The 135467-nt window shown below is 46.8% G+C and overlaps 2 protein-coding genes across 3 annotated transcripts; one reads left to right on the forward strand and one right to left on the reverse strand.

The window, feature by feature from the left end:
- Positions 1-36964: 36964 nt before the first annotated feature.
- On the reverse strand, positions 36965-117374 carry LOC135921642 (uncharacterized). Of its 2 annotated transcripts, XM_065455921.2 has the most exons (14): positions 117320-117374; positions 111177-111257; positions 109522-109536; positions 108752-108781; positions 106808-106855; positions 103273-103302; positions 95175-95345; positions 79171-79381; positions 77205-77358; positions 63961-64079; positions 59868-60015; positions 53130-53324; positions 42552-42674; positions 36965-37325 (listed from the first exon to the last, which is right to left on the reverse strand). In XM_065455921.2, the coding sequence occupies exons 1-14, from the start codon at positions 117321-117323 to the stop codon at positions 37110-37112; spliced, it is 1545 nt and encodes a 514-aa protein (XP_065311993.1). In that variant the 5' UTR covers positions 117324-117374; the 3' UTR covers positions 36965-37109. The 2 variants fall into 2 exon arrangements, with proteins under 2 accessions (XP_065311993.1, XP_070378921.1); XM_070522820.1 differs by lacking the exons at positions 103273-103302; positions 106808-106855; positions 108752-108781; positions 109522-109536; positions 117320-117374 and adding an exon at positions 101283-101383 and having other exon boundaries at positions 111177-111298.
- On the forward strand, positions 84156-85355 carry LOC135921661 (uncharacterized). Its single transcript, XM_065455954.1, has one exon. It carries the CDS (start codon positions 84156-84158, stop codon positions 85353-85355), a length of 1200 nt encoding a protein of 399 aa, XP_065312026.1.
- Positions 117375-135467: the final 18093 nt, after the last annotated feature.

Raw genomic sequence — 135467 nt, forward strand, 5'->3', positions numbered from 1 at the left:
TGTGACCAAGCTAAGCTAAGATAAACAAGACTATCAGGTCTTTGCTCACATACATGAGTGCCGTCTAGGACCAGCACACAGACAGACATAAGTACCATAGAATGCATAGAAAGAAAGCACTTAGGTTTACTGGTAATTCATACAACACACATATCTCAGTAACAGATACCAGACACTAGAAGCTTGCTAGAAATTACATACCTTCGAGATGTTGAGCACTAACTGCACTAAAATAAGACTTCACTCTTACATTCAACCTAATAAATTGTGACAAACACAATAAATGTAATAGCCTTAACACATTACAACAACTTTAGTGTCATAGGCAAGAACCGCAGAATGTTTATAGTTCATTCTTCAACCAATAAGCTAATGGCACACCCTTTCACAAAATCTTGTCAACTCTAGCACTCCCAAATCCTTTTTATTTGCAGTCCAGATGCACTGGTAATTTCTTGCACTTGTTTTGTGTACTGAGCCCTCTTTTGCACCTATCATTTTGACAGGAAATGTAACAGCATCAAGACTATTGCGTTGCTACTATGCACAACATGTGTATTTGCAAATGTTTATCTTATTAATTGTGGTTTTCTTCATAGTCTCTTGAAGGGAAAATATGCATTCTGGTCATACTATGTAATCGCTCTGCTGGAGCTTCTAAAGGCAGCCCACACCATTGTCATTTAAGTAAACAAACAAACAAATAAATAGTAGAATGTGGGCAGTGTAAAGATTGCACAGTTCAGCTAAAGAAGAGTTGTTCTTGATTGGTGCCACTGAAATGGCTAACAATATATAACAAAACAATAATATAACAATACAATACTAATTTTGATATAACAAAACAATCATGTTTTGAAGATGTCTTGGCGAGTTCAGGTTCATTGGAGATCGGCTGGATCTGGGTATCTAACCACCTTTGTCTCATAACTTAGAGGATTTTAGGGCTTCTAATGTATGCAGGACAAAGAGAAAGCTATCTAAATGAAGCTTGGGAAAAATATACTCCAGGTTAGTGAATAACTTATGTACAAGGCAGTAATAATGCATAATTAGCGAAAGAAGGCTCAGATTAAACACACATGCGCTCGCTCAGACAGCATATACCTAAAACTAGAACAAGAAGGGTTGTTTTACGCAGTGAAGCATGTGGAACATATCTGGAAGTGGTGATCTAAAAAAGAAGTAAAGGTTAATTAAATGGGCTCTATGTAAGAGTAAGATGGTACTAAAGGAGGGTGTGATGGCGCAGGTGAAGTTAAGGCAACTCAGCAGTCGTTGACATCAAAGAAAGAAAGCCTAGGTATTCTAGGGGAGCCTTCCACCCTCCCGAATAACAAAAAAAGGGACAACAAACTACATGGTACACTAATTCTTCAATGTCAACTGCTGTTGACTTGCCTGTTATTAAATGGACTACCACTTGTTCTAGTCTTTCTCAAGCAAATTGGGTAGGTTTGCAACATAGCAGGAACTGCCCAGAGACATTAAAACAGAAATGCTACCTACTCTGTCAAGAGACATTAACAATTTTTCTCTCCTTGGCATGCAGGAGCTGATGTGTGCGATGTCACGATACCTTTCACAGGCCAACTGTGTGCACATTAACATGCAAGAGCTATCACAAAGTTCATACACATTGTGCAAAAGTATAGAATTGGCCCATTGTACATATGAAGGTACAGTTCCTGGTTTTTCTCGCACGGTGGTATGCACTGGTGTGAAGCAGGTGGCCTCAAAATAAAAGGCGCTGGAAGCTGGTAACCTTATCTGGTATATAGCCAAGCTCCGCAAGAAATGCATTCTTTTGCTCACTGTCCACAATGCCACACACAGCCCCTCTTCCCAAAGTCTTTGTTTTATTACTTTTGCAAGCTACTGGAGGTGATAACTGATCACAAATTTCTTTCACTTTAGGCTGCAAATTAAGAGTATTCTTGAGCATTGCAAGCTGTAGATGCATCACAAACCGTTCCATAACTTGCACTGGCACACCATTTGCACTGCTTATTTTAACAGTACTCCATTTCCTGACTCAAAAACAAATGTGGAGTGAGCCCACAAAGGACCAAGTTCCACCACACTCTTTGGCAGGTGCAAAAGTTGATGCACATTGAAAGTCATTGATGTCTCACCATAGAGCATCTGCATTTTGAGGACAAAACTAGAAAGCTATCCTGTTGCATCACTAATTTTCATCACTGTTTCCTTGTGTGATTTGCTTTGTCCCCTAAGTAGTAAAATGCCACAGCCATAAGTGCTATCATAGATGACATTCAAAAGATGTTACATAATAAAGTATGCACTGAAGTGCCTTTGCAATTTTGGCTAATTTAACTCAAGCTTTGTTATATCTACATGTATATGGGAATAGATAGGTGCTTAAACGGCCATAAACTAGCTTGTAATTGAAAGTACTTACCACGGATATGGACACCTTTGTGAAGGCAGAAGCTGCACCCAAAGTAGCCGTTGTATTCCTTCATATTGAGCACTGCTGCACGTGCTGGGGCATCAACACAATAACACGTGATGTGCACCTTCGAGGACAGCGCTAGTTCCTCACACTTCCACTTGACAGAGTTCAGCTATTTAAGGCTCTTAACAAAAGTTCCAAGGAATGAACTCATTCTTGGGTGGCCCTTCCCAAAATACAGTCCACATAATAGTACATTACTCCACCGCAAGGATAATGGCAGTTCATTCACCACACACTGAATTGGCCATATTGAAGCTTTGTTGCATTTGAAAACTTTCGCGCCATCTGTGTTGAATGTGAGGGATATGTCACACCATGAAGAGTTTTTCATCTGTTCTTTGTAAAGCCGTCCATCACAGATGTCTTTCATAGAGCGATCATCCGCTTGAAGTTCCCTTTTCTTCAAGGATTCCATCAAGTCCTTTGATACAGACTTATCAATAAGCAAGACTTCAATTTCCTTCTTGAGGTCCAATGTAACAAAATAATTTTGTCCCGAGATGGCGGTGTTGCAGTGCAGGCATAAAAAATCCTTTTGACGAGGATTAGGCATCACAGCTTCGCATGCCTCACAAAAGTAGTGTCGCTTGACAAGGCCGCCCATCCACTGCCTCCACGCTTTTCTAAGCATGTAGCTCGAAGTAGGAAGGACGGGCATGCCAAGAAAAAGGTTTATGACACTCACAAGCTTCTCCATATCCGCCCAGTTGAGGCCTACTGACGCAGTATACGCCATTAGCCTCAGCATGGCAACTCTGACACTTATGTCTGAGTTCGGAAGGCGTTCGCTTGGGAACAGGCTACAAAATTCATCTGCATCACCTTCGCACTCCTCTGCACCACTGCAGTCTTCAGAGCAGCTGGATTCACTGTCACACTGTTTGTTGCCATCTCCCTCGTCACTTTCCGCATGATCAAGGTTTTGGTCACTGGCGTCGAAATCATCGTCGTCATCAATCTCACACACGCCGGCATTTGCACTTCCAGCGCCGAAGCTTCTAAGCTGCGTAGGCGTCTGTGAAGATGACTGGGTGTCCCAGACCCTCTCCTGGTACCGCAACGATGTCCGTGGCAAGGCGTAGGTCTCCCCTGGCTCTAAATAACGTTTCCTGCGCTTTTTACGCTGCGACGTCCCTCCGGCGCTAGTGCTTCGCGTCTGGTCCATGATGCAGAACGCTAAGGTGTCTGTCGGCTCTCCAACTTTAAAACGTATATTCACGGCATCGTACACGGCACGGTAAAACTGAACAAGTAACAAAATGGCACGGCAAGACTGAACGAATAAAAACTGAACTGTGAGTATTACGACTAAAGGCCAGACCAGCACGTCCTACACCAAGGCGTGGGGAAAGCTTCCTGAACGGATGTAACGCGGTTCTTCATTCTATGGCATGGACGAAGGATAAAACCATGGCCATGCCAAAAACGTGGTGCACATGTGCTGCACGCATCATATTTTGCAACCTACAGCCCTACAGGACGACTTTGCGCTAAAGAGTATAAAAATCAAAAGCTGGCGCTGCATGTTATCATCTTATTTGTCACTAAATGCATTTTAATACATAGTTCGTATTTTAATAACAATTATATGTAACTATCACTGTAATTTAAGATAGGTGGCGGCAAGACGAAATATATATATATAAAAGCTATAACAATAAAATTGTGTTTCGAATATTTTACATATCCCAACCCATCGTCATTGCCATCGATCACCATGTGCACCTATGTGCGTGTGGCGGAGTCTCGCCGACGAAGCAGTTCTATTGTCGCCTGCGCACTTGTTGGTCTGTGGTCGTCGAGGCTTATAGTATTAGTGTTAGTGCCAGTAGCACGTGTGTCTCGACATCTCGACACGATGTATGCCTTTGTGCGCTTTAAAGAGGATGGAATGAAGGTAGCCGTGTCCGTCGATCGCATTAAGAATTTCTCCCCAAAAAATCTCAGGGATTCAACTCCACAAGATGGTATGGGGTGCGCTGGGAGGACGAAGAAAACGGCGGTTATTGCCGGGCCCAAATTATGAAGTTGTTTGGTAAGTACGCTTTTCTATGTAATGTTTCATGACGCGATTGTTACGGGTATCGACAAGTGCGCATTTCATGCGATTTTTCAGCAACCAAAGAGGAGGCCGACGCGTGCACGGAAAGTGTGGACAAGCGCTTTTCGTGCCCGAAAATGCCACTGTAGAGTGACTCGGAAGAAGGCTCTTGCACCAGTCATGATTCCTACCGAGAGGTGAGGTCCATAAATGTCTGTATATACAAACACCATTAAGTTATTTTGTGGTGTAAAAATGATTTTTAGCGGCGCTGATTCGCTGGTGCACCTGCATGGTCGGGCAGCTTGCACCTGGTACTTGTAGGCGTGTGTGGTAACAATGCGGCCATTGGGCAGCCCTAATTCAGTGCACTATCTGTTTCCTCCTGACACTACTACTGGTCCCCGGGAAATGGGCAAAGGGCAGCTTACAGCAACCCTGCTAGCTACACGGTCAGATGTTCTTGCATGCACTTCCTTGTTCATGTTTTTTTTTCCTTTTGCTCGTGCACAGGAGAAGAAGAACAAACGAACTTCAAAGTTGCGGCAAAAGAATGTTGAGGCGACATTCAGGAAAAAGCAGTTGGAGGCTCTCTTCCCTGAGGAAAAAGACCACAAGGCAGAGGAGCTTGAGCAGGAAGTGGCAATGCTGAGAGCAGAAAATATCAAACTCTCTGCAAGAATAGAGATGCTGGAAAAAGCTCTGTGTAGCAAGATCTACAATGCAGGTTTCAGATCCAATTTTATCGTATCGAGCGTTTTCCAGAGAACTCCCATTCTGCATGAGCGTTTTTCATCTATGATCACGCAGTCCTTCACAGTGCTTATCTAGTCATACCTTATTTGTAATATCTGCTGCTTGCTTTTATCCTAATGTCTAATCTCACTTTCTCTTTTCCATCTTCCTCTGCATTGTCCTAAGCTTTCTCAATTATCTATCAAGTTCCTTCACTAACATGCAAGTTCTTTCCCTATAGGTTTGCAATATTGAACATTGAAAGTTCCTTATTCTCATCTACAATACCTGCTGGGGGAAAGGAAATATTTGCAAATTCAAAAGGATGAAAAAGAATACTGGTCCTAAATTTGATTTGTTTTGCTGCTTTTCTATTCCGCGTTTGGGGAGAATGCAAAACCATTACACGTGGAAGCTGCACCGATTCAGCATCTATGCTAAAAAACTGAAAACGCTCCGACTACATAGCAGAGTAACGCGTTGAGAAATTCTACCCTTCTAGGTTTCATTGCCAGACAAAGTTAAGGTTGTCCCCTAGTGCAGCTATTCAACACTTTAATTTCTGATTCAGTCTAGTACTGACTTGCTGCTTCTGTCTTCCTGTGACATCTTTGTCCTGTCTGTATGCTTATAGTGCACAGGCTCACCTACTCTTGGGGTAAAAATGCAAGTACGTGACTGTGCACAATCTAGTGGCAATACAGCCAGTTGGTCATATACACGCAAACCTGCACTGGTGCAGCGACACCTGAACGTGTGGCTTTGCATCATCTGATACACACCGTATGGGCCTGCGTTGCCCTTAAGTCTGCCATGCATTTTCATGCCACATGTATCAACGGGTGGTGCATTCACCACCATGAAGCAAATGAACTGCACTCTTTCCAGTAAATTGTATCTTGAGGGCAAAGAATTCGGTACCATTATGGTTACTGCTAAGGTAATGAGAAAGGCAATATTCTTTTTCACTGATGGAAAAATAAGAAAGTTCAGTTCATTAGGTTCAAAACTGTGAAACTGCTGCCTGTTACATGCGGGAGACAAGTAGAGCATTGGTGCCAACGCAGCAACAAAACTGAAAGTGAAATTTGCCTATATATAACACAGGCCTGGCAAGCCACTCAAAATGCAGATGATGCGAAAGCTATGCCTTTAAGTACGACTGCATATATTTGCAGGTTTGGTTTCATGTGCGACTGCACCAACACTCCACATAGCATGACCACATGCTTGCCTTTTCACCATGAAAGTAGACGAGCCTGTGCGTGCCTGATATTCTGTGTCATTGTCTTTAGATGATGTTTGCAGTGGGAAAATGTCATTTATATTTGTGTATTGTACATTTGGTATTTCTTGGTGACCTTAATTCTAGAGAAACGCTGTTGTGAAAAGAGCGCACACGGTGACAACGTTTTCACAAGCTCGGAAAGGAGCATGAAAAAGGCACTGCAGCCCTCCGGGAGCGCAGGCGAATCAAAACCAGCACAACAGCCCTTCAGGAGTCCTGAAGGACCAGTGAAGGGCAGCTCGGAAGAAACGCCATCAAGCAACTTAAACGAAAATGCCGAACCAAATTCTGGAAAGTAAACAGCTTCTGTTTACAAAAGTGCTGAAGGACAAGTAAGTATTTCTGTTTGCACACGCACTTCTTTGATAGGTTAATGTCGCAGCTTTGTGCTTGTTAGCAAACATGGGATAACACGTAGATCCTGTGTCATGCTGTGACAACTTTGTATCTAATTTCCTAATTACCAGTCTTTCTGAGTACGTTTTGCTGCATAACAATGATAAATAAAATATTTAACATGCAACTTGTTCCAGGTACATTTGGGGAAGAATGTATACGTTACAGAAGCTCTCTATAACCGCCTCATGGCTGCGAAGACGGACAGCCGATTTGTTCGGGAAGCTGCTGCGGCAATTTTTTCAACGGCAGGCTTGGCTGGCCACAGTGTGACCGGTGCAGTGTCAAACCGGACGAAAACTGGCGCAAAGCCAGCGTTGGACAAAACTAAGTACTCAGTCCTAAGTGGTATGTATATGTATTTAGTTAAGTTTTCCATGTGCTAACTCACCTGAAACAGATGGTTAAATCTATAGCGTAATACCCATTATAGCATGTTCTCGATTGTCTTGTCTGCCTAGCCTACACAATTTGTTTGCTTCACGGTCTAGTGATCAGGACATAAAAACCAGAGTTGTATATTTGTTTTTTATGCTAATTTAATTCACATTACTTTCCCAGACTAAGATTCCACCATTATTTGTGTTTTCCTTTTTGACAGCTCATATTGTGCTTAATAGCTTGAAAACCAATACACGAGATGGCTCTCAGAATGTCACTGTTGGCCTATATTTTACTGTGGCTTGATCAAGAACACTTTGTTGCAATTATTGTTGCCTTGCTATGAGCATTTCTTGTTTTGTGTGTGTGTCGTGAAATTTATTTACTTATGTGTGTTTTGTTCCCAGATTTCTTCAGCAACATTTTGCTACAACGTTATCCGATTGGGGAAATGGGAAAAGAAAAAAACTTATGAATAAAATCCTTGCTGTCAAGATTGCTCACATAATGAAAGTCAGTGCAGCAGGACAGCGACGGAGAAAGTGCCAGCAATCTTGGAGAACTCAAAGAAGCAGGCAAAGAACATGTATGTGGAGCGGAATAAAGACCTTTTGTGTATTATAGGTGTCTTAGTGTTGCTCACAATGTACATTCGTGCCGCTGCGGTGAGCTACGTGGAGGATCTAGCTGCGCAGTGTGCCTTTATGTAGACTAGAATGTCCTCATACACTTATTAGTACCAGTGCTAATAGCCCTATTAGTCTAGCCCTATTGGTTTTGTCCAGTTAGCCTAATACAGGCTATTAGTATAGTCCTATTAGTGTCAACCTATTAGCCTAGTACAGGCTATTAGTTTCAACCTATTAGCCTAATACAGGCTATTAGTCTAGTCCTATTAGTGTCAACCTATTGGCCCAATACAGTCTATTAGTGTCAACCTATTAGCCTAATACAGGCTATTAGCCTAGTCCTATTAGTGTCAACCTATTAGCCTAATACAAGCTATTAGTCTAATACCAATACACTCTATTAGTGTCAATAACCTCATAGGCTATTAGTTTTTGTATTAGAATTTTTGCTAGGGAGTTTAGCCTTCTTTCAGTATGAACCAACTGGCATGACAAATCCTGTTGCTGTAGGTGGAAACCGCTGTCTCATGGTATCACTAATTCGGACAAGGGAGAACGCCAGCGAGCGTCAAAGACGCGCAAACTGCCCGTCCGCACGAGCTCAAGGCTGCCGCGAGGCGTCTGCAGTGGAGCTCGGTAGAACGGCGCTGCCATCTGGCGGCTGTCACAGAAGTGGCGACAGCGGCTGTAAGCGCGCGGGCGGAGAGTTTTACAACTGGTGCAATAAGCAGGCCCTATGGATGCATGGATCGATGGATGCTATGAGCGTCTCCTCTGAAACAAGGTTTGGTTGGGTTTCGCCACCAAACTCTTCTACTACCTAATGTCCTACTTATGCTAAAAAAGAAAGGAAAAAGAACGCGAAGAATTCCTACAATCAATCTTTCATGGACCGCTAATGGGAACTTTGCTTTTGTACGCCTCGTTGTTTCTCTTTTCCCTACTTCGGCCAACCTTCCAGTCACCCCTCACTACTGCCGTGCCCTAGCAGAGGCACGGCAGTGCCATCTACACGCTGGACGAAAAAAAAAACAGTTTGCCGTTCGAGACTAGTTACGCCATATAATAGTAAGCTGTTGGACTAGTCGGTTTGACATTATATATTGCAATGGGTGTCGTGTTGTCAGGGGTTTGGAGGATGACCGGGACACGTTGGGTTTCGAGTATTAGAACGAACGATGTGTTCATTCTTACTACATGCTTTTATTCTACGCGCGCGCATCCTTCTAGCCGTCCCAGCCTTCCTAGAGGTGGCGATCCCAACAGGTACCTGGCGCCCTCTCTGGAGAACGTCATGAGTTCACCCGACGTGACAATGGGGTGCGTTGAAATGTTGCGGAAAAACGAGACCAAGACAGGAACGACGCTGTTCGTCTATTGCGCCAGCTCACACCACATCGCATTTACAATACAAACAGAGCACACAGCAGTACAAATGAAGCGTGATAATATTCGCCACGACATCGCGTCACAATTCTAACACCAACGCACTCATTGACTCATCTATAATACATAGCCGTCATTCTATCACGGCAGGCATTGCACAGGTGAGGCTTGAAAAAAAAGTGTTTTACACACCAAAAGCACGGTCTGATTATGAAGCGTGCTGTAGTGGGGGAGTACGGATTTATTTGACCCACCTGGGGTTGTTTACCGTGCACCTAAACCGAAGTGCACGGATGTTTTCGCCCCCATCGACATGCGGCCGCCGTGGTGTGATCCCACGACCCCGACGAGGCTTCAGAGTTTTGCACAAATTCAGAGCGATGGGTTCACTCATACTTTGAACTAAGTACGACGTTCATGTGTCCTTGGTACCAACACATATCTGGTATTTCACTCTCAAGATGAAATCAACACTAGATTGAAATATTTCACAAAACCACACGAATCTTCACTAACGCAGCACGCGTGCCACTTCTCTGGCAGTGGACCGTGACATAGCTAAAACATATTTGGTGCAAATAATAAAGTTACTCATCAAATCGTATAAGGTTAATGCTGCATTTGTTGTCATTACCTTTTATTATTATTATTATTATTATTATTATTATTATTCGAGCATAGAAGCAGCCTGGGACTTGACATTTCCGTAATCTAATGTACATTGTCTACACTTTCTGAAATATTTCCATTGGTGTCGTACTAGACGCGCAATTTTCATCAACTGGCGATTTGCCCCGCGAGATCCCTTCGCGTTTCAATCACACGACCATAATTGATGTAGCTGCTCGTTGGTTTGGAACCGCATTTCAGTCTCGCCTTCGCGATCATGTGCATGGTGGTGTGAGCAAGCGCCGCGGGGGCCGCGTTTTGTGTGAAGTAGGATGGCGGCAGCAGCTGTGCCGGCAGAGGCGCATGAGAAGACTTTCAATTTTCTTTTCCCATTTATTTCACGGCCCGATCCTGGCACTGCCCGTTTATCTCCCGTTTCAAATGCATGTGGCCGCAAGCATCAGGATCATTATCATCACCTTGCTTCCGCCGCTAAGAGCGACACCAGGAAGACGCCTTCGGTTGCAAAGTGCTGTGTTTCTAGTGTACTCTTCCCGAAATATTGTTTGCAAGACACCAGGAAGACACCTTCGTTTGGAAAGTGCTGTCTCTCTAGTGTACTGTTCTCGAAATATTGTTTGCAAAATATGTCTGACATTGAATTGCAAATGACGGGGCCGGAGAGCCAGCAAGGCATGTCCACGAATATTTGAGTTACGACGCTAGAGCTTGTCCAACAACTAATTGCAGTTACTGCTGCTCCATTGGCGTGTGCTGCGGTGGCCGAGCTACTGCAGAGTTATAGATGACGACTGAACAGTCGACGGACTGGCCACCCCTTTCTAGACGTTAATGAGAGCAGTTTCAAGCATAGGTGCTACAACGGCGGTTTGCACTACAACTGGGACAGTGTGAGAGAAGCCAGTCAGGTGATCAGCAATACAGCGATGCATTTTTTAGGCTGAAGAAAGTCACCAAAGCGCTAATGAAACTGAATGAAAAATGAATGAATGAAAGAATGAACAAGCCACGCGGGCCGTGGATCCAGCTCCCCCAACAGCTGAATGTTGGAACTCCCTTGCGGAAAACCGGTCGAAAAGACAGAAGCAGTACATGGAGAGAAGATTGGCACAGTGGCGACAGAGCGAGCTCGCTCTGCTGTTTCGCTATTTTTTTAAATATCTTTATTCAATCGACATATAATGTTAATTGAGGATAAGAGACCCAAAACTTATCACTCTGAGAAGGCAGAGGGACCTATGTACTGGTAGCGAAACCTTCAGCTCCAGGGTGCTGCATACGCAGCATAGCCACAAGACAAGGAAGCTCGCACCAGCCTTCAGCCAACATGTGTTGCCGTCATACGCTGGTGCACGCGGAAAGCCCGTAACCCCCCCTGCAGGCATCTAATTGTGATGATCTCAAAGTCCTCACGACCGAGCCCAATATCTGTCAGGGTGTTTACCGATTGCCTCGACCATGTTCCTCGGTAAGACAACGTAACTGAAGACACTACTGCGCGAGAGGTGGGATCCACGAGGGCTAGGAGTTCTGGGAATTGGTATTTTTTCTTCTTATTTTCGTGGGCTTCATTGAGAGGGATTCGAGTCCCCACTACCTGGGCATCAAGGATCACCGTCTGGCCGTCCCTTTTGATGACCAGATCCGGAATCCTTGTGCCCATAGTCGTTCGGTAGTGGGGTTCAAGTTGGACTCGCCAACCTTTCTCTTGGAGCCGCTTGGCCAGGTACTTTACTATACCATCATGTCTTTGGATGCGGGGATGGTGAGTTCGGTGGCATCGTTGCAAGATGTGCCCCAATGATTCGGCTGTTGCACAACCGGTTCTGCATAAGATGGGAGCATTTCTCCCTCTTTTAAGTCTTGTTAGATTTGGGACTGCCGCAATGTGTAACTTGACTAAGTCGATGTACTCTTTTCCCCTGAGGAAGGTCGTGCCTTCCCCTAGCCAGGCTGTTGCTCCTTTGGCGTTTGCACAGTCTTTTAGCGGCATCCCGTCAAAGGTTCTCTGCAATTGGCTCTTCCAGAATTTCCGGGAATCTTCTGAGTTCCGTATATTGGTGTCCGGATACGTGCAGAGCTGTCGAGCCTGCCTTGTGGCATCTAGCATAGTATCTGTTGTGGCAGCCACCACACATGGGTGGTACGGGGAGTGGAGAAGTTTCTCATATCGTCTTACTCTCATCCCGGGAATTGTCGTTCTTAAGTTCATAATCCCAGGTCCACCCTCGGAGATTGGGGCGTAAAAGAAGCCCAGAGGCACATCGACTGGTAACGCCTGCCACTGTCTAATCGAGGATCGAATTGTCCTGTCAAGGCCTAGCAATAGCTTTGCTGTCACTGGCCCAAGTACCAAGCGGTGGAGTAGCCGCGAAACAACGTACTGGCGCAGGGCAACCAGCCTTTGTTGGGGCTTTAGAGGCGCCTTTGACAACCGATGCAGGCACACTTTCAGGTCCTGCCGGACGTTGTCATAAGTTGTTCCAGTCGCCATGAATCTGATACCTAAGTACTTCCATTGAGTAGTACAACCAATTGATTCGATTTGATTTCCGCCTATGGTGTAGGTACAGTCAGTGATAATTTTCGCTTTCTTTTCTTTTCCGCTTGGCATGATAGTCAGAGTACGGGACTTGGCGGCGTTAGCTTCGAGTCCTCTCTGCTTTAGGTACTCGTCCAGACAGTCAATTTGGCGCTGTAGGCCAGTCGTAGTACTCGCAGTCAAAACGATGTCATCAGCGAAAGCCATAGATGTAACCGACAGTCCTCCACTTTGGAAACAGAGTTCAGGCTCTTGTGACTCTAGGAACTCGTCCAAAACAAGATTGAATAACAGCGGGGACAATGGGTCTCCCTGATGAACTCCTCGAGTGGGGTGGATTAGCAGCGTTGCCCCGTCTTGACATAGGACAGTTGTAGCTAGGCAGTAAAAGTCGTATATATACTTGCAAAAGTCGTCTGCCACGCCCTTCCGCTTAAGACCGTTTATTATAGCGGTATCAGCTACCCTGTCAAAGGCTTTGGCCACATCGATTGAGGCCATTGCAAGGGGCCGTAGCTTGTGTCTGGCTCCATCGATTATTGTTTTCAGAAGGACATTTTCGGCGCATCCATCGGCCGGTATGAACGCCCACTGCCGAATATCAAGCTCGACTTCGTTCATGAGCCGAGTTGCGTAAATCTTGTGTAGAACTCGGGTTAGCACATGGGACACCGTAATGGGCCGATGAAGTGTTGCGGTGGAGGCTCCAGGAACTTTTGGTATGAAGATGGTTCGTGCATTGCACAGAACCAGCGGCAGTCGTTTCTGAAGCATAATAACATTCAGGAGGACTCGGAGTACAACCATTGGCACTGTTCTCAGTCTTTTGGCCGAAAACCCATGCGGGCCTGCCGTAGAACTTGAAGGAGGCAGGGCGATCTTAATATCTTCAGCTGTTATAGTCCGTCTTGGTTCGATGTGCTTGTTGCAACGCGGTACTGTTGAGTCTGCCAGAGTTGTTCGGTCTACAGGGGCTTCCATGATATCCCTCCAGTCTTCAAGAAAAGATGCAGGATTCTCTATATTTGATCTACCAGTCTCATCCAAGATGCTTCTTATACATTGCGCCCGGTCTTTTTTGTAGAGTGGCTGTAAGGCCAATGAGGATAGTACCAGCCATGACCCATGGTGATCCATTGTGCAAAATCGCAGTCTACAGCAGCCCGTACCAGCAAAGGAGGTTGAAGAGGCAAACGCAGATTCACTTCGAAAAGTTAATATTGCTTGACGGTTGTACCAAAAGCAAGCTAAGCCTGCTCAAAGAAGATGAAACAAAGGGAGGAATATATCTTTTCTTTTGTATGCTAGAAGCTGGCCTTGCAAATAATGTCGCCAAAAAGAAGCGTGCTGAGGCGGTCAGCTCGAGTTTGCACAACAAATACAGGCAACAGTGATAACCTGCAGGGATGCATGTAAAAATCTGCTTCAATTTTGCTAAACTTGGTAATGATAAGTATGCTAGATCCAGATACAAGAAAATTTCAAATCAGAAAAATTCTGTTTTTAGTGACCAACAGACAGTTGTCAGGAATGCTTGTGATGATGATGCTGTTTCTCCAAGCTGCTTTACGGAATTGATTCCAGCCAGCATATGAAAGGATATGACCACTTGAGTGGCTGAAGGAAGCTAGGACACCAGACTGAGCAACTTCACCATTTAAGCGCATGACACTTATTTCAGACTGTTGTTCATTTATTCGGTTGCAGAGCTGTTGCAAAGGCTTGTTCCCCGATCTTACAAGGAACTTCAGGTCCTTCACGTAATACCCAAATGCGAAAAAAACTGAACGAGTCAAGGTACTGTTACGTTTCGCCTATGACGCGCGGTGTAGCCGGCGCGGATTCAACGTACGCCGGGTCTTCGTTCAAAGCGGCGGACATTTTGGCCCGTTCGGAGCGGCCGCGACGCATCCCCGCCGAGCGCGTCCCGGCATGTTTCAGTGCCACGTGTCTTCGTGTGTGCGTGTGTGTGTGTGTGCCCACGCTTGTCAAAGCGCGGCAGCCGGGGAGAGGAGCTCCCCCAGTGTGAAGCGAGGAGGTCTGACCGGCGCCGGCCCGGCTGATGCGTCACCTCCTTGTCTCTACATGTCTCTCAGTCCGTCCGTCGCCGCTGTCACGTGGTGTCGTCCCGTGACCTTCCTTCTTGCCCGCGACGCCAAGAGTATAAGAGCAGCTGCCCCCGGACGCCAGGAGAGAGGCTCCGATTTCTTCTGTTGAGTAACGTGCTCTCCCGTCTCTCTACTTCGGTCGACCTGACCGCCCGCTCTTTGCGATGCTAGAATAAACAAGTTGTTCTGTTAGCAGTCGCCTCATGCTTTGCTGGGACCTTCGGATGCTTCCAGTGTGCCCCAGGCCGCCAGGCCAACGCTACCCTTGGGGCTTGCGACCCATTTGCAACAACGGGCGCCAACGGTCCGGTTGCAACAACGGGTGTCAGCACTGAGGTTTCAACAGCTGGTGGCAGCGCTGAGATTCCAACAGCCGGTGCCATCGGTGCGGATCCAATAGCTGGTTGCCAGCGGTGAGATCGCGACAACGGAGGCCAGCAGCGAAGATATGCGGTTGACTGTATGCTGAGCAGCACAACGACCATCCGGGAGCAGTGCAACGAGCCCTGTGTGATGACTGGTTGCCTGCAGCGGAACGACTGCGCTGAATTCTTGGCTGCGAGGTTTGGTGAGTGCGGGACTTTCTTCTTCTGAGTTTTGCCAGGCTTTTGTTAGTGTCAGAAACAGAGCTGGTAATTGTGGTTGTCGTTGCTGCCGGGTTAGTTTGCGGCAAGGCAATAGTAGGCAGTAGAGAAAGCAGCATTCAGAGCAGCCATGGATTTGAAGTCGTTGCGCAAACCGAAATTGTTGGAGCTTGCAAGAGAGTTGGGTCTGGATGTCTCAGACAAACTCAGAAAACCAGAACTGCTAAGGGCTATTCTTGAGTTAGGAGCTGAGGATGACGAGCTGTCGGAATGCCTTGAGACCATTGAGGAGAGGGAGACGGCAAAAAGACAGGAGCGCGAACTTAGAGAGCAACAAGAGAAAGATGAGCGTGAACGTAAACAACAGATAGAACGAGAGCAACAAGAGAAAGATGAGCTTGAACGAAAAGAACGAAATGATAAAGAAAAGGAAGAGCGCGACCGTCAACACGCTTTGGAAATGAAGCGTCTCGAAGTAGAGATGGAACGCGCTCGTAATGGAAGTCAGGCACACGGTGCAGGAGAACGGGTATTGTTCAAAATGACTGACCTAATGCGGCCGTTTAAGCTTGGAGAGGACATTGGTTTGTTCCTGGTTAACTTTGAGCGAACGTGCGAGAAGCAGGGGTTCTCTCGGGAAACGTGGCCACAGCGCTTGCTCACCTTGTTACCCGGCGAGGCGGCCGACGTAGTCGCTCGCTTGGAGAGAGAGGAGGCAGAGGATTTCGACCAAGTGAAATCGAGTCTGCTAAAAAGTACAGGCTGTCAGCGGAGGCGTTCCGTCGGAAGTTTCGAGAAAATGAGAAAGGCAAAAGTGAGTCATATACAGAGTTTGCCTACAGGCTAATGTCAAACATGCAGGAGTGGCTCAAAGAAGAGAAAGCGTTTGGTGACCACGAGAAAGTTCTGCAGTGTTTCGGGCTGGAACAGTTTTATAGTCGGTTACCTGAGAACGTGCGGTACTGGGTCTTGGATAGGCCAGACGTTAGTACGGTGGCTAGAGCCGCTGAGCTAGCCGAAGAGTTTGTGACGCGTCGGGCTCGCGGAGCTAAGGACGGTCAAAAGGGTGAATTTGGCTCCAAGTTTGAGAGGCCGAAGTTGACGCCCATGAGAGCAAAGGGGGACACACGTAGTGCGGATGCGTGTGAAAGCATTCCGACCGAACGGAAGGAGACGGCGGCAGCCGAAGCCGAACGCAGAAAGCGGTTCGAGGCGAGGCAAGCGCGCGTTTGTTATACGTGTCAGAAGCCGGGTCATTTTTCGGCGCAGTGTCCAGAAACAAAAACAAAAGTCGTGTTTTTGTCGTTATGCAGCACTGACGAGAACATGAAGCTTCTCGAGCCTTACATGCGAGACCTCCTCGTGAACGGGAAAGAGTGCCGAGTGCTTCGCGATTCCGCAGCTACGATGGATGTAGTTCACCCCTCTTACGTAGAACCCGATATGTTCACGGGCGAGTGCGCATGGATCAAGCAAGCCGTGGAAGCTCACAGCGTGTGTCTGCCCGTAGCAAAAGTGCTTATTGAAGGACCTTTCGGAGCACTTGAGACGGAGGCGGCAGTGTCATCTATGCTGCCCCCCCAGTACCCGTACCTATTTTCGAACAGGTCCGATCACCTCCTGCGCGAGAAGGGGCTTTTGTTTGGTGAGGCTAGCGTTCAGGCCTTAACCAGATCGAAGGTTCGGGAGCTCGCTGCAAAGGCGGTAGTTGCGGGGCCAACGTTGTCGAACGATGAGAAAGGGTCAGAGGCGCAGCAAGCTGATATTCAGAGCACGCCCGAACTGAATAAAATTGAGCCTGTAGCGTTAAAGGCACCAGATACTGGAGAGGAAATGCCCGACACGGGAAAGTTAGAAGAGCTATCTGAAGATTTGCTCATCGCGCCTACGTCAGACGGACTTAATAGGTTGCTAAAAGTCAGCCGGTCGGCTTTGATAGCCGAGTAAGAGAAGGATGGCAGCCTAGAAAACATACGCTGCATTGTCAAGGAAGGTATCGCCAAGAAAAAGGCTCGCTTTGTGGAAAGAGGTGGGGTCCTGTACCGGAAGTATATAGACCGCAGGGGAGTGGAGTTCGATCAGCTGATCGTGCCTCAGTGCTATCGTCAGGATCTGTTACGCTTGTCGCATGGGGGTTCGTGGTCCGGACACCTAGGAGTTAAGAAAACTAAGGACCGTCTCTTGCAAGAGTACTATTGGCCAGGGTGTTTTCGGGACGCAGACCACTTTGTGAAGACATGCGACACCTGTCAGCGGGTGGGCAAACCAGGGGACAAATCGAGGGCGCCGTTGAAGTTGGTACGTATCATTACGGAGCCTTTTAGACGGCTCGTTATTGATACAGTGGGACCTCTGCCGGTAACAGCCATGGGGTACAGACACATTTTGACTGTGATCTGCCCAGCGACAAAGTTCCCTGAAGCAGTGCCGCTTAAAGAACTCAGCTCAGTTGAGATAGTCAATGCACTACTGTCCATATTTGCGCGAGTTGGTTTTCCTGCGGAAATCCAATCAGATCAGGGCACAGTGTTTACTAGCGCTTTGACGACAGCCTTTCTCGAAAGGTGCGGGGTAAAGCTGTTACACAGCTCAGTGTACCACCCACAGTCGAATTCCCTTGAGAAGCTCCTCTCCGTCATGAAGCGCGTGTTGAGAGCATTGTGATTTGAACAACAAACTGACTGGGAGCTGTTTCTGCCTGGGGTGATGTTTGCATTGAGGAGCGCGCCGCATGCGGCTACGGGGTTTTCGCCAGCTGAGCTAGTGTACGGTCGCTCGCTGCGATCTCCGCTTCGCATGCTTCGAAATGGATCACTGCCCTCTCCAATGGCTGCAGAACATCTCTTTCACAAATGGCCGCCTCCTGCGCTGGAGCCTCGCTTTGCAACAACATTCCTTTGAGGTGCGTTACAAAAAGGGGAGTCTCAACGGTAACGCCGATGGCTTAAGTCGAAGCCCCTAACGTGGGAATCAGCCTCCAAATTGTTTGTTATTGATGTTTTTCTTCCTGAGGCAGGATTTTAACATATTGCTTTTGTGTAGTGTTTCATGTGATGATGTGCTTTCTAGTGCAATTTTCCAATTTGTGGACGCGTTCTGAGTGCTGCTATACTACTGTAAAGAACTAGGCAGTAGTATAAAAGGGGAAAGAGCCTGGCATGGCTTAGTGAGGGTTGTGCCGTGCTTGCTGACTGAGCGGCTGAGTTTCGGCGTAGTTCTAACGCTTGCTGGGAACGAGAAAAAAAAATGACAACTCTCCCGAAGTCACTTTGCAGTGTCCTGTGTGAACCTGAACGTGAGAACGAGGCCTTCTCGGTGCGCTGCGCTCAAGAAACGCCGAGGGACGACCGACTTCGGTTATGAGCATCATCGAGCGACATCCCTCCGGACAGCGGATGCAGTCCCCTGACCATCGGGATCTCCTTCCCCCGGCGGGGCGGTCTGTTACGTTTCGCCTATGACGCGCGGTGTAGCCGGCGCGGATTCAACGTACGCCGGGGCTTCGTTCAAAGCGGCGGACATTTTGGCCCGTTCGGAGCGGCCGCGACGCATCCCCGCCGAGCGCGTCCCGGCATGTTTCAGTGCCACGTGTCTTCGTGTGTGCGTGTGTGTGTGTGTGCCCACGCTTGTCAAAGCGCGGCAGCCGGGGAGAGGAGCTCCCCCAGTGTGAAGCGAGGAGGTCTGACCGGCGCCGGCCCGGCTGATGCGTCACCTCCTTGTCTCTACATGTCTCTCAGTCCGTCCGTCGCCGCTGTCACGTGGTGTCGTCCCGTGACCTTCCTTCTTGCCCGCGACGCCAAGAGTATAAGAGCAGCTGCCCCCGGACGCCAGGAGAGAGGCTCCGATTTCTTCTGTTGAGTAACGTGCTCTCCCGTCTCTCTACTTCGGTCGACCTGACCGCCCGCTCTTTGCGATGCTAGAATAAGCAAGTTGTTCTGTTAGCAGTCGCCTCATGCTTTGCTGGGACCTTCGGATGCTTCCAGTGTGCCCCAGGCCGCCAGGCCAACGCTACCCTTGGGGCTTGCGACCCATTTGCAACAACGGGCGCCAACGGTCCGGTTGCAACAACGGGTGTCAGCACTGAGGTTCCAACAGCTGGTGGCAGCGCTGAGATTCCAACAGCCGGTGCCATCGGTGCGGATCCAATAGTACCCAAAGCAGCGGGAATCATTACACAAGTGAACAAGGCTATGGGCAATATAAACTAGAGACTCCTTTTCATAGATGGACTTGCACTGCAAAACAAATTTGCAGAGCAACTGATCAGCAATGTCAAGAAAGTTGTTCATTGACGGAGAGAAAAGAATAGCTATTGCAACATCTATTGCAACATCTAAGAACAGCTATTGAACACCCTGCAGCAGCAGAAAGTGTTCGTACACGTGGTTTAGCGAAACCTACCTCAAGGCTACAGGACCTGTGTTCAGTAGAAAATGCCGCAACTCAAAAGTTTCGAGGGGTCTCAGCTTTTGTGCAAAAATCTCTTGGTGCCTTTCGAACATGTGCAAATATTCGGATGCTTGCACAACTAAGCGATATCTAATCCGCACAGAAAAGGGCCCTTTCAACCAGTATGAAATTACCTTCCTGACGACTCCCAAGCAAACTAAATGCATATAGTTGAGGGGAAAGGATGTTATCATAGGAATGCCAATAATGGCAAATAGTGACACACCTTTCTGGTGGTCATTCTGAGCTTCACCTGCAAAAGATTCATCTGAGCGCAACGGCGTGCCAATGCTTTGAAGTGTCATACGTCGAAGGTAAGCTCCCTCCTTGCAACATTTGTCACATCCGAAAGAGCCAGAATATAACTTTGTAGCTTTAGCATAGGCTTTTGCTGGAGCATCACAATGTACTACTCTCAGCGCAATAGTGTAATGCTTGGCTTTGTAAAAACGATCTGAAATTAGTGGCTTCAACTCCTCAAGGAACTTTTTCAAGTAGTCAGAGATTGTCTGGCTTTAAGTGCCACAGTAAATTCCTGCAGCAAATACTGGGTCCAACTGCTTTATGTATGGAAGATCGAGCTGAATAAGGATGGGCCGAATCTGCTTATGACTACTTTTTATAGAGGCAGGCCGTCAATGTTTACTGAAAGAAAGAAGTCCTGACTGCCCTCTTTTATCGCAGACCATGCATTGATTGTCTGCTCAATGCAACTGCAAAGGCCTAAGTGAGCATATTCCCCGCTGCCTATATTTATAATTGGTACACCTACAGGGGTGGACAGAAAACCCTTGTGGCGTTTAGGGAGATATGCGACATGTGGCTTCAAAATCTGGAACAGTGAGCCAACTGCTGTTCTGCTAATGTGATGCTTGACAGCCCAAGTTTTCAACTAAGAGGTAATGCCCTCTGGACGGACTTGCGCTGTAGACGGCAAGGGAGAAAAGATTAGCTTCTTTGGTTCGGCGGAATACGACTTCGAATTTTCATCTTAAATTAGATACCAGTTAAATATTCACCTGAACCTTCATATATGCTGCTTCCTACCACAGCACTAATGCATTCTGTTCACATGAATCGTTTTGAAGAATGTACTGCTGTTGAGATGGTGTTGCTGCACTGTTGCCATCTGCACAAGTGTCACTTTTCGAGAACACTTGACACTTGCTTTTTCATGAGCCGGAACCCTCGACGAGGCTTTACCCTGACACCTTTATCCATAGTGCTCCTGATATTTACATACCCTGTGATTTGTGCTCTTGTGGCCAGCAACTGAGTTGTAAAAAAGAATGCTCCATTAGAAGACGTTCAGCAATAACGCAAGCTCATTCCATTGCGACGCTCTAAAATGATAAGTTATACTGCTTAATCTTCCACAGCAACACAACCTGTAGGGAAGCACCATTGGATGGTCTGCATTAAGTTGGCACCCCTTACTTTCGATCACATGCGTATGATTCTAGTACTTAAATATGTTTTTTCACTTTGCATCCCTCTAAATTAAGTTAGGAACCTACCAAGCGACGCTGTATTACACACATCAGGCACTCAGCCACCGCAGTGAGTACACAAAACATATTAAATAAATTAGTGTGTAGTCTAGATGGAGACAATAAAATGTGCACTAAAATAAAGCAACAGATTGTGCCGACCAGATAAGTGCTTGTATAGCAACATTTAACCACGTGCATGATACACGGAAATAGCATGGCGACTTGTCACGCCAACTAAAGCATACAATACCAGGAAAAGATCTGGGGCTAAACTGCTTCGTTATCAGAATTGACAGCTGGGCGAGTCGGCAATAATTCATACTGTGGGTTCACTTCTTCATGAGTGAGGCAGCAATGTACTGCTATCCTACGCAGCTATGCTGCTCCAAATTCTTAGAGGTACACAAGATTTCCCGTATTGTATGCTTGTCTTCATTACTGTCACTACTATGTGGTGAAACATTATAACAACAAGATTGCTGTAGCTGGCATATGAGAATTACGGCACTATGTGCACAAATAAATGTACCAAATGGATCTCCCTGGCATTTCAGAGCAAAAGTAACACATATTTTGTTACTTATTTATTTAGAATACCTCACAGGCCTCGCGGGAGGCATTGTGTAAAGGGCGTAGTAAAAGTGAACAGGAAAACTTTATTATGGTCCTGCAGGACGCGCGTAGCGGGCGTCTCCCACGTAAGGGCCCACAGAGAGCAACTGGCGGCCGCTACGCAAGCTTGCTGGACGGCCCATTGCTGGTCGGCCAGTAGTGAGCTTCTGAGGGACTTCTCCCACTTGTCCGAGGTAGAGTCGGGAAGAGCGTTTGTTGGCAAAAATATATTACATACGATATGTAATTAAGTACAAAATCGGCAGAGTTCCTTCGTTTTAGTATAATAAGGAATTTCTTGTCTAGCATCAATACCTGCACTTCTCTGGCAAACAATGCAGTACAGAACAAAAGCCAAAATGATGCAGTAGTAGTAAAGAGAGTAGTAAAGTACAACAAAGTTATATAATACCAACATATAATACAATGATAACAATATCGATACTATCACTTCATCGGAAGAACAAGCAAACAGTTATGGATACCACGGTGGGCCATGCAGGGTGTCTACTTGTCTAGGTTTGCAAAACAACTGGTGGAAGATATTGTAGCTAGGCTTAGGAGGTAATCTTATCCGGAAGATAGTTTCATAGGCGATGGTATGTGGAGGCGCAGAGTTGTTAAAGGCATTTGTTGTGCCGTAAATGCGGTCATAGCTAGATTGAGTGTAGTCTGTGTGACGTGAGGTACGATTGTTTCAGGCCTGCTGCTGCTAATCGAGAAGAATATATGATTTTATGAAATAGTGATAGCAACGCAATGTGACGGCCAATGTCGAAGGGTTGCAGCAAAAATTCGCGTTCCAGTCATCTTCGACTGGACTATTTACTGTAGTTATTTGAAATAAAACGACATGTTTATTTTCGTGAGTCGTTACAACTCACCAGAGTTGTAATGACAATTGCTTTATAAGACACGCATTTTAACTCAGTCGGCATGATTAAACACTATTCCGCACGCTGGTATACTCATTGCTGAACTCCGCACTTGCCCCCATTTCAGGGCACTAAATTTCTGTAAACACATTTTTTATGAGTAAAAAATTCCAGCAGAAAGTTGTGTACATAACTCAGCAATCCTTTTAGGTGCAGGAAAACCAGCATGTATTGCACTTCACCTAAACCCATCCAAGGCCTTGTCCTTGCACGAAGTTAAAAAGTTCAACTACTTTTGACTGGCAGCATCACTTGTTAACTGTCATTGACCACTTAGCTTTTACAAGACGTTGCAGGTACGCCTTAGTAGGGTTAGAACTGATGAGACTTATACAGTGCTGACTAAAGGCCACATCCTCTGCTATGGAGGACTCCCAGACAGGAAGCATTACGGGGTAGAATTCCTAATACATAAGGACATAGCGGGCAACGTTGATGAATTCTACAGCATTAATAAGAGGGCAGCAGCGATTGTGATAAAACTTAATAAGAGGTATAGAGTAAAGGTCGCAAAAAGCTACGCTCCAACCTCTAGTCATGATGATGAAGTAAAAGATCAGTTTTGTGAAGATATGGAATTAGCCATGAGAAAAGTGTAAAATAAGTATTCTGTAGTAAAGGGCGACTTCAATGCATAAATGGGGGAAAGGCAGGCTGGTGAACAAGGAATTGGAAACTACGGCGTCGATTCTACAAACACCACAGGAGAGATATTGGTAGAATTCGCGGAAAGGAAGAAGCTGCGGATAATGAACACCTTCTTCAGAAAGCGTAGCAACAAAAAGTGGACGTGGAAAAGCCCTAATGGTGAAACAAGGAATCAAATTGTAAAGGTAAAGGTAAAGGTAAAGGTAAAGTGCAATGATCATAGGTTAGTGAGGTCCAGGATTCACCTCAATTTTAAAAGAGAAAGAGCAAAATTGTTTCAAATTCAAATTCAAAAGAGTAAATTGAGTAAAACCTAGACGGAGTAATGGTAAAGGCAGACCAATTCAGGCTGGTACTTACAAACAAATACGAAGCCTTAGTACAGCGAGATGAAGATAACACAGAGGGAATGAATGAAACCATATCTAGGCTGGCTTCATAAGCAGCAATTGAACTACGAGGTAACGCACCAAGGTAGCCAGTAGGGAAGACCTCCCAAGCAACGAAGGACCTGATAAAGAAAAGACAATTAATGAAACTGTCCAACCAAAGAGATCAGATACAATTAGCGGAATTGTCAAAACTGACCAACAAGGCGAAAATAAAGGATATTCGCAATTCTAACGTAAGAAAGACTGAGCAAGCAGTAAAAGAGGGACAGACAGACAGACAAAGAACTTTAATAGCAAGGTCCTGAGACGCTTTGCCCTATGGCAGAGCTGCGGGCCGCTCCCACGTGGGGACTGGTAGGCCGAGCCTAACCGCCGCATCGTGGGCTCTCTGGACAGCCCAAGTTTAAAGTGCATATTCTGAGCTCCGGATGGCAGAGCTCCATTCTTGTTCTGTGATGCGATTGGGTCCCTGTAACGAGGGGCATCGCCAGAGCATGTGTGCGAGATTGCTAACAGCCCCACAGTCGGGGCAAGTAGAGCTGAAAGCCTCTGGAGTGATCGTGTGGAAAAGGGCCAGGTTCGGATAGCACTGCGTCTGAAGCATGCGTAAAGTGGACGCCAGAGGTCAGTAAAAGAGGGAAAAAGCATGAAATCAGTAAGAAAACTTGGCATAGGACAAGTCAAGATGTATGCGCTGAAAGTTAAGCAGGGTAATGTCATCAGCAGTTTCGAAGATATAGTAAAAGCAGCGGAAAAATTCTATACTGACCTGCACAATTCCCAGAGCAGCCAGGATACCTCCATTGGAAGTAGTAATGAGCAGGTTACAAAGCTCCTGTAACTAGCGATGAAGTTAGAAAGGCCTTGCAAGACATGAAATGGGGAAAATTGGCTGGAGAAGATGGACTACAAGTCGATTTATTCAAATAAGCAGGAGACATCATGCTTCTCTCACGACTTCAAGGGTCCCAAAGAATTGGAAGAATGCCAACATTTTACTAATCTGCAAAAAGGGAGACGTTATAGAATTGAAAAATTATAGGCCCATTAGCAAACTTCCAGTATTGCATAAAATATTCAGCAAGATAATTTCCAATAGAATAAGGGCAACACTTGACTTCAGTAATCTAAAGAAACATGCGGGCTTCAGGAATGGATAGAGAGCAATGTGTCACATCCATGTAATCAATCAGGTAATCTAGAAATCTGCAGAGTACAATCAGCCTCTCTATATGTCTTCGATTGACTACGAAAAGGCATTTGATTCAGTAGAGATACCAGCAATCATAGTGGCATTGCGTAATCAAGGAGTACAGGAGGCTTACGTAGATATATTGAAAAATATCCACAAAGACTTCACAGCTACCTGAATTCTCCACAAGACGAAAGATACCTACAAAGAAAGGGGTAAGACAAGGAGACACAATCTATCCAATGCTATTCACTGCATGCTTGGAAGATGTATTTAGGCTAATAAATTGAGACGGCTTAGAAGTAAGGATCGGCGGTGAATATCTCAGGTACCTTCCCTTTGGAGACGACGTTGTCCTGTTCAGTAGCAGTGGGGACAAGTTACAACGAATGATTGAGGACCTTAAGAGAGAGATAAGAGTTGACGATTAATATGCAGAAAACAAAGATAATGATGAATAGCCTGGCAAGGGAAGAGTCCAGGATCGCCAGTCAGCCTCTATAGTCTGCGAAGCAATATGTTTACCTAGGTCAATTTCTCACAGGGGACCCTGATTATAAGAAGGGCGTTTACAGAGGAATAAAACTGGGCTGCAGCGCATACGGCAGACACTATCACATCCTGACTGGAGGCTAACCATTATCACTAGAAAGAAACGTGTGCAACCAGTGCATTCTACCAGTGCAGACATATGGAGCAGAAACATGGAGACTGAGAAAGATGCTCGAAAAGAAGGACCGCGTAAAGAGCGATGGAACGAAGAATGATAGGCGTAACGTTAGGAGACTGGAAGAGAGCTGTCTGGATCAGAGAGCAAACGGGGATAGGAAACATTCAGATGGGCGTCTTGCGCTGGAGTTTGAGGTATAGTAGCGGCGCCTGGTGGCGGCGCTACTGGGTCGTACCAGCTTGGGTTGTATTGAGCCCTGGCTGTGGCGAAGGACGTTTCTAGGCCGAGTTTTGCGTCGATTCGCACTTATTTCTGCCCTGTTGCGAGTGCGAAAAGGCTCGTCACTTCTCGCAGACCATGTCAACCACGCTGCGAGCTCGCCGCAGCCTATAGTTTAACGAAAACGGGCTCTCTGTGTGCCGTGGGACGCAATGCTGGGAGCAGACGGAATCGGTAGCGCCGATCCGGAGACCTAGCCCAGCCTCGAGAAGGCGTCACCGTCATTACTTCTGCGTCGTGGGATGCCATGAACAAGAAGGCCTGAATCCCAACATCATATTCTGCCGTTTTCCTTCAAGGCCTCACGAAGTGGAGCGTCGGGCGCGCTGCATAGCTGCAGTTCGTCGCGCTGAGTAAGCGAAACTTCGCGCCATGCTGACTGCTTCGCCTGTCTTGAAGCTTGCTTGATTATCTGCGTTCTAATGTTCGGTATTTTGCACCTACAGTCCCGACAGCAGACCGACATAGCAGCAGGCATGGCTGGTAATTCACGATTCGAGACCCGGCCACAGCGAAAATTAACAATTCGACCGATGCGAAGTGGTGAAGTGACCAGGTGTGTGCAAATGAGCACAAATGGTCGGGCTCATTCGATGACAATTCACTACTCCACTACGAGCAGCACAGGTTAAGAGAGTTAAATGCGCTCATCCTTGATCTCAAGCCAGCACGTTGAGGCAACGCAGCAAGGCAGTATTGATTGCAGCACATCGATGTTCGAGCGCTGTCATTAAAACCTACATCAAGCGAGCGGCGTACGAGCTCGCGCTGCAGCGCGATTCGCACGTACGTACTACGTGCGAGCTCATATGCATTGCATCAGTTATTACCAGTTACTAAAAGGAACAGATGGCCGCTACTACAACGCAGGCATAACTACTTCTTTAGCGGCATGCAGTCAACAAAGAATGCAGGAGGCCCACCGTTTCGCGGCATGTCGAAAGACCACTGCCGTCGCGGCGCGTACGATCGTGCGCTCGAGCAGTTCGTACATCGCGGCACGTACCGTCGTGTGCTCGAGCAGTTCTGTACACATGATGCCTGCTTATCGCTGCTGTGGATTCATTTATAACAAGCATTTCCTCGCGTTTGAGCGCCTGAATCTAGCAGCTGGCGTGCAAACCTTACCTGAAGTTCCACTTCGTACGCGACTCGCTTCACTTGCGATTGACACGGTGCTAAAACTTCGCCGCCTAATTCTTGAACGGCGTACACGTATTCGGCACTGCATAATTTCTTGCCTTTACGCAGCGTGCCACCCCTGAAAAAATCTTCGGCGCCCGATATTCGCTGCAGGCCGTGAAACAACACAACTGAAAGCGGCGGGTCCATATTGTAAACGTGCTTTCCGAAGCAGACGACCGAGCTTGGTACGACCCATTTTTGCACAGAGGGCGCTTTTTAGCACCTTTTTCGCAGCGCCCCCTGGGCAATGCAAGAGCCCCATTGACATAAAGAGAAATAAATTGAGCTGGACAGGTCATGCGTAGGTTAGATAATCGGTGGACCATTAGGGTTACAGAATGGGTGCCAAGAGAAGGCAAACGCAGTCGAGGACGGCAGAAGACTAGGTGGGGTGATGAAATGAAGAAATTCGTAGGCGGAAGTTGGAATCGGTTAGCACAGGACAGGGGTAATTCCAGATCGCAGGGAGAGGCCTTCGTCCTCCAGTGGACTTCATATAGGCTGATGATAATGATGATCTAGGCTGACGATGATAATCCAGACACACTGCTGACATTGCTTCTGTAATGTGGAGTGCTCGAGAAAAAAGATGCTCATTTTGGTCGTGGCAGGTAGTGGAGCAAAAATTAGCGAGCGATTTTTGACTTTTTAATATTGCTTTAATATTTTGCACAGATCTAAATGAATGTGCATTAGCGAAAATTGGTGCATTATGCAGTGTTTCTGGTACCCAACATATTTTTTGTTTATTGTAACGAAGAAGTCCTCTGCTTACTCTGTGAGTGAGCTGCTCTAGCACTATGCGATGCTCATAGAAATTTAACAGCCGAGGCAGAATTCCCGTACACAACAGTACTTCGTCAAAGGGAGTCCTCTCCACATGTGTTAAGGCTGCTACACTTACGGCATTTGTCCATATTACGAGATTCGTCTATTTACGAAAACTTCTATTTACATTAATTTAGGCAGAAATGCACGCGTTTCAAAGACAGGCAAGAGGAACGTCACTCGGTAGCGTACAGCGTTTTACTTACCTTGAGGGGGCACAATCCATTCACAGGGGACAACCGCGCATGTTGCGTCTCCATGTGGTGCCAGGTTGCTCCCTGTGAGTGGCAGACCTACAACGTGCCGACAGCTTCCAGTGAGGCTGCAAGAATCATGATAACAATGTATATTATTAGTTCTGATCTGCAAGGCATTCAATGTAGAGCAACAGCTGGGCGACGTGCATCAGACAGCCTGGACACGGTTTGCAATAGTGATATTGGGCACAACTTCACCCATTATGATTGACTGTGGTTCACTATGCATGTCGTCGCGGTAGTGTCGCGCGTAAGGACCATGAGACCTTGCCAAACTTGACTGCAGTAAGAACAAACTACGCGTCCTATGTAAAATACTGCAGTGCACACAGCGATTGAAGGCTGGCTTTAAAGAAGGTACCCGATTTTTCGTAAGTGCCCCTGACGACGCAAACGAGATGAACAAGAATGGCATGCCGCTCTACTTCGGCACCGGCTGACCGAAAGTTGATGAATCGTATGCGAGGTGCAGGCCGGCAAACACTACGTAGCTGACACGGCTGTATCCTCGAGGTACGCGCATCGAACACGCCAAAGTATTAAGTGCACAGCAATTGATGCGCGACATCGGAGAACATGGCTTGCCAGCGCTTTATTGCGCTACCGGTGGGTGCCGGGATCACCAAGCCGACGCATCGGGGTACACGATGAAAGCAAGACCCTTTGTGATGCCTTGTGACTGCAATCGGCACCCTAGCGATCACCCAGCGTTCACCGGCGCCGCCAAAAGCGCCTGCAGTCACATTCTTCGAGTTTCCCGTTCCAGTCTCTGCATTGTTTAGTGCGTCCATGTACTGGAAACAGTAAATCTCTAAAGTTTGCCGTAAGGACGACACAAAACGGAGAAACCAGAGATCCAGTACTTATGAACATACTGTACTCCATGAGAAACAAAACTTACACTCACCCGGCTGGGCAGAGGCAGTGGCCTGCCAGTGTGTCGCCTGTTCCCTTCTCCACAACCACATGCATGCACGATGTGGTCGTGCATGCAGTCGCCTTTTATTGACGGTAGACATATACTACGAAGGAGTCGGTACGGCGATTTGGAACACAAGTCATCGAACGTGATGATACGCACATAACGCTCTTCGGTGAATTTCTTTCCTTTCGCAGTTTGTCTTGTGAACCTCGATCCACATACCTCTATGAAAGCACTCAGCTGCTTTTCGTTGGGCATCTTGATCTAGTTTGGTCGTTTTGTCCACACGTTCGCAACGGCAAAGAAGCCGCCCGGTATGTACGTACTTCCAGGTTAAATTCTCCAACACAATCGAACGAACTACCGATTGTAGAGCCCAGACTCGAGTAAATTCGAGGGTCGCAACACCAGGCTACACCGTACTACGCAGCAACAGCGGTCAGCCGATGCAGTACATTTCGTTTCTCGCAGTGTCCGCGTGAGGGCGCCACACACATTCAAAGGGCGGATTGATGACCCGCGCCACAACAGCGATGCTTTTGAAACACGGCTCAAGCAAATTATTACCGCAAAAACTATGAGTAGATCTGGGAGAGACAAACTTTAGTAATATCAACACAAAGCACTCTGCTGGAAGACTATCCACTTTCCTTTGCGTGCCGCACTGAGGCGGTTTCACATATCGTGGCACTCTAGGGCAGCTTGCACAAAACTGTAGTTGTGCCTATCGTAAGCGGCGCGCTCTACTCGCAGGATAAGCTGCATTGACTCTCCCGCGACCTCGATAAACAATGCCCAGCGATGCTGTTTCTTGGAGACGCCTGGTGGTGTTCTAGCCTGGTTGGTCTCAAGGCCAGGAGACCCTTGAAAACATCCTTCAACTTCGAAAACATTTCTTCGATTGGATTGGAGAATGGGCTGCACAGCGGCAGCCGTTTCACTGAGTGTTCATTGGTGGCGAGGACAACCTCATCAGCACTGCCTCAGCGCCAGGTTCCTGATTATGAACCTTCTTGGACACATCGTCGAGAAATTCGTTGAATGCAGAATGCCATTTGCAGACATAAAAGCCAAAACATTTATAGTTGCCGCCTTTGTGCTGGTTACAAGATGAGTAGCTGGGGCACCACTTCACTGTTGTACCGTATGACTGTGGTCCACTCATTTTGAAGCCATTGAGCAAACTTGCGGGGCTCTTGAATGACATCAGGAGGGTTACGGTCAACCGGCCTCTTAATTACATAGATGTATAGCCATGGCCACCGAGAAGTCGATCAATGGTCCACTTGCTGATTTCAGTACCAGAAAACTTCTCTGTTAAGGACTTTGCATAAGCCTAATGGATGGGTTCCTTTCTACAATATCACGCACGGCGTGAAATTCTGGGCTAAATTTCTTTGACGAGCCACCGCATTTCTTGGCCGTTTTTCTACTTGTTGCGGCAGTAGAGTGCACAGTCTTCTTTTATTCCCAGAGTTTGGGCCAGGTGCATCGTCGCCATATTGTCGGTGCGCATCTATGATGTGGAAACGACCCCAGGTAGAAAAGCGAGCGTAGTTGGTCTTCTCTTCATCAGGCAGCTTTAATTGTCGTCCAGATGCTCGTACGTTGTCTTCCTCCTTAGTACCAATCTTCAAAATATATAATTTGCATAATAAAATTTCACGTACGCCACTCACAACGGTCACACTTTGACCGACGCTTGTTGTCTGACTGTCGTCTGCACGGAAGCGTCGCGCCCCTGACAGATGCAACAGCATGTCGTCTGTTTTAGTTGGAATGGTCGTCTTTCCGCTTCAATGCTAGTTCAAGAATTTTTGTACAAAAAGCTGACATAATTCCAAGATCGAAGATTTTAGCGTCTTCTTTTTACCTGCTACGTAGAAGTGTCTGATTTACGATGTCCAGACGATCGCGATGACAGCCAGCAGACGAGTGCAGCTTCATTGATCGTCTGCTCGTGCCCTGCAAGAAATCGCTTGCGCTATTGACTGATTGAAAACTTTATTATTCCACCAAGCTGGGGCGGCCCCATCTTACCCTACACGCAGGTAGGAGGCAAGGACGAATCAGTCCCTCAGTCCCCGTGCGTTGAGGATGGTGAATCTTCACGGCGTTAATGGCCAGGCGGATTGCTCGACGCCAGTCGTCTTTGGCCTCGCTCTCGAGCAAGGCCTCCCAGGCTTCTCTACTCTCAATCTTGCCCTTGACCCCTGGGGAGCCAGCACACTCCCATATTACATAGTGTAACGTACCTTTCTCCTAACAAACTTTGCAGAGCGCGTCGTTATAGTCCCTCCTCTGAGTTAAGTATATCCAATATGGTGATCTACAATTGTTTCCCTTGAGGCGCCGCCAAATGCGAATGTCCTCCGGAGAGAGCAAGACCGATACGGAGGCAGAAAATTCTTCTTTCAGCTATGCAATCATCTATGATGTCCCAGTACGTGATAATGTTATCTTTGATCCCTGGAACTGGCTGCTCTAGAGTTGCCTGGTGGCAGAGAGCTCGGGCGAGCTCGTGAGCGGCTTCGTTACCTGGGACTTCTTCAAGGGCCGGAAATCAAATAAAAGTTATGTACTTTCTAGAAGGGACCTTGAGTAGAACTTGGAGGGCCTCTTCCTAAATTCTCCCTTTGCTGAAATTTCGGACAGCTAATTTCCTGTGGCATATTTCGGACAGCTAATTTCCTGTGGCATAATATGACTCCCGCTTTTATACCCGCACAAGCAAGCGCTACCGCAACCTCCTCGGCTGCACAGGCGTCCCTCGTGCACGTGGAGCACGCTATTTTAACGCACCCGTCGCCATCAACTATCTTCGATAACGCAGCCCCGTCTCTGCCGCAAGTGGCGTCCACGCACGCTACTTTATTCGCCTCTGTGTTTTTAAGTTTATTTGCTAGAGCCTTAGCCCTGTGAGCTTGCCTCTCTTTGTTGTAGATAGGAGGCATATATTAAGGTCGGGGGCAATTTGGAAGCGTCTACGCACATCCAACGGAACGTTCTTGCCATTCGGGGCACCCCTTTCGCATTGTATTCCTACCCTACCCATCCTTTTTCTCCCTGTCTTGGGCTGGCCTAATCTTTCAAACTGAGACACTCGTACTGACTCAGCGAGCTCAACTAGCGTGTTGCGAATCCCCATTTCGAGGAGGGGGTCGGCGAGGTCGAGTCTGGGAGCCCTGGGGCTCTCTTGACGCTCTTCCTAATGATCGCATCTATTTTCTATTTTTATTCTTGTTTAAACACAGGATACGGTGTGGCATACGCTGTTCGGCTGGTAATGAAGGCTTGCATGAGTCCAGGGAGGCTCTCCTCTTTGAGGTCCCTGCCTTTTAGTGCAACTCTCCTAAAGATCCCCGTGACCTGCGCCGCGTATCCTTCTAACTTCTTGATTGTCCTGAGATAGTATTAATTGCTGTGGATATACATGCCCAGAATTTCGATTTGCTCCACCTTGGGAACCTCAGTTTCGCCTACAAAAACACTGATGTGTCCGTTGCTCCCAGCGTGTGCTCTTTGATGGTTTGACTCAATGATCTATAGTTCCAATTTCTGTGGCGAGAACGCTGGCCGCATACTCTTGCATCATATTCGCCGCTATCTGTAGTTCGATGGCTGCGTCCCTCCCACTGGTAATCCAGATGTTATCATCCGCATACGGGCTCAATTTTATCAATTGAATCTGACCGAGTTCTGCCGGGAGACCCGTAATCGCTATGTTAAATATAGCTCCGAACTTTGCGATGTCCCCTTGCTCCTAAGCGCGATGGGAGGGAAGCTTAAATACAGAAATTTTATATTCGCCTCCCTCTATGATAGAAAGTCCATGTAAGCATATGCCCTATGTCCCACACCTACCTCTTCGATGCCTGCCAAGATAGCCTTGTGGCTAACGTTGCCAAATGCCTTGGTGAAATCCGAGACCTAGGATGGTGCTGGTGTCAGTTGAGTCGTATCGGACTAGGATGTCATGCTTATGTGTGAGCATGACGTCTTGTGTACTGTGCTCTGGCCTGAATCCGGCCGTTTTATGCGGCCAGAGATCGTTCTCCTCCGTGTACCTGGTCAGTCTCGTTTGAACAACATGCTCTATCAATTTCCCTGCACACGAGGTGAGGGAGATTGATCACATGTTATTCAAGCCAGTTAGCCTGACTTTGGAATAAAGACTACGTCCGCCTGTTTCCAAGTCCTTGGGAGTTCTCCCTTCTCCCACACCCGGTTTATCTATTTGGTTAGAGCGATGATAGACTCATTGTCTAGATTCCTGAGAGCTGTATTCGTTATGCAGTCCGGACCGGAGGCCGATCGCTTTCTGAGGCTATTAAGCTCTGCTCTAACGCGATATTGCACTATATTGCACAATATTGCGCTATATTGCACCTTCGGCGTAATTTGCGCGATGCTCCGGTTCTTATGTTCCGTGATCCAACTTCACGCGTTAACACACATTATGAGGGTGATGAATAAAAATTACCTCGAACTTTTGCTCTACGAAATCAAAGCACTCTGATGCTTGAAATCTCAGCGTATCGAAGATCCTCCTGGCTTGTTGTGAACACCCAGTATAAAGGGACGTTATTATTTTCAGCTAGGCAGTAGCCTGTTAAGGACTGGAAGCGAAGCTGTAATACTCAAAATTAAAAGAAACTGTTGTGGCCATTCGAAGGTGTTCTTAAATTCAAACCACGGAAATGGCAGGCTCATGGCGGTTGCGAAAGTAAGTGTTCTCGCCCCTCAAACTTCGCCAGTCTTGTCAGCCATTGATGAAGCTCAGCAATGCCGGGACATTGCGACACTAGCGCGCATCTAGCCGACGCACACAGCCAACATAATTACACAGGAATATAGGGAAGAGGGTGTCCACGACACTTGACAAAACTGATGTCCACACGCAATGACCTAGAGAGATGACGATATGCAAGGCCATATTTACACATTAATTAAACTCTCACCGAAATGAATTATTTACACAAAAACACATTAAAACGAAATAAATACAAACGTTCTTGGCACTAATTATCTACCCTGTTCATACTACGTTTTTCTTTTAAATGAAAGAAAACGAAACACAAATGTAGCGCCCATGGGTATGCTTGCTGTTCTTTCCGATTCAAGTCGCGCATTTACGTGTCCATCCCAGACCTGTTGGGCATTTCGTCTTTCGTTGTCGCCCTTTTTACTTCACAATATAGGTCCTTTCAAAAAATTAATTGCAATACCAAATGCTGAAATCAGTCACCGTTCTCTGAACGTGTGAGACTTGAGAAAACGTACTGTACACGTCACAGCTACAGTCCGCATTGCAAAGCACCATCAACGCTGTGTTCGCTTCGTGGCGCATTACCGCACTTTACATATGTGCGACGTACGGGAAATGTGACGTGATTTGTCGCCTCTAGTGACGAAAGCATATGAGATCCAACATACAATAATTCAATTACCCTGCTAACGACTGCTCATGTGACACCTTTACACTGAAAGATAGCCAATACCCGATAACAAAGAACTGTGCAAAATCACTATTTATTGCTAATGACTCGCCGATATCCTTTACATTCTTGAGCTAATCGCTGGTATATTGGTGCTCTATTGTACTCGACGGCAGCGCGTACAAGTACACGCTATCATGGATAGGTTATTGATATCTACAACTGCCTCAAATTTCTCAGTTTCTAAAAGTCATTATTGAGTCACCTCTCAAGCGACCTTTCATTTCATGTCCATGAAGCTGTGATTTCTGAATAGTCGAGGAAATGAAAGTTTCCATGATCACTAGTGATCACCACCGTTTCGACCACATCTGATATCGCAACCAGAGGAAAGTATATGAGGAAACACTTTCATAGCCGTGACAAAATGACAATGATGGCTAGCGCTCTCATACCAAACAAAACGATTCGTGATCATGCTAAGGGACTCATTCTTAGCATCTCCTAGCTCTTAATCTTGAATCGCCATTTGTATTACTTTTAATTTGATACCAATGACACTGTGGTCTTTCCTAACAACACTGAACTGAGATTATCACTAGGGATCGCTAAACGCTCATCATAATCAGGTAACAATATTAGCCGAAAGAATGCTTATTCAAGAATATTTTGAGAGAAATCAATGCCTATGTGCACAATTCATGGCTACCGCTGTCATGCCAAACAAAGCGATCCATGTTAACTAGTGACAGATTCCTAGCATCTGAAACTTAAATTGCTATTCGACTCACTTTTAATTTGATACCCATGATAATATGCTGAATTAAAGTACGGAAACATTGAATTGAGCTTAAACTAGCGACGTCGAATCACCCGGCATCATCAGTTACCAATGGCGGCAGAAAAAATGCTCATTCGTAGTCTGAATTACGTTTAACTTTATATCAATATCCCTTTCCTCCATGAAAGTAGAACGACATCGCAGTCAGCGCATCGCTAGTGTCCACTAAGAACTCCGCGTTACCAGTGGTAACACAAGAGCTTACAGGCTTGATTCATACCATTGAAGGCATTGCCGAATGAAAGCTGCTGCTGTGAAAGTAAAATAGGTCAATAATCGTCCCTAATGACTTGAGCATGCGAGTTCATAGTACGCATACTTGAGTCTCTCGCTTTACGGCATTTCGTTTGATACGCGTGACATTAAGTCGTGAAAAATAGCGAGAACACTGAACTGCGCAGTGAATTTTCACAGACTACAACCGATGGTGCTAGGGGTAATATGCGAGTAATTGTCATTTCATTAAATTTTAGTGGTATTCATGATGAGGTGTTTGGTTAGCGGCTAGTGATATCGCAGTAAAATAGTGAATCGTATTTGCTAGTGACCGAAGCCTACCAGTGCTAAGTGATTATCATTGAATCACTCTGTGTTCAACTTGATAGCCATGACCAAATCGCACGTGTGTCGCCAAATCTCTTAACGACCTAATGCTGACATTTCCTCTTAATTGCGAGAATTGTTATCTGCTGTGTCGCTCTCATGACAAAGAAGAAAACCTACAAATGTTGTCGTTAGTGATGTGGCAGGAAAGCTACTGGTCTCTGCTCTCGCCCGTTTATTTTCAAGGCATTAGCCCCAATATTTTCACAAAATTTCAGTTGCTTTGAAATTCACAAGTTGTTGAATTGCTTTATGTTTGGATTAACTCCAGTGGCGTTTGGATTATTTCGGCTGGCGTGCTGGACTATATTTAATGGTACTTAGATTAATTTCGGTGGCGTCGGATTACAATTGCTGGCAGTTGGATTAATTTGAATGGCGCTTGGAAAAGCACGCTTGTCGATTGTGAAGTCAAAGAACTGATTTATGTGAAGTAATACAGTTGGATGAACCCTGCATCTGTTGCAGGTGGTCTTGTTCTATTTTTGTTCTTGAGGTGGCAAACTATTGTCTGAATGAACAAGTGCATGTTACGATAAAAACAGTAAAATTGACGGTTTCTCACTACCACACAAACTATGATATACAAATGCTTAACAGTATCCTTCCGCGTGAATTGAATAAACTTTATGAAAGAGGCACTGGGCCATCAGAAATAAAACTAAGCGAGTTGACCAGTGCTATTTGGGCGTAGGTTCAAGCGATCATTTTGTTCATGCTCATCTAGGGATGCTTACGCTTCATGTCATTCAGGAAAACGTACCGCGTGATTCCTTACATAAGTTGTTTAGATCTCGTACTTTAGTTTGTATGAGATATCTCGTCATTTTTGTTTATTGTTAATGCGTCTATGGTGTTCCCGCGTTTTCCCGTTTATGTCAGTGTTCTAACGGGGGCGAGGGGCCAACCAGTTTTCTCTTTTCACACTGCAAATTGAAAAAAGAAAATAAAGCAAAAATGGAGACACTTATATTCTGCTTAAAAGCAAGAAAGAGTGGATAAGAATATTTGCTCTCAGCGCTGCAGTTATTCTCATTTCTTTATATTCGCTGTCACCATTTTGAAGAGTGCACATAGTGCCATGGATAGCAAGAACAATTATTTTCGGTAACTTGCACAAGTTACGAGCGACAGACGAAGTCGTTGTGGCGAAAGGGGGCGTTTTCTCAAGAGACGGGTACGCCTAGGCACTTTTGCAGGTAGGAGGCGTCTTTGAATTCTTTGTCAATAAACTCGTTCAGCCGCTGCAGCGCCTTCAGACGCCTGAAGGCACCGACGCCGATCTGCATAGTCGGACAGTCCGCGGCATTGGAGTCGTATTCGACGTCATAGGCGGCGATGCCGAAGGGGACGTCCGGGTAAGCGGCCTTCGCCTCACATATCTGTTGGTTGCAGAAACAAAACAAACGGGAAATAACACTCTGAGATGGAACATGGGTAGAAATTTTGACAGACAGACAGACAGACAGACAGACAGACAGACAGACAGACAGACAGACAGACAGACAGACAGACAGACAGAGGGACGGACGGAAAAATTGGCAGACAGAGAGATGCTGCCCTATTGTATTAGAGTGGTTACACATGCCACCTAAGATAATGGCAAATCTGTGTTATCTAAATTACTTTCATTCCGTTACAAACCTATCAGCTTTCTGGAGGAACACTCCAGCATCCACTTAGTTATTATGCCTGGACGTGAACCAACAACTCCTGCAGCGGCTGCGAGTTGAAAACGCCCTAACGGCCGACCTACACGGACGCGTGTCCGCGCGCGGAAGCTCGAGCCCACGGGCCTTGCGTTTCCCGCGCCTCTAGAGTAATGGCGGTGTCAACGTACAAGACGCGCGGGAGCGCGCCCACGTGGCCTACTATTTTCGCCTTTGCGGACACTGTTGTGTATTTTCGCGAGCCGGCCAGAGCGCAGATAGCTGTCTGAAGAAGATATCCGGGCGAGTCCCGCGCTTCCACGCGTAGGATGTGTCCTGCAGCATACGTGAGTCGCATGGGCGCGAGCTTTTGCGCGCCGGCAAGCGTACTATCAGCCAAAAGAGTAAACGGACCACTGCTTAGGTGGCCGGAGCGACTGCGGGGCCACACGGGGTCGCTGCTGTTGCACTCCGCGTACTGACGGCGAGAGTGCCCCGAGTGACGCCAGACTTCGCCCTCACCATAGAGTTTCTCACTACATTACCTAGAGGGAAATCTGGCGCTGCTGCGCTGTGGTATGCATGGGAATGCCGGTATATTGTGGATTCGGATTGGCATCGTTCTCGTAGAGACAAAACACCTTGAAGACGCGCTTGGCAAATACCGTTCCGTCTGTGACAATGATTCATTTTCTACTAGAACAGCACGTGAGAAGCTCTTTTAGCTTTATTATTACGCGAAAACATGTTTTGTTTAACTCTGATAACTTGTTATTGCGTGTACGATTATATGTTACATAAAAAGTACCAGCGGGCCGCTGAAGTTGGAGAACAGACGACAAGGTTCGCGCTCGCTTTGAAAGTTTGTAGTATGTTCTTGCTTTTCTTCGCTTGGTCATGCACTGTAGGTGAGTAAAGATGTAATATGCGTCAATGGAAACATTTTATGAAGATTTTACTTTAAAAACGCGTTATTTATGTAGCCATATCCACGTTTTAGACGAAGCCTCTTACAACACCAGCCAACGCGAGCCTCGCAGACACATATACCGTCATTCCCATGACGGCACGGTGCCCCCTTAAGAAACTCCCATAGACGGTGGCGCCAGATTTCCCTCTAGGTGTTATAATGAGAAACTCTATGGCCCTCACCCTCATGCGGGGCCTCATCGCGCTTGATAAATTTCAAGCGCGCCGTTTGGTTGCTCTGGTGCTGACGGTCGCGATGCATCCCCACTAGTCCAGCACATGGCGCTGTCCTGCAGTAGCGGGCGGCCGCAGGGCATCAAACCACTGCCCTGAGACGGCACGAAGACCAGTCCTGATTGTTGTATTGCTTATATTCACATTGTCTTTCATATTAGTGCATGTCGCCGGCGTGCACTACTGCTCGGTTTTAGGCAACATCGCGCAATGCACCTTTCACATCAAAACTTTATGAGAACTTTATAGCCATGAAGTTTCAGAATTGACATCCATGGGCTCCGTAGATTCCGCGGCCTCCGCGATATGCCGCGACGATCCCGCTCGCCATCAAAACGCCCTTTGTGCTCGGAGGGGGCTCCTTGCATTTCTGGCTATCTTTGTATGAGTTTATTGAGCCGATATAATTTCTCCAACTAGCTCTCTTGGCCTCCCAACGAATACGTCTCCCATTGTTTTTGCACGTTTGAAATTTATAAGGTTTTCTTCTGTTGGATATTTGGAAAACGTACGCCATGCTTTGTTTTGTTCTTTTCGTGCTTGCTTGCACTCTTCATTCCACCAGGGCTTAGGATTTACTATTTTTCCAGAGGTTTGTGGTATCGATTGTTTCGCGGCATGGATGATGTGTTCAGTTACATAAGCGGTCATTTCCTCAATACCAAGCTGCTTTACTGATTGAAGGGACATACATGCGAGCTCTTCGAATTCTGCCGTTTGCAGCATTTAGCTTTCATTTTTTTTTATATACAGGTGGGTCATACATATGTATCGCCTCTAAGAGAACTGGAAAATGGTCGCTTCCAAAGGACTCTGTGAAAGCTCTAGATTCAAACAATGGCAGAAGTGTTGCAGAACCAACCGCCAGATCTATTGAGGAGTAGGTGTTATGTGTAGTGCTATAATAAGTCGGGAGCTTTTTGTTAAACATGGATGCTGCAGAGGATAGAAGGAATTTTTCAATTACCCGGCCTCTTGCATCACAGCGTGAGTCGCCCCAGAGTCCACTATGAGCATAAAATCACCAACCACAATATACAGCTCAGGAAGCTGGTCTATTAGTTTTTCAAACTCAGTAATGTCGAGCCACCTGTCTGGTGGAATGTACAAATAGCATACAGTAATAAGCCTATTAAGCAAAGTACGGCTACTGCTTCATAAGGCGTGTCAAGTTGGAGATTTTGGCATGCAACAGTCTTTGGTATTATGTCCATCATCACTGTCTTTCCGGAAAATTCCAAACTGATTTAGAAAGTTCGAGTCACTTGATTTTAAGTGCTTTTCATGAATACAGAACACTCTAGCTTATACGTAGATAACAATTCTTTGACGTCATTTAGGTAATGCAAAAGCACTCTGGCATTCCATTGCAATATCTGAACGCCCATTATGACAAAGGTGTTTTTGGGAGTGTTCTGTGTAGAGTGATAATGTTATTTTGGTTATGGTGGAATTACTCGAGGTTTTTTTTCTTTTTTACGTCCCTCAAGCAAGCTGCGCTTGTATTTTGGTGCCGCTGGCACCGATGTACTTGTGTCAACCTCCATCTCCTTCTCAGAGGCGGTGGAGGCGGGGTCACGGGGTCACGAGGCTCTGGGAGACGTGTCTCAGGCCTCGGTTTTTGCACACTAACGCAGCCCTGCAAGAGCAAGGTCTGCGTGTCGTTGGATTTGGCAACACTGCGTGCTGCTGCCTCTGGGGGGGGGGGGGCACAAGAAGTCCCCCGTGGTTCATTGCGTGTGACCAGGGCGGGCTCTTTAGGCCGTTGTGAGAGTGCCCCTTGCCTCATCACAGCGGCAAAACGTTCGTTGCAAAGAAATGAAAGTCGCCTTCGCGCTTCAGAGAATATGATCTTTTCATTGATCTTAAGGGCAATAATTTCTTTCTCTTTTTTACAGATTGGGCATGAGCGTGAGAATGCAGATGATCCCCGTCACAGTTCGTGCAGTGTGATTCAGCATTACAATTATCAGATGGATGATCGTTAGAACTGCATTTGGCGCACGTTAACTTTCCTCTGCATATCTGAGCGCTGTGCCCGAACCACTGGCATTTGAAACAACGAATAGGATTGGGGATATAAGTCTCACACGGATTTTCACATAGCCTGCTTCGACTGAGTCTGGCAGTGTGGTGGAGCCGAATGTTAGGATTACATGTTTTGTGGGAATTTCAGTGTCATTCCGACCGATCATGATTCTTTGAACTTTGGTCACATTTTGTTCTGAAAAACCTTGAAGCAATTCTTAATCACTAAGGTCAAGCATGTCTTCATCAGAGATTACCCCAGGAACACTGTTCATCGAACGGTGCGCCGTGACAGTTACTGCTATGTCACCAATGAATTTGAGGTCGGAAAGCTTTTTAAGTTGCTCTTTGTCTTTCACTTCCAGAAGGATGTCGCCACTAGCTATCCTTGTAGCTTTGAATCCTGTGCCTAATGTGTCTCTTTGACACTTCGAAACTTTGAAGGGAGATAGTTTTCTGGCTGTTATATTGCCGTCACTGTGGATCACATGGTACGTCGCAAAGTTGTCGTAGCTCTAAGAAGAAAAATCGAGTGGTTGCTTCGTTGCGCCCCCCTTTTTAGAGGACGATCAGTGAGGGAAACGGAAGGAGTAGCCATGAAAAGCATTTGCCTTCAGCAGCAGCGCCAGCTGCCCACCACCGAGCCCAACATGGGGACGCCACAAGGCTTGTATCTCAAGACTTGCGCACGCCAGCTGTACGCCACTACTATAACCGTACATTGTGTCACCAAGGCTGGTTAGCCCCACCAGGTTAACCCTCGCCGCCTGGAAATTAGAATGGAAAAAAAGATAAGGAAAGGAGTGGAGAGAACGAAAGGTGCAGATGAAAGATTATGGATGGAGAGGGGGACAGGAAAAGGTGACTGACGATTTTTCCCGGGTGGGTGAGTCCGGGGGTGCCGTCTGTGTGAAGCAGAGGACAAAGAGGCGTGTTGCCTCCGCCGGGGGGCCTTAAAGGTCGAAGCACCCAGCATCGCCTCAACCCCCAGGATCCCCCTTTCCCCAAACATGGCTAAGCCGCGCACGGCTACACGCATGAGGGTCCAACCCTTCTGTGCTCGGGTACGTGGTGTCGCAACACAGATGCAGACGCCCCGGCGGGGAAGTATAATATAATGAAAGTATATGAAATATATATATATATATATATGTATATATTCGGAACACTTCCGTGAGGCCAGCAGCGATAATTCGCCTCGAGTGTCCATGCAATTTCTATCGCACAGCAATATATATTCTGGAGTGGCAGCCCCCGCAACTGTATACCAGCTTAAACCAAGCCAGTGCTTACCCCAACTTCATGTCTGAAAAAGTGCTGTGCCAGCTGGAGTCTGTTCAGAGTCAAGTTGGTAGACTAAATGAAAAATAAGACTTAATTCAAGCTAAAATATTACCTTGGGCTGAGTATTGATAATATGATATCCCATTAAATTTGCCGATGCATACATTCAGCTTTCCTTCTAAAACAAGTGACACAAAGACATTGGCCATCTTAAACACGCAGGAAGCATCAAAAAAGCGTTTCCTACTTTCTCCTGCGGCTTGACGTCTTTTAGTGCTTTGAATAAGATGGTCACGGCCTAGCTTCAATTTCAAGGCCACATCTTCGCTGCGGGTCTTTTTTTTAATCGTCCTTGGGTCTGACGACATTTATTTTTGTGAGAAGACGAAAGCCCACGTGGTTTCGTTTTCCAACAGCTGACTAGGCGAAGTGACCCGAACTCACCTTTTTTCTCATTGATATTTCGGAGTCGAACACCATCGTGAGGCCCTCGACAGCGTCGTAGCTATACTCGCCGACCACGTCGTCTCGAAAACGGTACTTCCATCCGTGGGAAGAGGGGCAGCGCTGCGTCAGAGGGAAGGGGTTGGGGAAAGTTCAGACCTTCGATGCAACCGTAGGGAGCAGCTATGCCTCTTGACTGCTGGCGTTTGCTTCTCTTACAGAAAAAAATTCTGGCAGAGCCGAGGCCACTATGACAGTCGACAGTGATGCGATAGCGTTGTATCAATATAGCCACACAACGTATAATCGGTACGAAGTACGTATGAGGCGTGTACAGGAGCGGGTCTCCTCTTTTGCGATTTCCTAAGAACGCTCGGCGCCATCTAGCGCCGCCGCGGCGAAGCCTGCGCGTGGCCTCCGAAACGCATGGCGTGCAGGTGCGTGCGAACGCTGAGAAACGCACCCTCCGCAACAACTGGGCTCTTCGCGCTTCATTCTGACACGCAGTGCCATCCAGCGGTACTGCCACGTAAGAAAGTGCGTGGCGTGCGAGACGAGAAGCGTGCGAGCCCCCTCAATAAAACTAAAGGCAGGGATGTTCCTCCTCGCCCGGCCTCTCGTTTTCCTGGTCGCTCGCCCTCGCAGTTGGGTCGCTCGCTCCGGAGAGCGCATATTCGCCCTAAGGATGGTCGATTAATCTTTTTTATTATTCTGTTAATAATTATTAATTCTTTATTTTAGCCTTTAATGGATTAATGGCTTTCGATGCAGGGTGTTTCATCCAAAAACTTATTAATCGAAAATTTTGTCGGGCAGCTTTCGAAAGGTTGAACCAGTTATCTACATTTGTAGGGCGTTATTTTAATGTTTGAGGGGTGGAATCAACTTTGAAGCAAGAGTGCATGAACGTTTGATAAAGGTTAATATTTAAGTGCATAAAGAGTTATAGTCGGCACTAGTGGCTTTTCCAAAGATAAACAATACATGTTATGAAATGGCCCTTAGTGCAGAAATAGATAAGAGACTTGCATGGCACTAGTGAACCCCTGGACAGTACAGTTAAGCAAGAAATAAGAAACATGGCAAAAATGAAAGGTGAACTCCAATGAAATATGCAAGAAATCGGTATATGCACAGTGGAAAAGAAAATAACTGCTTTAGGATTTTAAACCACGTGTTCTATTCTAAAAGCGAAGGAATGTATTGGCTGGGCTGGTCGGGTGAAGCAGACACCTTGTTTGAATAGCCACACAACCAGCACGCGAGAATAGGTGCTCAGACGCCATTCGTCGGAATAGCGTCCGAGCACTATGTATATCACCTACAAATTCATCAATTCAATGTGTTTGCGCTGCTCGTAAGCGCGTACGTGTACAACTGCGGAATCAACATAGACATGAGGTGCTCGGAATCAACATAGACATGAACTCCATCGCCATGTGAAATAGATGCTCCAAGCCGGCGGACATGCTGTGCCACGTCTATAGTGGACTGGGAGTGGCACTACCATCAACTACTGAGTTTCCTATAGCATGTCTTGAATCGCAAAGGAATTTCAGGCCTCCGGTTTGGGGCGGCGTGTGCGGTGTGCGGGTCGAGAGGGGAAGCGATTAGCTCCGCACCACTCGGGGCTCGGAAAAACAGTCGATCGTCGCTCTACCAGAGCAGCAGTCACTGCTCGTGGGCCGCCATTCCAGTACGATTTCAGAATGTTTGCGCCACTCCTGTCAAACTGTGTAAAGCGATTAATCGAACCGGGTCTAATCGGTTAAGTCGGTTGAACGAAAGGTGGACATAGATGAACTATAATCGTTTTGCGGGATACATTTAACCCTTTGAGGGTTGATTGTTTTCGCCATATGCGACCACCCAGGGTCGATTTTTTTATTGCACATTTAAATTCTTCAGAGGGACCTATTTCGAAAAAAATTTACCGTAATTTTTCTAGGGTGACCGTAAAGTGAGAAAAAATGATTTTCATTGGCATATATGTACTGTTGATTCGTGAAAAACAATAAAAAATAGCAAATAAAGTTATAACAATTAAAAAAATTGGCGCATTGTTATATACAATGTCCACACGAGAAAAATACACAAGAAGAATGTGCACACGAAATTTTTTTGCAAGTCTCAAATGTTCCTCTTGCACAAATATTTCTTCAGCGTGTGGTAGTCCTTGAAGCAAGGCTCCACACAGCGGTTTGTTGCACTCAGCGCACATGTACCTTGTGTCCTTGCGATATTTTTGCTGTTGAGTGGTTTTGGCGCATACGTGGCACCTCCTCTGGGTACTGCTTCCCTGAGCAGCCGTGGGAGGAAACTTCTGAATAAAGTGACAAAAAAGGAAACGCATGCACGGCGGCATCCTTCGTATGCGGACCCCTGTGAGTAACAAACGAGCGAGTAACAGGCGGTCACCCTTTGAATGATAAGAAGGAGATAGCACTCAGTTTTGCGTGCGAAAGAAGCCGAAACCGCATGCGGAACAAAACCGAAACTAACCGCCGCGCGCCCGCGAGGGCGCCCATGCGCGAGCGGTAGCAGACGCTCCGGAGCAAAAAAAGAACTATACAACGAAAACCGAAATAGAGAAACGCGAGAAAAAAATTCCATGTATTCCCACATAGTGGTAGCACACGCCAGGCAAGAAAAAGTTAGGAAATTAGCGCGCGTTTTAAACGTACAGACGGCGCCGTAAATATACGGCTTCGACCATTTGCGGACCTGTTCGCGGCGCCGTATATTTACGGCATCGACCCTCAAAGGGTTAATAGATTAATCATTCATCGGCATTAGCAACCCTAAGTTCGACCATACAGTTACGCGAGGCGAGACATTGAAAAATTGTCGTTGGGTGTTTGCGCATAGATTTTTACCGTACTTAAATCCTGTGCGCCACGTGAACGAAAAAAAGCTCTGTTCGTACGTTCTTGTACCTAAAGTACCCTTAAATGGATACTAAAAAACTTTTGACGCCTAGGTTTCTAGCCCAGATGAAAGCTTGGGGGCTGAAATTGGCTGAGACAGCCTTGTCTTCAGGCAGAAAGTAGTGCAAAAGAATGAATTTCATGCATTTTTCGCAAAGTACCGCGTCTAGCGGCGGCGCGGTGAACTAAAGGAAGTGACCTTTCTGCGACGTCGTCTGTGCCGGATACCGGCGCGCCAGCCATCGCACGCTTCTTTACACCCTCATGGACAGCACCGGACGGCAAACGAACCACGCCTCAATAACAGAGTTGCTCTCGGCCGCACACTTGTTTACGCTAGCGGAGCTTGTGCCGAAGTCTTTAATATCGCAGTTTATGTTGTGTGCTTCTTTGCAATGTGATCAGTGAAGCACCTAGACAACGCAGGAGGATGCCTTTACGTTGCTGCGCGCAAGGGCGCGGGGAAAAGTATTGTCGGGCGAGACAAGCCATGTGATACCTTTCCAGCAGAGCCGAAGCTTCGAAGAATATAGATTCCCGGTACACACTGATCTCGGCCATCATACGCACCGTCAAAGCGTGACCTTCTATCCTCTGAATACTTCGAGGACTGTGACTATCAGACGAGCTCTGCTTTGCTGCAGAGCTGTGGCATGTTAGCGAAAAAACAGCGCCTAAATACTGGCGCTGTCCTCACCATTTCCTCTAGAAAGCGGACACAAGAAAGGAACGGAGCAGGCGGAGGTGCATTCGAGAAGACAACAGGAGTTATGCTTCTTAGTTCCTTATTGCACAGCGGAAAAACGAAGACCAGATTAGCGGGCGATGAGAAACGACATCGTGCCATCTTCGTAATGCCGCTCTCTCGAGTGGTGCTGGCTGCGGCATGTAGTAGCAGAGTAGCGTCCGCAGTGGAAGCACGCCAACGCTGACGCAAGTAGAAGGTGGACTGGAGCGGACGCCGAATGGAAGCCACAAGCGTTCTTTGCATACGCTCGCTGTAGCGCAAGGGTCGACTGCCTGTATTTACGCGACAGCACTAAGGAGCTCGTGTCGCAGAAAATCCGGCGTCGTCGGCGTTGCCCATGAGCGAAAAATCCCGGAAGGCAATTCATAAATAAAAATGGCTGTGGCTTAGCTAAGGTTAAGCCCAGGATGCGAAGCATGCTAGCCTTTATTTTAACGCGACAGCGTTAAGGAGCTCGTGTCGCAGAAAAGCCGGTGTCGTCGGCGTCTGCGGCGTTGGCCCTGAGCGATAAATCTCAGCAGGCACTTCATGAATAAAAAACAACTTGCAAGATGGGCTGGGTGGGAATCGCACCAGGGTCTCCGGAGTGTGAGACGGAGACGTTACCACTGAGCCACGAGTTCGATGCTTCAAAGCGGTACAAAAGCGCCTCTAGTGAACGCGGTGTTGCCTTAGATACGAGCTGTTTCTAAAGCTCAGGCGTGCGTCGCTTGCTCAGGCGCACATTTCGTTGTCGCGCCGAACGCTGCGTTGCTCGACGCTCACCGCGTCCGATGCGGGGCGCGTAGTCGCTGCGCCGTAGCCCATTGTCTTACACCCCTTGGCGGGTCGACGGGAACGCTGTCGCGTTCCACTCTTGAAGGCGAAGCTTAAGCGTCCGCTTTGCAGCTGTTATGACGTCATATGGTAGCTACGCGGCCGCGCGCGGCGCAGCAAGGAAGAGCGTGGTTGTGCGGCTAGTATGCTTCGCATAAAACAGCTTGCAAGATGGGCTGGGTGGGAATCGAACCAGGGTCTCGGGAGTGTGAGACGGAGACGCTACCACTCAACCATGAGTTCTTTTTTTTCTTTATTACCGACATGGCAACATACAAAACAAGATATTTTAACAATACAAAACAGTCACGACAAAATCTCTGCCATTGGTTGGCGGTCACAGGACTAAAAACGCTTGAAATTCGCTAGCTCAGTCATCACACTGAGCCATGTTGGTTTTTCTTTTTGCAAATTATACATTTCCTTAATATGACAAATGCTTTCAATGAAGTATTCTCTAACAGGCCGTGCGTTTATTTCGGCATGTCTCACGGCTATTCTAGTTTTCCATAAACTATGCAAGGACACCAGCATGAACATGTCATAGGGTACTTTGTCTTCATTTAGAGTAGGCAGGAAACAAATCCCATATGGTGTAATCGGCAAGTCCTTCTGTAGCGTTCTCTGTAAGATATCCCAATGGAACACAGCATACCAGCAGTCAAGAAAAATGTGTTCTACTGTTTCGGGTTTCCGGCATAGTGAACAGTTGGCGCTCAAAGGCACGGAAAGTCCTTTTTCATCTAGCCACGGTTTCACAGGTAAAGTATTGGTGTTGAGCTGGAAAAAGAAGGACTTTACCGACGGGCGTACTGGCATTCGTTTTACTCTTTTTAGTACGTCCTTTTCAGGTCCAATGCAGAACATAGAGCGATTTAATGGCACCGGTAACATTGTGTCTACCAGGTCCTTATATAAGCGCTTTCGTGGTACCCTACTTAAGTATTCCATGGAAAACCGAACCTTTAACAGCAGAAAAGCCAATACTACCTCTTATAAGAAACCATGCGCTCTGCCTTGACTGCACCGATGTGACGATACAATAAACTCAGGTACAGCTTCGCTCAGCCTTGTTTGAAACATAGTTAATAAAAATGGGTCATTTTGGTCCCGTGAGTAAGCAAACCTCGACACAATCTGCCTAATGAACAAATGTGCCAGACCTAATCGCCCATTTTTAACCGAACGAAAGAGATTAGTGCGACTGGTGCGCTCCTTGCTAGAACCCCATCCAAATACCGCGAGTACTCAGTGTAAACGTTGTATGTTAGCCCTTGTCATGCACAACGCTTGGAGCACGTAAAAAATTTTGGCTACGGCAAACAGGTTGCACACTGTCGCACGAGCAAACATAGAGAAATTGCGGCCTCCCCATTTAGGTTTACATTCACGAACCCTTTCAGTTTCGGCATTCCAGTAATCAACGGCGTCACGGTAATGCTCAAGCGGCACCCCTAGGTACTTTGCCGGCGTGACTGTCCAGCGGATATTTGCAAACTTACTCGGATGGTCTTCCCACACCACCCAAAGTTGATAGCACTGCCTGTCATTCTGCAGTATGATAGAGCCTCTGCGACCGCGATTTCGATGCTTTCTTTATCCCGACAAAACAACGCGATGTCATCCGCGTATGCCATCACTTTCACTTCCGCGGACTGCACTCTGAAACCCGATATTCTATTGTCATTCTTGATTTTCCTACATAGAGGCTCTAGGTAAATTGCGAATAAAAGTGGTTACATACCACACCCCTGGCGCACAGATGACCGGACGCTAAAGCTTTTGGTAACCTCCTTGTTTATAATGAGGCTGGCGGTACAGTCTTGATAGCACATCTTTACCCCATCTAAGATCAAATCCCCTACCTTTATGTATTCGAGAATACTGAAAAGAATTTTATGGGCCACATGGTCGAAAGCCTTCTGCATATCTAACTGTAACATGGCACAGTGTTCACCTAGGTCGTTACAGTATTCTAAAATGCTTCTGGCAATATGAATGTTTGTGTAGATGGACCTTCCTTTAATGCCGCATGTTTGATGCTACCCTACTATGCTGGTCACCACTCCCTGTAATCGCTTTCCGAGCACTCTTGTAAATATCTTATAGTCTACATTCATTAGTGATATCGGCCGGTAACCGTCGACAGCTAACAATGCCATGAGTTCCATGGTTCAAAGCGCGACAAAAGTGCCTCTAGTGAATGCGGTGTTGCCTTAGAAACGCACCGTAGAAAGTTATACTGCGGTGTATATCGGTAATTATGAGCATGTAAATTGCAGGAGTCACGATTAAACGACTAGCGAAGTACGTTTCCGCTATATTTTCTCTCCGCTTGGCGCACACGCACAGCCATCTTGCGGCAAACACAGAAGACCCCCCTCCTCACAATGTACAGCGCTGCCGCGACAGGTGGCGCGCCACTCGCCCGCTTCTCCCCTTCGTCTCGTTTGAGCGCATTGGGGTCGTGCGGGGACCGGTGCGAGGATGCGCCAATACCCTTGCGATTAATAAGTTTTCTCGTTCTCTCCCCTTCAAACTTACAGCGGGCGTAACTCGAACCCTCGTTTTACGCGACGCGGCTCCTCTTTCCGCTCACAGCGCCACTCCTAGGTGCAGCGTCCGATGCGGGACGTCTCTGAGGTGATCGCTGCGCCGTAGCGCGTCTGGCGGGAAAGCGTCCCCTGCGATGTGTGCCGTGCTGCTGGCGAGGAGTCACGCGTCTGCGTGGTGCTCCCAAGCGAGATAGAGGACGATCGCAACGAGGCGTCGGCCCCATGATCGCGTCCGCCTTCATGGCGCGTCGCGGCCCGGCTGTCCGTGCCGATCACGACGTTTGGCTCCCGTAGATCGTTTCGCCCTCCGAGACACCCGAGTTCTTTGGTTCGTTCCGCGTTCTCAGGCGCATGTTTCGTCTTTGTGTGACTGAAGAGCGTGCCGAGCGAATGAGTGGGTGGTGCGAACGGGTTGCGATAACGCTATCGCGTTCCACTCTTGAAGGCCAAGCTTAAGCGTCCTCCAATTTTCGGCGTCTCCATATTATCGGCACAACGTGCAAATCGCCGCCCTCTTTCTGTACTGTGTTCAGAAAGTACGCCTTGTTTTCCAACTTCAACCGCGCTCCAAACTGCGCCTCGACTCATTATTCGAATTGTACACACTTGGAATATGCTCCGTCGTCATAGACCGACTACAGAGCAAGTTCAGGTCGCCCTCCTGTCTAACTGCGCCACTCGTGCAGTCGCTTTCACTCGCACCTTCCACGGTTGCACGCTCACGAAACAATGAGAGGCGGACGTCGGGCAAGTGCCGGCTGCCCGCCTGTGTTGCTGCTGCAAGCCGGCACACATGACGTCACGACCGTCGGCGCGCTGCCCCGCGCGTACCGGTGCGCAGCCGCCGCGTGCTCACAATCGTCCAAAAATACAGCCATCTGTTATAGGGCCCCTCACCAGGTCTGGCCATCTTTAGCTGACAAGCGGAGAGCATACAATGCGCGATAACGATCGTGTCTGCAAAGTATTACATCGCTACGCGCCGCGGAAAGATATGAAATTTCAAACCCAACTTCGTTTGCCCTTCGTCTTGCCGCGCTTCAAGCCGGAGGGTGACGTACGCATGCTATTGCGCCTACGTACACGTGCTTGTTCTGTGACGTCGCTCGTGGTGACACGTGACTTCGAGAACTAGTCAAGGCAACATGTTTTTTTTTTTAATATGTTGCTTGAATGCACGAATTAAAGCTTAGTGACATAATAAAACAGAAACCGAATGTCTCAGTGTTTTTGTTTTACTTTGCACCGCAAGAAGTGAGACCTACTTCCGTTTCGTCTGCTTGTTCCCACGCTGTACAGTCAGTCACGCACCCATACACATAAACTATGTCGTTCTCTACTGTGTTCCAGCGCGCGACCAAGCTCTGTGATCCGCTTGTGTCTGCCTCAGTATTCGTCTAGCACTGACTTATACCGGTAGTCGGGTCCTCGTGCACAGCGCGCAAAATCGTGCGCAGCGCGTAATGACACAATCACAACAGCTCGCGCGAGACACCGCCAGCGGAAGTGCGCCGCGCCACATACACAAAAAAAAAAGCTAGGAAAAAATGCAGGCGGGGCCCATGACGTAAGCGTCACGCGATCCTCGAGCTTCGGTATGGGAGAACGCAGGGAAGGAATTTCGCTTGCGGAGGCTAGGCGAGGGCAAATGGCGAGAGCGTCTTTGTTGGCGGTGAAGCTGACCTTTTGAAATCATGGGTTCGCGGCGCTGAAATGTTCGTATCTCGGCTATTAATAAGCCGATTGGAAAGGTTTTTTGCGGGAGAACGCTCCGTAGGGGACACGTAACAACATCTAGCGTATTACCGATATTTACTGTGTGATCTGGTGAGGGTCCCTTTAAAGAACAAGTGAAATAAACATTGCTTCTCTAAACAGTAAAGTCTTGCGAGTTGAATTTCGTTGCTTCCCTCCCCTAATTTGTTTTTTCATATACTTGTTCAGCATCCCTTTAAAAGCAATTCCTTACATGAAATAAAACTAAAGCCGAGTTGTCCAGTGACGTGGGTAGCCACGAAACTTCGTCAAATCCTTGCGAATGCCTCGCCGCAGCCACTCGACGGCCAACTGTCATGGTAACGAGTGCGCTGAGACGCGGAAAAGAAGAAGAAACAATAGAGAGAAAGGCGCGAAAAATACTACTTGACGATGCTGAACCATTTTTTTTTTGAAGCGAGGGTAAATGCCTCAGGGCATACAGGGGTATGGGATGGGGGTGAATAAGAATGATTAAAAGAATGAACAAAAAGGTTTGCTGATCTAATGAAGTCCAAGAGGGATCGATAATGTAGTCCCTGCGTCCACGCAGTGTAATCGCTCGGATTATGCGGCGAAAGTGATTAGGAGACGCAGACCATCTCGTTGGCTCGATTCAGCTCAGCATCGGAGAAATTAAACGGATTGTTTTCGACCTTGTAGAGCGGCAGATTTCCAGTGGCAGAATCCAGTTTACAGTCACGCCAATCAGCATCAAAGACGTTCATTGAAGAGCGGCACAGAACAAGTGGCACAAACCCAGCGTTCCAAGTCGGCGTTAAAGAGTTTCTTCGAGCAGCTGTGCCTACCCAGTCCCGCGTCTGCAGTAAGCAGTTGGAAAACGATGCTAGTCGTTTGGGTCCCTATTCGCATCCGCACTACATTTTGCGCCCATCTTTATTCCGAGTGTAATGTGCCAACTAGTTATTAAAGCCCATTGTAAAATATAAAGACGCGAAATAAATGGACACACACAAGAGAAGAGAACGGGACAGGGCACCTGTCCCGTTCTTATTCTTTATTTCTTATTCATTTCTGCGCTAAGCGCCATTTGATAACATGTATTATTTATATTTTGAAATACAAGTAGTGCCCACTATAACTCTTTCAGCACTTAAATATTGACGTTTATCAAACGTTCACGCACTTTTGCTTCAAAGTTGATTCCACCCCTCACACATTAAGATAGCGCCCTAGAATAGTATATAACTAGTCCAACAAGAAGTGTTTTTAAGTTACTAAAGTAAAGTACACTAGTCGGCGCTCTGTCCTGTCTATTCCTCTTCATCCGTTATTTCTTTTGTTTATTTCTTGGGCTTTGTTTTGTCTCGACCACTGGAAATGCACCAGCCGTCTTTGCGGATACCTTCTTCTGGCGATGAAAGATAAGCTACGGAGGCAAAGTGTGCACAGATTAGGAGGCTCCTGAAATTAGTCTCAAAGTTGCCTTTGCGTGGGAACATAAAGCAATATGCACCTACTTTACTAGAGCGCTTATGTTAAAACAAGACCCAAAATACAGCACTCAGTGTTAACGCTTACTTCCGCTTTTATCATCCGTGTTGCGGCAAATGCGAAACCTCGTTATCTCCACCAGGAAACAGAAAGCGCTGACAATCGCCGTCTATACTCTGCAGGACTGCTTCGCAGTAACGAACACATAAAAAGACCACCCCTGTGGCTTTTGGTTCAGTATACTTCCTGAATACGGTTTACTAAATCGCGGGTTCTTGCGTCTCTGCCCCTATGGCATAGTAAGAAGGCTAGGCGAGCTCACCATCTGTGGTTGGGCGTTGTACATGACGCGGGGGCCACTGAAGTCTTTGCATGGGCGGAACAGGTTGTCCGCATTCTTCCCGCCGCTGGCGTTGGTCGCCGCATAGATGCGGCCGCGCATGGAGAAAGATATGGCCATCCACGTGAAGTCCCACTTGTGGCTCTGCATCCACTTCAGGTTGCTCATGGCTTCCTTCTAGCTCGACAGAGAAAGGGTTCAGGGAGACGGCGCATAACGTCAGAAGGACGCTAGAAGTTTAGAGAGGTCAAGTATTCTTTAAGGCTCTATTGTCAATACTGTAGAGGAAAAGTAAAAGTTAGGCCTAGCGGAGAAATCACCCGCCGCGTTGGTGGCTGTGGTGACAGAGAAGTGGTTCTTGAAAGGAAAAGGAAAGGTTGACGCTACATTCTGCAGCCCTTGCGGGAGCACGCCTCCGTGTCGGTGGCTGTGGTGTTCCGCTGCTGCGCGCGATATTCCGGGTTCGAATCCCCGCCGTGGCGGCCGCATTTTGACGGGGGCGAGGGGTTTGACGGCGCAGCGCGACAAATGCTTTTGTATACTTCGATTGATGTGCCCGTCAAAGAACTGCAGGGAGCCAAAATTAATGTCGTCTGCCTTCTGCTACTGCATGTCTTGTACACCTTTAGAGCGGTAGAAAACCCCTAAGCAGCCAATCATAACGGTGACAACGAAAGCTATGCTTGCGATTTTTGAATTTCGCGGCAAAACCTCAACGTCAGCGCACCGTGTGACGTCACGAATTTCAAAGTGTTTTCTATTCTTTTGGCCACTTTGGATGATCAAGTTGGTCTGTTTAAATGTTGACTGATCGGACAGAAGGACGTTTCCGCGATCCCTGCTAATCCACCTCGACTTTGTTTTCTCCCTTCCGCTTTAACCTGGCGTGGAGTGGCAGTCCTGAGACACGCTTTTCTGGCGACACGCTTTTTTCTTGGCTTTTGTTCTCGTTGAACGTTCTCTCTCTCTGTCTCAAGAATTGTTGGGGTGGGTTACGCTATTTTTTTAAAGATGCAATGCGCTCCTTTTTTACCTATAATTAACCACATTACATCCGACCAGACGTTGTCCGCATCCATAACGTTACGGCAAGGTGGCGCGGGACTATCAGGATGGCGCTGACACCCGTCCTTCGGGCTTCCGTCTTTTTTTTTTCCTACCTTACCAAGCCTTATTTCCGAAGGCAACAGTGACAACTATGCCGTGGCTTAGCTTACCACTACAGCACAATTTGCGTCTCCCTTTAAGCTTTAAATTAGGGTGACATAGGCTTAGGTCGCTTGATATGACTGACAAATTTCCAAACACAGGTTGGAAATAGCTGATGATAACTGCAGGTCACTTGGAAAGATCTCCGTTCTGCAGTTGGTACAAGTTGGGCTAATGAAAAAGGTGAAGAAGCTAGATTAGTACAATGCGCGTACGGAGCACCATCGGGCCATTCTTCCAGTGATCAGAGGCACTGTAAGCCAGAACAGACGCAAAAGTGGTTTCCTGATGACGTATGACCTGTTTAAAGCTGTCGCCGCATAAATCTCCGTGCTACCAATGCCACCTTTAATTCTTAATAAATTTATGCTTTCTTCGTTGGTTAGCGCTTCCACATGGCTTAGTCTTCCATTTTATTCCACTGACTTCTATTAAGAGCGTGAAGTTTATGGCACATTTGGTCCTCATGTGTAATTATTCCTTGCAGTTATAAAAATTTTTTTTTTTCACTTGCTATGGTTGCCTTGAATGCTTGTATGCTCCATGCGACCTACCCGCTCCAGTCACAGGTTATGATTGGCTGTAGATATAGTGCCAAAGCTATATAATTTTATTCCGAGGCAAGGCGGACTCTATTCAAAGTAGGTCAATGATTTTCCTCTTATTTTCTACTACGTTTTTATAATTTCAGAGCCCTTAACTATCATTGTCTAGCACCCTCAATTGGGTGTTGCGGCTTTTCAGAAAAGACTAGCTCCGACCGCAAGCTCAAGTAAACTATTAGCCGCAAGTGTTGCAAGGCAGAAACGACTACTTTTTTTTTTCACCATCGCTGATGGAACGCTCCACGCCGAACGACTCATCAAACATGGTAGCGTATCCACCAGAGTGGCAGTGTGTTGCAGTACTCTGTAGGTTAAGATAAAATAAAGCCAACTCAGGGGGTTCAATTTTTCGAAAGCCCAATACGAGTGTTTCTTTTTTCCTGGCCATAACTGATGTTTTGAAAACTCGCCCACGTAGGTGACTTAACCGTGACTCAACAGCTTAATTCAGGTGAATTTCAGGCCTAACGTGAGCATAGAACTCCTTGTTGTTCAGTAAATAAGATTAGCTATGTAGCAGGAATATTGGGTCCTGCTCTAAAGCTGCTCGACAGGAAGCTTTAGCTCGAGGTCAACTCCGATATTCCAACTCAAATAGAAGCAAAGCAAAAATGCTTTCATGGTCGGGGAAACCGATGAACGGAGTATAATGAAATTTCCTGAATTTGATACAGAAAGCAAAGGTCAAGGAACTCCAACAAGCAAAATCTTGATTATGGATTTAGACACAGATTCCGAGCTAAAGCTTCCTTTAAAGGGGCCCTGAACGAGTTCTTACCGAAGTGGAGAAAATGACTCGAAGTGGAAATAGGTTATTTCAGAAATACTTTGTCACAAAAAGTACTTCAATGCGTTCAGCAGAAGCGGAGTTATTGGCAATCAAACACGGCCTCCGCTGTGCTGCCGTTCCTTCTTCGATGTCTTTCACTGGTTGCTTACTGGCTACGGTGTGGGGTGCTAGGCACGAGGTCGCGGGATCGAATACGGGCCTCAGCCGCCGCGTTTTCGTGGAGGCGAAATGCGAAAACGACCGTGTACTTGGATTTAGGTGCACGTTAAAGAACTGCAGGTGGTCCAAATTTCTGGATTTCCCCACTATGGCGTGCCTCATAATCAGATCGCGGTTTTGGCGTATAAAACCGTATAAATAAATTTTCTTTGCCTTGCGCTGCGAAAGCTACGGCGAAGCGGGGCGTGCCCACAACGATCCGCCTTCTAAATGTCACCTTGGGGCGCAGCTACAATTTCATTTTGGATGTTGCTGTAGACGCCACGACTAACGCCGTTGGTGCCTATGCGCTAAACTTAAGCCAAACACGGTTGCCCTCGGCGAACCGCAGTGCGCTTAGCCAGTGGACTCGTGGCGGCACCCCGCGGCGGCCGCGGTATCTACGCCGTGTAGCCGACCGCAGCCTGGTATCAGCTAGCGGCCAGTAGCAGCGGTCTAAGGGAATGACGAAAAAAAGTGTCCAATGACGAAATAAAGCGCCCAGAAGAGAGTGAGGGCAGGGCCTTCTGTCTGTTGAAGAGAGAGCGTTAGAGAGAAAGGTGATTTCGCGATCCGCTTGCGAGCTCCACGCAGCCCGTACGACAGCAAAACTTGGCCGAGAAGATGTTCACAGCAGCGTAAGCTGCTCGCGGAGCCCGAGGGGTGGTTAAGGTTTCCTTCTAAAGAATACAGGGTGATAGTTTTAAAGTATCCCCGAATTTTTCAAAAGCGCCTGTTGCAGATAACGTAACTCTCCTCGAGCTCGATTATTCAGAAAGGTGGACATTAATTGCACGAAAAATCAAAACGCGCATTCAAATAATTAAAAAAAATATTCACGAATTGCTCAGCTCAATAAGAATATAGAGGAACACGCACGAGATTTGCAGAAACAAAAATGAGATGAGGTGCGTAAATGTGTAGACGGAAGGATAAAACGTGGAGGCAATTGGAGTCTGCTCAGGCATCTGGTCAACGAAAAAGGCACTAAATCGAACAGACGTACAGCAGTGGCGAAACTTGTACACCAGGAAAGTCAGGCTGCAAGCGCAGAGAGCATAATGGAGCGATTGGCTACTAAATATTTGCCCCTCAGGAAAGAGGATCAAGATGTGAGTTATCCCGATTACTTAAGAGTAGAATGCAAATATATGGATCGGGAATTCACCGAAAGTGAGGTACGCACGGCACTGTATGATCTGAATAGTAGGTCAGCAGCTGGCCCGGATGGCATCTCTAACAGATTGCTCAAGAATTTGGACGACGAATCAATAAAATATCTGACCACATACATTAATGAACTATGGAAAGATGGGGTATATCCAGAAGAATGGAGGACAGCCAGTACTATCTTAATACCAAAGCCGGGCAAGCAACTGAACTTGGATAATCTGAGGCCAATTTCGTTAACATCATGTCTAGGGAAGACAATGGAGCATGTCATATTGAACAGGTTAACGAAATATGTGGAGGACAATGACATACTACCGTACCATCTGATTGGTTTCAAATCAGGCTTGTCCACACAAGATGCCATGTTGTTAATCAAGCATCAACTGCTATTAGCTAAACCAAAACAGACTGGAGCTCTCTTGGGGTTGGATGTCGAAAAAGCTTTTGACAGAATTAAGCATAAAGCAATACTTGAAGTGATTTCAAGCATCAATTGCTATTAGCTAAACCAAAACACGCTCGAGCTCTCTTGGGGTTGGATGTCGAAAAAGCTTTTGACAGAATTAAGCATAGAGCAATACTTGCTGGGATTGGGGAGAAAACATTATGAAGTGGTCAAAACCTTTCTTTGCAATCGTTCAGCTCACCTTAGATTCGGGGATATTAAATCAAAGAAGATGGATCTAGGTGACAGAGGGACGCCACATGGGTCGGTCTTGTCACCTATGCTTTTCAACCTGGCGATATCAAAAGTGGAAAAGGGATTAAAAGGGATAGAGGGCATTCACTTTACCATTTATGCAGACGATGTGACTAAATGGACCACTGAAGGAAGTATGGGACATGCGGAAAGCAAACTTCAGCAGAGCATTTATGAGGTAGAGTCTATTCTAGAGGACATGGGACTCACGTGCTCTGCTAATAAGTCTGAACTCCTTGTACTCAAGAACAGAAGAAGGGGTAGAAAACCGAGGGGATATGTTCCCGAGGAAGAACCCAGGTTAGTACTAAGCACGAAGGCAGGCGAATCTATTAAGCAAGTAGAATCCATCAGAGTCTTAGGGTTATTCCTGGAGGCAAACGGGGCAAACGGAAGAACAATACGACACATCACAGGCAAGACTGTGGAGGTAATAAGACTGCTAAGGAGAATCACTAACAGACACAGAGAGATGGGAGAGGAGAGCGCCATGAGACTGGTCCACGCTCTCGCCTTGTGTCACTTCTCCTATGTAGCTGGGATGCTCAGTTGGACATAGACAGAGCTAAACAAGTTAAACAGAATAATTAAAAGGCTAGTCAAAACAACAGCCGGGTTACCGATTAACACGCCGGATAATAAATTAATGAAACTGGGGCTCCAGAACACAATAGCCGAGATAATTGAAGCTCAGCAAATTGCCCACAGAGAGAGGCTCTCTGGAACAAGGTCAGGTAGAGCAATACTAGAAGAGGTAGGGTGGTGCCCAACCGAATCCAAAATTTCAGGTGAAGGCACAGTAGAACTAAAAGATAGCATAAGAGAGATAATCAAGACGACTCCTTTCCCCAGAAATATTCACCCGGTGCACAACCTGGAAAGACGAAAGGCAAGGGCCAAAGCTCTCCTGCAAGAGATAGAACACGACAGAGAACATGCGGCTTTTGTAGCTGCTGCATGGGTCAGAGGAAAGAAAGCCTTTACGGCAGTAGTAGTAGATGCCGATGGTCTCACTCGGGATGCTATTACAATCATGACTAAAGACATGACAGTCGTGGTACAAGTAGCGATAGCATTGGCTTTAAGGAATAATAAGTGGACGAAGATTTACAGTGACTCTAACATGGCTATTAGACACTTTACCACTGGCTTTGTAACCAAAAGGGCTGCCCAGCTGATCGGTGAGTTGGACGGCCAAGGGATCGAAATCCGCTGGTTTCCTGCACACATGGGGTCTGTCGATCCATCTCGTAAGAATTTAAACGAGATGGCTAACGCAGCTGCACGAGGACTTACTATCCGTGCACTACGCGACCAGGACCTTAATAATGTACAGGAGGAGAACAGGGACCAATTACTTACATATAATGGAATCACGACGCTTTATTACATGAAGTGAAGGAAATTCCCACTGCTACACGCTAAGCTCAATAGAGCTCAAGCGGTGACTGAGATTGTTGCAGACAAGAACTTATCCAAGTCCAAACTTTATTAATAAGCCATATCCTGAAAGAGAGGTACCAATCAATTGCGAGAAGTGTAATGGCATCATTACTTTGGATCAGATGCTTTGGCAGTGTCCTGTTACTTTCACAGACTGTGACAAAGAGAGAGACTGGTGGCGGCGAGTCCTACACAGTGGAGTTCTTTTCGAGCAAGTACAGGCCGTCCAGAAGGTGCCTTTCAGGCTGTAAGTCACAAGACGCAGCAAATCGTGATTAGGATTGCGTATGAAGAAATCGTACGTCGCAGGTTCCTGCTACGCTCACTCGGTCAACGCAAAGCCATTCACGATACGGCAGATGAAGTCTGTTATGGGAAATTTGCAAACACGGAATATGGCCGGTCATCGCAAAAGAAAGGGTAGTTGGCGATTTCGATGGCATAGGCCTTCATGCTTCGTATATATATAGAAGGCATTGTAAATGGTAATACCCTCAGTTCTCAGGTAACCCTTTTTACCAAGGTAACAGTTGCAGTGGGTTGTCACGCAGCTAACCTGCCAAATGGACGCGTATAGAGTAAAGAAAGCTAGCCACACTTACGATGGAGATGCCGTATTTGAATTCCCAGCGCGGTGGATCAGCGGGGAAGTTTAGCATGGTCATAGGCAGAATGCGGCAGTCTGTGCGTTTCCTGTCGGCGTAGGGCACATGGGTGAGGGCCACATAGAACGATGGCTCGGTGATGCCACTGCAGTTTCATAACGAGTCGTTAGAGAGTTTTAGCGCGTCCGGTATTCCCGTATACGTAATGGCATTTGCGCAATAACGGGCTACCGGACGCTGGTAACGACATCTTTTGTGGCTTCGTTTAACCACGATGACACAGACAGATTTCCGTGTTTATTTCTTTTAGTGTATTTATCGAAAACAACACCTAAAAAAGCAATGCAATCACAATTGCGCAACTGACAAAACTTTGAATACAGTTGGGTACAATGATAAGAGTTCTGTGCATGTGTGGATGAGCTCTGCGCCACCAACCAGGTCGCTCACGCTCACGCTTACGGTAACCAGGCAATCCGTAAACGGTAAAACTTTTGGGGACAAAGTGAATCTGTTCCAGTAGAGGCACTTGCGCTTGTCGCACGGGCAAATGTCTTCGGTTTAAAATAGTGCCCTTTGCGGTGGTTCAGAGGATACGATATGATGCTGCTGAACAAAAACAGTGGCTGACTTAGGACCCGGCAGCAGGAAGCGTATTACTGTGGAGGCGGAGAGCTCGAACAGCTCGAAAGAAAGAGACGCACTTGGACACGGGTGTTCGGACTGAGGGCGCGAGCGTTCTGGTGGCGTTCTGATCACTCTTGTTTCTATAAAAAGGCAAACTCGACGAAAACACAGACTAAGGCGGTCCACCTCTAAGGACTGTCCCCGTGGGAGCACGTTGCCTTCCGTGCCTTCTGGGGCCAGGGATGACCGTCCACGCTTTCCTTGCCATGCATATATTCACCAGGACATCATCGAATACTCCGCCGCGAAGTTCACGCTCCCCCAGCCATGCACCCGACTGCAGTGCGTACCGCGGCCGTAACCGCCCCTGGCTCAACAGATGCCGTTCACGCTCCCTTGACGTTGGGTCTGTTTGGCGTGACTACTGCAGCCGATGTCGCATTATCCGTGGACGCCTCCTGTGGCTGCTCGAGAGACTCGCCTGATAGTCTCACGGTCCGCATGCGAACCATCTCGGTGCTCTCGCTGGACTACGTCGCCTCCGACAACCTCCCGGTTCTCGCCTATAGCCTTATCATGGGCCAGCTGTTCGGCAAGTGCCAGAGCTCTGCGGGCTTCATGATGACGCCGTCCTTTAGGCGGAAACAACCAACGTGCTCGGCGCTCGTCATGCTTGGCCGGACCACACAAGGCTTGTCGGCTGCAGTAAACCACCTTCGCGGTGCCGCAAAATGATGGCACAAGTACGATGGCATCAGGGACCGGTCTTTGCCTGATTGGAGTGAAGCTTTGGAAGCTCCTTGCGGCCGGCTCTGCTGCGCCGGCAGCGATTCTGACCAGCACTGCTCCGCGGACTGGTCTCGCGAGATACACCGCGTCGACGCGGCAGTTGTGCCCGGCAGCGCCTGGGTAGAGAGGTGCGTAGGCAGCCCCACCGCAGGCCACCAGTGGCTGCGCCGTCACCTTCGCCTTAGAAGTTGGAATGCGCACGGCGACCACGACTCCTATTTTTACATGGCCGTCTACGCCAGCTCAGCTTCTGCTCGGGAGCTGCACCATCTCGCCGCTGGAGCTGCACCCGGCAAGGTTTTGGCAGGCTGGCTCGCGGCCCGCGTTGCTGTTCACCGCGGTTGCGAGCTCATTATTCTGCCACGGGTCTCGGACTCTGTTTTGGCATCCTGCACCACAGCGTCACTGCCACAGCCCCAGATCACGCCCCATCCGCTGCAATCGGCGACGCAGCTTCCAAGCTCCACACAACAACCACATCACGACCCCACAGCAGTCAATGGTCGTATGAATGCGGAGACATTCATTGCCAACGAGAGACCGCAAGAGACTATCGACGTGCAAGGCGCACAGGCGACCATCGCAAGAGACGCACAAATGACCAGATGTTGTCGGATGTACCGGCGCGAAATCAGAGACCTATTGCTAACACGGCGGCAGCTTCTGCACAAACCGACAGCTTTGGTTTTGAGCGTTTCACGCGGAACAGTCAGGATTGCGTAAATGCCACGTTAACGGAGCTTAACCCTGATATGCGGCGTACCACGTGGGCACACAGCAGCGCCGTGTTCGCACCTTGTTGGTTCCTGCCGGGAAGCAAACGTCTAGCGACAGCAGAGCGCCGAGTGCCAACGGCAAGTGGTCATTCCAGTCTTGAAGTAGCCACACAGGCCACGACGGGAATATGGCGTGAACGATTCTGCGCGTTCACATGCGATGTGTGCATTGACCAAAGTCTTGCGAGGGCCAGTGCAGGGATTATCCTGTGCTCAGAATCGTCGTCGATGCGGGCGACCATTGCCTTCGTAACGGGCGTTGACGGTATTCCCGGATCCGGCCAGTATCACAATGTCGTTGCATGTAGTGGACTAATCAAATTTCCAGAAGCAGGAAACAACCGCATGGCCGTGCGAACTGCCTGCAGTACTCGCGGGCACAACTGACGCACCTGCGGCGCTACGCTGGCCTTGCAGCCGCGCGAACCGCGGTCCGGCTCCCGGCACGCGACCTCCCGGCTTGGGCAGCCGACATCTGTGCTGTGGCACGGAGACCCACCCTCGAGCCCGGGCTACAATCGCGCCTCGCAAGCCCGAGCAGTGCCGCTGATAAGGCAGCATCGAGTCGGCATCAAGTGTCTGTCAGCTGAGGGCTACAGCACCGCCAGCCCGACGCTCAAGCCGGCCAGTTCAACGCTTCCTTGGTCGCCAACCTTGGCGAGAACTCTCAACTTACGGCGTCCTTAAACGAATCTGTAACTTTGGCACGTTAAACTCTGAACTTTAAATTTCATTTTCGTGTAAATATCGGCGCTAAATTAGGCGAGTAGATAGAATTGAAGCGGAACTCCAAATTAAATGTTAGAAAAAAGACAAAGCAACAAAAATTGTCATTGCAAATTTCGCACCTGAACAGGTCAGGGTGGACGGGTCGTCATTTTCCTATTCCGAGTCTTTCTTGCACATGAGTATCTTAACAGAGCACCTGCTCTCGTTCATTCTCGAACACATGGTTCCGGTACACTTTCCTATTTGAATGTCTTTGACTGAGACGTCATGGACAGCTGACACACGCATCTGCTCGCGGTGTCGCCGCCTGTCCTTCTCCTCTTTGCGATTTCTTTGAGGCGAGCAGTCCTCGCACTTGCAAGCGTCACTTATTTGATATTCTGACACTGGAACAAACAACTCTACCGAAAATGTGCTTCATTAGCCCTTAACTATACCACCTGAGAGGTGATGGCATGTGTCACTTTCTTAACTAAAACGCTATATCAGGGAGTTCTGCCGCACTTTGGTACTGTTTAGTCGAAGTTTTTTTTTTAACAATGCATGTCCAGTGATATTCGATACAAGTTTTAGTCAAATCGGTGGTTCCTAGAATAAACTAATGTCAGTGGGGTTTCGCAACGCAACACTTGTCAATTTCATCCAAAACCGTAATGACAGCGAGTTGAGCGCTGAAACAGACAAGCGACGATTAACACGGACCTACACAAGCGCTGTTGCTGCCTCAATTATTCGTCCCTTGCCTGGTTTCAGCGCTGTGGCCGCTCTGCCTATGATAGCTAACATCTTTTTGGAACATGTTTAATCAGATGCAGCAAATAGTAGTTGAATTTTATGGCAGAATCTATCTTGTACACGGAGAGTAAGAAAGATCAAAGAAAGAACAACACACACTGAAATTGAGAAAAATAGGCAAACAAAAACGCGTTAGAATGTAATACTACGGCAACAGCAAAATTCATCAACCCTGTACGCATTTGACAACAGGAACTGTTATAAGCTGTTTTTAAATATTTGAACTAAATTATTACGAAACATTAACAAAATCTAGTTAAAAAGACATGAGGTTAACTATTAGACTGAAAGTTAGAAAAGCTGTTATCCGTTCACTGAAACTTCAGTCTCGACATGTCGCAGATGGTTTAGAAATGTAACGGCAAACGACTTGCTTGGATCTGTCGATGTTCTGATAAAGGAACGGTTCATCGAAGAGTGCGCCGACGACAGTGTAGAACGCTGGAGCGGGCACGTTCGACGGTACTTGGGAGTTTACGTGCTCGCGGATATCCTGCAGAAAAGAAAACTTAAAAATTCGGAAAATAAAGGCGCTTACGTAGCAGCATTTATAATTTCAAATCCCAGTAGAAAGAGAAGCGAGAATAAATTATATAAAGTTAGTAAATTCGGGTTTAATGGCGCAAAAGCGACTAAGGCCATGCTGCGCCAGCCACAAGATATTAGGAATTCAAATGTTGGAGCAGCGGAAGCTGTGTTACCTTAGAGTCTGTGTAAAAAACCGGTTTCTTCTAGAAAGTTGAACAAGCCAGTGAAGGGCACTAGCGGTTTATCTCCGAGTATTGAGGCGGGGTGTAAAGGTATATGTAAGTTATATAGATTCTGTAAAAGCTTTTTTCTCTGTGTTTCGATATTTGGACATGTCATAATAATGTGCATTACTGTGAGGGGTTCATGGCACTCCTCGCAAGTTGGCGGGTTTTCGTTTTGTAGTAGAAAATTGTGTGTCAGGTGTGTATGCCCGATTCAGAGTCTACAAAGGATCACCTCATAGAAGCGTTGCTGGTTACTGCACGACTTCCATTCGCTAAGCAGGGGTTTTATTGTGTGTAACTTGTTATTTGTGCAAGAGTCCCATTCTAGTTGCCACTTTGATGTCAGGGCCTTACGAATCGCTCGGATACTATCTTTGTATGGAAGTGTTGTTTGCGTTATACCTTTGTGTGCTGCCATGAACGCGCATCTATCTGCTGCTTCATTGCCTGGTATCCGAACACGGATTGGGACCCAGCAGAATCGTAAGGTTCTTCCGTATTCGTTATAGGCCAACATGTTTAGGATATCACCAAGTAAGGGTTCAGAGAGAGAGCGAATCAACTTTTGTACTGAGCCCTTAGTGACGGTTTGTGCGCGCTGGCACCAGATGGGGTGGAACCTTCTTCTCAGGTCCCATATGCGTCCAGCGGGTCCTGGCCCCTAGCCGCCAGCGCGAGCTGGGTCCGTAGGTCGGGGCTGGACAACAAGGTCTCCCATCGCTCAGGGGGGTTGGGGCTGGGGAGGGTGCGGGGTAGGGATGGTGGGGGTTCTTGAGCTTAGTGCACTCTGCAAGGATGTGTGCTAGAGTGCCTTTTGACCGTCTGCAAAAAGGGCATGAAGTGTCATGCTCTGATGGAAACATCTTATGCAAGAGCACGGGATGCGCTAGCGACCCCGCTTGCGTGCGTCGCACGATTGTTTGCTGCATTCGGCTGAGTTGCGGATGCGGACGGGGAAGCCTACATCTGCCGTTTCTGTACATCTGCGTGATTTCTTTGTAGCTTGTCACGGGGTGCGGTAGCTCTGGCTCGTCCTCGGCCCGGAATGGCAGTTCTCGGGCATAGTGGCCGGCGAGTGCGTTGCCTTCCACTTGCGAGTGAGCCGGGACCCACACGAGCTCAACGGCCTCGGAGTTAAGGTTTAGAGCTCTGAGTGCGCTAAACGAATCAGTACAAAATCAGTAGAATCAGTATAAACGAATCAGTCCCTAAATCAAGTAACACTCATTCCCCCGATAACTATCGTCCTATATCACTGACAAGTATACCATGCAAAATATTGGCGCATATTATACATTCTCATCTGATTGATTTCCTTGAGTCTAATTTCTTCTTTTCGACTGAACAACGCGGTTTCAGGAAAACATTTTCATGTGAAACGCAACTCCTATGTTTTACTAATGACCTGTTTACCCATACTGATATGGGCTTCGATGTAGACTGCGTGTTTTTGGACTTTGGAAAAGTTTTCGACACTGTTTCACACGATCTCCTCATTCTTAAACTTAGCATGCTTAACATTGACCCTAATGTACTAAACTGGATTAAAAGCTTTCTGTCTAATCGAACTCAGTACGTTTCAGCTAATGAATGTTCATCCTCTCGCACTTCCGTAACATCGGGTGTACCACAGGGATCGGTACTGGGTCCCCTGCTTTTCCTCATTTACATAAACGACCTTCCTAAATGCATTTCCCATTCATCTCTCAGGCTTTTCGCAGATGACTGCGTCATTTATCGCAAAATAACTAACCACACTCATTCTGATTTGCTTCAAGATGATCTTAGAAGCATATCCAACTGGTGCGATAAATGGCTCATGCGACTAAACGTTAATAAATGTAAAACAATGCATGTATCAAGCCGCACTAACACTGACAACACGCGTGTTTACTTACTTCACGATACTTCTCTTGAATCCGTGAACTCGTACAAATACCTAGGTGTCCATATTTCACGTAACGTATCATGGCATACGCACATCAAACACGTCACTAATAACGCTAACCGGGTTCTTGGGTACTTGCGTCGAAATTTCTCTGCTGCGTCTATGCCGATAAAGCTTACCCTCTACAAAACATTAGTGCGACCAAAGCTAGAATATGCATCCACCGTATGGTATCCCCATCAAATCACACTGATAAACACACTAGAATCCATGCAGAATTGTGCAGCACGTTTCATCTTATCTAACTATTCCCGTTACGCCAGCATTACTTCCATGAAAAACACACTTACATCACCGGAGCTTTCATTGCGCCGTAAATGTTTTAGACTGCGTCTTTTCCACAGGCTGTATCACAACCCACGATTAAAGAATCATCTTATTACTCGCCCTTCATACATTTCATCCCGTTTCGATCACGTGTTTAAAGTTGATGTTCCATATTTTAGAACAAAGATGTGTCATGGTTCTTTTATTCCTAAAACCAGCGCCGACTGGAACGGCCTTCCTCTCTCCATCGCTGCCATTTCTGACGTTGGCAAGTTTAAGACTGCTGTATTTTCTGCCGTTTTGTAATACCTACTATTGTATAATTATGTACTTTTTTTTCTCACTTGCCACTCCTTTCTGTAATGCCTTCGGGCCAGGAAAGTACGCGAAATAAATAAATAAATATAGGATAGCATTCATCAGCTTGTCGCTGGTAATTTTTTTTGCTGCCGTCCATATCGCAAAAACTTCAGCGGTAAACGCTGAAGAAAAATTATTTATCCGAATGCTATTTTGCCAATTTGTCGTTATTATTCCGACACTTACGTATTCTTGTGTTTTGGAGCCGTCAGTGTAAAATTCTGTGATTTTTGTATTTTTCTTGAATAGCTCGGAACTCTTGTATTATGTGTTCTTGTGGAATGTCTTTTTCTTTAAATGTGTTAGTGTCCGGTCACATAGCTGTGAAAAGGTGTACCATGGTGGCAATCTTGGTGGCCTTTCAGCAGCCTACAGGGCTGAGGACATCATAAGCTTGACAGTATTCTTCGTATCGTAAGATTAGTGGCCGAAACATGTTCGGTTTGCTTGTGTAGGGTATCTGTGATTTGCACTGTGTTACGATGCTGTAGCATATATGTTGTGGTGATGATTGAATTCGTAGTACATAGGAAAGTGTCAGTAGTGCTCTGCGTTGCTGTAAGGAAGGCTTATTGCAGTCCACATATAAACTTTGGACAGGCAATGTTCTGTAGGCACCGCTTGCCAGTCGTAGGCCGAGATTATGAACTGGGTTGAGTCGCTTGATCTATGACTGCCTAGCTGCACCATAAACTACACTACCACCGTAGTCGCGGATGCTACGTACGAGGGACCGGTATACACGTAGTAGACAAGTTCGGTCAGAGCCCCAGTGCTTGTGCGATAGCACTTTGAGGATATTTAATGCTTTATTTGCTTTATTTTGGTTGTGTTAATGTGGGCCAGGAAGTTCAGCCTTGTGTCAAATGTTACGCCTAAAATTTTGTAGTCTTCTTTGACCGGCAAGGTTGTACCATGCGAGAACTGTATTGACGTGCAACCCTCGTTTTTTGTGAGAAGAGAACTGTAACAGTTTTTTCTGTTGAAAAACGGAATCCATTTTTGTCAGCCCATTGTACAAGGTTATTTATGGTTATTTGTAGTTGTCTTTCGCAAGTGGGTAGATTTGAGGTGCGGCAAGCCACTTGCAAATCGTCGACATATATTGAGTGCATAACAGAGGATGGTATGATCTTATTAACAGAGTTCATTTTGATTATGAATAGTGTCGTGCTCAGAATACAACCCTGTGGAACGCCATTTTCCTGTGTAGATGTGCGTGAAAGTATTGTGCCGAGACGCACCTGAAATGTCCTATTTGCCATAAGATCAGCTAGACAGTTAAGCATTCTGCCACGCACCACGTGGTATCATACGCTTTCTCTAGATCGAAAAATACTGTGAGACAGTGTTGTTTGTGTGGAACCGCGTTAAGTATTTCATGTTCTAGTCGTACGAGGTGGTCAGTTGTCGAGCAGCCCTTTCTGTATCCGCACTGGTGCGTGTCCATTATGTTCCGTGATTCAAGGATGAATGTGAGCCTTATGTTTATGATACTCTCGTAGGATTTGGCTAGACAGCTTGTTAAGGCAATGGGCCTGTAGCTGCTTGGGGACGTTGCGGGTTTACCTGATTTCAAAAAAGGCACTATTACTGCGTTTTTCCAGTCTGTAGACATTACACCAGATTCCCCAGATCTTGTTGAAAAATTTAAGAAGTGTTTCTGCTGATGCTTGGGATAGGTGTGCCAACATTGTGTAGTGGACACGGTCAGGACCTGTTGCTGTTTTTTTACCGGCCGAGAGAACCCTGTTCAGTTCTTGCATTGTGAGGACGTTATTATAAAGTTCCTTTGAAGCCCCAGTGGTGGGCAGTCTCTGTTTCTCCGGCGATTCTTTATATTTTAAGAATGAATTTGAATAGTCTGCTGAGCTGGAGATGTTGTAGAAGTGTTCACCTAATGAGTTGGCCTGGTCCTGCAGTGTTGTTTGTGTGCCTGGACATGTCAGTAGTGGTATTGTGTATGACGTGTACTCTCCTTTAAATTTCCTTACCTGGTCCCACATTCGTTTTGAGGTGACCGTATTATTAATGGAAGATACATATTTTTGCCATGACGATTTTTCTGCCTCTCTTCGAATAAATCGTGCTTTGGCTTTGGCCTGTTTGAAATTTAAAAGGTTGCTATAAGTGGGGTACCTCCGTAGGATTCCCCAGGCCTTACTTTGTTTCTTTTTGGCTTCGGTACACTCGTTCGTCCACCAGGGATTTATCCTTTTGTGTACAATACCGGACGACTGGGGTACTGCCTTTTCTGCTGCAGAGATTATGACCTCAGTGATTTTTTCGTTAAGTTCGTCAATGCTTAGTTCTTGTGAAAAGACAACTTCCCGTTTCGCGTTTTCCGTAAAAAGCGGCCAGTCAGCGAGCTGTAATTTTCACTGGCGTGGCCTAGTGATTAAGGTTGGTGGTGATGATAAAAATTTGATGATTGCGGGCAAGTGATCACTGCCATAAGACTTGTCGATGGTTTCCTATTTAAGATCATTAAAAAGAGATGGTGACCAAAAAGCCAAATCTAAACAACTAAAAGTGCGGGAAGTCGGTGAAAAGTATGTCGGTGCATCTGAATTTAAAAGGGAGATATCATTTGACAGAATAAAACTTTCAACCATTTTCCCTCTTTGGTCAGTTTTGATACTGCCCCAAAGAGTACCGTGTGCATTAAAATCCCCCACTAAAACAAATGGCTCCGGTAATTGACCTGTTATATTTTCTAAGTCTTTGGTGGGAAAATGGGAGTGGGGTGGGATATATAGCGAGCAAATGGTGATGGTTTTGGGAGTTATAAGGGTGACAGCAACGGCGTCGATATGACTGATAATTGGAACTTCTCTAACTGCAATAATGCCCTGCACAACAATGGCTACACCACCCGAAAGTCGGTTCAGGTGAGTACGGTCGCGCCGTACAACACTGAAACCTTTTAAAATATGTTTCTGTTTTTCGCCTAGGTTTGTTTGCTGTAAGCACAAGGCCACAGGAGAGAAGTTAACAGGTCTTTAATGTCACCTAAGTTATGTAACAGACCTCTAAAATTCCAGTGAATAATAAAATCCATTATGGAATTGAAGGGTAAAAAATGCCTTTAACAATTGAATAGGAGATAGGAAAGATAATAGGTGACGCAGATCTCAGGAAGGATGGTACAAAGGAGCCATAACCTTCAGGTTATCGCCTTCTTATTTCGGGTGGTTATTGGGATCTTGTCCCTCTTACCGCGCTCAAGAGAGCGCTTGTCGTTCGGTGTCACTGACACCGGGGCTTTTGTTTCGACCCTCCATTGCTCTCTCTGAGGCGCTGGAGGACCGAGAGTTTAGCGCCGAGGCACGTGTCTCAGGCAGTGGAGTACGCTTAATCTTAGAGCCCTGCGGGACTGGTGTCTGCAATCGAGCCGAAGGGAAATACTATATTAGGCATTACGATTATCTATCAAATTAAAAAAATAAGCGCGCTTTATTTGCATTCCTTCGTGCTAGGAAGGTGCTACCAACACCGTTAACATTAGACTCAATTCTTTTGACCCCGCAAGAACTGGCCGCCTCCCTAGAAGGGATTACCAAATGCATCGAAAATCGATTGACGGCCCCGCTTCCGGCTATTCATTCTACTTTCAATCCTTCGGATGGCTTCACTCCAATTTCCTTATCTGAACTAAACGACACTGCACTATGTTTAGCGAATTCAGCCCCTGGCCCTGATGGTGTCACAAATGCAATGTTAAAAAAATTGTTACAGGAATCGCCTAACGTTCATTTAGACCTGGTGAATTATTCAATTAAATATGCTTGGATTCCGTTGCAATGGAAGCTCGTCAAAATAATATTGATGCTTCAGAAACAAGGAAGGAAGGTATGTATTGGAGAAAATTAGGCCCATTGCGCGTACATCAAACGTAGCAAAATTCATTGAGAAGCTTCTTCACCTTCGTATCATGAAAGTTAATAATGACAATTCCATTCTTAGTCCCTGTCAGATAGGTTTCAGGGCCAGCTGCTCTATCTGGCATGGCCACGTTGACTTAGAAAGCCGAATACAACTCGCTGACACTCGATATCGCTAAAGCATACGACACTGTGGAGCACACTGTATCGATCAATCGGTTAGCATCCTGTGGTGTTTCTGGGTATTTAGTAGCGTGGATTCAGTCTTTCCTAGGTGAAACAGAATTCTATTACTACGAACATATCCAGCTTTTCTGGACACGTACCAACTAGCGCCCCATGCGGCCCCGGCACGAAGCTAGCGCGTTTTCAATGGAACGAGCGGGTTTTTCGCGAATAACAAAAGCTGCAGGTCGATTATTGAAAAAGGCAGGTGACAGACGTGTTCTGGAAGACAATCCACACGAGCCAAGTGCAGTGATCACTCTATGGCACGTAAGAATTTTGTTCCCACGGTTGTTAAAGATTAAGCAATGGAAGCCTATGGAAACGACGAAAATTTGTACTCGATTTTCGAGGCAATAACGGCGCCTGTGATAAACGTACGGCGTCTATCGTAATACCCTGTGCAGCGTAAGTAGTCCGGACACTCAGCTTTCGATTGATGCCTATCTCGACTCTCCACACATGGCGTAACACTGTTCCCGAAAGCGTTTTTTCTAACACTGTCGTGCAAATTAACGTTGTATCTATAAAAACATGAGCGTACCGCTTAGCAAACAATCGGAAGCCGTGGCCGAGTGGTGAAATCGCGCACACATTTTGCCCCGCGTCACGGTTGCCGCGGTTCGATTCCCCCTTCGCAGTTTTTTTTAAGCCGCATAGGACCTAGTTTTGTAGTCTCTCACTAGATGGCAGAAACACAAAACTTAAGATTCGCTTTCGGTTCTGGTTTTCCACTGGTGCTCTTGAAATAATATGTTTTCTATTTTCTCTTCCTAAAACGTAGCAGTGTCGTGTTCATTTGTTAAGTCATCGCTTTTGTGAAGATTTTATTTATCGGACATCATAACTAGAAGCTTGCGCATGGCTTCGTGTTATGCAAAAAAAAAACTTTCATGCTTTGTAACGTGGAACCTGGGTGAACAAAATGGCTATTCTTATTGCGTTCTTCTGGAAGGTCTGTTTTCTTCGACTTTCGGCTCTCCTCAATGGCACACACTCCGAGTGAAGCACGTCCACCTGTCCCACAATGCCGCCCGGTGGCCAGTGCCATTCCTATGCAACATTCGTGTGGAACAAAGGGTCTGCTAGGCTGAGTCGCTGCCCGAACGTTATTAATTTCTAAATATTCATCCAAATAAGAGATGCACCAACTAGGAGAAGATGTGCAACGTTTGGATTAATAGCTACTGTTAATGCGTTCCCTACAGCCAAGTGGTATGAATCCGTAGGTGTGGCCGTAAAAAAAAATTGGGGGACGCTTAAGCTTCGCCTTCAAGAGTGGAACGCGACAGCGTTCCCGTCCACCCGCCAAGGAGTGTAAGACAGTGGGCTACGGCGCAGCGACTGCGCGCCCCGCATGGGACGCGGTGAGCGTCGAGCAGCGCCGCGTTCGGCGCGGCAACGAAATGTGCGCCTGAGCAAGCGACGCACGCCTGAGCCTTACAAACAGCTCGTTTCTAAGGCAACACCGCATTCACTAGAGACGCTTTTGTACCGCTTTGAAGCATCGAACTCGTGGCTGAGAAAAGTGTGTTCTATTGTTTCGGGTGCTGGGATGCTGTCTACCATTGGGACATCTTACAGAGAACACTAAAGAAGGACTTTCCGATTACACCATATGGGATTCGTTTCTTGCCTACTCTAAATGAAGACAAAGTACCCTATGACATGTTCATGCTGGTGTCCTTACATAGTTTATGGAAAACTAGAATGGCCGTGAGACATGTCGAAGTAAATGCCCGGCCTGTTAGAGAATACTTCATTGAAAGCATTTGTCATATTAAGGAAATGTATAATTTGCAAAAAGAAAAACCAACATGGCTCAGTGTGATGACTGAGCTAGCGAATTTTAAGCGTTTTTAGCCCTGTGACTGCCAACCAATGGCAGAGATGTTGTCGTGACCGTTGTCTATTGTTAAAATGTCTTGTTTTGTAGCCTTGTTGCCATGTCGGTAATAAAGAAAAAAAAAACTCGTGGCTGAGTGGTAGCGCCTCCGTCTCACACTCCGGCGACCCTGGTTCGATTCCCACCCAGCCCATCTTGCAAGTTGTTTTTTATTCATGAAGTGCCTGCTGGAATTTATCGCTCACGGCCGACGACGCCGACACCGACGACACCGGCTTTCTGCGACACGAGCTCCTTAACGCTGTCGCGTTAAAACCATTTGAATAAACGTCCCGTGCTGTGTCTACCCCGGTCGCCCTACAGAGACTTGAAGTAGTAGCTTAGCGCAAATACAACCACAGACACAAGGAAGACAGACAAGGACAAACGCTACTCACAACTGTTTAATCGAAGGGAATGATAGTAAGGATACTACTTCAAGTATGGACGACCAACTAGCCCAACAGTCAACTCTTCTAGAAGCCCTACAGAGAAACTAGCTTGACTAGGCGTCAGCCTTTAGGAGCAACATATATCGCTAAAGAATGCTGCGCATTCTTTAGCGAGTACGCCAGTAATTTAGTAGCAAAATCGTGTCTGTAACGCCGAAAAACTTGACGCATTTCCCATATAAATATGGGACGCATTCCCTCATAAATATGGGAAATATGTTATATTATGGGAAATATGTTATTATTTCCGATAAATATGTTAGATCTTATGGGAAATATTTATATTTCCCATACTAAGGGTTGGGGTGGCCAACTTGAAATTGGAAGTGGCATCAGCATAAATTTGGGTGCGATGCAGGGATGGGCCAAGTTGAATTCGGTAGTGATATGAGTGTGGCCCAACCTAAATTTGGGATGAAATGGTAGTGAGCCATGCTGAATTTGAGGCTGATATGGGGGTGGTTCAACCTAAATTTGAGGTGATATAGGGGTGGGTAAGCCTAAGTTTGGGGGAATATGGGGGTGGGCCAGTTTGGATTTGGGGATGATATCGGGGTGGGAGAACCTAAATATGGCGGGTGGCCCACCCTAACCATGGGGGTGGTATGGGGCTGGGCCAAGCTGAATCGGAGGTGATGTGGGGGTGGGCTAACCTAAATTTGGGAGTGATTTGCAGTGGGCCATCCTAAATTTGAGGTGATGGAGGGGTGGGCTAGGCTAAGTTTGGGGCTGATATGGGGGTGGGCCAACCTGGATTTGGGGATCATATGGGGGTGAGCCATCCTAAATTTGGGGGTGACATGGAGCCGGGCTACACTAGCCTAACCGTGGGCGTGATGTGCGGCTGGGCCATACTGAATTGGGGGGTGATATATGGGGGGTGATTTGCACTGGGCCATCCTAAATTTGAGGTGATCTAAGGGTGGGCCAGCGTTAGTTTGGGGCTGATATGGGGGTGGGCCAACCTAAAAAACCACCAAATTTGGTGGTTTTTGGAGGCGGGCCAATCTGTATTTCGCGGTGATATCAGGTTGGTCCTACCTAAATGTGGGGGCAATCTCGGGATCGGCCCATCTGAATTTGGGGGTCATATGGGGGTGGGCCAACCTAAATTGTGGGGTGCGTCGACTCGAAATTTGGGGGCGATTTATTGAAATTCGTGGGTGGAACAACTTGAAAAATAGGGGTGGACCAATTGAAATTTGGCATTGGGTGAACTTGAAGTTTAAGGCTGGGTGACATGAAAATCAGGCGTGGCCGACTTTAAACTTGGGGGCGGGCTAATGTAAATTTGAGGGTGTGCCAACTTGAAACACCAGTGGCGTTTCTGCACCCTTTTCATCATCGCAAAGTACGTATATTAATAATTGTTAGTCAATACCCCTCAAGGTGAGCTACCACTCGAGCCTTCCCAGCCCACTGGGCTAATAATGTCACAAGAGTGCCCTCGTCGTGACGACGGCGACGTTCAATGTGGAGATCCACGAGAACTTGTCCCAGATCGATCTGACCATTTTCACACCAATGTAATCGCTAACACTACTCGCTCGTCCTAGACGCAACACAAGCTTACAACGGTCATAATTCAACTTTCAATCCCACGCTAGTCGACACGCTCTCAGTGCCCAATTGCCAACTGTAATAAATCGCTTTATGGTACAAATTTGGCGCTTCTTCAAGTCAATGTGCCCTCTGGTGGGAGGGTGCAAAACGACTTCCTCCTGTCGTGGGACTTCACCGCCCCTGTAGACCTGCTTTGACTGCTTTAACGCACCACCAGTGTTTCAACTAAGTGCCAAAATGCATATGTTGTTAGAAGGGGCTACCCTCTTGTCGTACCCGCCGTGGTTTCTCAGTGGCTATGGTGTTGGGCTGCTGAGTACGAAGTCGCGGGATCGAATCCCGGCCACGGCGGCCGCATTTCGATGGGGGGAAATGCGAAAACACCCGTGTACTTAGATTTAGGTGCACGTTAAAGAAACCCAGGTGATCAAAATTTCCGGAGTCCCCCACTACGGCGTGCCTCATAATCAGAAAGTGGTTTTGGCACGTAAAACCCCATATATTATTATTAATATTACCCTCTTGTCGTCAGTTGAAAGTTTTTGACCCTCAGCCGATATACTGAAATATAATTTTGAAAAAAAAATTCCCATTGAGTTACACTTGTGCGTTGCTGTGAAGTTACGAAGGAGAATGTTCAGAATTCCTGGACATCTTAGCGCTAGTAGAATGCAATGATTGTACACTTTTCTTTTAAACGACAGTGGTAAGCTCCCAATAAGGATTTGGTAATGCCTACTCCAACATATTTTTTGTTCTTCAGTAAACTTGCAAAAGGGCCGCTTTTACGGCAACCAACGTTAAAGAAGCACACAAACGACATATTACGTTAAACTTCAGTATTAAATTGCGCTTTCCAAGTACCAGAAGCAGGTCACTCTCACGGTGAGAGGACGCTTGGTCGAGCCAGAAAAGATGCCAAACAGCAATACGGGTGGCAGCTGCATATCGAGGTTCGCGTGCCAGTTCCCCCCGACGTCACGGATTTTCAAGACCTCTGCTTATATGATGGCAGTGAACAAGGGTTGTTCAGGTCGCATTCTAAAGAAACCAGGTGGCCAAATGAGCATATTTTTAAACATTTCTTTTTTATGCGAAGCATATTAACGTAGGTTTCGGGCCTTCGCGCGACGCCCGGCGGTGGCCACCATTGACCCTGAAGTGGGGTCACGTGACATGACGTCACGTGATGACGTCACACAGGCTACAGATTGGGCCTCATATCGCGCCGTCGGTCGCCTCCCGGCGGTGGCCACCATTGTCCTTCCAGTAGGTCACGTGACATGACGTCACTTGATGAGGTCACACCGGCTGCAGATGGGGCCTCATATCGCGCCGTCGGTCGCCTCCCGGCGGTGGCCACCATTGACCCTGAAGTGAGATCACATGAGGTGACGTCACGTGATGACGTCACACCGGCTGCAGATGGGGCCTCATATCGCGCCGTCGGACGTCGGCCGGCGGAGGCCTCCACGCTTCGGTTCGCGCCGTCGCGCGCGACGCGGCTGCGGCGCCACCATCGCTGCATCACGTGATATGTGACGTCACGCCAGGGATGAAGCGGCGCGCGCCCGCCGTCACGTCAGTCTCTGTGCCCGCAACCGCGCCAGCGTCTTTGCGCCGGGCGTGTATGCAGTCAAGATGCCTCCAAACGCTAAGGATACGCTAAGGTTAAACCCAGTGGATGCTTCGCATCCACTGGGCTTAACCTTGATAAGATTCCAATTTTTTTGTCCAAATTTGGGTGCCAGATTCAAGAGAAATACTATAGGTTCTTATAGCCCCCTGTTACCAATGCTTTGCAATGAAAAGATGCTGTATAGCTTTTTTGTGGAGCTAAACATAGTTAAGGTTACTTAGTGCACCTAGCTAGCCTCTTCAATCGCACGCACTGACAGCAAACCGCTATCTGATATTGCGTTCTTGGCCTGACGCGAACAGTGCAGCCTCGAGTATTATAAGGCAGCTCTTGCCTTTCTACTAACCAGTGGACTCGACAAACGGCTGTAGATATACCGGAACCTATTAGACTTGTAGTTACGCACCTCTTTTTTGTTTCTTTCTTTTTATTTGGTCGCGACCACTCATCGCTTTTGCTTTCCGTCTCTCTTCCACAGTGCAGTGGAGAACGCCAGGGAGAGCAAGCTATAGCTGAGGCCGACATCTCCGCCTTTCTGTAAGTAAATCGCTCCCCCTATCTCTGTAATAACACCGAGGGTCTTCGTAGATTCTGTTGCTGTCTTCGTCGCTACGGTTGCTGATTGTTTTACACGGCGCACCTGTAGAATCCTGAGGCATTCGAAGAACTTGGGCGCCGAGATGTACCGGCGGTACAGGCCGAGCATGCCGAAATGGGACACTCCTCGGCTACGCAGGTTGTCTACAGCAGCGTTTAGGTTACCGCTGAGGGCGTCCGAGAACAGCGTGTCCTTACTGTAAGAACAAGGGTAGAGTGTGACGATGCAAGCGTGGCGCAAATTGTGCGTGAAAGATAGTCTCGCAGCCGTTGAATTAAAGGGAGAGTAAAGCCAAATATTAAGTCAAGACGAAGTGATGGATTAATGCTCGAGGACGTCTAAGGGGTAGATATTATCGCGAACAAAGTTTTGCTAATCGAGAAATCGAGGTAAATGCAGGGCACGATTTGCGACTGACCCGTGACATTCAAGGACGTGGGCGATGGCGCAGACACGCCTTACTATAATTCTGTGACTAGCACTCAACCTCTCGTAATAAAAAGATACTTCCATTGCATTATAAGACGGGAGAAAATGCTACTTGATCAGCTCTATTCGATGTTTAAAAGAAAGAACTCGCTGACATTACCATTGACAACGGCGCGGCCGGTGGAAAGGTTTGGTTTTTCGCTCAAGTAAAACTCTTGCTTGGGCTAGTTGGTTCATGCTTGAATTAGTAAAGGCAAGGCGCAGAAGACCAGGACAAAGGAACACAAACGACAGGACCGGCGCCGGTCCTGTCGTTTGTGTTCTTCTTGAGTCCTGGTCTTCTGTGCCTTGCCTTTACTAATTCAAGTTTTTCGCTCGCCCCTCTGCGCCACTCGGCCTTCGCATTTCAGTAGTTTAGTTATCGCGTAGTGATGCGTTGGTTCTATATGGCTCGCGAAACTGACACACACTGCAAGTAGCAGGGAATTCCACGCGCATGTCATGTCGCAGGAGATCCGAACGGTTCAGGCCACTTCACCGAAAGCAGCTGCAGCAGCGAATACAACGTTCTGATTTGGCTCGGTTTTTCCAAGGCCGCGCATTTGCGTTTCGCGAAGAAAACTAGCGCCGTCTGTCGGGTGCCGTTTCACTCAACGACGGCAGCAAGTATAGGACGGTGATGGCCCGTGCGACGTAATGCAACGTCACCATTTCTCCGCTCGTAGGCAGGCGACTTGAACTGCACTACAGGTATGTGGACTCTTTAATTGTGATTGTATCTAAACCATAGGCATTTCATGACACGAAACAAGCGCTGTGAGGTTTCTGCAATAGTAATTTAACATTTCACGATGACATATTTGCCTTTAGTGTCCCTTTACATGCGCAACCGGAATGAAATTTCGCTCTAGCAAAATTGGTTATACTGCATGAGTAATACATAATATCGAATCAGTATTAACAATGCTACTTCTAATCTTCTGATTATCTTAATAGCAGCACTTAAAAAGCACTTTAGCAGTAGACGCGTGAACCTGGTCGTTTGTGGTTCTAGCGGAAGTTCCAACGCACAGCCGCCCAGATAATCCGCGCACCACGAGCACTGTATCTTGAAACCGACCTGCGACTGGTACTGAGTCCAGCGCGTGCTGTTTCCGCGGCTGAGTTCGCGTTGATGCGAGACGCAGCACGAAATCGAATTCGCTCACTGCTGCTGCCGCGCTTCCTCGCTCCAGCGTTCTGACAGCGAGTTTCCGCGGTCGTCGAGTGAGATGTGCTCATGCTTGCTCGTGCGCGCGTGACGCCATGCCTGTCAATTTAGTTAGTGTGTCTGTGCTTACAAGTTCAAATGGCCGATAAAACCACCATCCTTACTTCGTAGATCTGTCCACTAATTTTCTTTCGAGCGAAACTGCGACTTTCTTGCACTATTAAAGACGGCTGTTTTCGCGAGCTTATCGCGACGCATGTCCTCGTATTTCAAACGTGATACATTAACGGTACTTATTAAACCTTCTTTCGTGAACTCTGCTGAACAAGTAGCAAACATCGATTGCTTAGTGCGTCTGCTGACACTCACACTGGAGAAAAGGAGGCGCCTACGCCCGTAATGCGCATGCTCTTGCTAAGCCTCAGGAAGTGGTCCAGGCCTGAGTCGATCCAGCCGGTCGGGTTGTTCTTCAGATAGAACGACTCGTAGAAGATGAAGTCGCACAGCCCATCGCCCGGAATGCTGCTGACATTCGTGAACTTTACGCTGACGGTGCAGATCAGCGGGCTCCGGAGCCAACCTGCACAAGTGTCGTGGTGTACTGAACAATGTTCTATCGTATCTGGCAGTCTCGCTGTCATTAGCTAGCATGCTAGGGTTTATTAGCTGCATGCCTGCTCTCTCAAGTTCACATGTCACATGACGCCATTGCGCAAATGCCGATGTTGCGCGTCCAGCCGCTATGGCCCAGAGTGGTGCTCGCTAACACTCCCAGGGCTAGATCTGGTACACATAGATGCCCAAGATAGAGGACGGTGTATCCGACAAGGTAACTGTAGCATGACTGCGCACCCTAAATGCGCAGATACTCTCGGCGCACGGTCCCACGCCTTATATAATCAAATGCTTGAATAAAACAATCGTTCTTGTTCTGACCATCATGCTGTTGCGTCGTCCTTGCTAGTTACATGGAGTCAGAAGTGGCCGCCGCGGACCGAAGCGCACCAGTAACGGCACGGAATTGACCTACTTCAGATGCCGGAGTCTTTGCGTCTGTCGGGCAACCTATCGAGAAATCGGTAGCGCTTCAAGCAAAGGTTCGAGCTGTATCTGCAAGCAACGGCAGTAGAGAAGGCCCCGACAAGTGGTGCTTCAAAAGCTGCACTCTTGCTGAGCTTCGCAGGAGACGAAGCGCTCGACATCTTCAACAATTTCTAGTACGACCCCGGTGAAAACAACGAAAGCTACGGAACTGTGGTGCGGAAGTTCGACGCTTACTTCTCCGAGGTGTGCAACGCAATTCGTGAAAGATCAGTAAAGTGGAAAGCTGGGCTAGTTGGTGAGTGATCATCATGCCTTGCTGGTGAAGTAGCGCACTGACACGGACACAGTGAAGGCAAACAGGAAAAGACGACACTTCGTCTTTGTCGTCTGTTGTCTTTTTCTGTTTGTCTTCACGGTGTCCGTGTCAGTGCGCTGCTTCACCAGCAAGGTATGATGTTCGTGAAAGATATCTATTTCGTACAATGTGCCAGGTGGAGAAGGAACCTTTCGAGAAATTCGTGCGCGACTTAAAGAAACAGGCAACCCAGTGCGATTTTGGGGATCAGCACGATTCACTGTTTAGAGACCAAATTGTGTTTGGTACGACCAACCCAAAGCTTCGTGAAAGAATGCTCGCAGAGAGAGACTTAACCCTACTAAACGCTGAAGAATTGTGCAAGGCTGCAGAATCGGCGGCACTAAGGAGCCAACTTTGGAATACGTCGGAAGGCTGCATTGTCTATATTTCAAGTCGCACAGTGTCAACGAAAACACAGCAGCAACGCGATGAAAAGCAGTGTAGCGATAATCAAGAGTACTGCTGCAGGAAATGCAACAGTAAACATAGGCCTAAACAGTGGCCAGCTTTCGGTAAGATATGGCATTCTTGCCGCAAGTTAACCACTTTGCAAGTTGTTGTCAGAAGTCGAAAGCCGTCAGTGAAGTCGGTAAAGTCGACGAGAATGACTTTGAGATTCTTGAAATAAGCTCCGAAAATGACCACGGGAAGGCCTGGACAGTTAAAGCACGTGTCAGTTGACGCAAAGTTACGTTCAAGGTGGACACAGGTTCGCAGGCAAGCTTGCTGCCATTTTCAACATACCGTAAGCTTCGAGCCAAAGAAGCATTACAACCTACCTGCTCAGTGCTGCGAGCATATAACGAGGGTGTAATTTCAAGCTACAGAGCAACGTCGCAGAAAGTGTCCGTTGGATCCACCGAGATTAGAATCAAATGTTTCGGCGTAAAGAATGGGTGTCAAGCCATCCTAGGAATCGATGCCAGTGAGGCGCTCGAGTTGGTTAAACGCTCGGTGGACACTGTGAATGCCCCCCTGAGTATGAACTTTTGAACGTCTTCCAAGGGTTGGGCTGCGTCAAGAGACTCCGTACAGCATGGTCCTGGAACCAGGCGCTGCTCCGGTCGTTTAGCCGGTCCGTAGGGTTCCACTTAAAGCAACCTCTGGAAAAAGAACTCTAGCGAATGACACGTGCGGCAATCATCGTCAGAAAATGGGAGCCCACAGACTGGGTAAGCCCTCTGGTCTTAGTACAGAAAAAAGACCGTGCTCTAAGGGTTTGCACGGATTTCAGAACAGCAAACATGTATGTCAAGAGGCAACACTTCTTGCTGAGGCGCGATGACATGGAAGCACGACTAACAGGAGCTACCTACTTTAGCTGTCGGGATTCAAACGCCGGATTCCATCAGGTGCCCCTGGACGAGAAAACGTCCAAGATTTGTACGTTCGCGCCACCTTTCGGCAGATAGCGCTTCTTAACGCTGCCATTTGGTATGTCGTCCGCAACTGAGGTGTTTCAGCAGACGCTTTGCTAGATATTTGACGTTTTACCTGGCGTGCTTACTTTTATATAGATGATATCCTCATCTGGGGCTCACAAAAGGAAGAGCACGATAAGCGCCAGGTAGTTCTCTTGAAAGCCGCTGAAACAGCTGGGTGAACGTTTTATCCTCGGAAGTGCAAGTTCGGCGTAAGAGAGCTACGCTTTCTGGGGGATATCATAGGCGAGAAAGGCATATCGCCAAACGCAGGGCTCGTTAAAAGTGAGGTTCAAATGCCCGGTGACAACATGCAAGGCCGATGTTCACCGTTTGCTTGGTGTGTTGAACTACTTTGGCAAGTTCATGCCGCAGCTATCTGAAAGAATGGCGCTAATAAGACCTCTTATCAAAGCTGGCACGGAGTTTGAGTGGGCGGAAAACCACGCCAAAGAGTGGAAAAGCGTTACGCAAATTTTGTCCACCGCGCCCGCGTTGGCAATCTTTGACCCGCGACGGGAAACAAAGTTGTATTGCGACGCATCGCAGAACTGCGTCGGCGCCGCTCTTTTGCAGCGCCACAATGAGTGACGGCCTGTAGCTTATGCATCCCGAGTCCTGAGTGAAGCAGAAAATCGTCGTGCTAAGACAGAAGACGAGGCCCTAGCAATTTGCTTCGGATGCGAAAAATTTCATCAGTTCGTCTATGGGCGGAAAGTGACGATCGAAACAGACCATAAGCCACTTTTGTCAATTGCTTAAGAGGATGTCGCTGACATGCCACCTCGTCTTCAACGATTCTTTGCGATTGCTCAAGTATGATTTCACCTTGAAGTATATTCCTGGAAGTACCTTGTGCTCACTGACTTGCTGTCCCGGTCGACTGCTGACAACCAAGACAAGGTGGTGCCACGGACGACGTCGAAGTTCACACATTTCAGCTACTAGGCAACAGAGTCACGGCAGCAACGCAGAAAGAACTGCAGGCGGCAACTGCTTGTCACTGCTACCTGCAGTCTGTAATCACTAGTTTGTCGCTGGGGCTACCGGTACAAGGTGACCTCAGTTCTTTTGAGCAAGAACTCAGATTTGTCAACAAAAAAACGATTAAAGGCACCGAAAGTGGTTATTCCAAAAAGCATGCTTCAAACAATGCTGCGAAGAATTCAAGCAGATCATCTCAGCATGCAAAAATGCAAGGAAAGAGCCAGACGTCTCGTATTTTGGCCAGGGCTCAACGCTGCGATCACTTCTATGCTGCAAATGTGCCCTACATGCCGCAAGTACGCTTACAAACAGCTGCAGGAACCACTTTAAATGCGACCCGTGCGATGTTGTGCATGACAGAGAAGGGGCTCACATTTTTTTCGTTTGCGGGAGGGTCGTACATAGTTGTTTTTGATGCCTTATCAAACTTTCCAGAAACTGCCAGACACATCGGGTCGATCAACCATTGCAGTCCTAAGTGCTATTTTTGCAAGATATTGCGTGCCAGTTGAAGTATGTACTGATAATGGTCCGTAATTTTGTAGCTATGAATTTGCGGAATTTTCAAGGAAATCAAGGACTTCACACACGTCCCATCCAGCCCTCATTATCCGCAGTCTAACGGGCTTGGGGAACAAGGTGTGCAGATTGTGAAGTGAATCTTGAAAACTGCAGACTCGGGGGATGATTTCTGGTTGGGCCTGCTGGCTTACCGCACTACCCCACTGGAGGACGGGCAATTGCCTGGTGAACTCCTTCAAGGAAGGCGCTTTCGTGCCAACCTCCCGGATTTCAGTGCTGTGACTGTGACCGACGTCAATAAGCAGTAAAAAAATTGGAGGACGCTTAAGCTTCGCCTTCAAGAGTGGGACGCGACAGCGTTCCCGTCGACCCGCCAAGGGGTATAAGACAATGCGCTACGGCACAGCGATCACTTACGATGCGCCCCGCATCGGACTTAGCGCCCACCTATCACGCGGTGAGCGTCGAGCAACGCAGCGTTCGGCGCGGCAACGAAACGTACGCCTGAGCGAACGGAACGAACCAAAGAACTCGGTGTCTCGGAGGGGAAACGATCTACGCCAGCCAAACGTCGTGATCGGCACGGGCAGAGAGATAGATAGTAATCTAAAGAAAGGAACGGCGCTTCATTCTGCAACCGGGAGCACGGCGAAGCGTCGTCAGGGGAGAGGGAGTCGGGACCGCGACGCGCCTGGCAGCGGTCCCAATGCGCGCGCGGCGCGCCTCCTGTCGGGGCAGCGCCGTACATTGAGAGGAGGGGGTCTTCTGTGTTTGCTGCAAGATGGCTCTGCGTGTGCGGAAAGCGCAGAAGAAATGCAGCGGAAACGCACTTCGCAACTTGTGTAATTGCGACTTCTGTACGTTACATGTTCATAATTACCGATATACACCGCAGTATAACATTCCACGGCTCGTTTCGAAGGCAACACCGCATTCACTAGAGGCGCGTTTGTACCGCTTGGAAGCATCGAACTCGTGGCTGAGTCACTTCCTCTTCAGCCACCGAGGTGAGCGGACGCGGAATGTCGGGCTCTTCGCGAGCGGCTTCAGCGGCACTTTTGGGCCGCGGTATCAGGTCAACTGAAAAACCAGGTCAGGACTACCAAATGATTTTACCAACGCTGCCAACAGGTGCGTCCGTGCTGCATACGGTTTTTTTACATGGTGACGTTAAGGCGAGGCCTTACAGAGTGGAACATTTTCGAGACGCTCTTACACGGCTGTCTCTGATGCCGGAAGTGGTTGCGCTGGGTGCATATCAAATGAACCATCTGTGGGCGGTGACTTTCAATGAGGAAGAAGGGAAAAAGAGGATTATCGCTGCGGACGCGTTTGATGTCAAGGACCACCGCTGTGTGGTCGTCGACCCGTGTGACAGAGGCGTCCGCATCAAGCTCTACTGGCTCCTTCACGGTGTACCTGACGACGACGTTCGCACTGCCTTGTCGCCTTTTGGAAAGGTGACTGAGATCACCAGGGACAGGTGGCGGGTACAAGGATGCGTTGACAAAGGGTCAACCACCCGTACTGTCACTATTAAGCTGAAGGCAGGCGTCACCGCTGAAGACTTGCCCCACCAGCTGCGAGTGGCGGAAGATGTTGCGCTCGTGCACGTCCCTGGCAGAGCTCCCCTCTGCCTCCGATGCCGTGGCATCGGGCACATACGACGCGAGTGCCGTGTACCACGCTGTGGGCTTTGTCGTCGTTTCGGCCACGACGAGACCCAGTGCGTCCGAACCTATGCCACAGTGACAGGCCCGGCATTGAAGGAAGATGTCACAGATCACTTGATGGACGTGGTCGACGCAGTGGAAGCCGCAAGTGAAGGGAAAGAGACCCAGCCCTCGGTGTTAACGCCCCTCAAGATGGCAACGACTGTTAATGAAGACAAGCCATCGGACGGCTGGAAAGACCCATGGGATGACACAGTGCAACCAACTAACTCAACAGAGGTCGAGGTAAAAGAGGCCAAAGAAACGTGCACATCAACAGAAGTGACGACCGGCGAACAGCATGACACTGACGACACCGTGATGCCAACGTCAAGTAGTGCACCTGCTAAGAGGCTTCACGAAGAGGCGGATGAGCTAGAGGAAAAGGATCAAGAGACTGGGAATGACGAGCCTCCTCCGAAAGCTACCCCGGGACGCCGACCGGCGTTCAAGCTCAAGCCCGGCGTTCCAGCCAAACGCCGTTCTACAACCCAGACGCCTCCGCGTTAGCGGAGGCGTTCCTGGGTCAGAAAAAATGTTGTTGGGGTCTGGGGACTGGGGTTGTGTGCAGGATGTGCATCGGCCGTCGTCATTGGGCTATGAAGTCCAGAAAACCATGGTCCGCCTCCCTAGACCATCGAGTCATCGTAGCAGATGTGAGACGGACGATGTGCGGTAATTGGCTTAGATTTCCTCCTTGTAAATGGTAGCCAATTTTTCGACTGGTCTTTGTGTCGCGACGTTGAACGTGCGTGGACTCAGCGGGCGTAGAAGGCAGTGCCAAGTTAACCGTATTCTTATTGAAAATAATATTGACTTATTGCCATTCAAGAAACAAAAATTGCAACTGATGAATGCACGGAGCAAATGGTTAACGTTTTCCGCCCTAGATATACCGTAAGTGTATGTCATGCGGCGGGTAGGTCTGGAGGCTGCCTTATTCTTTTACGTAGCAGTATTGCTGTAGTTGAAGCCGTCACGTCATCTCAGGATGGTAGAATGGTCCTCTGCGATTTTACTTTCTCAGAGATGCCTTGGAGGGCTTTATGTGTTTATGCTCCGAACGTAGCACGGGAGCGGGAAGCCTTTTTTGGTAATATTCAGCAGTACTTGAATTGTGAAAGACATGTCATATTACTGGGTGATTTTAATTGTGTTTGCTTTCCAGAAGATAAATCTAAGTTGACTAGTGTTTGTGATAAAAGTGCGTTGCTTTTAAGTTCGATTGTAAGGCAACAAGAGCTCGAAGACATTGGTTATGTGTTGTCAAGCCAAAGTCATACCATGTATACGCACTATCAAGGTCAGTGTCATGGCAGGCTAGACAGAATTTATGCTCCGTTAACCTTTGTACAGTTATTTTCAAGTTATCAAGTGCTACATGTTAGTTTCAGCGATCATTGCCTCGTTATGTCAACCATAGGAAAGAAACAAAAACCATCGAAATTCAGCTGGGACTTATGGAAGCTAAATGATAAGCTTTTGCAAGACGACGTTTTTCAAAAGGTAGTTCAAGAAAAGGTCGAAAATTTGCTCAGCATACCTACGTCAGCGTCCTTCATTGCAGAATGGGAAGTCTTCAAAAGAGACGTTAAATTAACCGCGATTGAAAGAGCATGCGTAGTCCATCACAAAGAAAAAGAGCGTGAGAAGGAATTACACCTTAGGCTAAAATACATGCTCAGCGCAGAAGGCTCTTCGCCTGGTTTATTTTCGAAAGAAATCAAAGAAGTTACGTCTGAACTTGAAGTCATGGATGAAGAAAAGTACAGGGGTGCGGTGTTAAGGGCAAGGGCGGAGAGTTTATGGATGGGGGAGACGCCTACCAAGCGAGCAATAAGTGACGAGAAGAAACACGCGGTTTCCAAAGAAATAACAGAAATAACTTATCAAGGGGAAGTCACTAGTGATGTTGGAATGATTGAGCACGCTTTTGAGTCTTATTACGAAAGTTTGATGGGGAAAAAGACATGCGATATCGAAAGGTATAGAACTGACTTCTTGCCATTAATGCCAACATTATCAGACGGGGTCTGTGAAGCGCTCGACAGACCAATAAGCCTTTCAGAAGTTGAGGATGCGATTGACGAACTTAGTCCCGGCAAATCACCGGGGCCTGATGGTCTGGGAGGGGCTTTCTATAAGAGCTTTAAGAGTGAAATAGCTGTAGCATTACATCGCGTGATAAGGGAGATGTACGAGAATAAGGAAGCACCTCCTTCTTTTCGGACATCGCACGTCATCTTAATTCCTAAAGCAAAAGATCCTGCACGACTTATGGCGGTTGAAGCCTACAGACCAATAAGCTTGACGAATACGGACTATAAGGTTTACACTAAAGTACTGGTGCGACGATTGCAGACCGTTATAAAAGAACTTGTGGGCCCCCATCAGACATGCGGTATCAAAGGCAGATCGATCTTTTCGAATATACATACTGCAAGGACCATACTGGAATGCTGCGATGAAAGGGAGGACAGAGTCGCTATGATACAAATTGACCTTGAAAAGGCTTTTGACAGAGTCGTCCATGATGTCATATTTTTGCTTTTAGAACATGTTAAAGCCGGTGCAGTGATAACAGATGGAGTAAGAATGGTGTACAAAGATTGCACCGCAAAGTTAGTAATTAATAGGAAATTAGGCGCCAGTATAAAAGTGGAGTCATCAGTAAAACAAGGATGCTGTTTGTCACCTCTTTTATTTGCCTTGTATTTGGAGCCTTTCTGTTTGAAAATAATTAAGAGCCAATCTATTCGTGGGTTTATCTACGCAGGAATTGAGACTAGAGTTCTGGCTTATGCAGATGACGTGGCAATTTTTTGCCGTGATACAGAAAGCGTGAATAACACTATGAAAGAGGTTGTTTCTTTTTGCGCCGCAACTGGAAGTGTTGTCAGCTGGACTAAATGCCTAGGTTTATGGCACGGCAGCTGGACACAGGTACCCGAGTATTTTTGCAATATGAACTGGAGCGTTACCCCTGGAAAATATCTTGGGGTGCCATTACAACATTATCGTGACAGTGCTGCGTATTGGATTGAAGAAGTAAAAAGAGTTAAAGATCAGACAGAAAAGTGGGGCGGGCATAATTTTTCGATGTTTTCAAAAGCTAGTGTTTGCAATTTGTTTTTAGTTACAAAGGTGTATTATGTACTACAAGTGTTATGCATGGCAAGGATTTCGGTGCAGAAACTTCACAGAGTGTTTGCGGTATATATATGGGGATCCACTTGGGAGACAACTAGCCGGTGTAACTTGTTTCATTCGGTGAAGAATGGAGGACTAGGATTAACACATTTGTTTTTGAAACAGATTGTTAGTAGGTTCTTTTTCTTAAGGGACCAAAGTGATATATTTCTGCGTACTGTTATTCAAGTGAGATTGAGTTCTTCTTTGCCTGAGTGGGTTGTCTCATCAACAAATGAACGCACTCGAACACCAATCGGCTTTCTGAGGGAAGTTGTTATGTCCTTTTCTTTATTGAAAGCGCATTTTTCGAATGAATTTCTCACTTCAGTGACGCGTAAGAAACTTTATAGTGATCTGGTTGATGTTTTCTTGCCGCATCCTGTTTACCGTATGATGTATAACTTAGGACCTGAACGCAATGTGCTGAAACGCGTTAGAAAAATGCCGGTTAGATCTTCAGCGAAAACCTTCTTTTTTCAATTGCATTCGGGCACTCTCCTTGTGAAGCCATGGCTGCAAAGCAAGGGCTTCTTTGTTCCATGGTCTGTTAACTGCATCATATGTAAGAAACCTGAAACTATTGACCACATCTTCTTGGATTGCCATGACTCAGTTTTCTTGTGGGATGTTCTCAAACGGACTCTGAAGAAAGACCTGCCGTTAAGCCCTTTCGGTATTCGGTTCTTACCGTGTGCAGACACAGGGGGAGTGCCGGCTGACTTGATGATGCTTTTGTGTATGAGCAGCGTGTGGAAAACGCGTATGGATGTCAGGAATGCCCGCGTAGATGAAAGGTCTGCGAGGGAACACCTAAATGAAAGTCTTACATACACGCGTGATGCTCTCAAGCACATGATTGAACCCCCAGAGTGGTTTCAGGAGCTTGACACTTTGGTGTCTGTGATATCCTCTTTGAGTGCCTTTTAAATAGGTAGTCTCGAAGTGATGTAATATTATTTTTCTGCACCAAGTGACCTACTCTGTACGCGTTTGATTGGTGTTGAAATCAAGGTAATAAAGAAAAAAAACTCGTGGCTGAGTGGTAGCGTCTCCGTCTCACACTCCGGAGACCCTGGTTCGATTCCCACCGGGCCAATCTTGGAAGTTGCTTTTTATTTATGAAGCGCCTGCCGTGATTTATCGCTCACGGTCAACGCCGGGACGCCGACACCGCCGACACCGGCTTTTCTGCGACACGAGCTCCTTAACGCTATCGCGTTAAAATCAGCTAGAAGGCCTCTGCCTCCTCTCCAAAGGGGTAGCATCGTGAGGCTCAGAGATACTGCATGGTCCCGAAAAGCTCAAGTGATGGGTATGTCCTACCCAAAGTCTTACCTGGTAAAAACGGAGGACCAGAAGCTCCTCAGGCGCAACTGTCGTCACCTACTGCAAACCAGCGAGCGGCTTTTAGAGGCAAGCGATGACTACATCGATACCAACCCAGCGGACAACGACGTTGGTTACCGTTCAATAGCGACAGCTCCAACCTCGCAGGCAATCGCGCGTCAACCACCGACAATGGGCAACCCTTCGACTCCGGTTGTACCACCGCCAGATTTAGGAAGGTCGACCGGAACCGTGAAGCCACCGACACGTCTTCATTATGACGAACCTTTTAATCAAGTGTCTGTATAATCCTTACATGCGGTGAGATGAACTTTCAACAACTTTTTAGGAAGGTGTGCAATTTGTTTGTTGCCGGAAAGGGATGGATCCGACAAGGGAACTGTAGCATGACTGCGAAGCCTAAATGCGCAGATACTCTCGGCGCACAGTCCCACGCCTATATAATCAAATGCTTGAATAAGGCAATCGTTCTTCTTGTTCTGGCCATCATGCTGTTGCGTCGTCCTTGCTAGTTACAGGCGGATTGATGGCCGTCGCCGTAGGACAATTTGCAGTGCAACGCACATCTGATGCGGAGGTTACGAGTTCTACTACAGGCGACAAGAGAACTTTTCGTCCACTTTCATTTCCCGTTTTACTCATTAGTTTTTACATTTCAATTACAACCACAGCTAATTACCCTTACGTATTCCTTGGCTTCATTGCCTGTAGGCTTTTTATGGTAACGTTCTGTCGTGTAAGTGAAGCGTCCTGGATTTTTGGGCGTGGTCCAAGAGCCGAGGCAGCCTGTGATGCGAAGTAATGCAGAATGGCGGCGCTGTTCACGTATGAACTAAAGCAAGTCAAGAGATCAGCGGAGCGCTTCTCGATATTCTCGCATACTTCCAGTGTTTTAAGAAGCGCTGGGCATAATGTGCAATGATGTCAAGGTTTCAACTAGCTCGACTTTCACTTCTAACGACACGCATAAGCGCCGGAAATGTTGATGTCAGTTGGCACGACGCGATATTTGTCGCAATAAATCTCGACTACAAAGCTTGGCGTTAATCTTGAGAATCAAAGCTTTGCACTAGGCCAATGCTAGCTCGCTGGGCCCGCTGGCCCATAAACCCGCTCAGCTATAACTCTTTAAAGAACTACACGCGGAACACCAGGAGGCAGGAAGACAGCAGTATGTATTTGAGAGCAAACGCGGGTAGCCGATAGTCTAGTTTACATTAAGTGTAAGAAGCCGACTTGGAAAGGCCGTGTATTACGAGGCGATCGGTTGTGTAACAAAATTGATGCCAATGGAAGAAAAAGTCGGTAGAGTATGGCAGAGGATTACCTACTGCAACGAGATGGTAAAATAGGCACGGTACGGAGGTCACATGGGGAGACCTTCGTCTTGGAGCGCAGATTAAACGCGCTACCGCTGCAACTGCCACTGATGATGATGACTCGCAGTGGAGTCTATGGTTATTTTAAGCGGCAACCGTACGTGCGGGCAAGTTGCTGAAAGTCTGACGAAATTTGGACAAAGTGGCTTGCTTTCACTGTGTGTTTCAGATGCGTTTCCGTTTTCTTCGTTTCTATTACGTGTGAGCAACAAATATTGCGATAAGCATTGCACGGAGAAATTTTATTTAAGCGAATCAGTTCGAAGGCAGCTTTATTTGCACTGTTCCGAGTGCATTTTAGAACAGGACGCGTTTTATAAAAGGCCACCATCCTTACCCCGGCATCTCCGTGGTTGGCAATGCAATGCCGCCCTCTAAGAAACACGCCGACACTAGCGGACAACTTTCTGTAGCTATGAAGAGAAAGCTACAGGCGCGTCGCTGCTACATACGTGTTACCGCGCCAAGTAGTCGGGCAGCGTGCGACAGTGGTTTTGCTTGCCCGCAACAGACGCTGCACCGGCGCAGCTTCCACGTGCGACGGTTTCGCGTTTTCTCAGACGCGGAAGGGAAAAGCCGCAAAATAAGTAAACCTTTACACGCAGTGGTGCCCTCTGTTTTATTTGACTCTTGCTCATAAGGTGTTTGTTTTCTCTTTCCTAGTCTAAACTACCGTGTATTAAAACGGGGGACTGAAGTAGGAAGACGGTAGTAAAATACATAGCAATCTATGTAAACGCGCTCATTTACCACATACCCACTAACTTCATTTTTAATGGTGTATCGTTTTATGGCCATCATATTGCATATGGTTCTTGGTTGTTTGCTTGTGGTGTGCCCAAACTCCACTTTACGCGTACCACGAAGCAACTCCTTAGGTGTTTAACTCCAGGCACTGGTGGAACATGTCGCGTGACCTTATACTAATGGCGCGGAAAACGATTTACCATGCGAATACTTCATGGCCGTGGCGTGGTTTGCCTCCGTAGCTTTCCCTTCATAGGCACAGAAAGTATATATATATATATATATATATATATATATATATATATATATATATATATATATATATATATATATATATATATATATATATATATATATATAGTATATATATATATGTGTGTGTGTGTGTGTGTGTGTATAGTCATATAATGAGAAGCCAACAAACAATGACACCTAGCATATGCAATTTCCCCTATGTTGTTCTTGGTGTCAGTGTTTGTTGGCTTCTCATTATACGACTAAGAAATATCGGGTCCCTCGGTTAGCCCCCTTTGTTCTCGTCTATATATATATATATATATATATATATATATATATATATATATATATATATATATATATATATATATATATATATATATATATATATATATATATATATATCAGGGTCTGTACCATTAGAGAAACCTGCAAGACGTGCAGTGTTCAGGGAATTCGCCTGTTATGCATAATTCAGGGAGAAGAAATGAATTTTCCCCACCGATTTCTTTGGATAAGGGAAATATATAGGTACCTTCGGCAATGCAGAAACCAGTAGTATGGCAAACGGAACCGAAACTTTCGATTGAACTTACACAATCAGCATATAATGGTGCATTTTGCTAGTTTTGTGAATGTGAGCCTGGCTAGGTGGTTGGAATATCATGAAGGACATGATTCAGTCAATTTTATAGAGCGTCTCGACTGACCAACAGCTTAGCGGTCTTCGTTGTTGAAAATTAAAAAAAAAATAAATATGACGACTTATAAACCACCACTTCCTCGCATCTGAACCACCAATATCATAAAATGCCAGGAACGTTCCTTGAAATGAACCACGAAAAACTTGGAAAAAAATTGGTAACTTGAATATGTCAAAGTTGCATACACATCATGCCTACGGTAGAGGTATTTTCCATGTTTATAGTCTAGGGTAGCAAACACAATATTATACTCGGGTTCCCCTCCTTGCTTATCTAATTTTTTTTCGGCTCTCTTAATATTAGACGGTACCCGAGAAAGAGCGAGGACAGCGGTCAGCGTGAGCGGCCTCGTTTGGCTGGACCTCGTTTACTTTTTCATGAAAAATTGATCTGAGGAAGCGGTAATGCAAAAATTTCAGCAAATTGACTCCGTAATATTGGCAGTTTGTCGTTAGGCATTCTAGAATATCGATAGTATTGCGGTAGCTTCAGAAAGGAAGTGTCTGAAATGTTTTCGATATTACTGATTACTATTGGTATCACTATCGTTTACATTAAAACAGCTTAGTAACATTTGCTATTGAGAGTTCTATTGAATGCTTTGTAGTTGTTAGCTAGCGATATTCCCAAAAGCTTTGCGATGACTAATCATTAGTGACATTCTGTTATTGCGTTCTTACAAATTTTTTTTGCAGATTAAAACGAAACATTTTCCATTGCTGTGAATTTAGTAAATAAGCCTGTCGCTTACATGCACTCAAAACTAAATATGTTACACGAGACCAACAAAATTAGTTTTATTTCTCTATTTTCGAATCTAAAACTGCAATTAGGATTTGGTGCAGCGCGACCGTGCCCATTTATAGCGGCTCTTTTGCCTTGTAAGTAAACAGTTATACGTCCAACTTAATGTCACCTGGCTTGCTCTCCACTCTTCACTGTTAGAAATTACACACATACAGAGAGGCTGGGAGCATGCGTCCTCCTTATACCGAAGTTCCAAGAGCGCACAAGTATACCTCATAGCCACATCAGCGACAAAAAAAAATTAAATTATAGGGTTTTACGTGCCAAAACCACGATCTGGTTATGAGGCACGGCGTAGTGGGGGACTCCGGAAATTTTTACCACCTGGGTTTCTTTAACATGCACCTAAATTTAAGTGCACGGGTGTTTTTGCACTTCGCCCCCATAGAAATGCGGCCGCAGTGACCGGAATCAGCGACTGAGGTTGTGGAGTTTTGGCTCGCTCTCCAGCATTATAAGAATTTGCTGTTGCTTGCATATGGTTCTTGGTTGTTTGCTTGTGGTGTGCCCAAACTCCACTTTACGCGTACCACGAAGCAACTCCTTAGGTGTTTAACTCCAGGCACTGGTGGAACATGTCGCGTGACCTTATACTAATGGCGCGGAAAACGATTTACCATGCGAAAACTTCATGGCCATCACACGCAGATGTGTCAATCTGCAGCCCTCAGTGACGCGTGCACTGCGAGAACGTAGACCTCTTTTCTTGCACGCCGCGTCGGGGATGGTTCAGAGCGTGTATATACATGAAAGGAACGTGGTAGAGAAGAAAGGAGACGCGAGAAACTCGTTCGACGTTTGCACCGCGTCGAATGTGCACAATACCTCCTGGAGAAAAGGTGACCCGAGAAAGGAAAGAAACGCTACTACTAGGCACGACAGCGGTTAAAGGGAAACAGGATAAACTTAAGCTTCAAGGTACGGTACGGTACGTTTCTGTTGTTCCTGAAAAACAAATACCATGCAAATATGTCAAGCGGACAACTTATGCAGGGAATGCAGAACCAGAGCCGCTATAATTAAAGTTGACCGCAGGGTCTAGGCTACATACGGAAGCGGTCGCACGTCGAATCAACACTCCTCTGCCCCCGCGGTAGCCTTGCGGCTATGTCATTGCTCGAGGTGGCGCATTTGATCCCGACCGCGGCAGCCTCATTTCGACACGGGCGAAAAAAAAAAAACGCTCATGCACTTAGATTTAGCGACACGTGCAGGTGGTGTCAAAAGGGTGTCAAAATTAAACCGGAGTTTTCCACTACGGCGTGCCTCATAATCCGATTAAGGTTTTGCCACGTACTGCCCCATAATTCAATTAAAGTTTACTACTTCTCCTACTATGCGATCTGCCATGCGAGGCAATGAGAATGCTCAACCCTCTCATAGGTTATGAAATATGGCTCACAACAATGCCTCAAGCAAACGAAACACCTCTCCCTGTATGTTCTGTGTACTAGCATACAAACGGCAGTGGTGCATGCAAGGTATCCTTTGACATCAACTTAGCACTCTCGTGTTCGACTGAGCGTTGAGCAAATTAAACACTCACCGTTAACATCACTGCTAATTTTCGTCAATCAAAGCAAACAGCACAGGAATGTTTGTTTACATCGATTCCCACAGTGCATGGGATCTGCGTAAATTTTTGTTTTCTCGCCGTCTATACGTAGTGATTCAACTATCAATAGCTTTGCATTACTTTGAGCAAGACGAAGACGTAAGCACGATCTGCAAAGAACAAGCGTTGGTCCTGTTTAGTTCGTGTTAATGCGCTGTGCCTTTTTAAACAATGTAACAATGTCTGATAATGGCGGTGAGTAAGTAAAGAAGCTTTCACTAACACTAACAATACTTGTTGAGGTTGCCCTTGTAAGGCCGTACGCAGAGCTAAAAACGCGCGGTAAAAAGCGAACGCTCACGATTTCTCGTCGGTGTCATTTGCGAGGGCTGCGTTGGGATACCGTGCACAGTCACTGCGGGTGGCAAGGCCATTACTATTGAGGCTGGCTCGCCAGCGGCACCACTCGGTGCTTGCTTTGCTGCACCGCTGGCTTTAACAGGCGTCGGCTCTTCTTCGTCGTACGATTCACCTGGGATAAGGGGAAAAATTGCCGTGTTTGAACGCGGTTAAACGAAGTTCGTCGAGCAATAGCACGGTTTTGCTTGCTTTGGGAAAGGACAGAAACGCTGCTCAGCGCCGTCAGCAACTACCGCCCCTGCAACTGCACCACGTGACAACACACAGACACTGCCCGGTACGGCAGCAGTAGCGAGCGAATCGACCTTCACGCGACGTCTCGCTTCAACGCGAACTAAGCGGCGAAAGCACAGCGCATCCGAAGCTACCAGCACTCGTGCACATTGTCCACATCGCAGATTTCTTTGATGATATGGGGGTGCACGTCGCGTGCGCAGCACCCACGGGTAGTGGCAGGCTAAGTCGCAGTTTGACCACGGCTGAGCTTGAAGGTCAGATTTACAGAACCAGGCATTTTTTGGGTTTCTACCTGGAGTAGTAGACCTACAGCTCTAAAAAGGCAGTTTCGTCCGAAGGCGAAGCATTGAAAGCAATGAGAAGGTTCAGCGTCACGCTCGAGTTCCTTACATGGCGTTTCAGCAATACGCGGAGGCTACGTGGAGGACGCTGAACGCGACGCAACTGCTACTGTGCAGCACAAACAGCGCCCTGGCATCCAGGCGTCTCAGAACACGGGCGCGATCAGCGGCAGCGTTAGAGATGTCGTAACTTGGTGGTGAACGAGGTGAGACTGACGGAAATTGTGGAAATATGTCAGGGCTAAACGTGATTAAGGGTGTAAATCTGTCTATAACACACCATTGCAGCCTTTCTACGTGTAAGCGTGTGGGTTATAGATCGTTTTACACCCTTGTTCACTTTGAATATTTATGTAGGGCTTCATCGCGCAAAACTATTTGAGGCTATGATGCGCGAACTACAAGGTTAGATTGTGTAGTCAGCTGCAGAGCAACCAAATGATTGTCGCAGTTCAAGAAACCCGTTGCCTCTAAATAATTAAAAACATCGTTAAGCGATACAAGTGCGTTTTCCTACATAATCACAGTGGTGCTACTGTCTTGTGAAATTCGTGAAAGTACTTGTCTTTATCTCTCCAGCGCTGGGTATATTACCAGAATGTTATCCACAGTTAGCGGTTGGTGGCGTGCATTACACACCGGTTTTTCTTCGGAGTAAAGTGTGTGTGCACAATGCACCGCCATTATTGCACAGTTATCTGCTTTTCTCATTTCCTGGAATACCAATGTGACTTTGGACCCAGCAGAAACGAATTACTTTGCTTTTAATGGTGTAAATTATCCTACGGTGCCGAATAAAGCGATACACCCTTAAAAATGAAGTTAGTGGGTATCTGGTAAATGAGCGCGTTTACATAGATTGCTATGTATTTTAGTACCGTCTTCCTACTTCAGTACTAGCCAGCGGCTAGTAAAGGTAGTAAGTGTTGCCTTTACTAGCCAGACAGGTTTTTTATCAGCTATTACTGAAGAACTTGTAAGCTGCGACTCCCTCGTCTGGCCGTGGTATATTATGTGGTGATTGGGACCTTCTTATGCAAAACTTAGACAAACTGTAGTGTTGGTCATTAGGTTGTTCTAACACTTATGTGAGACGTCTTAGCGCACATATACGCAGACAGTAAGCTTTAGAAGTTTAGGTACAGAGCTTTGATTATTTATACGAAAACATATGTGCAACAATTGCTTCCCCAAACCACGGCTACAAATACGCTTCAAGTTTGTCGTAGACTCCTTATCGCGTAGCACCTTTGTCGTTCTGTGTATGTGTTCCTGCGTTTCGTTGCTTCATGTAGTTATGTAGTTACGTGGTACATTGTTATCCGGTGTCATTTGGCTGTAATGTGCCTGGTCAGCATCGAGAAGGCATTGAAATTCAGTTTTGCGAAGTAGATGGCAGGGAGGAATGTAGATGGGAGTGATTGCGACCAGCTTATTGAACAGCAATGTTTGGTCAGAGATTGTCTGAAAGGGCGTTCACAGTTGCAATTCTGGCAGGCAACACCTTTATTCATTATTATGGCCACACTGTCCAACGAAGCGAGAACGTCGTCGCGGTCTTTCCAAAAAATGGCATGTGGTCTAAGAAAGCTTGTGTAGATTTTCGGCGTGTTTCCTGAACACACAGCACCTTTGGACTGGGCCTAAAAGCAGAGTCCCTTAACATCATCTAGGTTACAGAGGAGTCTTTTAAAGTTCCACTGCAATATTTGTTTGCCCATACTGCAGAAGGTGTTTGCGCTCTCTGTATATTGTGAGAAGACAACGCACAAAGATATTGTCGGGCCCTCTGATGCGAGGGCTCTCTCTCGCTTGGAGCGATAGAGAGCTTCTGCCGCTGCTTAGGTGTTGACGGTGCCACTTGACTGAGAGCCACGTCCATCGCCTCTGTCGCAGCGCTGGGCAGGGACGAGACGCTTCTGTCTTCATCGATGGCATTCGACACCACATTGAGGTCGTCGTGCTTCGGAGGTGCATACACGAAGTTATTCTTGGCTCGGATTTTCTTTCCTCTTTCGCTCATTTCTTGTCATGACCACACCATTAACCTTGCGGACACAAAGCCATTGCTCGCTTTGGAGCGCTTGTGGCTCAGCGTGGTGGTAGTTGTTGAGTGTGTTATCACCCCTGGCCAAAAAGAAGTTCTCACCGTCTTATCTCTTTCGATAATCGAAGATGATTTCGTCATTACGCCTTAAGCCCAATGCGTTTTTCGGGACATTGCCCTCACCTCGTGCCTCGTCCGCGTTTCACGTGGCCGTGCCCTTCTGGCAGTCTCGAACACAGCCGGCGAACACTTGCTGCTAGGTTCCACCATTGCCTGTGTTGCCGACGCTATGCCAACATCGGTCGCTGTAGTTTCTCCTGCGTCTTCCCCCGCTGCTTCCACTGCTTCGTAGTCATCTGCCGTTCTTCGCGCTTCAATCAGCTAGGATATTGCTTTATGCCCAATCCGACACACTTCTTGCAATACTGATGACACACAACGCCTCCTTCAATCTTCGTCCACAAGCTTTTGGGCAAACTTCTCTCGTCGCACACCGACGGACGGACTGATGCCGTGTTATTCGTCGTGGCCCCTACCGTGTTCCATCGTCCCAACAGGAGGTCAATGAGGATAAAGTTACCAAGCTCGCACGCAACATTGCACGACCTTCCGTGAGTCCTTCATCTTCTCCCATTGTCCTCTTTAAAAAAAAGACAACTCTGTATGTTTTTGCGCAGATTATAGGTCAGTCAAGAAGATCTCTCGCAAAGATAACGTTCTCGACACGTTGCAAGCCGCTGAATACTGTTCAAACCTAGATCTCCATCCCGGATGCTGTCATATCCCAATGCACAATGCCGAAAAAGAAAGGACTGCGTTCGCTACACCTGACGGCCTGTTCGAATTTAACGTAATGCGTTCTGGTCAAAGACCACAGTTTTCTTCGCCTTGCGTCGTACCTCCGGCGTTTCGTGCTCGATTTGGCGGCCAGCGCAACTAAATGCGCCCCTTCTTGTGAGCCCTGCCAGCACCGCAGACGTTCAGCCACCACTCGCGTGATGCCGCTACAGCCCATTCCGTGCCCGCCTACTCCATTTGAGTTCGTCGGCATCAACTGGTCTGGTCCACTCCCAATAAAACCCGCTGGGAATCGCTGCACTGTCACTGCTATCGACTATATGACACACTTCGTCGAGACTGCTTCCCTCTAATCCGGCACTGCCTTTTAAATAGACGAGTTCTTCTTACGTTCCAACGTTTTGCGCCACGGAGATCGTCGTGTGCTCTTGAGCGATCGTGGCAAGACGTCTTTTTCACGCGTTCTCGGTTAAAGGCTTCCTGCATCCAGCACCATACACAAAAGCAATGTCTACCTACCACTCGCAGAACAATGGTCTGACTGAACACGTTCAGCGAACTTTATCCGACATGATTTCGCCGCGATCACACTAACTGGGAAGTCCTTCCCCTTTTCCCACGTTTGCCTACTACTCCGCCATTCACCGCCCAACTGGATACATCGTCTTTTTTTTTCTCGTTCATGGGCGGAATCCCACTTTTGTGTCCGACATTACATTCTTTTCTGTTGCCACCTTTAGCACGGCGTCCCTTCCGGAATAGGTTGTTTCGCGAGTCGAGAACTGCCATCGAGGTGCCAGCGCCAACACGGACGCCGTACAGGCAAATAGAAAGCTTCGATGTGACGAGAAACGACGCGTGGTATCGGTCCCTCCAGGCTACGCGTTTCATCTATGGACCCCGTACACCGTCATAGAAGAAACGTCTGCTTTATATATATATATATATATATATATATATATATATATATATATATATATATATATATATATATATATATATATATATATATATTGTTACGACCAGGAGCGAACAAATTGGGTTTTTTTACAGGATATCGACAATGATCGTAGCGTGATCGTAGCGCAGCGCGGCCTATCAAACTATTCATTTTCTTCGTCTTCTTTCTTCTTGTCCCTGCCTTTCGTATCCGTTACATTTACCCGCAAGCAGACGAAGCCGTTGCGCCAGTCAGGATGGACAAGCAGGGTAGACAGACTTCAGGCGAGAAATATGAGTAAGCTGAGTTCTTGATCGCCTACCATTACACAGGGGGCTAACTATGACGTAAGTGAGTTCGCTCAGGCGGTCCACGAGTACAAATGGGCCTGAATATTCTGACGAGAACTTTTCGCACAATCCACGCTTGCGTTACGATGTCCGAAGAAGGACCAAGTCACCTTTTCCCAACGATACTTGTACGTAACGATCGTCGTATCGCTCTTTCGAACGACTTTGCGAGGCCAGAGTACGAAGACGAGCTATTCGACGGGCTTCTTCGGCGAGACACGAAGTCTTCGATACAGAATCGTCACTGTGCAGAACGAACGGTAACAAAGTGTCCAGAGGACTTCGCCGTAACCTTGCATACAGGAGATAAAATGGGCTATAGTTCGTGGTTTCGCGTTTCGCCGCGTTGTACGCGTAAGTGATGAAGGGCAGCACGTCGTCCCAGTTCTTATGTTTGGAGGAGACGTACATGGCAAACATGTTGGTCAGCGTTCTGTTTGTCCTTTCGACGAGGCCATTGGTCTGTGGATGATACGGCGTGGAATGACGGAACGGTGAAGTGAACTAACGAAGTAACTCTTCAATGGCATCAGCAGTGAACTGGCGACCACGGTCGCTGATGATGACGCGTGGTGGGTCATGACGAAGCACCACGGAACGCAGCAGGAAGACCGCCACGCAAGCAGCGGTGGAAGACGGTATGGCAGCAGTTTCTGCATACCGTGTAAGATAGTCTACGCAGACAATTACCTAACGGTTCTTATTGCTAGATAACGGGAATGGACCCAAAAGGACCCATATATATATATATATATATATATATATATATATATATATATATATATATATATATATATATATATATATATATATATATATATATATATGCGCGCCCGAGGCTGTCAGAATAATTACATGGTTCTGAACTTCGCCTGTTCTCATTGCACGTCTACTTAAAGCTCCGTTGTCGTCCTCCATAAATTTTTGTAAGGTCCTAACGGCAAGGGTGTTACCAGTGCTACAGGAAAACATCTTTACGGGTGTAAACATTTTTACAGTCTACTTGAATCGTTACTGGTACAGTCGTCACCCGATACCACGAACCAGGCGGATGGAACTGCGGCCCAAGTTTAAACCCGAAGATTACGTCGCGTGCTGAGTACCAAAAATGACGACGTGTTTGTGTTTAATGCAGTGCACACTTTTGATTTCGTCAGTGAACAGCTCTTGTTTGTGTATGCTTTTTTTTCATATTCGGCATAAATGCTTTACGCAACCGCTTCCGATTTAATCATGAAGAGAAAACACAGAGGCCAGGCACCCAGTTGAGCACAAGAAACTGAGAAGGTTTCACTCGAGCCCCTCAGCATGCAGACCGAAGCTCGTGCGCACTCACCCAAGCTGAGCCCGGCGAGGATGAAGACAACGCAGCCCAGGAAGACAAAAACCGCGCAAACGACGCCGATGAAGGAAGTAAGCTCGGTTGATCGCGGCCCCCTGCGTGTCGTAAGTGCAAGTGCAGGGTGTGAAACGCCATCTTTTGGACAGGACGTTGCTTAAAAAGTCCTCGTGACCAGTAACTTCGTATCTAATAACGCCCTAATGATTATTGGGAACACGAACTTTATATGCAACCCCTTATAATGGTGTGCGACTCTTGGTACAAGGGCGTTGTTGGACATACGATATATATATATATATATATATATATATATATATATATATATATATATATATATATATATTTTGATCGAGCACGTGCTGAAGCGAGAACTGTGAATTGGTGAAGGGGAGGCTAAGCATTTCTAAGCTCGTAAGAAATTGAGTTGTTTGAACGCTGTAAACAGTGTGCCTGTTGTATGCGCTTTCGAAGTATATAGATCTGGACTTTGCCATAACTATAGAACCGGCGTTTATGCGATGCTCACACATTTGCCGTGAGAAGTTAGAAGTTTGACATGTTGTAGCGCATAAACAGGTAAACTTGATATCAACGCTCTCGGAGCGGTTTAAATTGAGAGATGTAGTAAAAAGCTGTAGACAACTAAACTAGCAATTCAAATTTGAATTATGTGCCCATTAGCCTCATGCATTACATTTCCTGTATACAAAGGGAATTTCACTGAATGCACGAACAGTTCCCGAAAAGAAGGAAAAAAACATTCCCCGCGTATTTTAATAGAAAAGTGAAGTGCGCTTTGACATCGATAATGTCGCGAACGCTTCAAAGCACAACAAATTTGCATTCGTTTAAAATTGGATTCAATCGTTTACAGGATTAATCCACCGATCGCCTGGCAGGCTGCGTCTCCTAACCAGGTAGACAGATCTATAAGACTTGATGGCGTACTTACTCCGCAGCGCCTTCGTATGAAAGAAGAAAGTGTACTTGTAAATATTATATCATAATACTAACTATAGCGCTCATCAATGCTGAATAACAGGAATCGCTGAGCATGTACTTACCGTCGTCGGGGTCGGAGGGTTCTGCGAAAAAACGAATACTATCTTCGCCACAACACTCACGTGCCATCATCCACACTGAATAACAGGACTAGTCAATGGCGCGATTGAGCCTGGTGTTGATATCGCGCCCTAGACTCCTTATCAAAGTCATAGTCATGCCTGGCAGTGTCATCCGTCCAATGACACTGCCAGGCAGGCTTGAGTAGAGCCGTGAAGAAAAAAAAAAATCAGTGGCGATATAGCGGTAAATGCGATAACATTACGTCACACATCTTTCAGGTCCCGGATCCCTCTTTTAAAACGCGTTCACAACATTGAAAAGTGCTGTTCAGTAGCTCAAGGACTCAGGTCCTGCCTGTTCAAGGAGCGAAAGGCAACTAAGCGAACTACCACCAGGTGCACTTCGACCTTGAGGAGTCAGCACCTATGCCCTTGAGCTACTGAACAGCACTTTTCAATGTGGTGAACGCGTTATATATATATATATATATATATATATATATATATATATATATATATATATATATATATATATATATATATATATATACATGTGTGTGTGTGTGTGTGTGTGTGCGTGTGTATATAAGACAGAGACGACGAACCTTTTGGAAGACGTATTTGCTTAACGTTTTCGGCTGGTGGACCAGCCTCTGACGAAGGCTGGCCCACCCGCGAAAACCGTTAAGTACGTCTTTCAAACGCTTCGTCATCGCTTTCCTACATATGTTACGGCGGGTCCTGCGTGGTAACTTCGGAGAAATAATCTATATATATATATATATATATATATATATATATATATATATATATATATATATATATATATATATATATATATATGCGTTAGAAATACATAAGTCAATCAGCCTAAAATATTGGTGAATTAATGACGAGTCGTAAGTGTATGGAAAACTCACGGCCCCGTAATTGCACCACTTGGTCAGGGCCTGCAAAAGCAAAATTTAGAAAAAAGTTTTTGTTATGTCCGCAAATATCTTCTCGTCGTTCACATGATGGTAGAAAGGGCAATGGTACAAAGTTCCCGAAAGACGAGGAACACGTAGGAATATTGTCATCTAGGCACAAGCAAGTGCAACACACTGTACACACGACAACATATTTAGAGCGCACATAGTATGGGTAAATAAAATTTTTTTACGAAAGAAAAAGGCGTGGGGAGGGGAGAGAAATACAGGGGAATGAAATCGAACGCTGCCGGATACGGCCCAAGAAAAAGCAAATACGCGAATGCGCACAGCGTGTATCATACTGACGGAATAAAACGCGTCTATTTAGGGTTGCAGAATACACGTGGGTGCAATATTCCCTTTTCAAATGCTGGCAACCTTGCTGAAATCAGGTTTTCGTTTAGTGCTGAGAGCGCTGCGTCCTCGTCCGCTCTGCACACTCGTTATAACGAATTCATTCCAACTCGGCCATCTTGCCGCAACTCTTACTATTGTGCCCCGTATTTGCATTTGCAAGACATCCGGTTCGTGAGAAATCTGGGTAATTTTGGCTCGCACAGTTAGATCATAGTTCACATCACATTTACTGACCGGATTCGTAGCGGGCACGACATCGGCCTCCCAATTAACTGAACTATGGGGTGTTGCCTTGAAAGCTTTCCTGTAAATTTTCACTATGCGAGTGAAGTAACTACACCCTTGGAGCTTCTTTAACGCGACAGCGTTAAAGGGTCTCGTGTCGCAGAAAATCCGGCCACGCATTTCGAACCACGGATACCCAACCACATAGGCCCTCCATGTGGCGCAAGGAAGTTACTGAAATAATTGAATTTCTCAAGGCAAGATAAGTATAAAAATCGTGAAGTACGACTTAAACACAACCTACAGACATGATAGCGTCCGATTATAGTTTCAGGGGAACAATTATACACTGACCTCTATAGTACCCGATGCACCCACGATACCTCCATTGCAACTAGTAATGAACAGGTTACAGAGGCTCCTTCTATAACTAGAGCTGAAGTTAGAAGGGCCTTACAAGACATGAAATGGGGGAACCGGCAGGAGAAGATGGACTACCAGTCGATATAATCAAAGACATAATGCTTGAAAAAGTGCCGGCTCTATATACGAAGTGCCAATTGACTGCAAATGTCGCAGAGAACTGGAAGAATGCAAACATTATATGCCAATCCATGAAAAGGGAGACCTTAAGGAATTGAAAAATTATAGGCCCACCAGATACTCACATTATTATTTAAAATATTCACCAAAATAATATCCAATGGAATAAGGGCAACACTGGACTTTGGTCAACCAATGGAACATGTTATCTTCAGGAAGGGATCTATAATGGATCACATCCATGTCACTAATCAAGTAGTCAAGAAATCCGCAGAATACAGTAAGCCTCTCTATATGGCTTTCCTAGATTACGAAAAGGCATTTGATTTACTGGAGATACCAGCAGTTATAGAGGCATCGCGTAATCAAAGAGTACAGACCGCTTACGTAATTATCTTGGAAAATATCGATGGAGATTCCACAGCTATCTTAATTCTACACTCTTAGGCAAAGTTACACCCTTTGGCTTGCCCCTTCTGCCACACAACGATAATCGTCATCTGCCTTGATGCGTTTCCTTTCTTTAACGCACCGAGCCCGGTACTTTTCAGTAACGAACGGCACGCGCGTTACCAGCACAGAACAGTTTACACCCTTTGGAGTGCTCCTCCTGATAACGCGCGTATCCGTTCGTTACTGGAAAGTTCCGTGCTCGCAGCGTTAAAGAAAGGAAACGCATCAAGGCAGATAACGATTACTGTTGTGTGGTAGAAGGGGCAAGCCAAAGGGTGTAACTTTGCCTAAGAGTGTACACAGAATAAAAGTAGAAAGATACCTATAAAGAAACAGGTCACACAGGAAGACAATCTCTCTAGTGCTATTAACTGCGTGCTTGCAAGAAGTATTCAAGCTATTAAACTCGGAAGGCTTAGGAGTAAGGATAGACGGCAAAAACCTCAACAACTTTCAGTTTGCCGATGGCATTGTTTTATTCGGCAACAATGCAGACGAGCTACAACAAATGATTGAGGACCTTAACAGGGAGAGTGTAAGAGTAGGGCTCAAGATTAATTGCAGAAGACAAAGATAATGATGAACACATTGGCATGGAAACAAGAGTCAGAGATCACCAGTCAGCCTCTAGTGTCTGTGAAGGAGTACGTTTACCTAAGTTAGCTAATCACAGGGAACCCTGATCATGACAATGAAATTCATAGAATAATAAAAATTGGTTGGATCGCTTACGGCAGGCATTGTCAGCTCCTGACTGGGAGCTTAGCATTAACATTGAAAAGCAAGGTATAGAATTAGTGCATTTTACCGGTGCTGACATATGGGGCAGAGACTTCGAGATTGACAAGGAAGCTTAATACCCAGTTAAGGACCGCGCAAAGACCGATGGAACGAAGAATGCTACGCATACCCTTAAGAGACAGAAAGAGAGCGGTTTGCATCGGAGAGCAAACGGCTATAGCCGATAATCTAATTGACAGTAAGAGAAAAAAATGGAGCTGGGTAGGTCATGTAATGCACAGGTTAGATAACCGTTCGACCATTAGAGTTGCAGAATGGGTACCAAGGGAGAGCAGTCGAGGATGGCACGAGACTAGGGGGATCGATGAAATTAAGAAATTTGCAGGCGCTAGTTGGAATTCTTTCGGCGCAGGACAGGGATAATTGGAAAATGCAGGGTTAGACCTTCGTCCTGCAGTGGACACAAAATGGGATGATGATGAGCGCGCTGCAAATGTATTTTTTTGTCCCACAGCTATCATCATCATTTGCCTCGAGCGCCTTTCGTGTCTAACGCTGCTATTCTGGTATCTTCAGTTGCAGAATGGCATGAGCGCGTCAGCGTAGCGTGCCGGACAAGCTGAGTGTTAATTCAAGAAAGCAACTGTAGTCAAGGTATATGACTATTGGACTTTCGGGAAACAAAACCAATAGCGTTTATTTTTCTTTCCGGGGCATACCAAAACTGACAGTCACTTAAGTATCATGACGTGATTTGGAAGCGAAAGCGTTACTTTTCGAATTAATTGGTTACGTCCGTAATACGTTCCTTCAAACATGTCACGTATCCTTCACAACTCTACCTTAATCCACCTTACTGTAGTTTGCACCAGCCTTAATCCACTTGGATTCACCTGCATTCATTTTACTTCACCTTAATTCACTTTTCTACACTCTAATTCGACTTAATTCGCATGAATTACCCATAATTGTTGCGAATTAACGTTATACTGCTTAATGTTATTAGTATTACTATTGACGTCATGCAAGACGCTAATAACGTCCCTGATGATGATGATCTTTGGTACCATCGCTCGATCCTGCTGGATTTTGTGCGCCGTGGGACATTTAATGCTCTCGCGGTAATATCAGCGTTGAAAAGTAGATTCGATTATTGCATACTTACTCCTTAGTGTCATGGTGGAGTGAAGTAAATCCTGAAATAGCTTGTCCACTGGAAAACATTGAATAAAACAGTGCACAAATGGTAGTATCACTACCAGGAAACTAAAGTTAATGTTAACTTCATTTTACGCTTAATATGTATACGAGATGCTTCATTAATTCGCTCATACGAATAGCGCTGCCTGTCTAGTTGACCACTCGAACCCGGGACCGCTCGTTGACCCGGGTTCGAGTCCCGTAGCAGGATGAATTTTTGGTCGATTGCGAGGTTTTTCTTTCTAGGAACCCGTATGGGTTTCCTTTGTAGCAACTGCTACCAACGAGTGGATGTTTGATTTGCCGCTTTATTAATGCGGAGACCTTGCTCACAATCCTGTCATCGGCTGTTTAAAAAGCTGGCTGTGAGCGAAGTCATCTCTGCGTCACGTGAGATTTTCTACCTCCACGTGGCGCATCGCTAGCCTCATGGTCCTGTGCCTGGAACTGTGTCTTTCCTTATATGTCCGGAACTGTCACGTTACTCGTGTGACTAGAACTGTGGCCTGTTCGTCATGTCATTTGTCTATTTCCTTTTTACCTTTGTGTGTCGCTGCCACTTTTTGTTCCTTGCAACTGTTTGCATGTGTTGTCTTCGACTCTATTGCGCTCTCGTGAAACATTAGAAATAAAAACTCTGTTCTTACCAACCTAATATCTGATACAGGTTCTATTTCGACTCAAGATATTAAACTTATTTTTGGATCTTGGCAGAGCAAACAGTTCTAGCGTATTTATACTTTTTGTGCGCAAACAAACAGGGACGAAGAATAGGGGCGCTCGTCCTTGTGTTGCCCCTATTCTTCGTCCCTGTTTGTTTGCGCACAAAAAGTATAAATATGAATATGTTCCAACTAGGCCGACTCGCAGTTAAGTTCTAGCGTATAATTAAGTACTTAAAGATTGTATTTATTGTGCCTTCAATATTGCGTAACACGGTAATCTTTTTATAGCACTGTTCCTGTTGGAAAGTTGTACTTTTTACACCTTTATTGTTTAATATGCCCCCCTTACTTTATGCCCTGCCATAGGGCCTGTGAGGTTCTTCTGAATAAAATAAAATAAGCCTGTCGCAGGACCTTTCCTGGAATGCGGATGCGACTAACGTAATTTCCTCAGCGAACAAGACCCTAGGGTTGATAATACGTCACCTTCGTCATGCTCCACAGCACGTCAAACTGCTCGCGTACAAATCCTTCGTCAGACCACAACTAGAATATGTTGCTGCCACCTGAAACCCTCATCAAATATATATGATTAATGCACACGAATGATTTCAAATCCGTGCGACTACATTAATCCATTCTTGAAGTTCATGTAACATCAGCATTTTACTCTTAATGGCAGAACATAGCCTGACATCTCTAGCTCTTGTCAACGCATTGCCACACTTTCTAGTTTCCACAAATTCTTTTACTGCTCGCTAAGCCGACCACCTTAGATCACGCCTTCATCTTCACGCATGTCACAGCGCACTAGCCATCAACTACAAGTTGCTCGTCCTCGCACACGTACCATCACACTCATAGCCTCAATTTTTTCCCACGGCTGCCTGAGACGGTACTGACCTACCCCGCAATGCTGCTAGCATCACATTTCAGTAAACATTTGTGAAAACTGTTCAAACTTGTATTTCACCGTAGCAACTGCATTTTCTTGTGTATACATGTTAACAAGCCCTTATGTAATAGACCGAACGGGGTCTTTAGGGTAACAAAATGAAATTAGTCGCTACGTATTGATGGCCGTTGTTCCGACCATGCCTGTACGTGACTGATGCCATTGCCATGGCGTGGCAATTCAGTGTGCAATCATATAGTGGAGTGCGTCGGATAAAAAACTAAACAAACGCTTGGCTGCCTCAACACAACAGAATGGTCGCGAAACGACACTATGAAACGGGACTTACCTGGAGGGGAAATGTCGTCGTCATCTGGAACTGAATGTCGCAAAGCACAAATATTAACTAGAAACAGGAGCATGCGGAATCCAAGTCGCACGGCCAGAAGGAGGCACAGACACAGCCGTCGGACTTGCAAGTCCGGTGACTGTGTCCGGCGACAGTGTGTGTGTGCCTCCTTCTGGTTCTGCGTCTTGGTTTTTGGCTGGTTCCTTTTCGGCTTAAAACACGAACCAACTAGCCCAGCGATTCATGCTTCTAAACAAACACGTTCTAGCTAAAAGACATTAAAGAAAAAAAAAAGAACTCAAAACACAACAAAGGAGACGAGCCTAGTTGTCTGTGTTCTGCAGCCTTGTTCTCGTGCTCGACTTTTGGCTGTGAACTCGGAACAAGTAGCCCACAGTCCAATTTACTGAAATAAACGGTACACGGTTGCTTTGTTTATTGTAGTATATATGCCGTTTTCGTTTTTCTGGAAGTCTACCTTCGTGTTATCTGCTGTTTATTCCCTATTGATGAACGCATGGCCAATACGATATGCCTCCAAATCTCGAGTATTTCTCCTCGCTGAACGGCAAGAACCTGGCTTGCAGGAACACTCAATAGCGCGGAGAGAGAACTAATTTTCTTTGGCTGGCTGTGGCAGTCCGCAGCTCGCAGACGAAACGCCACGTGGGTGCTTCGGTGCTTCTAAGATTGAACTTTGCGTGTGACAGCTGGGTGAAAGGCATCGCGCGGGTAATGGGCAGGTAGCGGAAAATGTTTTTTATACTTACCAGGTTCCTTCCAGGCTGCAAGAACAACGATATAAATTTTCGAAACATGTTTTTTCAATCAATTGAAGAATCTATGTTCGGGTGCGTAACGGGGTCAGAAATGTAACGAGGACTTTCGCTACCCGCTTTCAAGAAGGGCGGCACCGCGCAAGCCCAAAAGTATTCGAAGCTTACGCTTATACGTCGTTAACATTACTACGTAAAGAAGTGCAAGTCACTTTCTCGGGATCTGTGACAGCACGTCAGCATCACATGGACAGCACGAGCCGGCGAGTTCCACGAGGTGACCACAACTACGAGTACGGCCGATCGATCCCTCATTCAACTGTCGGCGCACCACAACGCAAGCGCAACGAAGGACCCAGATTGCAGAGCCGGTAGTAGTATGCTGAGATGATGGCGGGCAGGCACGGTAAATCCGTGTGACCGAGTCATGTGGTGCGCCGAGGGGATGCCTGCTTGCCTATACGTTTGAACCCTTGCCCGAACGTTGTGCTGAGCTGGTGTGATTTCAAAGGTTACTTGTATATATACCGGCTGTTTCAGCGAACACATTCCAAAAATTTTTAAAAACTTCCTTTGGCAGATTGCACAATTCCCATTCATCGGCTGCTCTGCTTGGAGAGGCGGAGATTACTTGCACACACACAAAAAAAATGGAAATGCACAATCCACAAATGAACAAAATTAACTGATTGTGTCTTTGACTACCTTATGGAAGGTATTGTAACTTAGAAATTCTAGCCGGGTAGCTCGCAAGGCGGATCCACTTGGCGCCAATTCTCAGGATGAGACCAGCTTGAAGAGAATAATTGCTAAACGTTGCGGATAAATGCATTGGCGTTCCAATTACTTTTGCGCTTCAATGCATAAAACGACGTTTTCTTAAGCAAGTAAGTGGGGACAACACTGCATTTTTTACCGCAGGTTTCACGGCACATACCTCGTAGTCATCGACACAATTCTTTTCAAGTGGATATGCCTTGCAGTCTCATCCACTGGAATTTGTAAATTGCGACGTGTGCGACAATGCAATTAGTTTTAAAAGTTAATAAGTGGATTGTTGGCAATTAGTGAATTATGCGTTTCAATTTTTTCATGCAAGTAATGCCCGCCTCTTCGAGTAGACCAGCTCATGGACCAGAATCGTGCTACCTGCCAAAGGCAAATTAAAAAAAAGATTAGGTGTTGACTGAAAGACCCTGTATATATTTTTTTGTTGCGACGATGTCTTTAGCTCGTGATGAGTAATAGTAATGAGGTGCTCAGCCTACTCGACACTGTACACGTACTGAACCTGAGTAGGCGGCGAAAGTCACGTGCCCTGCCGGCGTTACCTTGACACGCTATTGTTAGCAACTCGTGGTGTGTGAAGAAATATTGCCAGGGTTAAGCGTGTAGGTTCCCTTTGAGCACAGTGAACTAAAGCGTTATATCTTTTTCGGTTTTGGACAATGCGAGGGAGCTGGGACGTGACACTGTGGCCAGCGGCAACAGCTGCAGCTTCGGTTCCTACTGTGGAAGCTCACCAGCAGCATTGAGTAGGATCAAAACACCGCCCTTAGCCCTGAATTGGCGGCTATTGCCGGCTCGCGCTCAATTTCTTCAGCCACGCACGCCAAGCGGAAAATAATTCTGGTTCCAGTAAAACTCACCGCGGCTGGGCCCCGACTGTGAGCCCCTGGCCGCTCCTGCACCAGCGGTGGAGCCTCGCCGTGAAGTCGCCGGTGTCGATGCTGAAGGAAAGATCAGCGCACGGCATTCGCACGGCAGGTAGAGCACTTATACTACACGCTCGGTAAGGAAGGCGGAATAGATTATGCTTCAAAGCAGTTTGCCGAGTTCTTATCTACCACACACATATCGACACCGCATGTATAGACAACTCGAATTAGAACTTATGGGCCACACAATAACTAAGCCCCGCCTGGACCGTGGTCAAAAGACCATCTCTTAGTAAAAGATAAAAAACTAAAATAACCTACGGTCATCCAACAGCGAACAAGGTACGGCTTCTGAGCGGTAGTTACTATAGTCTAAGAAATTGATTTACATGAAAGTGTTAGTATTGTTTCTTGTTTAACACTACCTTTTTCTTACTTGTAAGTGTCTCGATCCTAACTGCGTTCGTGTCGACAAAGTGATAGGGAAGGATCATGTTAATTATAATGACAACGCATGGACAGCCTGCGTGACGAGCACAATATATGCAGAAGCACTGCAGATATGCGTGAGCTCAAGCGCAGCAGACCGCCCACAAAAAATTTCCGGCATATCCCACGCCTTGTGGGAAACGTTGTTATGCGAGGCAGAGTGGGGGAGGAGCCTAACAAGTTAACGAAACGACCGTGAGACGCCGACCGTGAGACCGTGAAACGACCGCCTAGGCGGCTGTTTCATGATCTACATGACGCGCATGTCATGACCTATCATTTGTGTTCGTGATACACTCTTGTCATACTGTGCCAATTTTGGTACACACCAAGTTAACGAAACGCCCATGAGAGCACCAAGACGTAGGCGGCTGACAGATAGATAGATAGATAGATAGATAGATAGATAGATAGATAGATAGATAGATAGATAGATAGATAGATAGATAGATAGATAGATAGATAGATAGATAGATAGATAGATAGATAGATAGATAGATGCTGTCAATGTTCCAAATGTTCGCCAAGAAATGCTTTGCATTTAATGTAGCAATCCAATGACACAATAAGCAGTCCCAGTTCTATGTAAACACTTACAGAATATTGAGCTATATAGCAAGTCTTAAATGCAGCATTCACTACACTATCCTCGTCGTGTTCTTTTGTTGCGATCGCAATTATACGTACGCTCAAGGCGCATTCACGCCGCCGCTATCGTACTGCCCCGCCATCTATGGCGCATGCGCAGCTCGCACAAAGATAGTCACAGGATTTTCAGAGACGCCGAGTGCGTTTGTGTAGGGCTTGTAGGGTGCGTTGGGCCCACGCACCCTACAGGCACAGTGGCGTCGCTGCTGACCTGCGGCCTGTATGCACCGGTTCGAGCGCAAGATGTCAGGGTAACGTTACCTAACGTTTCGCTAACCCCGACGGTTGCCCGTCAGTGTCATCTCGTGCACCGTGCACCGACGACGCCTCCAACGCCCCCGGCGGCGCTGCTCATTCTGCCAGCGTTCTGAGACGCCCGGTAGCCGCCGGGGCGTTGTTCCTTCTGTCCGGCAGCAGTCACCTTGCGTGCTTCGTCACGCCGACATGCCACGCAGAACAACACCTTCGGGGACGTTCAAGCGCAGCGCTAAACCTCGCTATCGCTGTCAGTGCTTCGTCCTTAAGGCGAACTGCCAATTTCTTTTACCGCGCATAAGTTCCTTTAGTTTTCGTTTTTTCGCGCATTTTCCTGGCGGTCGTACGCTCTACCGCCAATGGTCCACCGCCAACGCGTGATCTCGCGAGAGCTAGTTGCGAGCCGCGTTCGTCGCCGTACGCCAACTATTAAGGCCCGTTTATAGTACGACGTTATCGGCGCGCGGGCGAGCGTCGTTCGTGGTCAGTCACGCTACGTCGGTTGCGCTGCGCCAGCCGAGATGCCATCCCCTCTATACTTCAACGCGCGCGCCGTAGGCTGCTATCTTCAGGGCATGCGCAGAAGGTTCGCCAAGTCGCGCGCCGTCCGCAAAAGCCGTCTGCGGAGTTGTGTTGGCGCCTTTTTCTTCGCGCGCAATGCATTGTGGTGCGAAAGTTCCGCCGACTTCGACGCGCGAATGGCTCCGGAGCCAAATCGGCGCCGGGCCCGTCGGGGCGCGTTGGAAGCCGCCGGTTACGTTAGCTGCGCCGGTGCGCCCGACTATAAAGGTGTCGTTTTCGCCGACGTGACGTAGCGTGCGCGCGCGCGCGCGCGCGCGTGCGTTACGTCGGACTATAAACGGCCCTTTACGCGCGTGCTGGCACGCGCCCGTGATTTTGCGGCGGCTGAAGGCTCAGATGCTACGCTGGAGCGCTTGCCAAGAACAGCCCTTTTCTTCCTACGCCCTCTCCCCCTGCTCAGTTGCGGGAAAGGAGGATGGCATTCGGCGCCATTCTTCTTTCGTACCGCTGGAAAGAAGTGACGTGTGAGCTCATATCGATGGCCGCCTATACAGAAGCTACAGATCTGCTGGCTAACGGTTCTGTGTTCAAAGGAATTACGCCATGAAAGAAGAAAATCTACCGAAACATCTTCGCTTTTACAAATACGTACTCCTGCACGCACATTGTTCCTCTAATAAATGCAAAACCTCTTTGTGTGTCTTCGGCTTTTCGCTTACATTGACAATTTTCGGCAGTGTTCTCTGCACAATGATATTTTTATAGTGCGCATGTCATTCCTCTTACCCAGAAATATTTTGCCCTCAGTAAGTTCTTGTCCCGTTTTTTTTTTCTTTCTCCTGTCTGCACATTGCTTAGAACGCGCTGCTGCTGCTATCGCTGTTTCAGATTAGAATATGGGGTTTAACGTGCCAAAACCACGAGTGAGGGACCCCGGAATGATTTGTACCAACTGCGGTTCTTTAACGTGCACCTAAACGTCAGTAAGCGGGTGTTTTCTCATTTCGCACCGATCAAAATCGAATCCCCGCCATGGCGGGGATTCGATTCCGCGACCTCGCACTTTGCAGCCCAACATCTTAGCCACTAAGAAACCAAGGCATGTCATGGCTGTTTTCGAACAGACATGTACACACACATAAAGAGAAAAGGGCGGAACCAACGTAGACAATGTTACGAAGCCGATCACACATTCTTTTCTAGTCATAACTTCGAGCCAGAAATGTTATGATGACTGCCGTATACAGACTTGTGAATGCCGCCATTGGCACATTACATGAGCGGGAAAAACACACCTTCCTCACAGCGGCAGAAAATGAGGCTTTAGTGTTTCGATCGGGTGTGCTACAACCGCTTTCAGCTGTACGTTTCTTCGGGAAATTGAACTCGCCTTGGAAGGTGCTTGATGCAAAAACAACTTGATTCGTCTGGCCAACTGCTCCGAGGTTAGCAGTGATATTTTTGTTATAGTGTGCAAAATATATATAAAAAACGTAAGATGTCTTTGTGTATACGGGGATATAGTGCGAAGCAATCTCACAAAACTGTTTATCCTTCTCCGGCTTATCTTATCTACAAACAATACTCGTAATATATCTTGCGTGCTTTCCTTTCTGTCAAGGAGCGCAGACCACAAACATTTACTCTCGGGCATAGAGTTTCTAAATAAAAACCCTAGAGGGAAATTTGGCGCTAGTGTATACGAGGGCTCTCCTGAGCGTTGCCCCAACCTACATTGGAATGAAGTGCAGGCTTCGGATTAACTTCGATCTTTAGACTAGCGGCGTTTGCTTGCAGCGCAGTAAACGAAGCTATACTCAAATATTATCGCAGAAAATCTAATTTTATCTCTGCAATATCTTATGTAATGCACAACACATTACGTAAGCTTTGTATGACTTTGAGATTGAAGCACGGTTTGCCACCAGGGCACACAAGGGTATGCATTCTTCTGCAATTATGTTGCCGATTTAGCGCCAGAGAAGATTACTTGATTTTTACAACAGCAATAACAACCGTCAATGTGCTTATGTAAAAATACTCATCAAATATTTCTGGAAATGAACATTTTGTACTGTGAGAAAGTGTTGCGCCTTCGAGAGGAATGCCACAAGCGTCCTCTGCTACGACATCTGCTCGTTGGGAATGCGACATTTTTCTCGCTGACGACAGGAACTTGCGAACTCTCTCGCTCTTTCGAAAGGCTGCGTCGGCTGTCACGATTGCTGAACGTCTTGAAGTCCTTTTAAGCAAACCCGCTAGGACGCTTGTAGCCTCCTACGAGTATGCTTCATTATATTTTATATTTATTTACCGCTCCTGAAGCAGCCGCCAGCAGCTGTTATGGCGTGGCTTTTCACTTGCCCATTTTGCGACAGCAGACTACACAGCCAGGAAGCAGCAACCTTTCCTACCACAAGTATGTTTGTGTTTCGAAGTGCTAAAACACACATTTCAATGCGCACATAAACGAGCAATGCGTAATGAGGCCCTCAATAAAGTTTGATTGTCAAGCCACTGGAAGTACAACTCTCTGTGTCTTGCAACAGTAGTGCCTTCCTTTTGCTCTTCTGGAGTTTCGTAAAGCACGTAACGCTGCAGCGCCAACCTAACACACTTAAAAAACCAAGGTCGAAACGGTCAAAACACGTTCTTTGAACGTCTACGATGTCGTCGCTTTCTCGTCAGGGCTTCGATACCACACAAGGGCACAAAGATCGGCCCAGCCGCTGACCCAGCCGCGGATCCACCACGCTATCGTCACTTCGAGCAACAGAACAAAGGCAGATAGCTTTGTTTCGCACCGTCCCATTGCGGGTTATAGCAGTGGCGCTTGAAGCGAAATCAAAACTGCCAAAAAATACCTGTAGACTAGTTCGCCAGTCAACAAAATACCGATCCGTAGCCTGCACTTCCCATCATTCCCGTGATGGTTGAATGATCGCAGCGCCAGGTTTCCCTCTAGTTAGTAGTACGAAACTCTATGCTCTAGAGTAATACGCAGCACCTAGGGGACCATAATCGCGCCGATCATATTCACGATCGTGTCGCCAGTAATTTATTAGAAAACGATTTCAATCGCACAATTCCGGATGTCTAAATCCATGCCAGTAGAGGTGGATAAACCCTGGGTGATCTAAATTCTGAGTATGCGGGTCGTTAGGGAGTTCACCTAAACTACCGAAGCGCTGACTAGTATGAGCTCGCCCGTCGTCTGCTATATATATATATATATATATATATATATATATATATATATATATATATATATATATATATATATATATATATATATCCGCGAGCTAAGTAAAAATACGGCGTAATGCTGGGCTCTGGATTAGTTTCGACCGCCTGGATTTTTTTCAACGTGCTTCGAATAGAGGGCACAACTGCACTTCGCTTCCGGTGTAGTGCGGCAGGGATAGAATACGCGCACTCAAGGTCAGCAGCGCTACGCTAAGTCATTCTGCTACCACGGCGGGTGATCATTGTTTGAGGTCAAGATACGACCTCAAGTGAGAGAAACTTAGTGAGCGCAGAAGGAAATGGTTTTGCGTAATATTGCTAATAAACTATAGTGTGTTACGATGCTTTGATTGAGTCGTGCCGTATTGGAAGAATCGAGGACCATTTCGACTACTTGGTATTCTTCAACGCGCACATAATTCTATGTACACGGGCGTTTTCCTCTTTTTTTCTCTCTCTCTAGGCCCGTATCAAAATGCAGCCCCCGTGGCCAGACGAAGAGGGTATATTTACTTGCACCGAAATTTTTTTCCTTCACGTTCGGAGCTGAACTGGCTGGAAAGCTTAAAATCTCAAATATGTTCGTAACGGTTCCGAACAGATCGCACTTCAGATTTTTATTACTAACTTGAGTGCCTAATATAAGAAGGACACATAGTCAGGAAGTTAAACTTCGCGCCCTTTTCACTCTCCTTTTTTTACACGGGAACAAGGGGCCACAGACCACTTGCTGAATCCGCGTCATATACCAGCTTACATGTGCGTGCGTCCCGTATTTTTTGTTTTGTTTCGAGAAAAACAGAGTCCAATGTCCTGTTAGTCCTTCCACCCTGGTGCCAAATGTAGTCCTGTTTTCGAGGGAGATCGTTGGCGTGTAGCGAAGAATAAGTCGCTGATATTAATAGCAATATTAGTATCCGACGGAGAAAACAGACGACGTTCCTGAGAGCGAATAAGTAATGAAACTGACTTACCCATAGCGTGATGACGAAGGTTGGCGGTTGCAACAAAACACCAGGGACTTCGAGAATCAGCCGGCGTCGGAGGGCACGCTTCTTCTTTGAAAGGGGCTCGTAGCCGCGTGCTCGAGTGCGTGCGCCCGTAGTGCCGCAATGATGATTGCGAGGAAGTTCGAAACTGTGACCCATACCCACTAATGGTGATCGGCGTATAACAACATGCGATATTTGAACAGGCATTTAGAGCTGAATACACGAAACGAAGGAGACTGACTGAAGGAACTTTAGTGAAACCAGCAAGAGGTGGTGGCTGGGCCTAGGCCTCCCACGTGGGGACGTCTCGGTGTTGCCTCTTCGTCACCTCGCAGGCCTGCTGGGTCGCCCAGAGTTGGTCGTCAAGGTTGGAGTTACGCAGGGCAGCGTGCCATCTGGACGAGAGGGTCGTGGGGTTAGTCTCAGTGTATCGTTGTGGACAGTCCCAAAGCATGTGTGCAAGTGTGTCGCTGGCTGTGTCTTGCAGATGTGGCACGTGGGATTGGGGTAAATGTCTGGGCAGATCCTGTCTGAGGACAACAGACCTCCCCCCAGGAGGCCTCAAGAGCTGGTGAATGAAAGCTGACGCAAGAAGAAAAAAGCATTTGCAATGTGTCAGCGACTCTATAAGAAAGACCGCGCACAGTGCAATATCCTAGATAAAACCGGCGGATCAAACATTGAGAATACGGCTGCTTTCCTAGAAGATTGGAAGGGTATCACGGAAGCTCCTGTTGAATGGGAGACGCTGGCAGATCCGGTGGTTCCACGCCGGGGGAGAAGGATAGATCCAAGAAGGACTATAACGGCTGAAGACATCAGGAGCGCCCTGTCCCCTTGTGGCTCTGCTGCAGGTCCGGACGGCTTCTCAGCCAAGAAATTCCGAACGGTGCCCATGGTTTTCGTTCGGGGTATTTTGAACCTCATGATGCTAGAGAAGCGCTTGCCACTTGTACTCTGCAATGCGAGAACGATCTTCATCCCCGAAGAGCTCGGGCCTCCACTGCGGGACAACATCGTCCTATTACTGTGGCGCCTGTGCTTACTCGTGTCCTGCACAAGATTTATTTGAAAAGACTGATGGCTGAAGCTGAACTCGATATCCGGCAGCGAACATTCATTCCAGCCGATGGGTGTGCAGAAAACGTACTCCTGCTGAAGACAGTGAGTGATAGACGAAGCCAGACGCAAGTTATTGCCTCTTGCCATTGCTTCGGTTGATGTTGCGAAAGCTTTCGATACAGTAGCCCACAGTGCCCTAATAAATGACCTCAAGCGGAAAGGAGTGGCAGATGATTTCTGCCAATATATAACGGATTTACACTGTCCGGCCACTACGGTGCTCTGCCAGGTGGAGCAATATTGTTGGTTCATCCAACAAGAGCAGTCCGTTAGGCTGATGCGCTGTTCCCACTTTTATTCAAATTGGTCTTCGATGAATTCTTCCACGCACAACAGCCTGCAGTATCATTTAGTAGTAGGGGCTGTCTGTCATTTCGATGGCATTTGCTGATGACATTATCCTGACCGAAAGTACCAAGATTGGTTTGCAGCGTCAATTAGATTCTATCCATAGGTATCTAAAACAGCGAGGATTAGAAACAAACGCTGCAAAATCCCGAACATTAATATTTTGCGAAGTGTCAAAGACAAGACAAAAATTGTAACCGACTGCACTTACACAATCGGTGGAAATCCGATCGCGCCCGTTACCTGTACAACCCAGCGGAAATACCGGGGCATCCGATTCACGGCTACTCGAACGACATACGCCGGGTCCGACAGCACCTTAAAGTGTTTCTACGTCGCCTGCCAACAGCACCGCTGAAGTCTGAACAAAGATTGGCCGCTTTGCGTCAAGATGTCGTTCCCCGCCTACTACACCATTTGGTGCTTGGGCCGGTAACGGCCAAGCTACCTGTGGAGCTGAACAGGATAATCTGCTCTTCGGTGAGGCAGTGGTTGGCACTCCCCTTTATCTCACATTGGGCTTCTTCTAAGCTCCACTCTCCGAAGATGGCTTGGGAATAATCTGTCTGAGGACAATAATTCCTGGGATGAGAGTTAGACGGTTCGACAAACTCCTACACTCTCCATACTATATGCATGTGCGGTGGCTACTACCACGGACACAATGTTGGATGCTATAAGGCAAGCAAAATAACTCTGCTTCTATAAGAACAACATTATCAAGAATGCACAAGAATCCTTGAAGTATCGGAAAAACGCGCTTCACAGAAGTTTTAACCGGTATGCCACTGAAGACTGGTTTACACGCCAAAGGTTCGACAGCCTGGCTAGGCGAAGGCACTGCCTTTTTCAAAGGAAGGAAATACATTAACTGGGCTAAATTCCATATAGCTGCCATTGCGAACCTAACGCGGTTAAAAAGAGGCCGAAATGATTAGCTCGAATGCAGAGCCGGCGGCGATACGGCCGAGTCCTTGAGGCACATCCTACAGTGATGTCACAGGACGCAACACCCTAGAATCCAACGACACGCCTGTATCATGAGATACTTAGCAAAAAGGGTCGAGGAGAAAGGCTGGCAAGTCCAACTAGAGCCCCACTACCGCACGACAGTGGCTATGAAGATTCCGCATCTGGTCATCAAAAGGGATGGCCAGACGATGGTTCTTCATGCCCAGGTGGTTCGAACTTGCACCCCTCTTTCAGAAGCCCATGAGAATAAAAGAAAGAAATATCTCACTCCAGAACTTCTCGCACTTGTGAACTCCTCCTCCCGCGCAGTTGTCTCTTCGGTAACCTTACCGAGGGACTTGTGCCAGAGAGTCAGTAAATACTTTAGTCAATATTGGCGTGGGTCGCGAAGACATTACAATAATAACAATTAGATGTCTCCAGGGTAGTTCATGAGCTTTCTTCCTTCACAAGCGGATGACGTGGACGCGAGTTGGCTGAAGGCTGGCGTCATCTCGTCGCTATGCCGCGAATGCGGCACTCTGGGAGCTCAAGTTTTTAGCTTCTAGAAGAAAGGTTCCCCTGGCTTCAGAGTGGTAAGTTTTTGTACCCTTGACCTCAGTTGGCATCACTCCTAGATATGTTAATTGAATAAAGGAAGATAAACGGTGTAACGAGGGGTAAGTATCGTTTTGTAGCAGGCGGAAAGTTGTAGCCTGCGCTCGGGATAGCTTGACGTGTGGGTTGGGCAAGGTTCTACGCCCTAAATAGAAGGATTTCGTAAGCTCATCGTAGCGTGTCAGGCGATCCCTACCGGTGGGCGCAGCCTCCTCGTCTCCCAAGCGGTTAATGAGCCCTCGCAATAGGGTGTGGGTAACTTCGTTGAGGTTGGGGAGATGGGGGTGGAAGGCGCCTACATGTGCTGGGAACCAAACGAGTATAACCTGATGGTCGGTTGAGCGAGTTGCTTCTTGCAAAATGCGCAAGGCTTGGTGTGAGATACGCTCGTTGATATAGTTGATAACTGCGGGGCGGGAGTCAGAGACGATGATATGGCATGTTACGTGTAGTTTGGCTAGCGCGATGACCACTTCTTCAGCTTCCTCAGCGTGTGGGGTTACTGGGCTGATAGCATGGTGGAGAGAGCCTTCAAGCGTGGAGACGGCTGCAAATCAGATACCATGGGGATATTCGGCGGCGTCGACGAAACTCACACCGTCGTGGCGAGCAAGGGCTTGGGTGAGAGCCGTGGCACGTGCTGTGCGGCGTGCGCGGTTGCATTCGGGGTGACTCTTTCTGGGTATGGGGTCGGCGTGAATCCAGCCTCGTACGGCGGAAGGGATCTGGTGTTTATGGCTGTGCAGATGGTGGTAGGTGATACCGAGCGAGGTGAGGATGTGGCGGCCCGTCGCTGCGAGGTTGAGTCTCTCCAGCTGTTTTCCGATGATTGTGCCGGATTATCACCTTGTGCTCCAAAACTTCTTGCACCAAGTGTTCCGTGTAGTTATGAGGACCAAGAGGATACCTGCGTTTGAGGTAGGGGACCATTTTGTGACACTTTATGGACAATTGTGTGCCCACCCAAGGCGAGTCGTCGCTAAGCCTAGGCTTGTTCGGCCGACCGCTTGGCCTAGCCGCCGCGGCCGCCGCAGGGCGGACGCTGCTGAAACGCACATTATTCCGAATTCTACCTGCATCGTGGCAGCTCCCATGAGTGTTCAAATAGAGGGGGAGGATATTCACCCCGAAGTAGTCACCAGCAGCCTGGGCTGGCGCATCGCCGCTGAACGCAAGTCCCGGCAACATCAGCGAGACCTAGGTCTACCCAACGCACTTCAATTAAAATCCTCCGGTGCCGGTCATGGACCCGGGAACGCCAAAGATAAGTTAATCAAGGGAGCGCGCATGCCTGCATTGCACCGAGACGATACCAAGATCGTGGTGAGACCAGGCGGGGGTCTCAATATCAGCAAGGTGGGCCATATGGAAGTTGGCCGGGCCATTTATGCTGTGGCAGGAGTCCCCAAAGAAGAATGCATCCGGGACGTGATATGCCCAAATCACCAGCAAAACATCGTTGTCATCTGTACTTCGAAGAGAGAAAATGCTAACCGGTACGTGGGAGTCACCAAGATTGTTGTCCAAGGCAATGAGCACGAGGTCAGCGTCTACGAATCGGCCCCCCATGGCATGATCAAGGGAGTCACACGAAGCGTCCCCCTCGGAGACACGGTTCAAGAAATCAACGAGAACATCATCAACAAATATAATCCCACTGCTGTAGAGGCCAACCGCATCGCCATCACGACGTCTGTGGTGATCGCCTTCAATGGACCCAAAGTGCCGAAGTACGTTCGTAACGGTGGCCTGCTCGCCAAATGCTCGTTATATAGAAAACCAGGATGTTCTCGTACAACTCAACGAGCTGATAATCAAGCGGGCAGAGAAACAGGCGCCACGAGCGGTACTAGCGCTAGAACTCGCAGGTGCCTTTGGTAACGTCACTCATGAAAGTGTCCTCCACAACCTACGCAACACGCGTTGTCTAGTGAAAACGTACAGCTACATCCGAGACTTTCTTCGTAAACGAACGGCCGGGATTAGAATAGGAGAGGACACATCCCAACCAATCTGCCTGGTGGATAGAGGAACGTCGCAAGGTTCGATCCTTTCGATCCTCCTATTTAACATGGCTCTCCTGCCGTTGCCCAAGCTTCTCGAATCAATAGATAGCCTGGGCCATGCATCATATGCCGATGACATCACCCTCTGGACTGCGAGGGCAGGTTCGGATGGAAAACACACTCCAAAAAGCGGCTAGCGACAGCTATGCGAAGACCTGTGGCCTTTGTTGTTCGCCTCAAAAGTCGTAGCTGACCATTGTTAGACCACGTGCATCAGGGAAACAAGCAGAAAACATAGAAAAACATAGAAATGTCTTTGGAAGGGATCCGGATCCTCTCGGGACCTCAACTCAGTATCCTGGGCCTCCTGATCTAGGCGGACGGCAAGGCAACAGCCATGATTAGAAAAATCAAGCTCACGTCTGACCAGATCTTGAACATGATCAGACGAGTGGCCAACAGGCGGAGGGGTCTGAAGCAATCGGACACCTTGCGCCTCGATCAGGCCTTTGTTATCTCACGAATCGTCTACGCAGCGCCGTACCTGCAACTCCTCAAGAAGGACGTCTTACAATTTGACGCAATAATCAGGAAAGCCACGAAGCAGGCCCTGGGTATTCCCATAAATTCATCCACGACAAGATTACTTCAAACGGCAGTCCACAACACAGTAGCCGAGCTCGTAGAAGCCCACCTATCAAATCAAAGGGTACGCCTTAGCCAGACCAAGGCGGGCAGAAGCGTCCTCCGCAAGATCGGATGGCAAGAATCGCACTACACCCACCACGGCCAATTACCTGAAAAGTGGAGTCCGAAGCTGGAATGCAAACCACTACCGCGCAACGTGAAGCCCACAAGGCATGCCGGACGACGCGACGCCAGGGCAAGAGCCATCTCCAAGACCCTGGAGGAAGACGACACTGTCCTATATACAGACGCCTCTCTATCCAAACGCTCCACGAGGGCAACAGGCGTGGTCACCGGGCTAGAAAAGCTGCTCACCTGCGCGTCAACCAACTCTCCGTCCTCGGAGGAAGCAAAAGAAGCGCCGATAGCTCTCGCACTAGTGCAGCCTAACATCACCAAGATTGTCACGGACTCGCACGCTGCGTACAAGAACTACAGACCTGGCTGGGTGTCCCCTTGCGGCACTATAAATCCTCGCAAAAGCTATACATCCTAAACAAACAGTCGAATTAGTTTGGGTCCCGGCTGAATCCTCAGTTGAGGGCAACGAATATGTTCATCAACATGCCCGAGCGCTCAACTCCTGGGTCACCGAGGAGGAGGCAAAGGGATGCCTACCCATCACAAGTTACATAGATTAGTCAAATATAACAGGCACGGTAGGAAGAGGTTCCCGCGCCCCCACCACTCCTTGACCACAGTCGAACAAGCAATATACAGGCAAATCCAAGGAGGATGCTTTCCCCATCTGTGCCTCCAGAACAAAATATACTCATAAAGATGCAAGAACACATATCCGCACTGCAATATACTAGGCACCCTTCGGCCCCTCATAGGAGAGTACAATTTTTCCAAAGACCACCCCCACCTATACCCATAACTAACCCGCCTACTATCCCCACCCTTTACGAGCGATGGGAGGTCATGCTATCGAGCCCCGCCCTGCAAGACCAGCTCCGACTGATCCACAGGCGCCAGGCGGCCCTGGAAGCATATGGAGCCCGTGAAGAGGGAGTCACCCCATGAGACGCATAACGCGTTGCATTTAATAAGCGACCAGTAAAGTTGTTTCTCTCTCTCTCCAGCTGAGAGCAGCGTTAGGCCTCGATGAGCTCGTCCAGTGTGTCATGGACGCCTAGTTGAGGAGGTCAGTGCTGGTGTAACCAGAGAGGCCGAGGGCTTGTTTATAGACACCGCGTAGGAGGATGTTGAGATTGGTTCGTTCAGCGTTGTGTCAATTTAGAAACCCAACAACGTATGTGATGTGGCAAATTACGAATGACTGGATTAATCGGAGGAGATTCTCCTCTTTCATACCCCCACGGCGGTTGGAGACCCGCGTCAAAAGTCTCACGGCGTTGGATGTATTGATCTTGATTTTCGCGAGGGCCATGCCATTCGCTCCGTTCGCATCTATGAGCATACCGAGCACACGGATATTGATGACAAGGGGTATAGGGCTGCTATCCGTGAGGTCAAGCGCCATGTCTTCGTACTGGCATTCAGCTGTAGGATATTTCGGTCGGCGGCCACCGAGAGTAGGCCTGTAGAGGAGGAGTTCGGACTTCGCAGGGGACCAGCGAAGTCCGAACCTGGCCTGACCCCCTGACCATATTTTCCCGCAAATTATTACTTATCACAGGCATTAACAGAGCATGGAAGATTCCCTTTTTATCTTAATAAATTGAAGATAACTGACAACTGCAAATGCAAATGTGGTAAAGAAGCCACTTACCTTAATCACGATCTAACAGACTGCGATAAGACAGAAAACTATCGTAAAGAACTCTACAAAACCTATCCTAATATTGCCATATCAAAACCAGAGATAATAAAAAATCTGAGCTCTATAAAGATAATTGAAGAAATGATAAAATACATAAACGAACACCTTGTATCATAGGAGAAAGAAAAAATAAAATGAAGTAAGAGTTAAAAAAAGAAATTTCTTTCACATGTGCGATGGACTTTAACTTACCGCTACCTCCATTCAAAAAAAGAGAGAGAGAATAAAGAAGACAAAAGCACAAGAACGAGGCAGAAGCAAAAAAAAAGAAAATCTTCTCAAGCTCAAAACTTCTACAATCACCAACCATCTTGACAGTCAGCAGATGTTGACGTCTATGCAACATCAACCTTATTCCGCTACAGCACTACGTGCAGTTGACAACCTGCAGCTATCTACAAATTGGAGCACTCAACTCGACTCCGACAACAAGGGGACAGATGCATACCAACCGGCAGCGGCCCAGCGGCCACTATCTGTAATCCCCAACTACCTCTGAAAGCTAGTGCACTCAACACGCACTCTGACACCAGAGGAACGGAGCCATGCCTACCCCCACCATCCAAACGACCATCATCTCCACAGCTATGCTCCCTCGAGCAAAGCACACGGACTCTACAGTCTCCGCTCCTCATGCACCTAGAAGAACACCAGGAAAAGCAACAAACAACTCATACGTTCTGAAGACACGGTGCTTGTACCGAATACGCTTTTACATTTACGTATGCAGAAACGTCACCCAGCAAACAAGGACGTGCCAACGACCTTCGCACGTCCTCTCCTTCGAACGACACAAATAAAAAAATAAAAGAAAGAAAGAATGGAGGTAGCTTTAACCTGGACTGGGAGGCGGGGTCACCTGGGGATTGCGTCCCCCTTCCACCTCGGGTTGAGCCCGTCACTCATTCCAATCCCATTGCAAACACCAACGTCCATCTCACACTCGATAGAAAGCAAAAAAAAGGGCTTGATTACTGGTCAAAGGGCCACTGACAAAACGAAGTGGGGTTTCCCCTCCCGACGACAGAGTTAAGCCCTAAAAAAAAATCACATTCATTATTTATTTCTCGTCCTCTTCCCAATCTTTCTTAACATGCTTCTCAATCAACTAACTATTTCTGCCTAGTTCTTTAATTCCAGATCTTCACAAGAGGGGACCAAGCCAACTAAACCAAGACTCACCTAAATACCCAGGTGTCATCCTACCCTATCAAAAGCCACTGCTGTCCAAGCCCAACCACTAGTGACTACACAATTTTGAAACCACCACATTTGTAAGTCAAGACCAAGACTTAAAACAGCATTGTAACAACTGTATTCACTCAATAAATCCCGCTTTGCCGTCCGTTCCCTGGTTCTGGTTTCGCCTGGTGGTAGTTCTCCCCCCCCCCCATTTTTTTCCCTTTTCTTTAAAATTTCACTTGGCATACGCCCTCATCATTTCTTTTACTATTGGTTTAAGCCTGTTATACTTAGTGGTACAGGCCGGAGCACTTTTCTTTTATATTTCTCTTTTAGCTTCCAAATAATATATATGTTTCGATGGTGCGACTTTCCGGCTGGCCTCCCAAGGGAGCGACAACAGGGTAATTGCTCTCCACTCTTTCACTCATAAGTTTGGTTTTTTCTCGCTTGCCATTATTGTCAAACTTGGAATCGAATTATTTGTACACGTTCCGTGATCAAGAAAAGGGCAAGTTTTATTACTTTGCTTCATTTTTGGCCTTCTCTTTAGCAATAAAAGAAATGTAAACAAACCCACAGACCTCGAGGCAAAAACGATTAACTCCTCATTTTTTTGTTATAAAACCCTCGGGGCAGTGATGCTGAGTTTTTGCAGTTCTCCTTTGGAATGATGAGAAGAATATTCAGTGAAAATTTCGTGAACCTACTATGTACAGCACAATATGAACGCCTCTCTAAGACTAGAGCAGGCAGACACATCCTAGAGAGATTAGACATAGGTTACCACACACAGCATGGTGTCAAGGTGGACATCCCGAGAGATACAAAGGAAAGATTGGTAAAACCTCCCTTACCAAAGAACATGCACCCAGAACAGAATGAGGACAGAAGAAAGAACAGAGCGAAGCAAATACAGAAGAAATTCGGCAGCGACAAGGACGCAGTGTTCGTAGACGCGGCTCGATACAGTCGCAGATGGGGATTTACGGCAGCCGTAATCGATAGGGATAAACGGTGCAAGTCATGCGCGACGATACGCACCACAAGTAACGAGATAGCTGAAGAAGTAGCCATAGTGCTCGCAGCAGCTCAGACTAACGCAACCGTGATAGTCAGCGACTCGCAGACGGCAATGAGAAACTTTGCCAACGGCCGAATCTCCCCGGAGGCACTACGAATTCTTCTTGCAGGAGGGCAAAATTACAAAAGAAAGATATGCACCCGCTCACACCCTCGCGGAGAACAGCAACAGCGAGGCGGCACATGACGCGGCTCGAGGGCTTACGGACCGAGCCGCAGTCGCAAGTGACGCCCCGACACCCTCCGGACGTGACGGTGCGGTAAATGAGTGGGAGTGGGAGGACAGAATGACAACATATAATGACAATACGAAACATTATAGGTACAGAGGCGCATATTCCCGCGACCTCACGCAATATTGACAAAAAAGCAGTCTGTCGCATGGCGGCAATTACAAACTAGGACGTATCCGAATCCTGCGCTCTCGCACATCATATATCCGGATGTATATCCTACGGACAAATGCAAAACATCTGAATCCAGAGCCACTCTGGAGCATATATTATGGGAATGCCGAGGGCTAAATAACAATAAAGAAAACGCGGCCTTTAGCAGCAGCGGCCTCTAGGGCAGGCCGCGCTGCTCAGCCCTGCCCTCGAAGATCAATTATGGGCCGTCCAGCGGGCCGAGGATGCCGCCAGGACCCAAGAACTCCTGGCCGTCACCTAGGCGGGCCTTTGGCCCTCCCCACAAACTTGCAGGGCACACAACAAAGTTCTTTCCTCTTCCTCCTACTATATTTAGAGCATAAGTTATTCGCTAATGAATACAGCTGTATTTCCTATGTTCGCCCTTATTATCGATCACATGTGTACCGCCACTTAATCTCAATTAACGAGGCGCCATCCGTAATTAAAAAGTAGAAATTGAGAATCTACGACCTCAACTTAGAATAAACAAACCATTACTTCAATTTATTTTAGTGATATAGTCCTATTATAAACGAGGAAGATAGCACGAATAAAATGTAAACAAAGGCGGCCAGCTTGAAGCCCATAAATCCCATATTTCTTCCACACCAATCAGCTCCAAAACAACGTAGAACGTTAATTCTTTCTTAATTGCCAGTAAGTAAGATACACTAGAGAAAGTTCTAACAATAATTTTAGTCTGTTAGACTTTTGTCATTAGGAAAAAATCATTGTCTAGTCTTTCCACACACTGCACAGTACTATCAGCTTAGCTTCTTGCAGTGTAGGCGTATACTGCACGCAACTAGTGGGAACGCAGTTTTTTGATGGATAAAGATTTTCTCTGGTGGGGAGGAGACTGGGAGATGCCATAGAAAATGTCACAAGAAGACTCAAAGCAAGAGTCAACCTTCTGAATCAGATGCAAAGAGCCATGAAGAACCTGTTTCTACAGGTGAATATTTTGAGTGAAACTAATCACAGAGGACGTACATTTGCGTCCAGCGAACGCAACATGGAAACTAGAAAAGGAGAAAAACAAATGAAATGTGTCATGGACATTGATTAACGCTTCATAATGCTAGATGTCCGACAAGATTCACTAGCGACATGAGAAGCATTAAATTCTCTTTTGCGAGAATTTCAGAACATGAAGGAAATAGCTCTAAAGACAATAAAGCATAACGCATATTTAACTGGCAAAGCTGAAACCAGCAAGCATGACACCTCCTCACAAGCAGTTTCAGTAGGTGGCGAGCAATCAAATAACAGCATGCAGGGAACGAAACTAGCTCTTTTAATAAAAGACACAACAGGGAATGAGAACCCACAACGTGAAATAAGAGACAAACTGGAGAAGAACTTTGAACCAGCTGAGTTCAGGCTCAAAGATGTTGAAGTTAAAAATATCAAAGATGGAGTCGCAGTTGTTGCGGCTAGGTCCGCAGGTCTCATTAACTTTGAGTTAGGCCTTAAGGCTAACCAAGAGACTTGGCACTTTTCTTCGAGAATTTCTCAGGGTCTCTCTCCTGAGGTTGAAGTTGTTGGTGTGGAAATGGTTGTCATAACGTCGCAATGCCCTGCTCCCAGAGTGCCACCTTCTGCGTCCTGACGTCAAAATACGTACACCTCCTGGGAAACAAAACAAATCTGTCCGTCCGAAAGCTATTATAGTAAATTATTTAGGGGCTGTGACCGGAAGTATTATGCTGTGCTAGTGTTATTGGGGTCTGGGACCTTTATTTAGCCCACAAAAGGAAAAGACGAAAATTTCATGCCAGTGCTCATTTAGTGCAGAACTTCAATTTTTTTCCGCACATTATGTTTACTACCCTGCAAGATGCAGGCATGGTTCCCCCATCTGGATCTGCCAGTGGAGGCATTCTGCTTTACTGGCAATCCAATCTTAATGAGTATCGATAGGTGGTGCATGTTATCCTATCGTTGAGCCAAGTGTAATCCTTGTTTTGTATTAAGGGGTCTTTAAAGACACCCCAAATCCATTTAAACTGATAAAACATTCTTTCAGGTCTCTATTTCTGTTTATTTCACGGGAGTAGGTTATTAGCTGAGATGAAGCTCAGTGTTCTATTTTCCGAGTTTTGCCCCTAAAGTCTACCTCATTTGACATCATAGATTTCACATGTTTTTACGAACTTGGGTGGTTTGTCTCAGTAAAAGTTCTTGAAGAGTTCTATGTTCAAGTTCTGGCTTTTTTGAGTACAATGATAAACAGCTTATTTCTAAAAAATTACCTAAGCCCAAGAGACACCGTAAAATCTGTGACGTCATAGCAAGCTGCTACGGTAACTTCAAGGCAGCAGTGCCACCAATCTTCTCACTTGTGCCTTTTAGTTCATTGTGCCTCTTGTCACAATACAAGTGAATACTTTTGTATTGTAGAAGGTAATTTACAAATGCATCTGAAATTCTCTTTCGTGCTGACACGCCGGGGTTGCTTAGCGACTTTGGCGTTGCACGCACGGTCATGGGATCAAATCCTGACTGCGGTGGCCGCATTTCAATGGAAGCGAAAGGCAAAGCCGCCCATGTACCATGCATTGAGTGCATGTTAAAGAACCCCTGGTGGTGAAAATTAATCCAGAGTCTCCGCTAAGGTGTGCCTCGTAAATAGATCGTCGTTTTGGCACGTACAATGCCAGAATTTAATTTATTTAATTTCTCTTTAGGGCTCCTTCAAGCTGTAACATTCGTTATCTCTGCAAAAACTCGCCCTCAAATTGTTCTCTATAAAAATTTAACAAAGCAGATATAAGTTTCTACAAAAGTTGAGGTATAGCTACTGGCATGGCCTTATTTAGTATTGTACCACAGATGGTCTTCAGTTTCAGCACTGTTTATTTTCACATCAAGGAAATTCACAAATCAACCATTCTTTGGAGATGATTGGCGATGTTAACGCGATTACCATTCTTCATTAGGATCAGCTTGTAATTAGCGATACGTGATGAGGCCTTTTATGACGGTGGAACTAACGAGACGGAACTCCGATACATTGGTGATGATTACTTGCTTCTTGAGGTTGTGCTTATCATAAGCTCTTGGGTCCATTCCAGAATCTGGCGTAGCCTGTGCTTCATGAGTGAATTCATTTCGTTGGATGAGGTGGTGATTTGCTCACCGTGCCCTTGTGGCTTACGTACATTTCGTACAGCTGAGCAGAACCTCGCAGATTACTTCTGGGGCACTGCAAACGAATGTGATGTGTTGTAGTAATTGCATTAGTGCAGATAGTCATCTCCCTTTCATCTCCTACTGGTGTTTACCAGTTTACCACCACAAGGAGCAGTTACCCAAGTTGGCGCAAAAGAGGTTTATTGAATAGCGGGACATACCCAGGGTCACGTATCCAGTGGCCCAAACTGGTCGAATGGTTGCTTATGACTCAGCCACCCTCAGCAAAGCAGCACGATGCTCTACCCATTAGACAATGAACTATCCAGCGACTCAGGTTGGCAGGAAAACGGTTTGGCATAGGCACTCGAAAGTATGTGAAGTATCGTAAGAAATTCTGAATTTGCTGAATGTTTTGGATACGTTCGAATACTCATTTTGTTGTTTGTGCTGGACAGAACCGTGTTTTTCTGAAGCATGTGGCATCCAAACAGCATGAGAAGCTATGAAACTATTCAAGTAAGATTGGCATTCTCTGTTTACAGTACGGCTGTTGTCCAAACATACTGAAAAGCCTAGAAACTACCGTGCTAATATTTAATTAATATGTGCAGATTGACATCGGCGGAGGAGTGTTGGTCGAGGAGACAGTCCTGGCGCAGCTCACAACGGCTTGCCATGATGGGCCAGGCAAATTTGCCAGGGCATTGCTGCGGCATGTTTTCAATGAGGAGGAACTGATCGGCCACTCGCCCTTTGGTAGTAAGAATTCAAAGGGGCAGAAAGAGGCCCTTTACCCCATCGGAGTCAACGCAGTGATAGGCAAGTACCCTACATGCATTGTCATTGCGTTCTTGCATTCACTGTTTGTGATGCTAATGGCAAGTTGCTTATTTAACATACAAATTACTTTCAAGTAGCCTGTGTCTGCAACTGCATGCTACAATAGCCTACCATTTGGAATGGCTGTTCGTAGGACCTAAAGGAGCTAAACCCTCCATACTGGAATGCTCCTAAACTTTAAAATCTGCCTCAACTGCTAGAAGTTGATTGCACCAGTGAAAATTTGCATTTGCGCATTGGCAGGGCAAGGCACACGTGTCACAGTGTGATTGCAATGAAGAGTCTTCGTGAAGCATGCTACCAATGTAGTGGCATGGGAGATACGCTTAAGTAGGCTGAAACTGTTGATATATTATTGGAAATGTGGAAAAGCTATAATTGAGTGCAGTTACTGCTCAACTCGAGGGTCAGCACTGCTGCCAATACTCAGCGATCAAAATGTCCCTCCCGGTTCTCTAACGCAAAACACTGGTTTCCCCTACTTCAACAGACCACATTGAATTATAGTTGCTCCTGTCTTGAAGGAGGTCCATGTGGTGGCACACAGCAGCCTTTCAGCAGAGGGAACAAAGCAGCAATAGCGACAGTTGCCAGTATCGTTGTCAACACTGCTATGTTTAGCAAACGTCTAATTATTCCAGGCCCGCAACCAATTTATTAACATGCAATTTATCACTTTGTATTCTAAGACGTTACACTAACAGACATTTATGTGACCTTTTCCCACACGTTTAAATAAATCGAACTGCACTAAATAGGGCCTTAGCTATCTAAAGCTTACAGGCTATGAGACATGTTCACAGCTCCCACTAAGAAATTGTTGCAATTGCCTCCTGCTTTCTTACTTCCTTGCTTGTTCACAGGGTTATAAACCATTGCGCAAGTACTATAGGTTTGCATTTATTGAAAAAATGAATGGGTGACAATTTCAGGATAACATTTTTAGGGAAATATGTCCCCCCAATTTAAGGGTTATATTTTTTATTGTCGATTTACGTTCTTCAGATTGACGTTTGAAGAAAAAAGAATGGGAAAATAATTTTTCAGGTGACAAAAATTTTCTAGTGTCCTCAGTTTTACACTGTGTTTATTGTGGCATGCAGGAGAAAGTGGCATAAGAGTTTATTACAATGTCAGAAGGAGGAATAACCTTCTATTATAGAACCAGCACTTTATGATGGCCGGGCTTACGCCTCCCATGAGGGGACGTCGAGGGCTTGCCTCGCCGCCGCCTCACGGGCGTGCTGGGTCGCCCAGGTTTAGTTGTCGAGGGCGGAGCTCCGCGGAGCCTCACGCAACCTGTACGAGAGGGTCGTGGTGTTAATGTGTGTGTACTTTGCTGGGCACTTCCACAGCATATGCGGAAGCTTAGCCTGGTGAGTGCCACATCACCAGCAGTTGGGGGAAGTCTAAACGTCTGGGAATATAAGGTGGAGGCGGGCGAGTGAAGGGTACGTGTTTGTTTGTAGCAGACGCAGGGTGGTAGCCTGCGCCCGGCTGAACTTGGGGTGATGTGGGGGAAGGTTCGGCGACTGAGGTAAAAGGCCTTAACGAGATCGTTATATGTAGTCAGACTGTCCCTGGTGTCCAACTGATCTCCAGTGACTCCGGCACGGTTGACTAGGACTCGCGCGATGGAGTGAGTGACCTCGTTGAGTTTGGGGAGTCGCGGATGGACAGGGCCTGCAAGTGCCGGGACCCATGTCAGGGATATCATGTTTTATTCAGAATGTGTTGCCTGGCACAGGATTCGAAGGGCTTGAGGAGAAATACGGCCTTTGCTGAAGTTAGTGACGGCTGAGCGAGAGTCAGTCAGTCAGTGTTTTATTTTCACCAAACAAAAACATTTGTGAAAAGGGGGAGACGGCGAAAAAGCTGCGGATACTGCAGCTTGACTAAGCACCGTCCACCCTGTAGTAGCAATGACAGGGTAAATGTACAAGCAAAATAATAATTATACAAGCAAAAAGTGAATAATTTAAAGTGACAGGGTAAACACTCAAGCGAAAGCAAATAATTATTACACACCAGTACGAAAAATTGTACACATGGGATGATTTTTGCATATAATAAAGCAAGAGAAGAAAAATTGGCATCAATGATACATGTAACAATGATATAATGCAATACAATTTAAGAAATGCGCAATTACAAAAACAAGCTAACTACATTGGTGGGGTTTAGTGTTTTGATTTCGATGTCTTGCTGCTCATATGCGTTAAGAGTGCTTGGTAATGTGTAGCTAAGCCTTTGCGTTCCGTAAATAGTGCGTGAGAATGGAGTTTTCCAGGGGGGTTTATACCGATGGAAGTAAATACTTTCAGTAGGTTCAAGATTTGCAAGTGTGAGAAATGTGTCAAGCTTCCCGCGAGTTGCACTAATGTAGGATTGCAGCAGCCTGCATTTGTATATATTGTTCGCCGTAACAATTTTATGCTTCACAAAAAGATGGCTGGTGTGTTCAAGGTATGGTATGTTCTCTATTGCCCTAATAGCTCTTTTCTGAAGTATTTTTAGCTTATTTAAATTGGTTAATGTAGTGTTTCCCCATATTAAAGCACAGTAGTTCAAGTGAGCATGGAAGAGAGCTTGATAAATAAGTCGCTTTATGGTAAGAGGCAAAAGATATCGACAGCGATTTAAAGCACCAACCACGCGTCTCAGCTTTAAGCTAATCTGATCTATTTGGTCATTCCAGGATACATGTTCATTAAAAATTACTCCAAGCGTCTTTATTGATTTGGTTACTGAAATTTTGTATGGGCCTAGGGTAACATGGTGAGGTAACTGTAAGGATGTGCCAAGTGCTCGAAAAAGGACACATTTTGTTTTTGTTTCATTTAGCGTTAAATTGTTTTTAGTGCACCAATCGCGAAGCTTATAACAGGTGTTTGCTGCTAGTGCCTCGAGAGTACCCAACTTTCTTCCAGTAAAAAATAGTGTGCAATCATCAGCATAAATTATAAATTTGCAAACTTCGTCGATGTTGATTATGTCATTGATGTAATATAAGAACAATACAGGCCCAAGAATGCTGCCTTGTGGCACCCCGGTTTTAATTGGTTGTGTGCGTGATTTAAAGCCATTTATTTCAACGTACTGAGACCGCGCACTCAAATACGACTGAATAAGTTTGAGCGAGATTCCTCTAAATCCGCAGCATTTTAACTTATTTAATAATAATTCATGACTTACGCGATCAAATGCCTTACTGAAGTCCAAATATAATGCGAGTGTCAAAAGCCTGTTTTCGATATTATGTAATATGATTTCTTTTTGTGCTAGTAGAGCGCTCTCAGTTGAACGTTTCTTTCTGAAACCATACTGACATTCGGTAATAAGGTCGTACTTTCTAGAGAAGATCTCAATTCTATCGTTTATTATTTTTTCAAGGCATTTCGAGAAAATGGGGAGTATGGATATTGGGCGATAATTGCTTAAATTGTTTTTGTCTCCTGTTTTGTATATTGCGGTAACTTTTGCTAGTTGCATGAGCGTTGGAAAAGTACCTGTTGATAACACCAAGTTGTAGATATGTGTTAGTACTTCCGCTATGATATCTAATACATAGTTTATTGGTCGCATTTCTATGCCATCAGAATCACAGCTGCGACTGTTTTTTATTCTACTGAATAGTGCAATTGCTTCAGAACTGGAAGTTGGTTTAAGAAAAAGTGTGTTTGGTATCGGATTTATACCGGTTGTTGTTTGTGCGCTGTGGCTGGCATTTCCTATTTTCACGAAGAAATCATTGAATTGTTCTGCAAGCTCACTTCCGTTTAACGTTTTTCCGTCTATTTCCAGATTTTCGATTTTTGTGGGAGTGGCTCCTTTATTCAGTACTTTATTTAGTTTGTGCCACATGGCATTACGTCGCTCTGGACGTTGTGGATCGAATATGTGGTAGTAGTAGTCCCTTTTTGCCCTTTCCTTTTCTTTATTCAACTTATTTCTAACAG

Source organism: Dermacentor albipictus, chromosome 8 (genome assembly GCF_038994185.2).
Source record: "Dermacentor albipictus isolate Rhodes 1998 colony chromosome 8, USDA_Dalb.pri_finalv2, whole genome shotgun sequence".
Lineage (NCBI taxonomy): Eukaryota > Metazoa > Arthropoda > Arachnida > Ixodida > Ixodidae > Dermacentor > Dermacentor albipictus.

What these genes read in the sequence shown, in the direction of transcription:
- LOC135921661 (XM_065455954.1), top strand. Translation starts at nt 84,156, where the DNA reads ATGTCGGGCTCTTCGCGAGCGGCTTCAGCGGCACTTTTGGGCCGCGGT.
- LOC135921642 (XM_065455921.2), bottom strand. An exon ending in CGACGACATTTCCCCTCCAG is followed by an intron (nt 106,856 to 108,751) that starts GTAAGTCCCGTT and finishes AATGTTTTCCAG; the next exon opens with TGGACAAGCTATTTCAGGAT. An exon ending in TCAAATACGGCATCTCCATC is followed by an intron (nt 53,325 to 59,867) that starts GTAAGTGTGGCT and finishes CTGTCGAGCTAG; the next exon opens with AAGGAAGCCATGAGCAACCT.